Here is a 121,961-nt window from a genome sequence, read left to right on the forward strand (position 1 = left end):
TTGCCCCTTGCAGCAAAATGCTAGGAGATTCTGAGATGAAAAACACTGGGTTAGTTCAAAGTATTTATCATAATCAATAATTGTACAATATGATAAGTTCCTCACTTCAATCAAGTGCACTTTAAAAAAAAAAAAAAAAATGTGCTTTGAAGGTAATTTCCCAAAGACTATCCTTGAAATCAGAGGATTCAGATATGGAGTACTTAACTAGATTGAAGGATTGCATGCCATTTCTAGTCCTGTAATTAGGCAACAGAGCAGATCTAATCACTTCATTACTGCACAGGTACCTCAATATGTTTTTAAGCACGACTGCTTGTGGGGCTGCATACTTTGATATTTTTGTCTGCTGTTTGCCTCTTTTCTTTATTTGCAGCATGAGCTCAACAGCACATCAGGGAGGTGTGGGTGGCGTTGACCAGCTCTGCGCTGCAAGAGAAGCTCGAGGGAAGCAGCCAAAGCAGTGGTGCCGGAGACTTCTCTGTCTCCAGCAGATCAGGAAGTTTTGCCATATTTATAACATAAAGTTCCAGTTAGCTTAATTGTATCAGTTTTTTGTTTCTTTTTTTCCGCAGAACTTGACTCCTCCATAAACACATCATTAAATGCATGCACATTTAATGACCACTGAACACGCCTGCACAGAGCATTGCTTTGGCCTACAGCACTGTCTCTCTGGGGAAGGAGTTCCATGGAATACATGATACCCAAAGCCTTTTAAATTATGGATTAAATTTTGCTTTCAATTATTTCATTTAAGTTTAATGAAAATGTGATTTGTTTGCCTTTTAAAGAATTGCAAAAGATAATGTAAATACCACAGGAACAATGGGATGGGTACCAGGCATCCCATGAGGCACCTGCTGTTTGACATCATAGACATGTTAACAATCTTAGCTTTTAAATAAGCTTACTATTTCTGCTGTATTTCAGCCATACTTCCCAACATGCCCTTGGGCGACTGATAGTTTTATTTTGGTCTATTCTTTTAAAAAATATTAGCCATCAAGATGTTCTTAAAGGACTTCGTTTTAACCTAGTCCTCTTTTGCTTGAGTGTGAATTTCTTGTGTGTAAAGCAAACCTTTACTGGTTGATTATTTACAGTGGTGATTTAAAGAGTTCGTCATTTTACAACTATCCTGAAAAGCTTGTCATATTATTAGATAGAAATTGTCAAAAATAAGAATCCATTCTTTTTTTTTTCCCAGATCATTCATTCCATTATGTTTCATGATCCCATCACTTCTCTAGGACACATTATTGCTGGATTACAATAAGGTCAGTATATACAACCTGGATACTTACAGATTAGCATCTAGTTTCATATCTAATCAGGTAAATGAGCACTTTAATTTCTAGATATTTTCAATTTCCATGGTTTTAAACAGCAGTAAGAGGTGCTCAGCAACTGTGAATGTTTCTCATTAGTTATATGGATTTAGATATATGATATTTGCCACCCAGACTCTTTTTTAACAGAGGAGAATTCAATTACTAGGCTGTGCACTAGCAGACCAGTCCTGAATTAAATAAATTATCTTTAGTATAATTTAATTCACAACAGCTATCAATTATTACATGTTTCTAAATACATCCCATCTTCCATAGCCATGCCTTATTCTGGCACTAGGAGTTGCAAGTTGCGAGGACCATCTCTGGCAACCCAATATAACAGATACTATTGCTCAATACAGTGAGCAAGCCTTTAAAATCACTTTATACAAATGGAATGGCAAAAAGTATCATTTTCTGGGAGAGAGATGATCTCCTCTTTGTATTTTGAAGTGGCAAAGTCTGAATCTTCTCATTTCAGAAGGATCAAAATGTTATGGTCTACTGAGACCATATAAATTGGTCCATGGCACTATAAATTGTCAGTAAGAAGCAACACCTTAAAAGAGATCATACGAAAGAGTATTTTGTTACAAATACTTTGAAAGTGTGATTTAATTAAGCTTTTACTATCACTACAGGCACCTGTCATACTTGTAAATCTCTTTGTCACTATTTCCTTACAAACATATTTCCAACAAAATATTTGTTCTGACCGGAGAAAAAAGTCAGAGCAGATGATAAGAAGGTAAGGAGAAAAAGCACAACTGCCTGGTTTATTGCATGAAGTCCTGAATCTGAAGACGATGAGCAGAGGAGAACTCCTCCTGTTAAACCAGGATTAGTCACGCTAGTTGTAACCGCACTTTGGCCAGGAAACTAACAAATTATACCATCTCACGATCACAGGGTCACAGACACACATGAGAGATTTCTCAGCCCTCAAAAACTGATTGTCTCAACATGCAGAGTTGGAGGAGGCTGAACACATGTTTAAACACAGTTGATGCTATCAGTGTCCACAAAATATGTGACAAGTGCGGGCAGTTCTTTTCAGAGTATCGTGCAAGACCAGTCATGTACACATCGTACATTACACATCATAGTCAATTATGTTTTCCCTTGCTCAGCTTGCTAGGCAAAACATCTGTCTCAGCTAATGCCACAGAATTAATGTCAGGACCCTGCTAGCACCAGCATGCTTATTTTCATCCGATAGCTAATCCTGGGATTGGAGACTAGATAAACATGGACATTTTACTTTATTTCCGAGAAGAAAGTTACACTGGGCAGTTCAATAGTTCGCTGTACCACCCTAGCAGACTTCACCCACCTCAGCAGGCCCCATGGTATGTTTGGTTTTGAACCACCCTCAGCCCAAGGAGGTACCAGCACTTTGCTCCTCCTTGCAGCACAACTGCAACACTTTTTGAGTGCTCGGTCTCTGTAAAGCCTTGGTGGGAAGAGGATTTCACTGTCTAACTGCTTCCTAAAAGAGGACTGGTACTTCCCCCTCCTGTGAGCAGCCCCATAGATTAGACACTGCCTTATCAGACCTAAACTTGTGGGCTCTCAGCAGCAAATGGACGTAAAGTCTTTATTCCAAAAAAAAAAGGCCGAAAAGACTTTTCATTTCAACTAGCGTAAGATGTAGATGTAGCACTGAGGTGCAAAAATAGCCATTGCCTACACCGTGTGCCTCCTCATCACTCTTGACCATTCTCAAAGGCCAGATGTTCAAGGTCACCTTCTGGCAGCAAACAGCTTCCCTGCAAAACACAGGATTTTTCTCCTTCAGCTGGCTTTCTGCTTCTGATCTGTTCTCTTTTATTTGCCTCTCTTTCACACAAGCACTAACACATAAGTTCAAACATGTCAGTGACGGATGTACTAAAATAGAGGTGAAGAGAGTCCTGCAAGCACCTCTGGCTCCTCCTGTCAGGATTGTCACGTCACCTGTGAATTCCCCCACCCCAGGTACAGCCACGTCTGACAAAAGCAACTGCTTTGCCCTGGATTGTAGCCACATATTTGCCCAGGGGTAAAATATGTGAAAAGGTAATTATTCAAATTTAATGACCCTCTGTCATCAGCTTTGTGCCAGGTACAAGAATTGTGCCTGGAATCTCTCGTGGGCTTCAGTGAAATTTGGAAGTGAAAGACAACAATAAAGAAGCCAACCAAGCCCCACTTCCAATAAAATGCACTCCAAATCAAGCAGCATTCTTAAATTGTGCATGCTTGCCAAACGCTCACGTGTGATAACTTGGTAAAACAAAGAAGTACTTGGTGTGTTTTAAATTTACTTGTTTTATATGGCTATGTTTTTTTGTTAGGTACTCGCAATTTCCATTAGGCAGTTTATGTTAGTCAATAAGCATAAATTTTTGAAGGACAGTTCAGAAGGGAATTTTCCAGGCTCTGGAAGAACATTGCACTTTGGAGTGTACTTCTTAAAATGAACATGGCTGTTGATGCATTTTAGGCAGCTGAAATACAATCTAAAAAACATTTGGAAGTTGCAGGCCTGAACAAAAGCAGGATAGGAATGGTGTTATCACAGATGGAGAAAGGCTCAGAGCTATTTCATAGGAAAGAGAAGAGGATCCATTCTGACTAGATAAAAGTGCATTGAAAGGCATCCTAGATGAGAACTGCCAGTTCTAGATGGACAAGAGGAAGAAAAATGGTGGACTTGAAACATAGGAGAAAATTCCTGAATACAGGAATGAAATTATAAGTGAAAAGGACAAAGACCCAGGAGGAGTGAATAAGGTCACTAAGGACTGAACAGCATGAAAACCTCTTGGAAAAAAAATAAGCTTTCAAGAAATCAAAAGCTAGAACTGGAAGATGCTGGTCACAAGCACCAATGTTTCACAGCATATCAAGGCAAACAGAACCAATAGTGCTAAAAAATTAGAAAGATATAGAGAAGAAGAGTAGAGAAATTTGAAATACTAGAAGTACCAAGTAAAATAGTTTTCATTTCTGAGAAGAGATGTCATTTTTGTGAAGCTATGTTAAGATATGCTAAAATGATTTTTTTTTTCCAAATTCTATGAAAAACAATTACCTTGGTTCTAAGAATATGCATGACAAGGTAAGAATCAAATTATCTGTAAGTTAGAAAACAGCTGCCTTTATAGGTATAAAATAATGATGGTAACAGAATGCATCAAATCAATGACCACTCACCCGATATGCAGCCTGATATACGTTTTGTTTTAGAGAAACAAAGTAGAGTTTCTTCCTGTTCCCTAGAACTATACCGACTGACCACATCCACTACACAATACACAGTTTAAAGTAGTAACTAGGGGGCAGGGGATGTTGATTGTCAGTTTAAGATAAATTAGTCTAATTGAGTAAGAGTGAATTGCAAATACTTTCTTGTCTGCTTTTGAGCATGGTGCCTCACACACAGTGCTGGAGAGTCAAGCCTCTGACTTGGAATCCAGCCCCACATCTTTTGTCAATCTGAAATTTCTGTGGGGCTGAGCAGGGTGCTGGTGTGAGCCCCAGGGAGGTTTATTCACATGAGAAAGTGTTGAAACAGCAGCCCTTGGCTAACAACCTCGGGCAGTTAGCTCTTCCCCTGGCTTTGCTCTCATTACTAGGATGATATGGCTCTCGTCCTACCGGGGTGTGATGGGTGTTAATTAAATTACTGTTTGCACAGCGCTTCACATTCAAAGGAATACCCTAGGGAAAAAAAAAAAAAAAAAAGGCAGTACAAGCAGCGAAACAGGAATCCAACTTGAACATGCAAAGATGGCAATTTGGAAACCACATTTCTTCGTGTGTGTCATCTGCCTGTTTGATCTGACATTTAGGAGACCCAAGAGGGGAACTTCCAGAGCAAACACTTCAACAAGGTGCTGGTAGGGCTACCATGAGAGCTTCCGCTCCACAGACAACCAGGCAAACCCCCCCCAAGCCCCACATGCTCCAGCATCCTTTTACTTTTTGCCTTGTGATACCCTGTGCAAATCATGCTTTGTGTGGGTTGAAATCAAGGACTGCAGTCTCAGGTTTGCCAGCTGCAATGCCCTCTTGCTTCGGGTTTGTTCTTAAAAAGTTTTTTTCCAAGCCAAAAACCTCATACAATGCTTTCTATAAATTAGTACGGAAAGAACAAGCTACAGCAAATCGTCCTGTACATCTAATCCCCCTTTATGTCTGAAAAGCGTGTCTTATCCCAGTTAGAAACGCTCTGACCTCTACCACAAATGGCAGCATTTTCAGCCTATACATCTTGCATGACGAAACAGGAAACAGACTAACACGGTGACAGATCTTCCGTGGCCATTTCAGGGAAAATGCCACCAAAATTCCAGCTTCTTTGCCAGGGGATGTTCTCTAGTGGGCAAGCAGTGGTGTAAAAACAGAGAGAAAAATGGTGGTTGTTTTTGTTGTAAAGAGAGTAAACCAATTATGTTTAAAAAACAAAACAGGCCGAACGCACATGGGCCGGGGTGCGGGAGGGGCCGGGGCGCCCCGCGGGTCCCTGCCCGGGCCACATGCGAGTGGGCAGCCCCAGGAGGCGGCGCCGCGGGGGTTCCGCGGGGCTCGGGGGCTCCGTGTCCCGCAGCACCTGGCGGCGCGGTCGCGGTCGTGGTCCCGACCCCGGTGCACCAGGCGCGCTCCCGCATGCCCACCCTCCTCCACATGCACACACCCGCGGCGAGAGGAGGAGCGGCATCTTCCTCGCCGGCTTCGTTTCGCCAGTTTAGTTCCCCCTCTCCCTTTTTCTTATTTTTTTTTTTATTGCATTTTATTGTTAGCACGGTAATTATTTGCCGGGGTGCTCCGGCCGGGTCCAGCCGGAGAGGGTGGATTATAGCTCCGGGATCCTCGTGGCTCCTGGGAAGGTAGGCAGCAGCTGATGCAGTCGAGGGGTACGCGGACGCGGCTCCCCGCGCAGCCTTTGTCTCCGCGCAGCGCGGACCGGAGCCCGCCGTGAGTCGCGCTCTGTTTCCGCCGTGTGCACAGCCCTCCCCTCCCTCCCCGCCGCGAAACGTGCTTCCTCGTCCTGGGCGCGGAGGATTTCAAACGCTAAAAATGCGAGCAGCGGGTCCGAGAGGGGACGGGGGAGCCCAGCGGTATCGCTGCGGCGGGAAGGGACAGGGCGGGGGTCGGAGCCGGCCATGCGGCATCTTCCCGCGGCGGGAGGGCTGCCGCCGGGATGCTGCCGGAGCCAGCCGCTGCGGTGTGCCTTCAAAAGAAATAAAAAGAAAACAAACAAAAACATTAAACTGGCAGTCGGCAGCTACGAGCTTTCGCTGGGACCCGCAAAAATAATAATAAAATTATTTTTAAAAAGGAGTTTAACCCTGACACGCGTGATGGCTGGAGCTGCGCCGCTGCACCGCGTGTGCCGCAGCCCTGCACTATGAGCGGCCGCGGGTTTAGTCCTGCCTCACCGGGAAACGTTCCTGCCTTCCCCTTAGATCCAGCGCTGCCACAGGGTCAGTGGAAGTTTTACGGTATTCAGAAAACGCAGGGTGGGCCCACGGCATGTGTGTGTTTGCCTGTAAATACATGGTAACAGCTAAGCTGCTCGCTTTTAATGAGCCCAAGGTGAAAACAAAAAGGAGCAGGTCTGAAGGCCTGGATATGCATTTGCTCACGTTTATATATGTCCAGCTTGCTCTTATGGCAGAGGGTTTGTTCCATTGTTTTGCAGAGTTTGTAAGGCAACCTGTAGCTAGGATGTGTCTCCTTGTGAAAGACGAGGAGGTGTGTAAACCCAGGCTTTGTTTATGTGACATGAGAAGGACTGATACAAACCCCGTGTTTGGCAGCCGATTTTATGGAAGGCAAAGCCATAGTCTGTTTGTGACACCTGCTGAACCCACTACGTGTCTTCAGGCTATTCAGCGTCCCACGGACCGCTTTGAGGCATTCCTACTGTTCCAAATGGTAGTAACCTTGCTTTGCAGTGCTTCATTCACCTTTTGGTTTGTTTGGGTTTTACTCGTGTTTGAAAAGCAAAATAACATGGCCCAGCCATTGTTCTAAAAGTAAAGTATTAGAAAAACATCCTTCTTAATTGATAAAAATACATTCTGGAAGTAAAAATAAAATAAAATATTTGGAGTCTAACCATCTTAGATCGGAAGTAAAAACAGCTACAGGGGAGAAAGAAGGAGCATCCTTCCATCTAACTTTAACTTAATTTGTTACCAACATTGTTTAAAAAGCCTCTAAAAGGAAATTCCATTTGTTCCTCAAGGATACAGAGTATCAATATCTCCCCTTTAAGAAGCCCAGCTGAAATTGACTGGCAAAACCCCTCGAAATCTAGGAATTGCCTTGTTGCTGGTGAGCAGAGGCCTGCTGCTGCGGCTGTGTGGACATGCACTAAAATGGGATCTGCTTCACTGTCGTACTGGATGACTCCTATTTGACTTTGCCTTTTTGGCGTCTTTCGTTCTTTCTTTCTTTCTCTCTCTCTCTCACTCTCTTTCTCTCTTTTTCTTTCTTTCTAAGAGGCACCAAGAGAGAGAGCACTTCACTGAAGCACACTACAGCATCCTCTGGCTTGTCACTTGAGACTATTCATGCTCTAGTTGGACCAACTGGGCTCCCCAGCCCAGGTGAGGATGGGACACGGAGGCTGTGAGTGCCAGGCTCCACGTACCCCTGTGCAGAGGATTATCCTCCGAGTTTTAAGGCTTTCTGCAGACTGCCATGGATCATGGAGGAGCAATTGTCCTCTATCCAAACCCTGCTTTTTACAAGGGTTTTGAAGGATGGAAGGGGAATCAGGACTCTCACAGCCAGTCTATTTGTGGGCAGCTCATCCTGTGTCTCTGTCTCTGTCTTGTCCGGTTTTTCTGGTTTTGAGATTTGCTCTTGTTCAGTGGTGACTGAGCAGAAATGCAACTGTCCTTCCTCCTGTGGTCTCCCCCATCTTTTTTTCAAATAGCTCATTTCTGTAGAAACGTACTTAGCACATAGTGTGACAATAACCACTGCTTTAAAAATCTGTATTCTGAAGGCGAATGAGATGTTGTGGGAATATTTAAATATTCTAAGCCGAAGGTCAGTTTCTTTTCTGAGAAGTATTTATTGCTGTGACCTTAGTCCAATACAAGAAGCCTGAGAGGCCAATCTTGGGAAAAATGGCAGCTTTTTCATGTTGAAACTGTTCCACAGTCCCCTTCCAGTTAACTTTCATAATATTTGTGCAAGCTTATCAGGTAAATATCACTCTGAGCCTTTTACAGTCAAGAAAACTGAAGCAAATAAATTAATTGTAAACTAGAGCGGGAAGGCAAAGTGAGTTGCATAAGCAAACAGTTCTTATTTCTGTAGTACAATATTTATTTTAAATAAGAATTCAGAGCAGCTATTTAGCCCACATGAATTTGTCTGGATTGTCTGTTTCGTTTCTGTAACCCATAAAGCCCCACTCGTACAGCACTTCCACTTCCTGTGGAAGACAAGAGTTCATTTATTTGTGGTGGTGTGTTCTGGGATCACCTCAGTAAAACCAAGACTGTTGAGTACATTTCACAGAGAAATATAATTAGGAAAAAATGTGACTATATTCCTCTGCCAAATGCCTTCCCTAAATTGACTGGGAAGGACTCAAAACAAAAAAGTACTTAAAACCATTTTCCTTTATGGCTCATCTTGAAGTGTTTTGCCTAAAGTAATGAATCACTGAGTGAATCAGACTGGGATTTTATGATTTCTTATTTGCCTGCCTTTGATCAGCTGAGTAGCCTGTTGAGACTTAATTTGGGACTGTCTTCCCTTTCTTTAAGGCAGCATGGAAGGGCAGTGTGGAGTGTGATGGGGCAGAGCAGGAACATTTTCCTGTTGCAGCACAAGGTCATGCAGTACTGAGGGAAAGGTTGCAAATCCAGATTTGTTCTCATCGCTTCTTTTTTATAGCATCCTTTTCCAAGCTTCCTTCTCAAGCCTTCTGTCATTTGTGGGTTTTATTGTGTGTTGGTTGTTTTTTTTTTTTACACCCAATCTTATCTTTTAACTATTTCCATCCCTTGTGCTGCAGGGGCTGCGTGAGAGAAGGAGCCTGGAAATGACAGATGATTGCTTGCAACCACGCAGCAAACAGCTGCAGCAGCTGGAAGCCTGTCCAGTCCCCACACTGCCTACGGGCTGGTGGTGTTGCTGGTGGGTAGGACAACCATGTGCTGGCACCTCGGTCACTCTTGTGCTGCCCTGGAGCCCACCAGGGTGAACTCGCTTCCTTCCAGCACAGCTGCAGCCTGTTGCAGAGGGGCAGCGCTGAGGAGCTGGAGGCAACAACATTTCGAGCACTGCAGGTGTTTGCTCAGTGGATGTGAGTCAGTCTTTAATTTCCGAGCTCTTTGTTATCTTGGTGACTCTTCTCTAATCTCTCTGTTTTGTCCTTCCGGTAGATGAGCAAATCAGGAGCTTTATGTTCCACATGTCAGGTGTCACTTACGCTGAACAAAAAGGAAGTAGTTGCTTCCTCACTAACTAATTTTGTTTGCTAATGCTGACCAAAAGGAGAAAGTTGCTTCCCCACCTCCCAACGTGGTACTGTTACATATAAAGCCTATTATTGCTTTTTGTCATTTCAGTGAATAGTCAATACACAGAGTCTCAGGCTCAGTGTTTCATTGTTTATATCTATGGAGTCACAGTGGTCATATTTCTCTTCTTTGAAAGAACTTTGAAAAGTATGAGCAAAGAAAGCCACATCACATCTCAGGCTTTGCAGGAATAAAACCAGCTTCTGTGAAACTCAAGCGCTGGATCCTGATGACTTGTAACCAACCAAGAGGAGTTCTTGGCAAAACTCTCTTTGAGAAGAAAGTTGCATCATATTTCAGCTGTTAAGCAAATTATCTTGAATTCCATAGTTAAAATTGCTCAGCATGTCTTGGACATTTGCCATCCCTGTTAGCTTGCGGGTAGAGCTCAGCAAATGAAGTGCCCGGTGAGTGTGCAAGGACATGACAAAAGTAATCTCCAGAGACAGGCGAGATGTTGTCTAACCTGACCGCTTACCCAAACGCTTCTCGCATACTGGGTCAGCTTTTGAGCAGTCATGTGTCTTAAGATGTCACTATTCGAACAATGTCATTTACAGGTTATGAATAAAAAAACCCAAGACCCAAAAAACAATGGCCTGTGAATTAAGCCATCACCATTGCCAACAGGAGTGATGAGGTTACTGTTAAAAACATAACTTCTAGCAAAGTGTTTGCTGAGATTACACCTCTTCCAGGTGCTGCCAGCAGAAATAAAGTTATATTGTCCGTATTACCATATTTTTTCAAATACAAACTTTTTGAGCCTGTTATGGCTGTTGTAGAATTTGAACAGTCCAGCAAACTGGAGTTGCAGGGATTTTTTTTTTTCAATGTTTCAGAAGGCAACAGAGAAGATGACCCCAGTTCTCGGAATCTGTCTTAATGGCTTGTGAAGGTCTTGGTGTCCTTGAGAAAAATAAACTCATTTTATCTTCTTATGTCATCTCACAGTCCTCCTTCTGAAGTCTGTGACCAGTTGTAATCTTTCCCACATTCTGCAAGGAGCACACAATGAATAAATTATATATAAAGGGTTTTACAAGACACGATCTTTGAGGTTTTTTTAGAAGGGTCATTAGCTCTTTCCTGTTTTCCTCTCAGGGTGATTTCTGCTTCAAGAAAAGTTTTAAGTAAGAGAAAAATTCTTATTTCTGCTTGTTGATATACTATGTGTGTGTCTGGAGAGAGAGATTTGATGGCAAGTCTCTGGTAGTTTTCTTTTTGGGAGGTTTAAGGCTGGGCAGAGTAGTAGGCACAGTGACTGGAAGTGATTTGGATTTCTACAGTCACTCTTCAGATGTTTATTTACTGCCTTTCAATAAGAATTAAGAATAAAGTTCAGTCTAGGAACTTTACCAACATAGCATTTTTATTTGCATTTATTTAATGGTGTTTATCAAATGAAAAGGCCTTAAAATTAAAAAAAAAAAAATTACCAGGCTGCTTCCAGTAGCTCAGCATGGTGAATTTTTATTAGTTGAAGCAAATATTCTTTTTCTTCCCGCAACATTAGTGGCACCTACACCTGAGGCGGCGACTTGCTGAGCTTGGCTGTCGCAGTGCCGAAGCTTTGGGACCAAAGCTCCTGTGTTTGCAAAGAGCAGCTCAGCAGGGCTGAAACCCCTGGTGTGGGCCAGGACGGGTTGTCCTCCAGCAGCGCAAGGCTCCGCTCTAAAGGCCAAGTGACGAGCCTGGAGTGGATGCTCGATTTGTAGGGATAAAGTTGGTTGACAGGAACCCTACTCTTTGGGATTGTAGGTCTTATTTAGACTCTGCAATTTGTCACATCCGTGAACTTGAAATTTAAAATGGGTGATTTAGGGGTGAAGTTCATTTAGCCCACTGCCAGTGGAGGGTACCTAGAGTGATTAGTGATGACAAAGAGTTTGCTCTGTATATATCTAAGGTAAAGTTATCTTTGCAAAAAAAAAAATGCAGTTTGCATAGTGTTTTTTTCCAGGTATCACATTTCTATCACTCTTTCGCTCTGAATCTACAAGTACTTGACAAACTGAGTGCTATCACTGATATTATCATCTTAATTTTACAGATGGAGGTGCTAAGAATGAGGTGGTTATCCTTTGCCAAAGATTTGCAATGAGTTCATGCTGTGACAGTGAAAGTTTTTGTCCCTAGCCCTAAAGCTCTGTTTTTACTCTCCTTGTGTTTTGACACTGAGATCAGGTTTTCTCATACTTGGAAGTACAATGCATTATTTCATTCATCAGTGTTTTTGTTTCAGGGGTTTGTTTTGGTGGGTTTTTTTAGTAAATCAATTAACCTAGCAAGCATGCAAGGCAGATTCCAAGATGTGCCTGCTGTCATGCTGCTTCAGAAGCAACTCACCTACCTGGAACCTGCTGAAATCATTGTTGGTGCTTGCGCTAAGGTTTTGCTGCATCTTTGTTCAGTCATTTTACCATAAAATCAGAACTTTGGTTAAAACAATAAAAAGGTTGTTTGCACTGCAAGGACTCCTTGCGAAGAAAGCTGTTTTCCTGCCAGTCCAGCCTTGCTGCATTTCAGCTACAAGGGAGCAGAACAGCGGAGCTGGGGCTGCACGTCAGTGAGCTGTGAAGTCTGCTCTCAGTGTTGGTTACCTCATAGGAGCGCTCGTTTCAGCACCTGCTTCTGAAACACTTAATGGGGAATTTATTAAGCACAGGCAATGTCAAGGCCATTCTGAAAATCCTCCTGGGGGACCAAGATGCAAAACGGTGCCCAAAGGGAAAGCTGCTCTGCTTGAATCTTAGATAAAACTTTATGTGGGTTTTTAAATGCCAGGGGACACAGATCTCAATAGAGAGGTTGTCACATCTATTAAGGAATTGTTTATTTTAGGAACTCATGGTCACAAGAAGCTTCAGGATTCAGCGGGCTCGGTCCTTGCCACCTCAGCAGTCGCCGTCTCCTGTGGCTTTATCCTTTTATAAAAGATCATACTTCTCTTCCAAAATAGGTAGACTATTTTATTCACACAGCCTCTGGGAACACTGTTCCAGAATGTCACTGCTAAAATGACACTCTGCTTGCCAGTCTGCATTTATTTATCAGCAGCCTAAATTCACTTTTTTTTTTTTTAATTGTGCCAACATTTTAATACCTGAATGGTCACTCCCCTGGTATATATCATGAAAATACCCTCTGTAGAGGAGTTGAAAAGGACCCAGCTTACACCCCTCCCCATTCTCACACCATCTGCCACCGTAACTATGTGCTTAGTTGCTCCTTCAATAGAAAAAAGTAGATCCTGCCCTGCTGCAAGCCTTGAGGCTTGCCCTTAAACTTTGCACCTGAAATTTGGACAGTTTAATCTTGTGAAGAAAATGTTAAGAGCACATGCAAACTTCAAGATAAACCTACACTTCTGAGAAATCATTTACAGAGGAAAAAACGCTCATTTGCAAAGCCATTTTCTGCACGGTGGGGATGTGGTATAAACCAGAAGTACTGGGTCTTGTAAACTTAATTTGAAACAGGCAGATGCCATAACTGAGCAAGTTAACTGTGTCCTCCTGCCTTGCCATAGTGCCCTGCAAGAGCTGGGGGTGGTCCTGCTTCTTGGGTTGTATGATGGTTTTGAGGTAGCCCTGAGAATTTTAAAATATCCCCCAAATAATCTGGCACCTAAACATTCAACATGTACCTCAGGGTGAATCGTTGTTTGGCAATACTGTAGAAAATTCATTCACAAAATGGGAAATGAGAGAGTTGTGGTGCAGGAGCTTGTTTGTGCATAACATCCTGTTGCCTCAGCACCACACTGGAGTTGTAGCTCACCTGAGAGTGGCTGGACTCTGGAAAATACTGGTCTTACAGCTGATTTGCATTGCTGATGAGGAAATATGTCACTACCAGACTTCTCTGATCTGCCTTTGGTGTTATTATTGGTGCTTTTAAGCTACACTTCTGTCGGAGGAAAGATCATCTGATATTTAGATAATAACTGCTTGACATAAGATACCTATTACTCTTTCTTCCTATGATACATGAGCTTAGGGATTTGTTTCTGTCTGTTTCTGTCCTAGTTCAGAATAAGTTTGACCATACATAAAGCATCCTCTGCACAACCTCTTTAACCAAAAAACCTTAACAAATTCAAATACTTGGAATACAGGTATCAGCAGAACACAGTATTGGGATAACTTTGTCCCCCTCTTCCATCCACTTAGCAACAGCACAGACACAAGATATTTTCTAATTTTAAGTAAGAGGCAACATGGAGAACATGGAGAGATGAACACCAAACATCGAATGAGACTTCAACAAGCAATAATTTTTATTCCTTAACTTGTAGATCGCTAACTTTTTTTTTTCTTTTTTTTTTTTTTCCCCTGAAACAAATAAGATTGGTTTGCTCACTAGTTTATAAATACAGTTACTATCTTCCCACTCAGTTGTGGGACCGAATAAATTTGTAAGGTATGGAGAAGTTGATCTCATTAAGGTGTATAAGGTTACTACTGTTGTGCAATGCATTTAGGTTATAACCTGAGGTGCTTCTAACAACATAAAACTGGTTGGTAAGGAAGGTCCTTCTTGTCCAGGTTTGGTTGGTTTCATCTGGTGATACTGCCTGCTGTTGGTGGTATACCTCTTGGATTTTTTTTTGTGTTTTATGTAGGTTGCTGACACTGTGGCTGCAGTTTACACACAAGATGCCAACCGAACACTAATATTTGGAGGAGCATTTGGAAACATACAGTTCCTCACCCAGGATGCCTTTCAAAGCTGGCTTAGAACTGACTGAATTACAGAATATGACTGTTCCTGAAGATGATAACACCAGCAATGATTCAAATGATTTCACAGAGGTGGAAAATGGCCAGATGAATAGGTGAGTATTTTTCCACTGACGCTGCCTGTGCTAAGAAACACATTGTTTAAAAACAGCATTCTAATTTTCAGTATATGTCTTGAATTATTCATTACCAAGTCATGCTCCATTTGAAGATGCAATTTGAATTTCATATGTGACATCTGTTGGGCATAGTCTGCAACAGCAGATAAAGCAAACAGTGGCAATTTATTCATCGTTTCGAATCCTTCAAATTAGTCTAATAAAATGCACAAACATATAATGTAGCAAAAAGCCAACATTTTCAAGTGTTTGCTTGCACACAGCAAATAACTAATAATAATTAATACAATTAGACCAATGACAAATCTCTTTGTTGACCTTTGATCTCAGATATAACAATTTTAACCTGCCTGGCCCCCTCCAAACACCCAAGCTCATGGGGATTTATAGCTGATGTTGTTGGCAGCAAAGTAAACTGGGCAATGGCTGTCCTTCCCCAAAGCAGGAATGGCAAGAAGCCAGTAAAACAGAGACATATACCGAAGTCATGTCAAGTTTGAAAAAATGCACCTATTTATCCATATTGGGGAAAATCATTATGTTTGTTCGAATTAGCATGTGGACTTTCCTCCAAGCTGTACAGTCATTTCAAAGAGCAGCCTGTTCCACCTGAAAGTGGTTCTTCAAGCTTCCCTGCCAGCCTCCAACAGGTACTCAGCGTCCTGTTTACAGCAAAGACCTGCTGATGGACCCTGTTTGGGTTTTGTGAGCTGTAAAACAAGATGTTTTTTGATCAAACTTCCTGTTCAAATATTGCAAATTGAGGAGAAGCACACTGGCCAGTTGGTGCCAGCACAGGGAACCAGCCCTGCCTGGCACTGGTGCTGCTGGGAATCCTCTGCCAGCACATTATCCTGCCCAGTTGTAGCTGGATCGCTGTGGCCACCTCTGTATATATGGTCTTTTAAAAACCTCTTCCCTTGCCCTTTCTTCCTTTTGGCAGCAGCTTTTCTGGCTGCCCAGAGAAACCCACTTTCTAGTGTAAAAACAAAATTAAAAGCTGTTTTTTCCCTAGTGAGGGTAGAGACACGTGGTCGTGTTGGTGGACAGGGAGCTTGGTGGTGGGTATGGGAATAAGCACCCAGCATTGGCCATACATACCACGCATGTAGCAAAAACAACCAGATGCACCCCAGGACCAAGCAGGGGGCCCTGGCTGTTGGCACGGGCGAGCTCCCCCCACCGTCAGGAGAGTGCCAGCCTGTGCCCCCCCCACCACACACCTGGGGAAGTCCTGAGGCGGTCACCAGCTGCACCATGTAGCTGTGAGACCACAGCACAGCTGCACTGGTGAAGATTAGAGCTGGTCAGGAATTTTCTGATGCAACTGCTTTGATGGAAAGTGCCAAAATGAAAAGCAAATCACTTGTGTAAAAAAAAAAAAAAAAAATATATATATATATATATATATATGTATATATGTATATATATATAATATAAAATAAAACCCTCCAACTTTGCCAGAACAAAACAGTTCTAGTATGAACCTGCTTCCTTCCTTGCTGGCTCACTTGGTAAGACCAGGAGCCCTGGGGCTGACAGTGGTAAACTGACTCCCTGGAGCCTGCTGAGGATTTATGTCCTTGAGAGGAGAAGGAGTGGCTGTACAATGCTTTGGGTGCTGTCACCAGTAACTGTTACAGGGAAAAAACTTGTTAACGCCTCGTCTTTCAGTGAATGTTTGTGGAGGGTGGTGAAAGAGGGTGCCCTCTGCGCCTGCACCTTGTGCTTTGTGGAGTTACAGGCTAGTAAGCGTGGCAAAGTCTGGGTCACATCCAGACTGCCTGCTAAAGGAAGAAGCAGCATGGGGTGAGGAATGAGTGTCAGAAACTTAGAGGCTGACTTTCTGATCACTGTTCTGGCTCTTAAGGCAGATGAACACATTCCACAATTTCCTTTTCCCTTCTGGATAACTTTTTTCCCCTGCAGAGCACCATTTGCTTGTAGGATGTAACCCATTATGGTTGTCTATTATCCCTCTGCTGGGGTGCTTGCAGCACAGCTACTGACTCATTCATCCCATACATGAGTATTTTCCCTGTATATCGCAGTGTGTTCATGTTTCCCTCCATGTCTAAAACAAGAGTTTCAAGGCAGCTCATGCCAACTGCAGTTTCCAGCGCAGCAGCACGTTGGCACTGGTGCAGCCCCGTCAATGTCCCCTGGGGCTGGGACTGTGGCTGAGCCACCCGTGGCCACCATGGCCACTGCCCTGGGCAAGCACCTCCATGCCAACATGGGTGACAAGCCAGCCAGCAGACCCTGATCTGCACCTCACACCAAACACCTCACGAAAAGATGTGGTTATTCCCTTCCTATGACTATTTTGGCAAATGCCCCATCTCCATGGGACAAGAGATTAATGGGTATATGGAAGAAACAATATTGTGTTGCCTGGCACACGGTGCAAGGCCCTGTGAAACTCCAAAGTCCATCAAAATCAGTGGGACTTTTTCTGTTGGTTTCACGTGAGCTTTAGATTAGATCTGTAATTTTCAACTATTTTTTGTTGTTTTGACCTGGTGGTTTTGCACTTTGTATTTCATTTTAAACCTTTTTTTCTCCCAGTGCATAATTTTTCAAGCCCTCTGTAGGGCAGAGTTTTTAAGGGTCTTGTGGGGGAGGTAGATCAAGTACATCAGGAAGAAGCTCATTCCAGGTCTGGTTTTAAACCCTAAATATTTATTGATCTTGGAAAAGAGTTCTCTAGTTTACTTTGGATTTCCAGCCTTTTCTAGGCCTAAATATGAATTTATATATGCAGTCATATGTAGGGAGGGGATGTTGTTTGGAAAGGGATATACTGGGAGGGAGGTTTTATTTCTACACATATGTTGAATTTCTTCTGGGCATGTCAATAAAGAGGTTTGCATGGCTATAAAACTGTCATCTCTGCACATAACTCTAAACCTGTATTTAAGTGACGTACTCCTTAGCTGTAACGACAATGATGCTCTCAGGAAGCTGGTGGCTGAATGCCTGTCTTGGTTTACAGCTACTAGTAAGTTATCAGCAGCCCTTGGTTGGTTAACAATGCTGTTACTAGCTATACCCAGATCTGGTCCAAGTTTCATAGTGTAAGCCAGACTAAGGTTTCTTCTGTATTTCTAGTTCCTGCCTGCCCTGGAAATTTTTGCTGTTGCTCAAGCTAGAGCTGAGTTTAAGAAGCTGCCTAAGGATAAAGTTCTGCCATCTTGGCAAAACTAGCTTTTCTTAACAAATGTTTAAGTCATTGTCAAATATCACTTTCATTTAATTCATTTTAAACATACCTGAGATGACTAAAATGATTTTGGCTAACTCTGCTAGCCGAAAATGGTTAGCTTGGGGATATCAAGTTAGTCTAACATTTTTCATGTAAGACCTTTAATAAATTAAATTTCGAAGCTGTAGTTAAATATGGTCCCTTTAAAATCACTTTATCAATAAGACTAAGTTTCTACTCTGAACTAAATTAAACCAAGAAAATACTTAGATGAAGAAATCCCTTCCAAGCCAGTGGTGAGGCTTCATGCATCACAAGGATTAGGTAATTATTTTTTTAACAGGTTATTTTATTAATTTATCTGAAAAGCTTTGTATAAGCTGCTCCTACTCAGCTACGAGCTGAGCACAACAGGAAAGCAAAAACATATAAGAGCAGGTTACATCTTTTAATGATGAGTAAAGTATTTGAAATGAAGACAACAAACAGCACAAATGGATTTCATACTTGTCAGGGGGCCACAAGGCTTTGGTGGCACAGACAGTCCTACTGCGCATTTCCCCAGCACCTGTCACAGTGGCCTCCAGTCCTTGGGAGGGCTGGGAAAGGCTGGAGTAAACAGTCACTTCACTTCATTCATGTCATATTTATAAAGGTCAAATATACAACATTCTGTGACAATGAATAGCTCACTTTCTAAGCACATCTATTAAGCAGAGCAGATGCATGTCATGGTTTAACTAGAAATTCCAGTATTCCAACATATGTTCCTTTTCAGATGCTGTAGAATGGGAAAAAATGAAAAAAAAAAAAAAGTTTATAAAAAGCAAAATCTTGGGAAAATTTGTTTCTGTTGAACCCATTGGATTACCTTCCCCCTAGGTCGGCTGGTTAGTTGTTTTTTAATTTAAGTTCAGGAATACATTCCATTCACAGAAAACTTAGGCTGTCATATGCTAAGTCTGTACCACCTACCGAGAGTGGTCCCGAGGCAATCTCCTCCTCTGGACTTGTCGGTTAAGTCGCCTGCAACAGCAAATGCAGCACAGTCTCTGGATCAGGCAGACCCTACAGCCCCAACCTCTGCATCACTGCTGAGATTTCTAGGCAAGTCATCCTGGCGCTGGGAGGTGGGTGCTGGGAAGTTCCCCGTAAAAAAATCTGGCCGCAATGCTCTGCATCTCATAGAAGGTGTGATTCAGGAGCCCCGTGGCCACATTCCCATGTCTGACTTTGCCCTCCTGAACACATCACTTAGCATATAAGGAGAAAAATGTGCAGTGTGATATGGCAAATGTGGGGTAAATGAGGAGTCCAGCTTAATAGATGAGATACTGGACAACAAGCGCATAGGACTAATTCAAAAGTATTTTGGGTCAATTTATCAAATCAGACGTGTTATTTTTAAGTCCCATCCAGAAGGAAATAATGTGTTTAGAGCTCACAGAAGATATCAGTTTCTGCAGAAGCTGTTTACTCTGTCAAAAGTATCCTAATTAGAAGTCCCACAGTCACTTTATATTCAAGCCGTATTATTCAAGTGTTGTTGTCGTTATCATGTGTTAGTTCTTTAACAATGATTTTCAGTAAACTTTAATACCATGTGGTAATAATAATGCTATCTACAAATTTGTTATATTTGTAATTATTAAGGGGAACTGGCTGTAGAAGGATGAGAAGTAGGGGGAGCAGACTAGTTACTTCTATCATAACTCTGACAAAATCTAAAATGACACATGATCTCTATAAATGACAGAAGAAAGCAAAGCCCACAGACATTCCCAGCAGCACTTACAAATCTAAAAGAGACAAAACTCTTCTGTGTACTACTGCCTGTACAAATTCCCTGTGGGGTGTTTCGAGAGAGCTGGAATGTCTTTTTCAAACTGTTCACACTCTGCTGCCTACGTTCAAGAGATGGGCTTTGAACAGACATGGAGAAGAGAAAAAAAAGCACATGCTCTGAATCAGGTTGAGATTTTATTCCACGAGGATGAAATACCTATATGGTGAGCTTTGGAAAGCTAATTTTGGATCAGTCTTAGAAGTGGTTGCTTTGCACTTCTTAAAACAGTGGGGGAGGCTCAGCCATCTATTCCCACTGTGTTAGAGCTGGTAAACCTGGCACAGTGTCTATATTTTGCAGCAAATGCTGAAGTTAGTAGTTAAAAAACAAAAACAAAAACAAAACAAACAAATAATTTAAAAAAAAAAAAAAAAAAAACAAAACACAGGAGAAACCCATAGTTGATTTTTATTTATATAAAGGAAGCCAAAGCACACCAACGGGTAGGAGTCAAAGCTACAACAAAACCAGCAAAAACACTACATACATTTTGCCAGCTATGCCCAGATTTAAGGGATAAACTCAAAATGTAGATGTAATATCCACAGTGTTAAAGACACAGGGCCTAGTGTGTCAGCTGTGGAAGCCAAATCAGCAGCATTACAACTACATGATTTTGGCACAGGCTTAGAGGTTGTACCAGCACGTGTCACCAGTAATCATGCCACAACTGGGGTAGTACGGAATTTTGACAGAGCTTTGCCTTTATGACCTCACAGCTCCGTTAGCAGCCTGGATACCGCTGGATGTACTCAAACAAGCACAGTCAGTCTTGAGCCACAGGCTGAAGGAGAACATCCTCGGACAGCAGAAACTTCCAGCTGTGGTAAAGGACCAGTGGTGCTGCCCTCTGTGTTCAGCCTGTTGTTTCTCTGTTTCAATTTAAGAATTTAATTTAGCCACAGCGAAAAGGGCCTCTGGCACTTGGTGACAGCACCTGGTAAGGTATGTAACACATCTGATGGCTGATGCAATATAAATATTATGATTATTATAGCACAGTATTTATTATTAGAATGGCATAGGATTTCTACAAGCAGAATCAATGTACAATCTACAAGTAGCATAATACAGAATTTATAATACAACTTAATTCATAATTTCTTATCACTTGGACCCTCCACAGATTGGGTCAAATGTTAATATATGATTTGCTGTATAAATATAACAACCATAATCTAGAGTCAAGAATCATATAAAAGAAGACGAGTCTCTCCCTCAGTCCTGGGAGGAAGCAGAAGATGCTGGGGGTGTCCCTGGCCATTTGGGATCCCGGGTCTCACTGTCCAGCAGTAGCTTCGAACCAAGTTCCCCTCTTAGGACTTTGGTGGACTTTATGGACAGTGCTCTGGGTGCTGTTAGGCTTCCCTCTTCTGTAGTGGGGTCATCACCAACACCTGGGGGAACAGGTGCCTGGGACCTTCAGGGCTGGCAAGGAAGGGAGTAATCAGCCTGGCACCCAGGAGCCTTGAGGCTGACAAGGAGAGGAAGAAGAAATCTCTTTGGTTTGTCTACTTGGTTCAGGGGACCTCCAGGGCCTGAAAATGAGGGAAAGGGAATGAATGGTCCATTTAGTCACAGAGAATGGCTGCTTGCCTCATTAAATGGTACTAGCGATGCTAGCCACATTGGCAGGAGTCAGGAGTGGGGGGTACCAGTCACACACAGACCTCTGCAGGTCACCTGGAGAAATATGTCCTCTCAGTGTCTGTGCAGATAAACTACTTGCCTGTATGTAAAACTGGTGCTTCTTCTTGACTTAATCTCCTAAAAGACCATTCAGTATATATACATTTATTCTGCTAGTGTTACCTTTATCAATACACAATATATGTCGGTATCAGCAAAGCAGAATCTGGCTCATTAAGTAGTTATGAGTGTGACCTCTTTTCACATACAGTTTTTATACATTGCGTATTTTGTAATCCCATGCTGCTCGTGGAATTAATGTGTTGGCATTTTCTAAACATTGGAAATAAATCCTCTTTTTTCAGCAAGTTTATTTCAATCAAGAAAGCAGAAGGAGTCTCACAAACAGCAAGCTGGAGAAACAAGAGAGTGATGAATACGTAAGTCTCTCTTGCTGTTCTTTTCCCTGTCAAAACGAACTATACGTTGTGCATACGAAGGGCTTTTACACATGTGTGTGCTGGGCACACACAATTGTAACTGAATTCTGGGTTCCAGTAGAAACTGCCTGTGTTCAGCACTTTAAAAAAGAAAACCTGAGCATTTTGGATGAATTGAGGCAAGGGAATCCCTCTGGCCTGTGTTAGGCAGGAAGTCCTGGTGGTTCCTTATGGCATCATATAACTCATGTGCCTAAGACATTTCACAGGCATAGTGAAAGATTGGCTTTTAAAGTGTAGTGAGTTGTGTATTGCCTATACCATTTATGTCAATTTACAGAATCTGTAGGATCAGAGTGTAGCTGTGACAGGATTTAGTGATGTTTTTCCTCTTTCAACCCAATTTTTATTAAGTCGTTTCCATAGCAGCAGTTACCTGATATACCACAAAATGTGGAATTTGAAACATAGATGCATTTTCCCTGCTCTGTTCCAAGATACTGCTGACACATCTGTCTTTACCTCCCCAGATCCCAGGAACTACTTCCATGGGAATGTCCATTTTCAACCTCAGCAATGCGATCATGGGGAGTGGGATTTTGGGCCTTGCTTTTGCCTTGGCCAACACAGGAATTATCCTTTTCCTGTAAGTATTTGCGTGGTGAGTAGCTGATCCCCATGCAGTTTTACTGCATTTAAAGAATGTGTGTGCTGTCAGCAAACGGAAGGATTTATAGTCCATCTGTAATCAAGTACAGCATTCAAACCTGAAAATGTTAGATACAAGTTTTGGACAATTTTTTTTTTTTGGGGGGGAAAGCCACTACTTGCAATGCCAGAGCAAATTAAGTCCATTTTATTTACTACTAACCTGAACCTAGCCATGTTTTTTCCCATGGTCCACAAGTTACATATACATCAGAAATATTCAGTAGTAATAGTTGCAGTGGGATAGTGCATAGTTTTTACTTGTGTCACAGGATCTAGAGCTTTCATCAAAGCATGGTGCAATAACTACTTTTTTAACCAAGAAATAGAAATTTATATTCCTTTATATGTTACATATAATATTTTCATCTCACTCCTACAGTTTCTTCACTTTCTTATGTGAGAGTCCTTGAGAGCCAACATAAATATAGCCAAGATTTTAGTATAAACAAAAAGAGTCGAGGAAGGTACTTAACTCCAGGAAAAAAAGAGGCATTTTGTAAAGGAGAATTTTATAGTTTAAAAATGAAACTGTGCCAGTGAATGAGTAAGACACAGTGTTATTCTGTGTTATTCTGGATTGCAGTATGAGATGTTTCATTATGAAAAGTGATTGTTAAGAAATCCATTGGGAATTGTGTGCAGATTTCAGATAAATGTTCATTGAGGGAAGAAATACAATAATTTACAATCTTTGAGAACTGTTCAACATGGTTATTGAGTTTACAGACTACTCTAAAGAGGTGCAATTTATTGAATGTCAAATCTAAAAATCTAAAACTTTTGTTATTTCTTAGGTTTTTGGGAAATATATAATATCAGTCCTGTATGTCGCAGTGTGGATGGCCCAAGTGGCACATATAGCCATCTGTACAGTGGATTTGTGCCAGGATAGCTACATCCATGCTGCTAGCTTACAATTTGCCATGGCTGGGTAAAATCTAGGAATAATCCAAGGCTATAAAGTATCTGGACTCTAATTTAGGTCTTTCTTGTAGAGAGAGACCGAGTTTATTTTATTTTTGCTGTTTTATTTTTTTCCCCAGTACCTGTATATGATACCTCTCTTTGACCTCGTTACTTTGCTGGATAATAATGTCTCAGCCAAGGAGCACTCTCAATTTCTCCTTACTGCTTTCATTTTCTATAAGTTCATCCTCTTCCTATTCTTTCAGCAGTTTTTCATCAATTATGTGAAATGTATTTGCTCTAAAGGATGTAAAAAGGCAGTTTCTTTTAAGTGAAATAGACCAGAGCAGTGCTGTGAGCATCAGAGAAACTTCTAACAACATGTGACGGTGACTGGGCTCGTCTTGGCCCGAGTAGTGAATGTGTAGATCTGTACCACCACATTGCATGAAAAACTGCCCAACCTGAATGAAGAGATTTTATACAGTAAATAACAGCATTATTCTCTACAGAATTAACTGTGTGTATTTAAAAGTGGATAATTGTATTTGTTGGCTTTATAATGACTTTAGATCTGTTGGCCTGGAGCTAGACCAGCCAGCTGAGATCAAGGGCAAGGAAGCCAGCAGGACCTCACTGACCAGGCCAGCAGAGCTTTCCCCTTTGAAGCCTGGAGATACAGGATCCTAATGTGGTGTCTGTAATCAGGCTTGAAAGTTGAACTGCTTTAAATGTTCTTTTATCACGCAGTAATCTCAGAGTTAAACCTAGTCCATTGGTGTTAGATTTTTTTTCTCACAATCTCATTCAGTGCATTTTTCCCATAAATGTGTAGTTCTGCTTTCATTATCACAGGTAGATCTTAAAACTGTCTCTGCTTTACAAGTAATTAAAGGTAGAGTTCTAGCAATACTTTCACTGCTTTTTGCACATGAGAAAGCACTTAAATTCGTTGTTCTTGAGTAGCACAGTTCTGGAAAGTTTCTAGGTTGCTTTATCCAGTATTGGCATGCACCAGCCCTGAAAAGTAGAAACCAGAGACAGAAAAATTAAAGGAGCATTTTCAATGCTAACAGAGCAGACTTAGCCTGATTTCCACTCTCACAACTTCTACACAGCTGCAGTGTGAAGTGGACACCACCATACACACCTGGATCCGTTCAGATCCAAATTCTTGGTGTAATACACGCAAAATAAACATGGCAATGAGTATATACTCCTACATCTTACTTGCATAAGTTAGTGCCATGGCAAAGTACCATGCATCCTAGGCAAAATAACAGAGGTAGGCACTCAGAGGAACTTAATCGCAGTATGGTTGATAACTACAGCCCAGACCAAAGAAGAGCGTTCTTTCCTGCATGTAAAAGGAGAGAAAACCTTGTTGCAGAAAGATGACACAAAAGGATTCGGAAGTCAGAGATGGGGCAGGTTACCTCAGAGTAGCAGGAGCACTTTTCGCTGCCTGCAGTTTCATCCTGGAAACCCAGGACCAGAGGGATGGATCACATTGCAGAGACATAGTGGCCAGCCAAGTTCAAGGTGCCAGCCAAGCTCAAGGTGCCTTCAGCCTGCATTTAGCCCATCACTGCACATGGTAAGAAGAACCCTGCTGAGACACAGGGCCTTGTTAGATGAGGTGTAGTACAACTGAAGTATCACACTGCTTGCGTGCAGCTGTTCCTGCTAGGGTTGGCTAGAAGCAAACATGAAGACACAGCTGAACTCCAGAGGTTTAGGGCAGAGTGGCCCTCTGGGAGGACATATGGTGGCAAACCCCACGCTCGGCCACATTTTTCTGCACCCAATACCTGATGAGGGTTCAGAGCTGTTTGTGCAATAAGGCAGGTGACTGCACGAGTCTCACCCAAACCTGGGACTCCACAGAGGGCTGGGGACAGCACATGTTTCAGTTGACCTAGTAATGTGGCAGCTGGGAGCAAACAGTGGCATGGCAGGAACAGTTTGTTCTTCCCAGTGCTGTATCAGTCCCCTGCCTTAAACTGTTTATTCTGAATTGGTTGGGGGCAGGTGCTGCCGTTTGCTCGCATAGCTGCCAGCACTTCTTTAAGAACAGTCAAAATAAAAAGTAGGGGGAGTGCTTTTGGGACTGCAGTGCAAGCTCGCCTGCTTCTGTTTTGAATTTGTGCAGACCGCGTGGCATGGACATTTTCACTCCTGTCCAAGGGGTGGTTCTGGCGTAAATATCCCCATCCATACCACAGTCCTAACACAAATAAGTTTTTCATACAGCGCTAATGAAAATGCCAAGTGTCTCTGTGAGAACTCTATGGGGAGCTAAGGACAACAGATCAGCTAAATACCTGGCTGCTTGGGAGTGTTATTTTTACTGCTGCAAAGACTCCATGAGCTCAGTGCCTGAAAAACGGGAGCTTTTAATATTAAAATAGAATTGATGTTGGCATGGGGAGCCAGAGCCATTTGGGGTGGGGGTGAGTGAGTCCAGCAGCCAAGCACAGGGGGCTTTGAGCACCATGTGTCCCGGCAGGCAGGGGTGTGGGGGCTCTGCAGGGAACACGGGCAGGAACGGGGCTTAGCACATCGGTAAAAAATGGAGCAGAGTGACCTCAGCCTGTATAGTCTCCCTTCCCTTCTCTAACTCCTCGAGGAGAAACACCCTCTGAGCTGTACAAAGAGTGTGTTGTTATTGTCAGACATCATACTTTGTTGGCAAAAAAGCAGTCTCTCCCATCACCTCTTTATGTTTCTCCCTGCTTCTCTGGCCCCGAGAAACTTGTGGGTCATTATTTGGCGCTTAAGTATTTTTAGTCTAAAATAATAAAAAAAGTGGGAGGGGGAGGCTTCTCATCCTTTTCTTTCTATGTATGCCTATGAAAAAGATGTGTTGCTGCCTATCTATGGCAGCAGCTGGTTTTGTGTTAAATTTTAGGCTTGTTTTTCTCAGTGTCCTGAGGGTAGTTGTCATAATAAAGAGAGGAATTGCCAACAGATTGTCTGAATGCTCTTCACACACATCATGAAAACATCATCAGGTCTTTGTCTGTCGGAGTGTTGGAGGGGAAGGCACACATGGTGCTGGGCTTAAAGACATAGAGCAAGGAGCAAATGTGTTTTTATGCACTTAGCCCCCGGCACTGACTAATTATCATTTGTGCCAGCAAGTTCCCTACGCAAACAGTTTGGTCATTACTTCCTGCAATTCTTCTGCATGAAGTCAAATTATGTATGGATCACAGCAGACCAGGAGTGACATCAGTGACACCAATCCCCAACTGGACAAAGCATAAGATTTTTATTTCTGCCTTTATTCCCAAGGGAAGCCAGTTGAGCCTTAATTTCCCTCCTCTTCCCCATCCTGGGGCAGTGGGACACACATAAAAAGCCATTTGGGCACCACTTTGGTAGCATATGAAAGATGTCCAGGGAAAAGATGCTTCCATTTGGTACGGAAGTCTTGAAATAGAGGGATTCCCTTTGAAATTTTTACTCTGCTTGCAGAAAAAAAGCTTTAGAGTAGGTGGTGAGGGATATGCCTTGCTCATCCCTGCTCTGATCAAATCTTAATTCCTACCTGAAAAGACATCTTGATTCTTGCTTCATTTAATTTGAGGGGTTGTCACTCACTAACAGGCTGTGTTCTCCAGCTCTACCAAGTTTGACTTGGCTGAATCTCTGTGCATGCAGGGCTTTCTCTCTCCACCGTGGTTTGGTGGAACTGCAAAAAGCATGTGAATCACATGTGGGTTTAGGGCTTTATGCATTGTCAGAAGAGTACAAATTTATCTCAGAGGCAGTGGGAATATGACCTGATGCGAAATATTTCAACGTCAGAGCTCAGCTCTTACAGTAAACTCTGTTTTCCATTCTTTTGTAGGGTGCTTTTAATTGCAGTGATGGTGCTGTCTATTTATTCAATACATCTCATGTTGGTGTGTTCAAAGGAAACAGGTAATTTAAGATGTTATTGTACCATTTCAATAGAATTGTAAAGAATAAGAGGTGAAAAGTGCTCAAATAAGGCCAACTGCTTTGTGTAAGACTGAGTTTCTATCACTTTGCTGACAAAATAGAAAGGCCTAACACATTTTGGACCAAAAGCCTAGAATTAACAAGAATTTATGTCATAGCAACGGAGAAGAGCATCTAACTATCATTATAAAGAGAAAAACTTAATGACAAAGAGTGAATTCTGCTACTGTGAAATGTTGTCCTCAGTGAGGTAGAAGTAACAGGTCATATAGTTTCTTTGCATTACAAAACCAATTGCAAGTGAAATATAATGAATTTTTACCTATGCTGAAGCCTACCTGGAAATATAGTTTGTCCTTAATGGTTAGTGTGAAATTCCTGATAGCCTTTGTGGTGTAGCAGGAGTTTTCCTAGAAGAAAATAAAACATAACAGTTTCTTGACTGAGGGAAGTGTATCTGTAAGCAAAATATATCACAAAACCAGAAATTGGAAGTTACCTGCAGTGTCAAATGTCCCTGTACTCTGAAGTCCAAGCATCTCTTTCCTTGAGTAGCAGTCTCTGAAGCCAGATTTTAAAATTATTTGTGCACAAGAACACTGTAATATTTTAATATCTAATTTAGACACAGCTGAATTACTGTTTTAGCATGTATAATAGCAGCAACAGCCTATTTAAATTAGGTATGTATGCCTAATTGTGGACACATTTGTGCCCTGTTAGTTCATAAAATTTAAGCCCTGGTTACTGAGCTGCTGGTACTTTTTAAGATCAAACTCATTATTTATAAAAACTTCAAAACAGAGATGTCAGCTATAATAAATTGTAGAGAAAACCAAACAATGGAATACATTTTTTGAAGTCATATGTAGAGTGTAACATCCGCAATATTTCTGTTTTAGTTCTCATGTATCTCACCATCTTCACAATGTCCAGTCTTTTTCTCAGCCTAAATCACAGCCAAGGAAAAAAAAGAAACACATATAATAGAAACACAAACCAATTAATAGAGAAGTTTCTCAAGCTTGACTGATGTTTTAAAAGAAGTTATAATTATAATTTACACCTTTCACTGCTTTTACAAAAAACAAACCACATTGAGAATTCACAAGTTAAGGCTTCTTCCTTAGAAATTGTAAATCATCCTGTAAACCAGTGGCTGCTCTCATTTAGGTCGTTTAGTCAAAGCAGGCGAAACTGCAGAATTGGGGTACTGTGTCGGCTGTGGCCAGGCTGCCAGCACTGATGGGTGTATCCTCCTGTGTTGAGTTTTATCTGGAGAAGAGGCTTCCTATGTCACTCTCATTGTGGGCGCAAACCTAATATGCCAGGATGGGATTACCAGAATTTAATATGACACTAGGCATACAGACAGCCTCATTAAAGGTGTGTAATAGGCTCATTAAGAGCTTCTATTTCAAAAGTGACTGGTAGCCAATGATAACATTTATAGACGTCAAGAAAACATTCCTACACAACTTTCAGCCCTAGCAGTTACAAGAGAGCTCTCTATTTACTTGCAAAAGGCAGATACAGCTGCACAGGTGGGTGTGTAGCTAAAAAGGAATCATAAGTGTTTCAACTCAACAGCTTTCGCTGGTATATTTGTTACATCTCTCTTTTTTATTTTTTTATAGGCACCATGGTGTATGAGAAGATAGGTGAGCAGCTCTTTGGTGCCCCAGGGAGAGCGATTGTCTTTGCATCTTCATCTCTCCTGTACATTGGAGGTAAAAGAGATTAAGGGTACTGAAAAACAAAACCCAGGAACATCTTAATAATGTTACGGCTACCACTCAGTCAGGTTCCTCCTTCAGTGGTGTCTTGGGATCTTCATGCTCCTCAATATAGCTGTGACTAACAGTTTGCTTGTAGCCCTTTAAAAATATTGTATTACTGAATGATCAGTAGTTTACAGTCAATTATAGTTCGAGGTCTTCTATCGTCAGAGGCTGATGTGGGAAAAGGTTCACGATGTTTCTCTGTACTTATTCCACAAAATATCTCACCCATTTTCTAAACTGACTTTCTTCTTCCAGCAATATTGAGCTATCTCTTCATAGTCAAAAATGAACTGCCTTCTGCCTTAAAGTTTCTAATGGGAAAAGAAGAAACTTTTACGTAAGTTGAATTCATTTTGGTGATTAGATTATAGAATTCAATGTTGTGTAGATAAGCTTAAGCATATGTTTATAAAAGGTCTTAAATATTGGACATTCTTTAGGTTTGTCAAAGTAGATTTTCACAGGAATATCTCAGAGGGTTAAAAGACAACTTTGGGATGGAAAAGAGTAAGCATAGGAAATGAAAGGTTAAGTCATCAGTAGTTACTGTCTTTGCACACCAGATTTTCATGCAGAATTGTGATTTATACAAACCTCTTATCATAGGAAGATCCAATCTTTTACAATGTTAGACAACACTTGAAGGTATTTGGAACAATGCAAGTTTAAGATATAACGTTTTTCCCTGCATTCTAAGCATCTTACAGGATTTTGTCCTTGAAGCACTGTCCATAGTATGAAATTCTTCAATAGTAGCATATGACAACAGCAGACTATTATACTTGGATTTCTGCCACTTATCACTACTTTACATTTACCAGCTTCTTGATTAGAGAGGTGGTGTTTCCTTATAGTGGTAAACATCCTTTGCATTGGGTTATATGCTGTGCATGAGAAAAAGCTAGAGATCCCATTCGTCTCAGTTCCACTCACTGATCTCAGTAGTAGGGTGATATTTTACCTATTAACTATGAAAATCTGCCATATCTGAGTCAGAACAGAGCTGTGTTTTAAGGGCTGGATACTTAATGATTCTACAAAGTTCAGATCTGGCCTCCATCTCTCCTTTTGTAGGAGCTTCTAGGGTAAGGAGACCAAAGACCATTCTGCAACTGCAGCAATCAGAGGATGACTGAGTGTGAGGAAAACCAAGGAGGGTTTAATGTGTGCTCATTGTGTTGTTTGTTTTGTTTTAATTTTTTACACAGGGCATGGTACGTGGATGGGCGGTTTCTTGTTGTCATAGTGACGTGTGGTATAATCCTCCCTTTATGTCTCCTTAAGAACTTAGGTAAGATGCAAATGCCGTTGTGGGAATAAAGTAAAGGAGCCCAGACATCACGCCACTGACAGCCACACTGGCAACTCAACCATAATTAAAAAAAAGGTTCTCTTGTTGTAATCCAAGAAGTCTCCCTGGCCTAGGAATAAGCTGTGTTTCAAGCATCTTGGAATAAGTAGGCCTAAACTGTCACAGCTGTTGAACTCAGTGTAAACCAGCTTCATCCATACAATTGTGGAAATTGCTTTAAAAAAATGTAGTTATGAGGGTCTTCATTTCATAAGGCAATTCTATTTTATGTGTAACCTGTAAAAATAAGTTGATAAATTGTGAGATTACAAAAAAATAACTTATTTTTCTATAAGCATCAAAATTTTTAGTGGTGATGTTAACTAGAGTTATTGGACTTTGAAGTAAAATGTTTAGACCACTCTATTTTCAAATGTGTGTGAGTGCACTAAGATGCCAGTAGGTACATAACATATTTTTTTAAAACAATGTAGTAAATTTTGGCACTGAAGTCCTGTTGGGATCTTCCTTTTGAGAAAATAACCCATACTCAGCTGATGTGGCTCATGTCAGGGAATCTGGGTCATGCTCTGATCACAACTGCACTTTTTCAGGTTTGTTTCAATTATCACATCCCCTTACAAAAGCCATAAAGATGAGCCTCAGGAAGTCAAATTAGTCAGAGCAAAGCTCAGATCTGTTTGAAAGCGGGGAGGTTTGTGACATGGGAGACTCTCACACCAACAGAACACACTTTTGTCCTGCCTTGAAAACCATGATACATATTAAAAGCATAATACATTTACACTTTTCATGAAACAACAAAAATAAGTAGAAACCAAAATATAGCTAATAAAATACTTTTAATGAGGTTTCCTTTTAATGTATTTCAGGGTATCTTGGCTATACCAGTGGATTTTCATTGACCTGCATGGTGTTCTTCCTGATAGCAGTAAGTTCAGCTTTCTTTGTTGGATTAGAGTTACTTGGTAGGCAATTCACAGTTTCACTGATGTTTTGATTTTTAATTTGCTTTTTATTATTATTTTTAGTAACTATCTGTCTTTGGCTCTCGTTCTAGGTTATTTACAAGAAGTTTCAAATTCCCTGTGGCGGATTGGAGCTAAATGCAACATCAACTGTCCTATCAAATAGCTCAGCACATGAAGATATGTGTAAGCCGAAGTATATTGTCTTTAATTCCAAGGTATGTTTCTTTTTATAATACTTATTTTTAATTCACATAATATATGCACCTACACCCTGTGTTCTTAATCCGATCAGCACCACGTAGGGGCTGATTCTCCATGCTTCCACTCATGCTCCAGTGATGAAGGCGCAATGGATCTCCTTGCCCAGTCTTACAGAGATGCTGTGTTGAATGCACCTCCTTGCAGTCTTGCTCTGCACTGGTAGCAGATGTCCTGAGGCTGTGAGCCCAAGCTACCACCAGACAACAAACGCTTTCTTTGGAAGAGTTTTCCTTTCCACTGCTCCTTACTATCCGTGCTGCAACTGCACTCTTTAGGCTGTAGTTCAGCAAAGGCTGAGTAAGCTGTTCCTGCATCCAAAGCCCAGAAGTAATCCCTCTGTCCTCCTGCACACAAACCACTTCTTTGTGGCAGGGTACATGTTTTCTGTAGCCATACGGTGAACTGGATTGGGAAAAGGATAGAGCTGAAAGCTAATCCAGCAAAAATTGGATTGCCTTTCAGCTGGATGCTTTCCTTCATCACCACACAGCTGCAGGAAAAGTTGTGCCAAGAGAATGTGAAAGAGCAACTGGTCGTAGCTGTGGGAGCAGGAGGATTCTCCTGTCAGCTGTACTGGTACACAGTGCTGGTTAAACTGCACCTTACCCAGCAGAGCAGGGTCCTCAGGTGTCACATTCATAGGGAATGCACATGTATAGCATATACATGCAAAAGTTATTTTCTTTAAGATTTATCCTACCAGCTTCAGTTGAAGAAGCCAATCCAAGCACTTCTCTTTATTTTGGGGTATCTATCAGGCCAGATCTGGTGTGACAGACCAAGAGTTAGTTAACTTGGTGTGCGATAGCAGCTTAGGCGGAGGTGTATTTTAGATAGTGTTGGAGGGCAGTTGTCCTCTCCTGTAGTAACTGTTAGCATTTGCCTCAGAGTCCATGGAGGTACATCAGAAAAATTATTCCATCTGAACTAGGCATCCTGGAGCTGAACTCTAGAGATTTGCCCTTGGGGGCAACAGTTTGCCAATCAGTTTAGCAACTTTGGTGTGTGAGAGGAGAGGCAGTTTCACAGAATGAGAGGATAGCAGACGCTTGCAGGGAGCTCTGGAGCTCATCTGGTCCAACTCCCTGCAAAACCACGGCTGCCTAGAGCCGGTTGCCCAGCACCACGTACAGGCAACTTTTGAGTATCTCCACGGATGGAGACTCCACAACAGTAGTGTGCTGTGAGTGAGGAAGAGGAGGTGGCACAGGCCTGGGTGAGGAAGGACCGCTGGAGAGCAACCAGTGCGCTTACTGAATCTGTCAGACCTGGGCCATACCCCAGGATGGTTGCTGTGGGAAGGGGACATCCATGGCCAGCGCAAGCAGTTCTCAGAGGGCTGAGGAGAGCCGCATGTAGGGATGGACTCATCTCATCGTTGCAGGAGGACCTGTTTTTTGTGTGATCTCTGCTCCTACGTGTTCCCTGGGGAGAATGGAAGCACTCGGGTGTTGAGATCATCTGTAAAGTTTGGCTGAGGACTGAAGCCTGCTCAGGTTTTGGTGGAGAATGAGGCAATGTCCCCCACAGAGACCTTCTGCTCTTCTTGGTGACATAACAGTCTCTCCCCAAGGAAAAGCATGCCCCATCCACGGCACTCCTAGCCCTTTTGTTGGCCTGGGAAATGAAGGGACTCAGTCTGGTACCTTGAAATATCTATTTATTTATAAGTTCTGCATTCCTCTTCTCTTTTCTTACAGTCTGGATATGGGCTTCCTCTTCACGACTTCAGCCTTAGCACCACAGGTGCACACCTCTCTCCATGCCAAGGCAGGGTAGCATAGCGGTGACCTACCATATGTCCTTTCACACCTGACAATGTGCTAGTGACGGTGGCAGTAGCTGGGCAGGGAAACCCATCCCAGGCAGCAAAGCAGCAGCCGTGTGGTGTCCAGTGCTGCGCTCTGCCAGCAGAGTCAGGACGGTGCTCACATGGCCAATGGGAAAACTTTGTCCTCCCTTAGAAAGAGCGCTGCTCTCCATATTTCATTAAATACGTGCTAACTGACAGGTCGTCTGTCTTCTATGAAGGCTCTCAACATTTGATTGAGAAGCCCAGAGAGTTGGGAGCTGGGGTAGTTGAACACGGATCATTTCTTCACACCACTGGGGGAAATACTTCTTAATTTCTTTTCTGAAATTCTCTCCAAACAGACCGTGTACGCTTTGCCCACCATCGCATTTGCATTTGTGTGCCACCCATCAGTCCTCCCAATTTACAGCGAACTTAAAGAGTAAGTCTCTCTCTATTTTTTTTCCAGTTAATTGTTTTGAACTGCTTTGCATGGAAAATGTTAGCGCAGAGGTGCTATGAGTCACTCGTGCCATTTGGAGGAGATGTACTTTAATAACACCCAACAAGCCAAGGAGCGTGGCTGTTGGCTGGGAAATCTGGCCTCCCAAGCGTGCTGCTGGGGTGGGGGAGGTTGAGCATCATGCAATACTTGGGGAGTTTTCTCTGGAAGTACACGGCAGTCTGGGGAGACCCAACTTGGCGCTGGTCATTATTTGGCACAGGAGAGAGGTGTGTGTTCAGCTAACGCTGTTTGTTCCAGTGCAACTAAACATCTATTGCAGTACCCAGAAAAAAAAAAAAAAGTATTTAGAAGACTTTTGCTGGTCCAGCTGTTTTGCTGCCACCTCTGGCTGGGCAGGACTGTGGGGAGCTGGAGACCAGACTTGCTGCAGCATCGCTGGTGGTCCTGGGGGGCTGCAAGGGGGTCTTGGGCTGTGTGGGGAGCCAGGGGGTCAGTCAAACCCATGGGTGCACTCAGGTCCCAGACATTTACTGGGTGCTTGGAGTTTCAAGGCACTCCAGCAGTTTCCCAGGTGCCTATTTAAGGCATTTTTGAGGGGTTTTAAAAGTCTAACTTTGGGTACCAGAGTGTGAATATTTCAGAAAAAATATCTAAAAATTTAATGTTTACACTTAACCTATTTTATAGGTCCACAGTGGTCTGCATACACTCACTCATACACTAATTATTTTCTACCCATGGGGACACAAATATTTCTTTGCAAACATCCAGAATGTTGTTTTTGTTTCTGTTTTCCAGTGTATAATTTTACTCTTCCTTTATTTTGGCCTTTTAACTTCATTACTGAAGTGTTTAAGGGGCACCTCTCATCACTTGGCTTCACCCTTCACTCTCTTTAGGCAGGTACAGCCAAGGAGCAGAGCCACAGGGCAGATCCAGCATTTCTTGACTTAAGCCCCAAGTAGGGTCTGTTTCTCCAGTCCTTCTCTTCCTTATGCAGCTATAAATGAACTCTTGTTTTAAATGAAAATGCATTCATGAGTCTCCTCAGAATTACAATGCTTATGCAAATGCTTAATACATTTTTAACAGCTATTGAAAAATCCAGCCCAATCATTTTCATGTTCTTTTTTCCTTCTTTCTCCAGCCGTTCAGAGAAAAAAATGAAGTTGGTTGCAAATATCTCATTTTCTTCGATGTTTGTGATGTACCTTTTGACTGCCATATTTGGCTATTTGACTTTCTACGGTAAGTATGCAGTTCTTTACTAATCAAAGTATAAAGGGAATACATGTGAAATCAATAGTGTATCCCAGCTGGAAAGTACCATCCACTTATATTAAAATACTTTTTCAAGTATTTTTTCTTAAAGTTTATGTATAAAGGTAGAAATCCTTTCCTCCTTTTCCCCTCTGGATGAAATGCACAAGTGAAAGTAGTAGTTGCAAAAGGCACATTCAAAATATGAGGGAGAGAATTGTCTAAGAGATTTGGGGATTAGCTGGGCCCCACTAAGATTTTCGTTCCAAGATCCTCACCTGAATGCTGTATACATTGGTAATGACTGAAGCATGCATATCTTCATAAAATGAGACAGATTTGAGAGCAGGTCCTAAGAAATGAGTATCGAATCAGCCATCACAGCTTCTTCATTTTCTTACTGACATAGAAACGAAAGACCAAATGTTCTCCCTGTGTCTCTAGATCTGAGCCTTACTGGTCTTGGTTAAATAAACTGGCAGTGAAGGTGGGGAAGCTTTGGGTGTTGTCCCCGGTCATCTGCTAAAGGATGGTTATTTCAGAGTTTGAGATTTGCCCCGTCTCTTTCCATGCATATCCTTTCCCTTAAAGAAACAAACAGATTATATTGTATCACTAAAGGATAAAACATGCATGCCCTAAAGGCACGATTATTAAGTAGGATAAATATAAATGTTGCCCAGCAAGCTACTCCCATGCTCCAGTATAATGGAAAAGTTGTAAAGTAGTGTCTTTTCCCATGGACCATTAAGGGATTACAAGACAGATGACAAAACTGATGTTTGCCTTTTACCCCAGAGTCACCAAAAGGTCATAACTTTTTTCCACTCTGTTCGAAGTGAACTTTTTATAGAGTCATAGAATCATTTTTGTTACAATCTCCTCATCCATTATACCATTCCCTGTGAGCCATGTATTGCAAGAGAAAGAAAATAAGTAAATATGAAATGCAGAACTTTTTTTTCCAAAGATGTACCTATCTTGTATTTGTTTCCTCAGGCTCTCATTCTGATTATGAGGCATTGAGTCTGCATGCATCGAAGTAACTTGAGGTCATCTGTTCTAATTTTCCCAATAAAACCGCAAATATGCTGCAAGTAACAACAGCAGCAGCCACTCTCATCCAGCTGCTCCCATCTAACACATTTTCATAGAAGTGCATCAAATTAGCAGCCCCAGGGAGCAAGTGGGTGTAAATCAGCACAGACCCCTTTGCTTTGGCAGGGAGGAGATTCTGATGTGATTGCCCCAGGGGTGTGAGGAGGCAGATCCATGGAGCTCCTCTCTGGGAATCTCCCATGCCCCTCAAGGACAAGGGTCTGAGTCCATGGAGGAAGTAGGGGCTGTGTCCTTCTGGCCCTCCTGAGGGGGAACCAGTCCCTGGGGTGTCTCACATGTCTCTCCCTATGTCAGGCGTCCCTGCTCCCAATGGCAAGAGCCTGTGGCTGGAAGGTGTGCGGCTCTGCTGGGGCTTCTGCAAGGATCGGTGTCATGAGAGGCAGCAAAAAAACCACCGAGGGAATATATAATTCCTCCACTTTGACCCTTTTTCCCTTTGAGACTGACAAGACCTTACCTTTCATATGTTCACTTACATTTTTCTAACCCTCTTCTCTACCCTTACCTGGGTAGGAACACCATTTTTATCGTGGCCATTTCTTCTTTACACCAACAGTCCTTGTCTGTTTGCTTTATTCTCAAAAGTATTGCGGTGATGACTATATTTACATTGCAGAGTTACAGAAAAGAGGTGTTTTTCTTCCCCTAAAAGGTCACACTGTGGTTGGGCTCTGTGGTGTATCTAGCTGAAAGCAAAACAGACCTTCAACTGTAAGCCTTGCCCTTCACTTCCTACCTGGCTGCAGCCTGTGAGCGGTTCAGAAGGTGCAGTCTGTGCTTGCAGGAGCAGAGTAAGCTCTGTGTCGCAGAAGCTCTGCATGTGCCCAGCTTGAAAACCCCACTCCTAATCCGCAGGGAGGTGGGAGAGCGTTTTCTTCCTCCTGGTGGGGATTTGAGCACTGCGTAGGTGGTGTCAATTCGTGGTCTCTCCCCAGAAGGGCATCCTGGTGGGGGAGAGTGCAGGCATTTCGTCACAGGACAGAGGCCTCTGCTTCCAGGGATACATGAGGTTTTACCAAGTGCCAAAGATTTTAAATTAAATGTGGCCGCTGAGTTCCCCTTAAGGATTTAAGCTTAAGAGCTGTTATATTTTACCATCAGCATTCTAAGATTAGCAGCAGAAACAAAACATGAGCCTAAAAACAATCTTAGTATGTTTTTGTGGTGTGTTTAACAGCCACCCCCTTAGGTTATTGCTCCTAAATATGTAAAAGTTACAAAGCAAACACACAGGTCTATCAGCAACTTGGTTTTCCTGCTGGTTAGCACACGCAGACCCACTCTGCACTATTTATCACGGCTTTAAGGAGACTTTTTTGCAGGAGGTCATATTAAAATATCTCCGGTGTCTCCCTATCAGGCACCCCCCATGATTTGTGTTGGGGCCAGCAGCCGGCATGGGGCTGAGCTGTGGGCACTGCTGGGGCAGGGGGGTGACAGGCTCCGGGGAAAAAATCAGGGCAGCCCTGGGAGGAGCTACCAGGGGATATGAGTGCAAATGTCAGGGCGTCCTGCTGGGAGCTGACCCAAGATAGGCTTTGTTCTTGGTTGAGAAGAAGGGCATTGCTTTTCCCTGGAAGTTTATTTGCTGTTTAGACTAATTTAGCTCAAAACCTTGTAGTTTATATTAAGTTCAGCCATTACAGTGCATGTGGTTATTTTTATATCATTTGAAACTTCAGGAAAAAATAGTCTATGGAACCAATTAGAAATAGCTTGTTTCACTTATTTTTTTTATATGTATACATATAAGCAAGATTTTGTGTATGTCTCACTGTTGTCTTTCCTACAGTGAAAATTACCTTAGTCATGTGCTGTCTTGAATTAGGATGCATTCCTAAATCAGGCCTCCAAAGGATTAATCTGGAATAAAGTGATCATTAGGATTTGGTTCAAAGTGCTGTTTGAATTCAAGGCTGTTTCATTCCATACTCTTTTGTTTGCAGATAAATCACTTGTTGTTCAAGAAGGCTGTTGTTAAGCAATTATTTTTTGTGAATGAGTTGCCTGTTTGCCAGAACACTTATCTTACTGTCTTTTCCATAGACAAAGTGACGTCAGATCTGCTTTACAAGTACCAGAGCAAAAATGACATCCTCATCCTGATGGTGCGCTTGGCTGTGATCATTGCGGTGGTACTCACGGTGCCGGTGCTGTTCTTCTCAGTAAGTAAAAAGTTCCGCATGGTTTGGAAATTGGTAGCAGCTGTACATGGCGCATTTCTTCAAACCACAGTCCAGCAGTTGCCGAGTCAGTGACGTTGTAGCTACCCAAAAAAGAACTTGAGCTTGGATCGGCCTTTTCCCGCACCGGACTGCCACTAACTTCTGGAGGAGTCCTCCCTGCAGGAAATAAATTAATCACTTTTGTTCTTCAATCTGTTTTAAATTGAATCCACATGGGCCTTCTTTCACTTCACACGACTTCACTGGAGCAGGCTCAGAGGTGAAGATGATTTGTAAGTGCAGAAGGATTCCAAAAGGCACGTTAGAAAGGGAGGAATATCTTACTGCAGATGCACGTATACCTACAGTTTTGAAATATCAAATTAATTTTAAGAATTATTTCAAAGGGTATTACATCAGAGACACAAAAATTTCTGATGGATCTATGTAGCACTTGTTGTTGCATGAAGAACCAGTTAAAATAAATACAAGAAGCTTTGAGTTGGTTTATAGACTGTCCTTGACAGTGAACTCTCTCTCTCCCTCTTTTCCTACAGGTGCGTGCGTCCTTATTTGAGATGGTTAAAAGAACACAATTTGACTTACGCCTTCATATTTTGTTTACTTCCTTTACTCTGTTTTTCCTCAACATCTTAGTCATTTTTATCCCTACGATGAAGGACATTTTTGGAGTTGTAGGTACAGTATCTGATTTTGTACTACTAATAAAAGACTGTTGCTAATCAGCAACACAATAATTGGCTGTTGCTGACAGCTAACAAAACTCATCTATTTGAATTTTGCAGGCGTCACTTTTGCCAACATGCTGATTTTCATTCTTCCTTCGGCATTTTATTTAAAAATGACACACCAGGATAGATCAAAGTTCACTGAGAGGATTTGGGTATGCATTCCTTTCTTGTCAATGCAACACTTTCGTCTTGTCATTCCTTATAATGCAAGCTTTCTCTGTCTCAGCTCATTGATTCAGAAAGCCTGTAAAGCACTCGGTTTGTGGTGTTCCTTGTGGTTTTAATGGACCCAATTCAGACTTAGGGTGCTTCCAGCAGAAGCAGCCAGTTGAACGGTCAGCCCTTTGGCAAGCATGAGCAGATGGGAATGGGCCTCAGAAAGATTTCCTATGAGCCCCAGAAAGAGCTGCAGCTGAAAAGACACAACACTCCTGTGTATTTCCAATCCGAGGAGGCATGCACTGGAAGCATCCCAAAGTCACACCTTCCTGCTCTGAGCAGACAGGCAGGAAACCCGTGTTTCACTTGCACATCCCCCAGACGAAAGGGCTGAGCTTTGACAGGCACGTATCTGATAGGCAGAGTATGCTTATTACTGTGAGGCTCTGAAAAGTGCAGAGCTGATCAGTCCTAAAAACAGACTTACTTAACCCTCTTTAGGGGTGATCAGTGTTTAAGAAGAAAATTGAAAGGAGAAAAAAAAATAGTTTTGGTTCAGGAAGTAATTGTTAATGACGCTAATCTGTTTAATTATCTAGGCGTCTTGTCTTTGCCAGAAATGCCATCCCATTTTAGCTAATTACTTTGATACATCACCATGTAAATCTCCTTAAGAGGAGAAGTTAACATACTTGAATTTATTGTCTTTTTTTATTATTCATTAATTTTCTCTCCTCTCCTCTTTGTTCCAGGCTGGTCTTTTCTTGGCACTGGGGATAATATTTACCCTAGTGAGCGTTCCCTTGGTCATCTATGACTGGGTAAAATCAGCAGGCAGTGAACAAGGCCACTGAAGTTCACCGCGTTCTGAAAAGAAGACACCCCTGTTTGCTACACACCAAAATCACAACCATCTGTTCTGTTATCTACTCCATCTTTTCTGAGTTTACTCAAATCAAATCCAAATAATGACTCCCCAGCAGTGAAAATACCATTGTGTGTGTATTTTCTTGCAGAAAACAGACAGATATTTCCAACAGGCATATCACTGTCCCCAACACTGAGTTATCAGATCAGCCTAAAGTCTGTGTTAATTGTCTGTGAGACATATATAGAGCATTGCTCATAGAAAATCATCACAATTAATTTGTTTCCCCTCTTCCACCCATGAATTGCATTGTTCCGTTATTATCCCTAGCCCTTCAACCATAAGCTCTGCTCCTCTAGGGCAGCAGTGCCTCTTTTTATCAGTCCCAACTGGAGTTATGTCAGTTCACACCCTTCCCCCAGCCTTTTAGCCCCAGCACTGCTCTCCAATTGTATGCACCCTTGTTTGTTTGTTCTGTTGCTGTTTTATGCACCATTTGCCTCACGGGGTTAAGCATAGCATTCCGGTATGGACACAAAAGGCACCATGAGAGCATAAATAAGCATTGTATAAGCACAGGTCCTAAATCTGGTGCTTGTCTCTGCTGTTCTGGCCAGGGAGCCAGCCCCAGGGCTGGGCCATTTTGTGGTTTGGGAGAACAGACCCCTGTGTGCTTGTGTGCCTCTGTGATGAGGTACAGGGAGCAGGAAAAGGACGGCCACCACCACCACCAGCCACCACTCCCCTGGCACACTTGAGTTGGACCATGACCAGAGCTAGACTTGACCTCAAGCTGTGAGTACTTGAGCCTGAAGAGAAGCAGAAGCAGACGCTTGGAGATTTCCATAGGAAGTCTGCGTTTTCTTCAGCATTAAACTGTTTACTAGTGTCCTATTTCTCTCAGAAAAAAAAAAAAAAAACAAAAAACCAAGGCACGATAACATCACAAGCTTCAGTTTTATTGAAGCCTACGCATGTTATCATACCTCATGCCTTTTCCATTCTGGGATTTATTTGTACATACCTGCTAGAGACTGGCTTCTCCCTTGCATCTTATCTTCATCCACTGAAGTCAGCGAGTTTTTTGACAGCAGCGGGAGCAGGATTTGACTCACACTGCCAAACTACTGGATTTCTAATGGAAATTGAAACCTGTAGCATTTCTTTAAACAAACAGAAACACTATTTATATTTAAAATGTTTCTTTCATTTACATTTCTCATCAATTCACCATAACAAAGACATTCAATTACTACTAGCAGAAACACTGTAACTTGCATCTGTTGTCCACAAAATAAGCATTTGCCTAATGCCTTATAGCTGGTATAGAGAACGCTAAGCAGGCGATCATTAACCATCTTACATTAGTGCACTGCCAGCAGCATAAACGTGTTCACTTTGTGTCATTCACCATGCGAGCTGAAAAGTGTCTCAAAACATGAACCCAGCTCCCACCAAAGGAACCAAAGGCAGCCCTGCTTCATGCCCAAGGGCTGAGCAATGCCCTCGGTGTGCTCGAGCCATCCCCGTCAGTATGTGGTGACCCTCTTGTTCCCAGTAGCCAGTTCATTGCCGTCTTCCATTGTAACCGTGGAAGGAACCTGTCATCCAGCCTTGGGGGACCTGTCATTGCAGCTTGCTCTTTTTAAGGTTAGGAATAGATAATTTGGGATCTTGGGATTTCTGTGAGCTATTGAATTGCCTCTGTTGCCATTGCCTTGTCCTGCAGGGCTTGAAATCATTGAGAGCTGAGAGCATGAGAGCACTACTCAAGACCTTGAAAGTTGGTTTCTAAGGGTGATATCCAGAGAGGTCAGTTTGGATCCTTCCTTGGAATTTGGGCATTGAGATGCAGAGCATTCATGCTGCAGAAACTAAGCCTACAAACCCCAGACTTGGATATCTTTACCTCAGCCTAGGAAGTACGGTACCCAGCTCTGCCAATACTCCGCTGTGATCCAGAAATAAGGTAGAGTGGACTCCACAGGCTCCCCAAGTCTTTAGAGTAGCCCACCAGCAAGAACAAAACTGGAAGCCTCCTCCCTCCAAGCAAAGTGACCTGGAGGACTGCAGGGTGGGATTCCCTTACCCTGTCCTCGTCCTGGCCCCTCAGATGTTCACTAGCAGGCTCCCAGCAAGGTCTCCAGTGCAGGATCCTCCCCCTCAAGCACTCCCAGCCCAGCATTTAACACAGAAACTGCTGAGCTACCTGCTACCCTTGAGCTGAGGTCACTCGTGCTTTCCTGCAGCTGGTGTCAAACTCCTGCCTGTGGTGGTGCAAGTCACTGGTTCTCTCTGTCCTGTCTCTTTATGAGACTGATCCCTGCCCTTATTCCAGAGAAGTCCCTAGCTACGAGCCTAGGTGCTAGTTAAGCTCTGAAGAGAAGAACCTATGCTCAGTTCCCATCTTCTCGCAGCTCATTCCCGGCATCTTCCCAGCTCAGGGTGTCAGTTTGTGGCTCCCTTTTCACAGTCACCCAGCTCTCCCTGATCACTGTAGCAGGAGCCCAGCATCTCACTCCATGCTCTGACTCATGCTTGCTGGGGTTGTGCTTCAGGTTTTGAGGTGCCTTATAATCTCTCTGGATCTTACCTAAAAATCCTAACTCAGATCTGAGAATGCTGTACAGTGTTATCCTCTCCTGTTTTCTTCCCCCCTTTATCCTCCTGTTACTACTGATTTATGAGCAGTGCAGCTCTATGCAGTGAAGGGCTGTGAGAGAGGAGATCCTGGCAATGACTTTCAAATACCCAGGTAGGAGCTAGAGGTCTGATCTGCTGCACAGGGTCACAGCAAGGTCACGACTGTGACATCTCCTTCCCACCCATCTCCCAAATAATCTGTAGTCTTGTGTTTAAAATACCAACCATTGCATTTTGGCAACCAGCTTCCTTTGATCTGAAGGACTGTTGGGTGACTGACTGCTCCTTGCGTCTTCCTAAATCTCCTCCATTGTTATCCCTCTCTCTCCTCTTTGCTATTCCATCTTCTTCTTTTTCCCAGTTTATTTGTATACTGTAGTTTTACTGGATAAACAGGGAGAAGAATGAGCTGGGTGTGTGCACAGAGTGAAATTACCCAAGGTACTGGACCATCAAAGCATCTTAGATACGGACAGATACCCAAAATACTGAGTCTTTAAATAGGCTTTGTTCCTCAATCTCTGAAAAAAATATTGCTTAAGTTGATGTACTGGCATCATATTTATAGATATTTGTGGAAAGGAATCATGTTTATTGATGTCTGTGGTAATGAACGTGAAATAATGTGCTTTTTGTTTTCTCATCAGGTTTATACATTCTTAACAGAATGCAATAGACACTACTGTAACTGTCAACATCAGTGATGGATGACAATATTTGCATGAGGTTATCTGTAAAATAACCTCATACTGTTATTCTGTTCATTTTGAATAGTGAACTTGTAGCCAACAATGTAAGAGTCTCACATTTTAGCTAGGATTTTAAGAGCACAGTGAAATGCTGTAGGAGTTTCTCTGTTGTTAAATTAATAGGATCCAGAGTACCGTATCTGCTTAGTAGGTGGTAGCATGCTTTCTTTTCATAGAGAGTTTATCACTATTGTGAGCAATGCAAATGTCATAGACTGGATGCAAAATTGCTCCTAATAACTACAACAAAATACCTTAAAATTCTCATTTCCATTATAGCAACAATTGAGTGGTGAGGGACAAGAAAGGACTAATTAGAACCAGGGGCTCCTAATAAGATTGTAGGAGTTAATGCAACACTTAGAAGACAGCCTTTCTGCCTCTCCTAGTCCACAGCACATTGCAAAGAAAAGAGTAATGAGCTTAAAGCACCTTTATGGTTGCAGAAAACAGCTGCCGTTCTCTGTCCAATGGCAAATGCACCTACTAAGTAAAACACAGTAAATTGTTATTTGCGAACAGCATCACAGGGGCAGCGACCTCTCCGGGTGATGCTCGCTCCTCGTCAGAGGGCCCATGCCAAATCTGTGCATCAGCACAGACCTTTTTGTTGGGCTGGCATGGACCAAGTGGTGCCCAGCTTGTGTGAAAGACCAAGGCAGAACAGATGGTCTCATCCTGCAAGATCAGGGATGGGGATGTCCATCCAGCCCCAAGGCTGCTCTCCTGAGCCACACATTGACCTGCAGCTTGTGCTCCACTTGCAGTAGGACACACATGCAAACGCAGGTTGGATGATATATGGGTTGTGTCTGTACATCTGCCTTATAGTGCACAAGCACCACAGCCCTCTCTGATATTATTAACAGTAACAATTAATGGTATCTCTAGTTAATCTTTAAATGCATACATTACTTTGCTCGAACCTTACATTAAGGCTAAAGAGCATCTTGGTCAAAACAAAACTCTTTCTATGTGGTGGTGTCCCGCCTCCAGTCCTACTGTCCCACCCCAGTGCCTGTAGGAGAAAGGCACAGCAGAATGTATTCAGCTCCATCAGCAGCTCCACGAGATGGCTTTATCGCTTGGTGCCAGGGTGCTTCCTTAAACAATTCTCCAGAACCAGTGGGACCAGGAAAATCCTTACCTCTGATAACTTACACAAAGAATGTTTTATTTGTATCTAATGTAAGGATTTCTGCAACAAACTGTGAAAAAAAAAAAAAAAAAAAAACCATGAATATGGGCTGAAAAGGTCTAGAATTCACAAATTGTACACATGCCTATATTTCTGAAGACAAATCTAAGCAGTTGTGTTGTACTGTAGGAAATTTCATTTTTACGTACATATATATATATATATAGTAAATAAATAGGATGCTGCATATTTTTGCAGTTGTTTACCCTTACGATATAGAAGTGTTGAGATACGCTCCGCCTATTAAGAATTATTTTAATACAAATACAAATACTCTAGTTTCTGACTTAGCTAATGTCTATCCTTTCCTTTCACCCAAGAGTGCACAAGTTTAATCCTAAATTTGAAACTATACTTACATCTTACAAAACAGAGAAATAAAAGGTCTAATTAAATTGCAAGGATTAATTCCAGTACATGGCTCCCTGTTTTCTCAACAGCAAGCCAGACAGTCTTCCTGCTGGGTAAAGTGTATCTCCCTTGTAAAGGGCCCCTTTGGTACTCAGGTACCTCTCATCTCCTCAGCTGAGCTCAGGTGTAGTGATGTGCTGAAAAAGACTTATGCAGAAACCAGAGCAAACTGCAGCCACCAATGTGACCCAGCATTAGTCAATCTTGTATTCAGGCACATGTTCATCCAAGCAGTACAAACAGAAGTCATGCCAGGACTTCTGCATTTCCATTTTCAGCCACCAGGAACACCTCTAGTTGAGAAAAATAAGTCCTTCAAGCCAGGGGTGGGCAGCAACCAGAACAATTTTGGCCATTTTTAGCCCACTCCCCCACTGCAGTCCTGCGGCTGTTCCTCTGCTGCAGACCCAGACACGCTGCTCTCACACAACCAGAACACCAGCACCAGCGGCTGACGAAAGCATCCCCAGCCAGGGACTGCTGTACATCCCACCCCACGGGCTGTATTTTGGCTGTGGGACAGCTGCGTGTCCAGGGGTGAGGGTGATGGGAGGGGAGAGTTGTGTATGTCCTGACAGCACCTCCATCAAGAGCCTTGCCTATATTTTCTCGCTGGTAAAGCATGGAAACATTTTTTTTCAGGATTGCTGAAAAATGCATGTTGAGAAATGCATCTAAAAATAACTGGGTTTTTCTTTTCCATGTTTTCTTTATGGTCTTGGATGAAAGTGAAACTTGAAATGATGTTTGCTTTCAGCATGAGTACAAATTTGGGGAAAAAGCCTATATGCAGTCAATTATACAGAGCTTTTCAAATTAATACAAAAGTACGTTTTCTTTTCAGTGTTATAGCCAACAAAATACAAACTGTAACGGCATTTTTCCACAAGACTTGAACTTTAACTTGTTTACAGAAATCTGATTTTTGTGTCCCAAGGTATGTTAAGGCTTGCCCAGATCCAGAGGGTTTGCAGAGACAGCAACAAACATCTGTTTCTTTCTGCAGTGCAGTCTGACAGCTTCACCTGAAGCTCAACTTACGCCACACAGTCAAAGAAAGAAACATCAGTCTGCTTTCCAGCCACAAATTTCTACCTTTGGTTTGTCTTGGTCTTCATGCAACCCCAAGGTCAACCAGACCCTTGAGTTCACCTGACTAGTCCCTACTTGCTGAATTTAAAAAACAAAAACTACCTAGGGCAAGCTCTGTCTGAGGGACTCCAGTGCAGCTAGACAGAAGTTTTCAGGCAGCCTGACATCTGTATTTTGGAAAAATTAAGTGCCATGTATTTCTCTTTCAACTTATAGTTATCGAAAATGGAGTCTCTTAGAGCTGTTGGTATTATACTGCTAAATGCCATGACACTGGCAAGGGATGGTGCCACTGGCTTAGTGTGCCTCAGCCTTGCCATAGCTCACTGCTTGAAAAACAGGAGCTTATTTGGATTCTCGGAAAAAGATGTAGCTTGGCCAAGGCTTAGACAATAAGGCTAGGAAAGTAAACTGCAGCGGGCTGGGGTGGCACAGGCCAGTCCTGCCTGAGAGCCAACATGCAAAGCAAAGCCACTTTGTGAGGCCAGTGGTGGTGCCTGGCTGATGGCCACCCTCTTAGAGATGCCTGTGCTATAGGCACATGAAGGCTGCTGCCCTGGAAAATGGAGGAAAAAGTATTACCAACAAGAGTCAAGAACCATGTCCCTTCTTTGGAAAATGTCACCTGGATTAAAGCCTCAGGTGCTTTTCCGAGAGGTAACCTGATACCCCTCCTCCTGCTTGCTGCATCCCCTTTGGAGAGTGTTCACTAGTCAGCAAACCTTCATCACTCTCCTGTTGCCAGTTACGAAAAGCTGGTGAAATTCACCTCATTTTTGGTGGTGATCATTACTTCAGACTTTACCCTTTCAATGTACCAGGTGCTGACCATGGCCATGACATGCTCCCATGAGCTCTTCCTTCCTGGACACCTTTGGGGACTTGTGCTTGGAGGGGAGGGGAGGGGAGGGGAGGGGAGGGGAGGGGAGGGGAGGGGAGGGGAGGGGAGAAGACTGTGTTGGCCAGATGTCTCCCCAGCCATGAGGACCAGCCCTCCAGAGCTCCTGGATGTACAGTCTGCAGCAGAGATGCAGCAAGCTCAGGGTTCAGCAGCACCACTGCAGGAGCCGAGCTCATCAAGGATGAAAAAGCAGTTGTTCTACCCCCGATAATTATAAGGGAGCATAGCAGAGTTAGGTGCCGAGGTACTGGAAAGTGTTATGATAACAAAGAAACCCATGAAGAGGGTGGAGAAATTTTTATGACGTGAGATCAGATTAATGACCTGTACAACAGCTGCAGTAAAAACAGCAGCATACAGATGCTACAACATTTGTACAACACATTTCTCCAAACCAAAACCAAAGCCTGTAATTTACTAGAATGTTAAAAAGGAAAAGAAAAAAAAAATAAATAAAAAGAAAATTACACGTTCACTGACAAAGCCAGTTCTTGCAGACGCTGAAGTCTCCTCAGGCTTGGTTCAGGCAATAGTTCCCACTAGTATTTTTTACAGGAAAGACAGATCTCCTAGTAATTTTCAGATACCATTTGTAGATAACCAGAGAAGTACCAGATGCTGGAGAAACAACTTCCCTGACATAACGAGGAATTATATATCTCTTGCAATTAGATCATCATAAAAGGAAAGGAAAACAGGCATCAGTCTGCCATTCTCGCATCCAGTGGCATTTAAACAATGAGCACAGTCTCTGTTACTACTGCTGGCAGGCCTCCAGCAGCACTTTGAAAAGGCAGCGTGGCCTCCCTGTAAATTGATAAACAATCTTGTGGAGCAACAGGCACGGGAAAATTCAAGCCTTTGTTAAATTTTGACTCTAGTGGAGCACTAATTGGCATCTTTCTGGGCAAAACAAACAGGGTCAACTTCTCCAGTTTCCAGAGGCAGATTATTTTAACCAGAATTTGCGGTCCTTGCAGTTAATGGAATAAAACCCAGGAATGCGAGTGGTAAGAGATGGAGAAATTGTTTGCTTTCTTAGGAGTTCTGGCAGTGAAAACAATCAAACTCAGTTGATGAAAAAGCCTGAATAACTGAGTCCTAGCTGTGCTAATGGCTTCAACGCACAGTCAGTACCACTACAATGCAGATGTGCCACCTTCACACAGGATGCTAATTTCCTGGTGTAAGACGTGGTCACTGGCTGCACCATTCAGGACCAATCTCATCCAGACAGGGGATTATATTCTCACCTCTGCTCTGGGCCGAGAAACAGAGAATGGCCTGAAATCTTTCGTAAGGGGGCACCAGTGCCTGTCAAGATGCAGAGCGCTCTCTGGTAAGCGTGCTCAGACACATGCGTTCCAGCTAATTATCTTCCTTCATCCAGTGCTACAGCATGTCCCTGCCTGCTCCAGATTATACTCGAGCAAGTTCAGCTCTAGGTGGGACTCATGCTCTGGTAAACCATGAGGAAGAAGCTTCACAGCAGACCAGAGCCTGAGTCCCACCAAGCACACAATGCACGCAATGCAGTCTGCAAACCCCAGGCAGGCAACTAAAGCCCTGAGCAAGTGGGGTGACACTGCAACATGCCAGGCAAACACATCGCCAACACCTTGACTTCCCTTGGGACAATCTCACTATCCTAGAAGACAGGATTATTATAAATCAGTTCTTTCAAGTACGAATATGTCTATATTTACATTAAAACCGTCTATCAAGTACAAGAGACTACTAGTCCTGTTTACTGCAGAAATAGCCCATCCTTCCTCTGAGGGCACCTGAACACCACTCTGAGGGCTCAGGACACTCGTCCAAAATTGGAAAGCTTTTTTTTTTTTCCTAAATTTTGGTATTTACAAAAAATCCAGATGCCAGTAAACAAATTATGTCAAAACTAATAGCTAGAAAACACCTTTTGCGACACACTCTTTACCTACCCATCTACCTCTAAGAAAACACTGTGGTCAGCACAGCCGAGCACTGAAAATACCACCCACAAAGACCAGGATTCATTGAAGCCAGCTCCAAGAGGTGAAGGGACAGGCATGACGAGGGCGTTTACCCACAAAAAGAACATGCAGTGTTTCCAACCCCACCTGCTTCATAGGTGCTGTCTCCATGGACTTCTATAAGTGCCCCACCAAAAGAAGTATTGTCCCAGCAGACAGCTGGTAACCCCTCCGCTACCTCACTGGGGAAGCACTCATTTTGGGATGTCCTATGGCTCAAAGCAGCAGAAGAGATTTCATGTGTCCTTGCCACCGATCCACTCAGCAAATTATTGGTCCCAGGGACCTTCCAGAAAAATCTGGATGAGCCAAAGGCAGAAAACTCACAGTCTAGTTACAAGAGGCTAGATAGCACCCAGATACAGATGCTGTACATTTTCAAAGAATTTAAAGCTGATTAATTGCTAACAAGGATGCTATTTAGAGTGCTAAGTTTTACAAATAAAGAAATTTAGCCACAAATATCTTGAGTTGCTACAGAGGTTATTTCACAAAGGTCACTAGTAGCCACCACTAACACTGCTGAAAAGAATCAGACTAATTTACTAATTAGATACACAGAGTTACTCCCAGGCATCCCTTCCATAGACTTTTTAGGGTTCAAAGTCTGCTGTGAAATGGCTAAGGTCCACTGTGGACAATGGATTTAGCCTTAGATTTATATAATCTGATAAAATGTCTTAGACTTTCACAATCTGGAGAACTGCCTTAATGGGTCTCTACTAAAATACTAAATTATACATTAATTGCTTTGGGGGGATGAAGGGGACAAGGGAAATGCTAGGTAGGCTTCAAGCCTTTGTATCTTTTATTGTAGATTTGGGATTGATATTTTATTGGTTCCAACTTTGGTAAGAAATGAGAAATTATGTAAACCAGCTCTGTAAAAGATGCGGAGAATCAACAAAACCCCAGGAAAACAAACAGCAAAGGATGCCAGCATTTCACTGCTGAGGAAAACATTTTAAGGAATAAAACCTACTGCAATGGGGAGCTCCCAGCCTTTTAGACCAACATTATTGCAAAGGCAAGTGCAAGTGCAGGTGTAAAGCTCAGTCAAACCCCATCTAACGTGTGAGGCCCAGGTTGTGAGGAGGTAGCCAACATGGCTAACAATGGCTATTGAGAACTGCATGACTGGGCATCGGAGTCTTCTCTGATCTTGTTGCAACATTACTTTGCATATGCCCTCATATTTCTATGTGTGCCTTTAGCGATTGAGCAAAAACATCATTATCTATGTGATTTCTCCTTGTGGGCTACACAGGCACACTAATCTCTGACACAAATTTATTTTCATCCGATTCAAGAGGTAAATCAGCACAGACACCAGCAATTTAGCACTGAACCAGGGTAACCAAACTCCTTTTCACCAGGAGTGGGAGCAGTTACATTTATACAGTACTAAAACTACATTTGGCCCTTGAAGGCAATCGCAAGGCTGATGTGGCCCCTGGTGAAAATGAGTTTGACACCCCTGCACTAAACCAAAAGGCTTTGCAGCAGTACTGCATTCTATAGAAAATACGTCTGATCTCCACTCCAGTGAAACTGAGTCATCAAAAGTATTTCCTTCTGCACTGTTGTTTTATACCTGAACACGCAGAAACTGAGGTGTTACTCCAGCGCACAAGCTCCTGATGACCTGTGGAATAAGCCCACCTCACCCAGCAAGGAAATGAAGGGCAATCAAAAGCCTCACTGGGACCCACAGCATTTTTCACATGGCTAGGTCTAGGATAAGACAGATAGCTCATGTTTTGCTTCAACATCTGAAAAAAAAGTATACCACAACGTTAGTGTGTGCGTGTCACTTAGCAGCCCAGCTCACATCACTTGTGATGGCCTTAACTTAACTGCAAGAAACTGGGTGCCTGCTGCTTTTTCTGTTTCAAGTCAGCAGATGGTGCTTTTAGAAGGTCTGTCTTCCATCTCGGCTGCTTTACAGCCAGAGGAGTTTGGTAGGCCCTGTACAGAGTTGCTTCAGCAAGCTGCATGTCACCTAGGAAGCAAGAGGAAAAGGTTGCACGCATAACCTTAATACGGATTGAAGTAACAAAAGACTGAAAGCTTTGTGTGAAAATATAGGTCCTTTGATAAGCCATGCTTTCATTTTTAGCAATGTGCAACTCCCTCATCTCAGCATTTCATACCACTGCTACTCAGGAGAGAGTTTCATACTGCCCTGAGTGTACAGCCAGTCAAGATGGTGAGATGTCTGTTCAGTGTATTCTGCAGAGGGGCACAAAACAAGCTGCAAAAGAAGAAAGTGCCCACAAGAGACCAAACACTTCCTCAGAGCTAGCCAGGCAAGGAGATGTTGGCCAGAAGGCCCCTTTGCCTGTCATCCTGCACTTGAGGGCCCTGAGGAGGACAGGGGAGGAGAATAAGGCAGCTCAAGTTTGTTTATTACTCATTTTTTAATGCTTCTGTGCTTTTCTGTTTGACTCAGCTGCCGCCCTGTGGTTGGAATTTCAGCATCAAAACCCGAGCAATTTGAATGCATTTAATATTAGTAATAATATTATTCAAAATATTGTTAAATTATTATAAGAACTCAGCAAATCTGCATTGTTTATATTCTTAAAATGTGCAGTCCCTCTGCCTTTTTATTGAAAATTATATTTTTCTTCAGCTTTTATAAAGATCCTGAGCATTTTCACATGCCCCTCCCCCCTGCCCAGGCAGTGTAGCTGCAGCCATATTTTTCATGGGGAAGGCTCAGACCTGATGGTCTCCTTCCCCACAGACCCGACTGACCCAGGGACCCACATTTTCTGCCTGCCTGCATTTACGGATCAGGCAGGAGGGGCAGAGCTGGTTTCCTGGCCCCCAGACAAGTTCCCAAACCATGCAAGAGCAAAAGCAACTCACCCCCTGTGCCAGATAGGCTCACTGAACTTTTCAAACTCATGGGGCCAGTGCTAGGACTGGCCATCCCGCCCGTCATCCACCCCATTCTTTTCTTGCCATAATAAGCCCATAATTTTTCAGTCATTGCCTTTGTGCTTTCGAGGGACCTCCAGCAGCCTGGCTCCTGTGACGCTGGAGGGAGCAAAGCACAGGGACAACGCACTCACACCCATACCCACCTGCACTTCCCTTTTGCTGGGGCTGAACCACCCTCTCCCTGCTGAGCCAGCCACCCATGTAAGAGTTGGTGTGGCTGCGCCATAACCCAAGTGGCATCAGTGATGCTTCCACTTGTCAGCTGTGCTTATGGCATCCTGATATTACAATATTAATAAAAATCAGACCTATGCACCTTTCTCAACTCCTTTTCAATAACTAAGAACTAGCACAAGCATTATTCTAACATCATCCAAGCGAATCCGTGTAAGTTTGTGTCCTGTGTGGAAACTATTTCAATAAATGAGAAGTCCTATGTCAGTTTTCTTGCTGTTTCACAGAATAAGCCTTGTCAGAAGCATTTTAACTTTAGGATGGTTGATCGGTGATAATGTGTTTCACAAACCTAGCAGAACTCAAAGCAACTGAAATCAAATTAAGGGGTACTCACTAGGTAGTCATATGCAGGGAAACCATAGGGAGTTGTTAGTCTCAAGCATGAAGTTAGCCAATATGGATTTCTTGGTGTATTGCTGCAGCAAATGACAGCACCAAACTGCCACTAGACAGAAGACCAGAAGATCTGCAAACACCACATAGGAGTTGTCTTCGTTGTGCCTTCTGTAGTTTGTTATACCACCACTCGCACACAGAAGCAGATGGTATGCTACGTATCAATTTACTATCCCTCTCTGTCACAGATTTTTTTTTCAGCTCCGTCTGTGCATTTTTATTCAAAAGGGGGCCATATGGTCCCTGTGAGGTAGTTTATAAATAATTGTGTATTTACAGTAGCAATCGAAACCAGAGTCACATGCTTACCTTCAGCACGGCAGCTGACAGTAACTGGGTACTATAGGGTCTGGAATTATTTCCTCAGTACAGCATAGAGATATGCAATGAATAATTAAACAGACATTGATTTCATGTGGCCTTCCTGATCACATTTGTTCTGCTACTGCTGCAAAACACAAGGTTCCTAATCAGAGCTGGTCAGAGAGAGATCGGGCCATGTGTGGTCTGATAGCATCGCCTCCACCTGTCATTTGCTCGTTGGAGCAATGACCCTGTGTCCTCGCTCTGCCTGGGGTTAGATTAAGCCCTTGGTGAAGGACAGCCTAGAAAAGATGGTGCTGTCCCACCATGCAACCCTCCTTTGCTTCACCCTTCAAGTCTGCAGGGGTTGGTTTGAACACGTAGCTCAGCGCTTAGCCCAGAAGAGCAGTTTTGCAGGTGCAGATGGTTGGAGGACAGCAGATATCTAGCTAGCACCACTTCCCCAAACGCTTTGAGGCATAAAGGCTCCTGCAAGCCACCACCGCACCAGTGCCTCCATCTGCTCACCCGTCCCCTTCCTCCCCGCACGTCTCTTAACCATGTCTTGTTCCATCTAGCAAAGAGCAAATTCACCTTAAGTAAAAAACAACTGAAGAAACAAGATCAACATTACTCATGTAAAACCCTGGCCTTTTTCAAAGTTGCAGTGACTGAATTAGGGGCCACTGCTGCCCACCCAGAGTATTTTCTGCACGGCCCTCATTTTTGTACACAAAGATTCAAAGGTAAAACTGCACCTCCCTGATACCAAGGGAGAGTGTGCAAGGTCAGATGTCCTAGATGCTCTGTCTCCAGACTGGGGGTAAATTGCCAGCAGACCTCAGCTCCTGCTTACATCAATAAATAAAAGTAGATTTTTAAGAAGTGCCTCACATTGCTATTACTGGCCAGGATATGTCAGTGAGAGTGCCCTTCCAGAGAGTTCAATATCCCTTTGTAAATCCTGAGTACTCATTTGTGGGCTTAACTGGGGATGCTGAAATAAACATGGCTCCTCTCTAATCCCACACCTTTGTCATGAGATCTGGGCTCCTCTGGTCACAGAAAATCCTGTAGTCCAAATCTTACCCCATTGCCCACCCCTCTGGCATGATGGTTTTGTCTAAGAATTAATACTGGATAAAAATGAAGGTGAAACTGATTCAATCTAGATGGCAACAGTGTAATTCTCTTTACTTTCCATTCTCTATTGCTTGCACAGCCAGTGGGAAACAAAATTTGCTTTTCATAACGATTCTTTGGGTTGATGCCTAAGAAGAGGACTGCGGGTTGTGATTTACTGAGCTGGGAGGCAGGATTAGATGGGTTATGTAAGCAGAACAGCAAAATCAATCATGAACAAAATTTAGACTCATTCCAATGTTGTGCTGAACCCTACCCTCTCCCCTTCAGCTTGGAGAGAAAAATGGCAGAGATCTGGAGAATTATTTGAGAAGTATGAAATAAAACTACTATAGCAAATACTTGCAGCCCCAGCTGATTGAGTCTGCTCCTCATTCAGTGATCAGTAAATCTGGATATTGGCAAGGCTGAGCACATGGTGACCATGGGGACAAGCACAGCCAGCCCTAAGCTCTCCAGGGATGACCACAGGGATGGCACGTGGTGGGAAGGCTGGGTTTGCAGCATTGCAGAAACATCGCCTTGAGAGATGTCTGGCCTCCGGGGTGCTCCAGTTGTTTGCCTTAAGAGGGGTAGGAGAGGCATTCCTGCATGGAATTGTCACCAGTTCATGAGGTGGCTATAGCACCGTCCTCTCCCCAGCCGTCTGCCCTTCCCCACACCTCGGGTCGGTCACCCTGTGAAAGCTTCTGCATCAGGGTGAGCTGCCACCTGGAAAGCTGCCAGCAGACACCCAGCCGGTATCCTCCCCACTGTTGGATGTAAGCTTTCTGCCCGCTTTCCTTATGTAAAGAGTGAGAAAGAAGTTTTGCTTTTCACTGTTTTTCTTCCCGAGCTTGACAACCAGGCTGTGCACAGTAACAGAGTCAGGTAGAGATTAATGTGTTTGCATTCTCAGGACTGATGTCTGACTCCGCAGTTATTTAAGCTCCTAATAAGAAACATGGGCACCAGGCTTGCCCTAGATTTCCAAACTGAAATGCCTCTGAAGATCTAAGTGGTCACATTAGTAAAACCCATGATACTAATTGTACACAAGGTGCTATCAAATGCATAGACTAATCAGCTAAAAAAAATAGAGATTGCTTTCTGCTGACTGCTTTCATTAATAATTATTTCGCTGTTACTGGTGATAATAGTTCAAACTCTTTTTGTCCTGATGGGAGAACTTGAATGTTCCAATGCAATACTCGATACAAGTAGAGTGCACCAGTTCTGTGCTTCTGCAAGAGCTCCAGATGGTAAAACAGACATTAAAATGAGAAATATAATTTTTTATCTAAACCATTTTACTGTGATAAAACAAGCAATTAAAATACTTAGAAATAGTGACATTTTAAAAGTGTTATTGCTTCACACAATCTACAATACTATTGGGTTAGCAATCCTACCTTTAAAGGTACAAACCCATTTTTAAATACACGGGAGCAGATAGTACACCAATACAAATAATAATTTCACTGATTTCATCAAAGAGACTCTAATTTTTAAGTGGCAAACAGAGCCAGTGCTATCCATCCTCTATTTTTAGCTTTACTCCAGAACTCCACATTGTCCCTGGCATAGTAAAATGACACCTTCCACAAATACAAGAAATTCATTGACTTCATATTCTAAACAAGCCATTGTTAAAATAAATGGAAGTCTCTTAACTCTTAACAATAGTGAATCAGATGGATCTGACCTCTGCGGGTGGGACTTTAATTATGTTCACTATGTTTAAGAAAGTACAGTATTGTAATAATATTATTCATTGCATACCAAGAGTTCCATCAAAGGCTTGACAATCCCAGGAAACGATGCACATCCTCACTTACAGTACTGCTAAAATGCTAAATATGTCCGGTCATATAAAGCCTGATCCTGTGAAGTTTTGGCATCGCAGCTTAATAGGAACTAACAACATCTCCGGTCATCCCTTTTCCTCAGGGACAGGCATTGTACTCAATCACAGCTTGCTGTCTTTAGCCCTCTCTAAAAAAGGATAACTGGGATAAAACTCCAGCAAAAACAAGTGATATTGCTGCTGTACAATGAAGTGTTTGTAGGAGGGAGGAAGGAAGGGGGAGGAATAAATGGTTATCTGGGGAACACTGGCGACAGGTAATTTACAGCCTCTAGAGGACAGAAGGACTGCTGGAAGGAGGGAGATGCAACGTGACATAAAAGCAGCATCTCTGCAGAGGCTGCAGTCTCTCCTAACCAGCTCAGTTAGGAACTGGAGTTGCCACACACCAAACTATCCTCTCAAAGGGTGACATGATGCCACTGATCACTTTTGGCTCTGGCTAGTAGAAAGGCCCATCAGGAGCGATAAATTCTGGCCTCTCCTTCAAATGATGTGACTAATTGATACTTGCTTGGTAATTAACTTAGAACACATTTCACCACAGCAAGCAGAAAATTTGTCTGAAAGGAGTTACTGTGGCAATCATTTTGGGTGTTTTTGCTGGAAATAGAGGATGTCACTGCTCAGTTATACTACTCTTTTACAGCTAGTAGTGTTCACAGAAGTAAACACAGGCTTATTCTCAGTCAAAGGCTGTGGTTTAGATCCTGCTGAAATACTTTTTTCAGGTGGAAATTATCCACGATGTTCAAACATCTAGAAAATTAACCTTTTCCCCTAATCTTATGTTTCCATTGCATCAGTAGCTGGGGTCCACACCTGCTAGCATTCAATCCCACTATTCAGCTTTGCTGAACAGCTTGCTAAATCTCTTCCTTTTTAAAGAACTGCTTTTCTGTGTTTGCTCTCTATTAAAAGGCTCACTGATTGCTTAAGTTTGGAAGACACCAAGCAGGAAACCTGCCAGCAGTTTGGGAGGCAGCATCTCTTCTCCCAAAAACAGGAGGAGCTTCTCTTGCCATGCTTTGACTTTCTTCTCCTCAAAACGAGCTCCACCATGTGGTTAGTTCACTTACTTGCATCTTCTGCAGTTCCAGTCCTATTAACATAACAGCTGCTTGGTGGTTGCTTTGCAGGAGCTGCCCCAGGAAATTTGTCTGAAGGGGCTTTCCAACCGCTCGTCCTGACTTTCATTTGGAGAAGAGCCCCTATTCAAAGATAATTTTGTCTCTTTCCCTGCAATTATCTAAGTAATTAAAGCTCGGGAAAATACGGGCAATTTTAGCTAGCATATACAGTTTCTGTTTCAACTTAGAGTTTTCAAGAATTACTAGCCTGTCCTGAGTGGATTGCAAATAGCTGCATGGCTTCAAGGAGCAGCATGGGAGGTCTGTCCACCTCTCCCACCACAAAAAAAATGGAGCGCACAGAATCACAGAATGTTAGGGATTGGAAGGGACCTCAAAAGATAATGTAGTCTAATCGCCCTGCTGGAGCAGGAGCACCTAGATGAGGTTACACAGGAATGTGTCCAGGTGGGTTTTGAATGTCTTCAGAGAAGGAGACTCCACAACCCTCCTGGGCAGCCTGTTCCAGTGCTCTGTTACCCTCACTGAGAAGAAGTTTCTTCTCAAATTTAAATGGAACCTCTTGTGTTTCAGTGTGAACCCATTACCCCTTGTCTTACCATTGCTTGTCACTGAGAAGAGCCTGACTCCACTCTCCTGACACTCACCCTTTATATATCTGTAAACATTAATAAGATCACCCCTCAGTCTCCTCTTCTTCAAACTAAAGAGACCCAGCTCCCTCAGCCTTTCCTCATAAGGGAGATGCTCCACTCCCTTAATCATCTTTGTTGCCCTGTGCTGGAAGCCAGCAGCTGCCATCTGATAAATCTATCTCACCCTTAAAATGGTTACCTACCCTGAAGTACTTTTGGAAAGGTGGCCTGCAAACAGAGGAAGCAGCACAATTGCTCTCATGGGCAGCAATGCCCTTCAGGCCATCACACCACCAGCCTCCCATGTGAGCTGCTATGTTGGTCACAGACTCACAGAATCACAGACTGGCTGGGGTTGGAAGGGACCTCTGGAGATCACCTAGTCCAACCCACCTGCTAAAGCAGATTCACCTACAGCAGACTGCACAGGAATGTGTCCAGGCAGGTCTTGAATGTCTCCAGAGAAGGAGACTCCACAGCCTCTCTGGGCAGCCTGTTCCAGTGCTTTGGCACCCTCAAAGTAAAGAAGTTTCTCCTCATATTCAGATGGAACCTCCTGTGCTTCAGTCGGTGCCCATTGCCCCTCATCCTACCGTTGGGCACCACTGAAAGGAGTCTGGTCCCATCCTCCTGACATCCACGCTTGAAATATTTATAAACATTGATGAGATCCCCTCTCAGCCTTCTCTTCTCCAGGCTGAACATACCCAGCTCTCTCAGTCTCTCTTCATAAGAAAGGTGCTTCAGATCCCTAATCATCTTCGTAGCCAAATGCTGGATGCCCTCGATTAATTCCTCATCCTTTTTAAACTGGGGAGCCCAGAACTGGATGCAATACTGCAGATGCGGTCTCACCAGGGGAGAGTAAAGGGGGAGGAGAACCTCCCTTAACCTGATGGTCAAACTCTTCTAAATGCACCCCAGGATACCATTGGCCTTCTTGGACACAAGGGCACATTGTTGACTCGTGGTCAACCTGTTGTTGACCAGAATACCCAAGTCCTTCTCTGCAGTGCTGCTTTCCTGTAGGTCCACCCCTAACCTGTAGTGGTGCCTGGGGTTATTCCTCCCCAGGTGCAGGACCCTACACTTGCCCTTGCTGAACTTCATCAGGTTCTTTCCTGTCCAGTCCTCCAGTCTGTCCAGGTCTTGCTGAATGGTCGCACAGACCTCTGGCGTGTCAGCCCTTCCTCCCAGCTTGATATCATCAGTAAACTTGCTGAGGGTGCACTCATCCAGGTCATTGGATGAACAGATTGAACAGGACTGGACCTAACACTGACCCCTGGGGAACCTCACTAACTACCGGCCTCCAACCAGACTTTGCACGATTGATCACAACCCTCTGAGCTCTGTCATCCAACAAATGATGCTGTGATAGGTAAGATGGCATCAAGGGAACACTACCTTTGCAGGGCTAAAAAATGTTCAACATATTCAACTTATTCTGGAGGCGTTGGCTGAACACAGAGCACCCATCTACTGGAGAACTACGGTCTCAGTGTTGGATTTAGTTTCTGTTAAAAAGGTACAAAATTGTATTTGGAGTCTATTTAGCACTTCCATTATAGACTTTAAAACAGATGAAACAGGTTGGTGGGAAAAAATAAACACCCCTATACTATGTTGTTAAAATGTTCCTTTTGAGCAGTGTACCCCAATACTTGAAACATCAGCTTTGTTACACCTCAGGTACGGCCTCAGCCACACATTTAATGTTGAATTGAGCAGGTCAGTACTGACTCCCCATAACAGTGTAAGATTATTAATAGCTACAAAATATATAATGTGCTCCCTCAGCAGAAATGAGGCTTTCTGTTTTATTAAAACTTTATGACATTTCCTTCTCACTAATCTGGGATGATGGCATTTATATGATCTGCTGAGCTCTCTAGCCTATCAATTCAGAAATTTATAAAACAATTAATCTCATTTGACAGCATTTTCTTTTCTTTTTTTTCCCATACTTGCTCAAAAGCAGTTTGGCAGAAAAGGGACTGGGGTCCCTGGTAGATGCCCAGTTGAACATGAGCCAGCAAAGTGCCCTTGTGGCAAAGAAGGCCAGTGGTATCCTGGGCTGCTTTAGGCCAAGTATTGCCAGCAGGCCTAGGAGGTGATCCTTCACCTCTGCTCAGCACTGTTGAGGCCACACCTGGGATGACGGGTTCAGTTCTGGGTTCCCCAGTGACACAGAGATATAGAGCTACTGAAGAGAGTCCAGTGAAGGGCCACAAGGATGATGAAGGGACTGGAGCACCTCACATATGAGGAAATGCTGAGAGAGCTGGGACTGTTCAGCCTGGAGGAGAAGAGGCTCAGGGAGGATCTCATCAATGTGTACAAATATTTGAAGGGAAGGTGCTAAGAAGACAGAGCCAGGCTCTTTTCAGTGGTTCCCAGAGACAAGAACAGAGGCAATGGGCACAAACTGAAAGACAGGACATTCCCCTGAACATCAGGAAACACTTTTTCACTGTGAGAGGTGACCAAGCACTGGCACAGGTTGCCCAGGGAGGTTGTGGAGTCTCCATCCTTGGAGATATTCAAAAGCCAACTGGATACAGTCCTGGGCAATCATCTTTAAGTGGCCTTGCCTGTGCATATGACCAGATGACCCCCAGAGGTCCCTTCCAAACTCGACTATTCTGTGTTTCTGTGAATTCTGTCTGATAAGCAAGAATATATCCAGTGTGAAAAGCACACACGGACCATGAAGGGCAATGGCTCTCTAAGGAGCTGCTGTGGGTACCTGCCTGCAGGCACTCCACCTAACAGCAAGGTGTTGGGACACAAGATAACTAAGCGAGTGTTGGTTCATTCGATAGCTGGCTGACTGGGTTTGATTGTTCAGATCCCTCTTGATTTTTGGAATCATATGATAGTTGCAACCCAGTCACTCTTTTTGTCTCCTGGGCCCATTGAAGAGACAAAAGCTTTTCCTTCCAGATGCTACTCTGGAATTTGTCTTTCACCTCTGAGTTCCATAAGCCTTGTGCTGGTGACAGGTTCATATGGTGGCAGTCCCACTGTTCCTCCACACAGAGCCAACATCAGCAGGGACAGAGACCCCACAGCACATGGCATGTCCCACGGCTCGGGGACCCTGAGATTGCAGCAGAGGGGGTGTCAGAAAGTGACCAACTCACTCAATTCCTATTGGGAAGGTTACTTCACCATTTGTAGTTATGATTTACAAGTGTGAAGGTGCTTTGGTTAGATTTTCTTTTAGCATTTTAAATTCAAATGTGGAAAAAGGCTCACTAGAAAAAATCCTAGCTTAACTGCTGAAAATCATTTTTGAATGTAACTATAGGAGACCAAAATAAAACAGCCTAGAAAAACCCTGAGGCATGTGATGATTGACCTAGGAAATAATTACATAGCTGCCTAATTTTATATCCTGTGAGTAATCTCAGCAATTCCACAAAACTCTTTACAGTGCCTAAAGCTCAGCACCTCCTCCAGTCCAGCCGGAGCGTCAGCTTGAGCACCATAACATTAACAACTCCTCCACCTAGCTGCCCATCCCCATAATGTCAGCCCCAGCAGCAGCAGACAAGCAGAGGCTCATTGAAGTGTTATTTTGGGGGAAGTGCCAGAAATTATTTATTTGAACAGACATCTGAACATACTGTACTATTATTCTTAGAGTGCATTAAGTGGGGTATACTTTTAGAAGAGTGGATGCTTAATTTTTGTTTTGGGTAAAAACATTTTTTATTGTGGTCTAAAAATACACCAGTGGTATTATTCATGATTAAGGGATGTTCTTTTTAGTGGTGCCCTTATTAGCGAGTCTGCTATGAAAAATGTGTTTATTAGCTATCTAACGGCACTTCCGTTTCTATTGAACTATTAGCTAGCAACCTCGTGGGTAACTCTACTGCTGCTTCTGCATGATCAGCTGGGGATTACTGCCTAGGGACTGTAATAACATAGCACATTATGGGTGCAGTAAATCACTAATGTCCAAATTGTGTTATCAACATGAAGTATTTGATAATAACACAAAGGTAAATGACTAGAAAAGCTGATGATGGTGGTGTTGGCATTGATGTAATTCATGTGAGCTATATAGCAAATAATCTGAAGTCTGGATTTTATTCCTTTTTTTAAGTTATGGCCTAGTTTTGTTCTTATTTTAGTCTCTTGGATTTGCCAGTTGCTGAATGCACTTAAAGAATGCATTTAAAGAAACATATACAACTATAAAACTAGTTAATAGAAGTTAGAAAAAAGTCTGAAAGTTGTCTGAGAGGATGGGATGCCCTGCCCCGAGAGCTGCTGCCTCAGAACAACTCCTCTTTCCACTTGCGCGACACTGAAACACATTCCTGCTTTCTGCCTTCTCTGTGTAAGACCCGTGCAGCCAGCACAGGGGATCAACTCGGCAGACTCAGACTTACCAAAGAGATGAAACGAGCCATCTCGAAAAAAAACACATCCGAGTAGAATCAGGTTTCCTTGTCACCACCTCGCCAACTCTACCAGCACTACCAAAAGTGAACATGGATCATCTCCTGCCGTCTCTGGGCATTTCCAGGCAAGCTTGGTTGACTCCTGTGGAGCAATCAAAGAGGGTATTACCACCTATTGTTATCTGTTTTCTCCTTTTACTGATGGTTACCACCTCATAACAGGCAGCAGAATCAATGTTTTGAACTGCACAGAATATTAACGTAAAGAACCACTAGTCTGGGATTTATTTGTTGATTTGTTGTGTTTGGTGGGGTTTTGTTTTGGTTTTTTGTTGTTGTTGTTTTTGTCTGTTTGTTTCCCTGAGATGGAAACCTTCAGGAGAGGGACCTCTTAGACCAGAGGGGAATGTAATGTCTCTTGGTACAACCAGACATTTTATGGAGACGTTGTTCTGCATCACATTATTTTACTTCTCTTTAATCATATCTAGACAGCACGGCAGGCTGGATTTCTTGCTAATCCTCCAGTTGCTGTCATTGCTATACCACAGAGTTACAGACGCAGAATTCCTCAAGAGGGGAAATGGCAACTGCAGGAAAACTTGAGAAGTTTGGTGTATTCAAAACCTCAAGAAAGGGCAAATGACACTGCAAGACTCAAAATTTTGGACAACTGCGGAGGAAATGGATTTCAAGCTAGATAATTTTTTGTTCTTAGCACCTTTGAACTCTAGTAGCTAATCAATACTTTGAATAAGTCTGTGCTAAAGCTTGAGCATTTAAAATGAAATACATGGGCTCTTCTATAGTAAAACCGACAAAGGCCAGAGCGTTCCTAATATCTCAAGGTTAAATAAGACAGAAGATCACATAAATAAACCCACCATTACTTATAACATAAAAAAATCAAATGACAGGCTTTTTGCATTTGTTTAAAAAGTAACATCTTTTAGATACTCATATGAGTACAAAAACATTGATTCAGGTGAAACAAAGCTACTAAGTTACAGTGTTATAGCATCCTCCAGTACGGTTCAGACTGCATATGCTCTTGGATAAATGAGATGTTTTCATCCTGCAGGGGAAACAAAAAGAAGAAAAGACAGTGAAGAAATGCTGTTTTATATGTTTATGGATGTAAAATAGTGCTGGTATGCAACAGAAGTAGCACCTTCGTGCATGGAGTCCAGCTGTATGGTAACAACTTGGGAGTCAACATGCAAAGGACAAAGTACCACCCAGCACTCCCATCTAACAGGCCTCAAAGGGGTTTAATTTCATCAGGTTTCTCCAGTTCATTAGTAACATCTGGACATGCCTAATTTATTACCTCTTTGTAATAAAGACATCAGATAAAGAACTCAAACTGATGCATTTGCAGTTAACAATTGCTTTAGCTGAAATACTCTAAAATATACCAGAAAGGTGGAGTTTACCCATCCCCTCATCAATCAAGAAATTATGTCAAAATAAAGAAGAGACTTTACATGAAGTACATCAGAATCAGTAATTTAAAAAATCAATCTATAAGTTTAACCAAACACTTTCATAATACTTATCACAACCTGTTACAGCAAGTTTGAGCAAAACCAGTAGCCCATCCAGGGTGACGAAGGGGAGCATTGCATAATGTGACTTAGCTTAAGTCCAATGTGCTAAATTGGTTAGACAGGTCATCATCCCACAAATTAGAAAACATAATGTGGAACAAGAAAAGAATGAGGGATATTTTTGCACAGGATTGCATTGTAGGGTTTTTTGTTAGAATTTGCAAGGTATGCACATACTATATGCTAGCGTTAAAAGTTCCAAGTTGTTTTGTTTTGGGGTTTTTTGTCTTAAGACTGTGAATAAACATGGTTGGTCCCAGCCCACTGTTAGAACATTTGTAAAATGCTCATGGGAACTGTTGCAACAATTAAAGAATGATGTCTCCATGGCAGGATAACACCCTTCCCATTTCTTGCTGAGGAAACAATATGGTTATATATTATAAATTATGGCTAATTATCTCACATCCTGTTTCCTCATAGCCCTAAACACAGGAAGCCTTTTCTTCTTCATGATATTCAATCTTGCTGTTAATAATGTCTTTCATTTCTACAGTGGGACATGTTCCAGAGGATTCTAGTCTATCTCCATGGAGCACAGTCAAAGTGTGACCACAGCCTGGCATGGCAAGAGGAAAATTCCAGCCAAGACCATTACAAAATTCCTCTGATCCTATACAAAAGAGTTGCTGCTACACACAAAGAGCTGGAAGAGTCTGATTTCCTAGGGTTTTGTCCAAAACCTTCAGGTTTAGAGCCAGAATATACTTTAATTGAACATGAAACTCTCAGGAACTGACACGTGGTTCCTGGACATGGCCATAGTGTGAATCTGAAATGTGTGCTGCCAAATTTTAGCTGATCTGATCTCATCTCATCCATCGGATTCTTTTGAAGATGAGTTTTGCCAAAGTTTAAGCCAACGGGTCTTTTATGTATGTAGTTTACTAAATGGTAAACATGGCGGGTTCAAACACCAATAGTAGAACCAATAGTAACTGCTTAATCTTTCGTAATGGATTAGAAGACTAAAAAACCCCAACTAACTAAACAGTCAAACAAAAATCCAAAGCAGAGGTTTGATAATTTGTTTCCAATCTGGTCCTTTGCATTTATCAAAATAAATACAAGAGAAAAACAAACAAACAAAAAACAACCAACCAAACAAAAAAACCCCACCTACCAGTTGTTTATACCCTGACTATACTTTCAAAAAATATTTTTTTGTAGGTGCTAGACCAAACTTTTGCATTCCCTTTGGCTAAAAAGCAGAAGTCTTGAATTAGTGTGTGCTAACTCATCCCACTTACTTTTATTTATAGAGTATCATGCTGTATTTCCAAACAATGGTGCTTGCAAGCAAAGACACATTGCAAAGACACACTACAATAAAAACCATAATATCTCAAACATATTTTTAAAACAAGGACAGAATGAAAAGCTCAAACATTGAAATAATGTTCGTGCAGCCAAGTATCCCACGTACACGGCAGAACTTCAAAATTAAAAATTCTCTAAAAAGTAAAGAGAATGCAGGTACCAAAGACAGAGACTTCAGGATACTAATAACATGTTATTAGAAAAATTAGCCAAGCCACCTAATTTATTTCCAGTTAATTTATTTTTTTTCTGTGCAATATTTAAACACAAGCCAAAGTTGAATTTGAAATGAAAGCAATAATCAACATTCATTGCTGGAAAGAAGGAGAGGGAGAGATTCCTAGAAAATTTCTGGGGAAAATGACCAAGCAACCACTTTTCAAACACTTCAAAGATAAGAAGAAAATAAGTACCAACACAAATTTTTCAAGAACAACTGATGCCAAACGAGTCTCATTGGCTTTTATAGCAACGTAACAGGTCCCTTGGATAGGACAATTATAATTTATTTTATTTTAGTAGGCCTTTCAATTATGTTTAACTTAAGAAGAAGATTGAGAAGGAATTTTAAGAGTTAAAAGCAGATAAAAATCTGTTGCAAAGAGAAACCAGACAATCTGTTCCCAGTGCTCATGATGGACAGGACCAAATGTACGGTCTTCTGATGCAGTGTGAAGGATCCTGGTTACAGATCAGGAACAGGTACCCAAAAGCGTGAATTTATAACTAGAGAAATAGCCTGCTTGAGGAGGCTTTGGAAGAGAGAGTCCACCAGCAGAGATCTTGAAGAACAGACTGAAGGAAGGAACAACATATGTCTGACTGACCCTCTGGGGGGGGCAGGGAGGGTGAATGAGTTCTGAATAAAGTCTAAGAGTCCACTTTGGAATTTTTAATGGCATTCGAATATATCTACATTTTTCAAAAGCTCAGAATCCAAGAGATAAATAGATGACTCGTTCATTGCTCAAATGAGCATCTGAAATCAGACAGCAAAAATACTATATCATCAATGGTTAGTTTGTTCCCTCGGCACAGAATATTTTGGTAGCTTTAATCAGTCACTCCCCAAAATGTCAGAATAAGAAGAACATCCTACTGGGATAAAATTTTTTCACCTTATCCCTTGCAGAGACAGAATGCAGTACTGGCAGCTTCAAGTCTCCGAAAATACCACTTCAGGATCACACAGGTTTATTACACTGAGAAATTAATAATAATAAAGTCACTAGCCTGTGCCTTTGTTGCAATGTTGTGTAGATGGTAAATGGCATAGATAATTTCAACGGTGCAGGATGTTTCCAAATTAAGAATTTAAATTCACAGCACAAGTATGCAACTTTCTCCATCCCTCCCTCTGTGCTCTATGCCAATCCTAATTTCTGTACTCATGGATAACAACCATTTTGTCCTCCAGGAGTTCCACTCTTTATCACGTCCTGACTCATCCCTGCTTTCTTCACCCACCACCTCCCCTTCTACACTCTACCATGTTATGAGTAAAATCTCTCAGTCATTCTGCCGTTATTTTCCTCTCTCCCTCCTCTTAATACCACTCTTATTTCTAGTATCATGCTTCCTGTTGCTCCCCTCTCCAAACAACCACACCGTTATTCACACCGTTCTCCCTGCATGTCTTCCAGCTTTCTTCTGGCATGTCCAGCTTCTACCTGTCCTCACAGCTGTTCCATGAGTACGGTTCTGCTTCTGTGTTCACACAACACTGTCCTCCGAGAGACACACGAGTCGGCAAGAGGCTCAGCTTCAGGGGAGTTTCCAACTCTCACGAACGCAGGGCAACTATGAAAATGCAGACAGAGTTCATCTCCCAAACAAAACACAGGGCACACATAAAAGGACACCAAAGTACTGCTAAAAATCACGTGCTTCCTACTGCTTGGGGTTTACTTATGGTCTTTGAGTAGAACATTCTGGAGCTAGCCAGAAAATGATGAAACAGTCCTGCTTATGCCTAGCCACAAATGACAACAGGCAATAGTAACTGTCTTCACTAATCCTACACTTCCTCTACAAAGGATTGATGGGTTGTGGTGTCTGCCTTGGCTAAGGACACCTCTACCATCAGTCACTTGAAGAAGCTAAAGACTTCAGTACATGTGAAAACAGACTAAACAAATTATGTTTTTACCATCCTAAAACATGGTGGGGAGAAAGTCAAAAGTCACAAGCTTGGCTCCCAAATCATAAGATTTTGAAAGCAAGATTTTCTTTTCAGTGAAACTGGCTGGTGCTTCCAGCTAGTCCACTATTCCAGAAATTGTAACAGATTATGTCTGTGACTATTCCTATCAATTTTGTCACAGTCTCACACCTTTTGATTTTCTTTTCAGTGAAACTGGCTGGTGCTTCCAGCTAGTCCACTATTCCAGAAATTGTAACAGATTATGTCTGTGACTATTCCTATCAATTTTGTCACAGTCTCACACCTTTTTTCCTGCCATCTTCACTGCAATTCCCAATGATATTTCATCTATCCCTTCAGGCCAAACCACATTCCCTTCTTTGTTTTTGAGAAAAACACTAATGGGTATGTGAATGAGTGGAGTCCAATAAATGTATGAATGTGCCTATATCATAGGGTTTGCAGAGGTTAGTTGTAAATGGGAGTTCATGACCCGCTACTTCTATATACCTGTACAAATCCTGAACTCATCACCCCTCCTTTCATCAGGCAGAGAGCGGCCAGCAGGAGCCACATCTCACTCTGCCCTTCTTTGGCAGAACTGACCGATTGCCCATTCTCGACAGGTTGGTTCTGGAAGCAGAAATCCAACCTAGAGCACTGTTCTTCAGCCCTAGTCAGAATGAAAACCTCTGAGGGCTGGAACTTCATGTACACACAGGAAAACTCATGACATATTTGAAAGAGTTGACAGCAGTGAAGCCCCGGATTTTTCTTTCCATCATAAACAGTGCATGGTACATGAGCATCTCAAAAGGCAGATAAGAAAGGGCCAAAGACGTTCTTCTGTTACTACTTATCTTGAGGTTGTGTGAGTAGCTATAAAGGTCAGTGCTGGAATGGATGGACGATGTACAATCAGAGGATCAAATGAAAGTATAGACAGCACCTCAGAAGTGATGAGTGTTTTCTCTTTGCATTCCTCTCAGTCACAGACACCTCTCTTCAGCTGCCCTGGCTCTTCTGTGCAACGTGATCTGTGCAGCAGCAGATGACAGCAATATCCCCATACTTTATGGCAGAAACAGTGAATACAGAGGCTTTCTCTGCACCTGTGAGTCCCAAGTGACTTTGCAGTTGTTTTAATTACAAGACTCAACAGTAATAAATAAAAACATAGAGCAGTTCTGTATATATATGCAACAAAACCTTAATTCTGTGGCTGACTAGTCAAACATACAGCTGGTTTTCTGCTGTCATTCTTCCTTCTTGCTTCGGAGACGTGTTCTAGGATCATTCAAGAATCAGTCTATTCAAAATGCAGCACTGAAAGTCATCTTTCTTACTTTATAACAGGGCTTTCTTTAATCTCAACCTTTAAAACAGCTTATTGCTTTCTTTAGATGATCCCATTGAAGATTTGGGGAGTTCATTAGTCTTAATAACCTTAAAGTCAGTCTTATCTTAAATATTTCATCTCCATTCTTAAGTCTGTGCTTTCCTACCTTTGGCTATAGTCTTGCTTCTTACTATATATATTCCTCTGCAGCCTGCTAATGAATCCAGTATTTTTCTTTCTTCCTGGGACTCTTGTAACACTGTCCCCACAGGCTGCTCTTACTTAATGCAGGTTCTTCCGAGTTAATCCTAAATTAATATTCCATCAGTAATCATAACAACTAATGAAATATCATCATTCCTGACAGACTGACGCTGACACATATTATACTCCACTCAGGCTGCAACAACGCCATTCTGGACAGGAGGAGCCACTCAACCAAGCCTGAGTATTTAGGGCACCAGGTTCCCCTTTCCTGTCGTTTGTTGCTGTGGCCGGTGCGTTGCTGTGGGGGGTTCAGCTGAGGGCTCGACGCTGCACGACCCCATCTCCCCAAGCTCTTCACAGCCCGCACGCGTTTTTATGGAGAATTTTATTACAACAACATTAAAAACCAAAACAAACAAACCACTGGGGGCGCCCAGCGTCGCCGTAAGATTACGTCACGCCCCAGGGTCTCGCAACCACACCCTGCCCCCAGGCCGCCACCAGAGGGCGCCCCCGCCTGCGACGCGCGATCCTCCCATTACCTCCCCCCGCTACCCAACCCAGATCGGTTCCGCGTGCCCGCCCCCGCGCTCCCATTGGCTGCTCGCCGGCCAGTGGCGGCGGCGGGTCACGTGCCCTCCCCTTCCCGCCTCCCTCCGCCACCTCGCCGGTCGCCCCGCCCCGCCCCTCCCCCCTTCAAGGCGGTGCTGGAGGACCTATCCCACAATGCTCCCGCCGGTGGCGCGGGGCGGGTTGGAGGTGTCTTGCTGGTGGGCTGCGCCACCCGCCGCCACGACAGCGCCCGCCCCGCCCCTCCCCGCGGCGGAAGGCGGCAGAGCAGCGCCCCCTCGCGGCCTCCGCCGGCGCTGCGCAGTCCCGGCCGCGCGCTGACATGTGGCTCGGCGGGCGCTGAGCGGGGCCCCGCGGAGCCCAGCCCGGCACAGCCCGCCCTCCCGCCCGGGCGGACGCTCCTCGGCTGCAGCGGGGCGGCGAGCGCCGCTCCCGGAAGTCCCGAGGCGGCAGAGGAGGCGCGGGGAACCGGAGACCCCGCTGCGCGCGGGTGGCGGCGGAGCGGAGCGGTGACCGCGCGGGGGACGCCGCGGCGCCAGGTGAACAGCGGCCGTTGGGGGCGGGCGCGTCCCTCCGGAGTTGCCCTGAGGAAAGTGCTCGGGGCCGTTCCCCGCCGCGGGACGGCGGGCAGGGTGCCGGCGGCAGGGAGGGGAGGCGGGCGGTGCTGCCGTCTCGCTCCGGCCGGGGCCTTCCCCTCTACCCAGGGCCCGCCGGGCCGGAGTGCTCCCGCCGGGCAGAGGGCGGGGTTTGCTGCCGGCTCCGGCCTCCGCTTTCCCCCCCTTTCTCCTCTCGCCGCCCGTGTCGTGGCGCCGGCCGGGAAGCTGCCCCGGCCGCCGTGACAGGCCGCTGCGGGGCGCGGGGGGCGGCTCGGCCGCCCGCCTCGTCTCCTGGGGCGAGAAGGGAAACAAAGGGGGGCGGCCGGGGCCGTCCGTCGCTCCCAGGAGACCGCCGGCCCCTCCGCGCCAAAGGCTTTTGTGCAGGCGGAACGGGAGGAGCGGCAGGGCTGCCCGGTGATCCATGAGGGGGTGGGCGCGGGGGCCTCTCCTCCTGAACAAAGATCCCGGTCCGGGGGGGCAGCGCCGGCCCTCCTCTCCCCCGGAGTTGTAAACACCGGCAGCCGTGCCTGGAAGAGTGTCTGGGAGTAACAGGAGTTGCTGGAAGACTTTGCAGTTGTGGAGGAAGTTGCACGAAGAGGCTCGACTTAAAGCCCGGCTCTGCTTTTGTGCTGTTGTGGAACTGCGACTGACTTAAACATCAGTAAAGTTGCACAGAGTGACGCTGGAGCCTGGAAGTGGTACAGTTACCAAGCCAGTGAGAGACTATCCAACTCTTCTTGTGTTTTAGAGAACATAGTGTCCTAATTATTTTTTCCCTTTGGTGAGTATTAAAGAATATTTTTAGCCTGAGCCCCAAATGCAAAACTCATCTTTGTTTGACAACCTGTCTCCCCATTTGTAACTTCAAAACACTTTTGGTAGGGCTAAAATTGGTCCTCTTCATCTCACAATGATTTATTTTAGACTACAAATTAATTTTTAGTTTTTAGGAAGAATGAGATAACAAAGAAAGGCCAGGTAGTTATTGTTTGTTTAGTATCAGTAACTAGGTGCTCTTGGCAAAGAATCATTTGTTCAAAGTGTCAAGAGATGATTAACACTGTACACATCTAAGTAATAATTACGTAATGGATAGGAATGCCCCTGATTCTTGAACACCTATTTTGAATTTGTAATTTTATAGCTTTTTAGAACTTTGATAACCTTAAAGGAAGATCTAGCTAATTTAGTGTCTGATGATGTGTTTGTATATCACTAATGCATTGGGGGCTTTTAGTTCTCTTTCAGTGGATTGTAGTTTTAAGTGAAGTGTAATCTAAGTTTTATTGTGTGACTATTCAGACCATTCTTACGGGAGAAGTCTTTAGTAATTTTGCTGTGGTTTCTTGTGATCATAGCAGAAATAAATAGTAGGCTTCTTAAATGACAGGGTGACAAAAATTTGCTTTGTTTGGTTGATTATGCATGGTAATCCATGTTTCTTCTTGAACCTGGAAAGCTGTATTTAGAGATCTATGAAGTTACAAGTAATGGATAGCATCCTCTTTAGTGTTATGGAAAATACTTGGAAATTATCCCAGGTATTTTTTGAAATGTTTCCTTTAGAATTTCTAGGAATATTATGTCTGTTCTGTTTTCCTTAGATTAGGAGAAATAGCTGAGGTGGCAGGAGGCTATTTGGACTTTGATTTACAGTGTTACATCTTTTGTAGCTTTCCTTTCAATAGTTTATATTCGCTGATGTGTCAATTTTCACAGTGATAAGTGGCCCAAATAAGAAATACCTGAATTTGCTTTCATGTGCCCCATGCCTTAAACTCTGCTTGTGAATAAGCAGAATGGACAACAGCTCTGTGGCCATGGGGAGTGGGGAGGGAAATATCTTTTCCAAATGATCTTGAAAGAGAATGTTTTTTTCAGACCTTTAAAAACAGTAAAACTGGGTTCACTAGTTTATCTTGTATTCAGATTATCTTTATGATTGGGAACACTTCTCTAGGAATTTGGTGAGTTTTTTGAACATGAATTTATAGTGCTCAAACACAGTATGTGAAGGCTGTTGAATTTGACTCAATTGGGAGATGTAGGTTATCCTCCAGTTATTCAGCTATTGCTTTTGAAGCATCCACATGATAAAGAGTTTCTTTGTGCTCTTGACTGACAGTTTGATACAGTTGATGCATGACTTCTAGTTTCTGGTTTTATAAAACTTGTAGATGGTTCTGCTCTGGTTACAAACATCTGTTTGTTGTTGGTTTGGTTGCTTGGTTTTTTGTTTGGTTTTGGTTTTTTTTTTTTTTCCTGTTACAGGGATTCTTTGCAGAATCTTCTCAGTTTTCCACAGTTCTAAGTACTAAAATAACAGTGCAAAAAATCTGTTGTTTAAAGTTGGCTTTATTTAGTAATTATTTTAATGGTGATTTTATTTCAAATGATGCTATATTTAAACACACATCATATTAATGGGGGGGAAAAACACTGCTGGAGAAAGCTGGGACTCATTTGCCATACTGACACCAGAAGTCTTGAAGCGTGGCCTTCTATCAGTCCACTGTTCAGTGTGGGGATTTTCTTTGCCAGGAATCTAATGTGAGAGAGAAAAAATGTCCTTCCGGTTAACAGTAGCAAAAACGTGCAGTGCAGTTTCTGCTGATAACACTGAATAATCAGTTTAGTTATCAAACATTTTTCTGAATGAATTCTGAAAGAGTTAGAGTTAATCTGCTAAACCATTGAAGGTGAAAGTAGATTTTATAAATCTCAACGTTGCTTGCTTTTTTTGCAAGTTGGAGATACACAGTGTTAAACAGATTTATACCCTAACTCTTCTTCTGTAGGCATAAATACCAGAGGTCTCTAATGTGCATATTCTGTAGAGTACTTCAAAACAAGGGCTGGTTTGTGGCTTTTCAGCAGTGTAGGCATGTTTTGGTTCATCTCTGTGCAGTAGTCTGACTCGGCTTGAAGGGCAGTGACCTTGTTCTGAGAGGATACCAGTCCAGTGATATTTTATCTTCTCTTCCCTACTTATTTGGTCTCTTTACTTGGCAGTTGAGAGTATGGATGCAGTTTGCCAGGCAGAAAGCAGTGAACATCTCTTTTCTGGGTTTGAAAGTTGCTTGGGTTTCATACCCTGAACCACTTAAATAGGATGATTCTCTTGTGTGGGAAGGTAACTGCAGTCTTGAAATAACAAGTGGAGGACTGCAGCTGTGGGAAGATGGAAAGTGAATGCACATCTGCCTTTCTGTTCCTTGAAGCTGCAACTCTGCTGTCCTGAACAGTCGTCCATCACCTCTTTACATTTGGGTCTGGTGGAACACTGAAGGCAGGGTGACTGCGTTGAAAGGGCTCTCAAAGGTTGAATATGCATATTGTGTACTTCAGTGGACCATGACAGATTCAACAAGTTTATCTCTGTCAGCAATTTAAAGAAAAGTGCTAAGGAAGTTGCCTCTTGCTTTTAGAAACATTCAGCTTTCCTACAGCTTTTTATGCCACATCAGGTTGTTTCTCCAAATAAAAGTCTTCACAAAAGCTAATTAAATTTAACCATGTGTGGACATTGTCACTTCTAAGCTGGGGAAATTAACTGACTTGACAAAGGATGATCAAAATACTGCATTTAATTATCGATGAATAGGCAAGATTAAAATAAACTTTGTGTAACATGCATTTACCCAGGTAATAAATATACACACATACACTCCCCTGTAGGCATAAGTGGATCTTTGCCTTACACTTGTGTATGTTGTGCTAAAATGAATATTTTCACCCATCCATTTTTTATCAAATACTGTTGTCTCACAAATTGTCTCAATGAAACTGTAGTATTACTCTTTCTGTTTTTTCTACATGAAAACGTAAAATTTGAATTCTAAATCAAAAATACTTCATCATAGCAAGCATGGAAAAGTAACATTTTTATTTGATGATTCTGTGACCAGTGACGTTTCTTTTTAACTTTGAGATGATTTCAGATTCTTTTGTGTGTTTATGTGTATATAAATATTTAAAACATAATGAATGAATATGTGGAGAGAATTGGGAAGGAGAAGAAATATCTTCCAGAAGCTGTTTTCTAAAGCGGAATACTATGGTAAATTGCAGTATGTGATCACTTTTTCTAATAGACACTAATAATAATGTCTGTTTTAATGTGGATTTCCTTTAAGGATTGGTGACCTTCCAATAAAAATTCAGTCTTTGTTCCTTTCTTATTAGGTCTGTAAGTACTGCTTAACTGTGATCTGCCTTCAGAGGTATGATCTGTGAGTAAACCTGAGTGATGCATTTAATGATGTTTGGAACTTTTCCAAACTAGTGTGAAATTGCTTGGAAACATAAAGTGCATTAACACTTGTTGTCTCTCGACTCACTACCTGGCTTTTGCTAGACTGCCAGGAATAATAAAGACTGTGAAATTCCACGGGATCGGTGTCTGACAGAAGTCTCAATGTATGTCCATACCTTTAGATAGCAACACAGGCCAAAACTGCAGCAGTGAAGACTTGTACCTTTCTTGGCGTGCCACAGGAGAGATGGAGACCCTTAATGAAACTGTACTGATATTCAAAACTTGAGTTTGAAGGTAGATGAACGGTCTTAATTGGACTGTTCACTATCCTGAGCAAATGATTTCGGCAATTCTTGACATAGGAAGATCAATTGAATTCTCTTTTGCTTTCTATACAGCAAGTAAATAAGCACTTCTTATATGTGATTTTGCTTTTTTAAAAAAAGTTCTTAGTTTGTCACTTGTGATGTTAAAGGTAATGACGCCTGTGGATAGATAGGTGTAATAAAAAGTACTTGGAAGTCCTATGAAACAGTTGGAGAAAAGCAGTCTGTTAGGACTACCTTGAGCTCATTGGAGTTTTCATTCAGAGGTGTTACCAAATAAGGATACCTGTAATAATGAAGGTAGAGTGTATTCTTCTCTGTAAACCTACACAATTGTGATTTTTAAGATGTAGTTTCATCAGCCTGAGCAAGAAAGGCACCTTATACAACTCTTGGATAAGTCAGATGGTATCAGGAATTATTTTGTGGTTGTTTTTCTGACAAGAAACTTTTGAGTGAGCACAGGGTTCATCACTGTAAGGAGCTTCCAGTATTGTTCATGTGGGAAGCTCAGGTTCTTTTTGAAACTTTGCAATGAGATAGAATAATCAACTGTAACAAAACCTAAATTTGTTACTTGAGAATTCACAGTAGAGTACTGTTTTGTTACAGGTGATTTCTTGATACCATCTATATAGTGAAAATAACTCAAAATGGTGATGAGTATGCTTTCCTGTGAGTAGACTCTTGACAAGTTTAAAGGAAAGGTGGTGGAGTTCAGGTTGCATTTTCAAGCTCAGATCTGGCTTTTCCCTCCAGCATGGTTAATAGTTTCTGTTACCTTTTGTGTGCTGCTGTTGGTTTTAAGGAAACCTTCTCTCACAACACCTGTCTTCCATCCTTGGCCATGTTTTTCTAGCTTTGTTTTAGCTATCTTGGAAGTTATTGCTGAGTAAGGGCTGTGAAAGCAAGATCAACAGAAATTGAAACTGCTTTCTTCCCATCTATCTGCTACTTCCAAAATGACATCTAATGCATTATCCTTCTATGAATATAGGAAGAGATTTTGTGCAAAATACAATTACCGTTAAAATAATTTCAGTTGTCATAAAATCCTTTTCCCACCATTTTCAGAAAATATATAATTTCCATTTGCATGAGGTTTGTAAGAGGTTAGTGCAGGTGTTTGACCCAAACTTAGAAAATACTGTTACTCAAAGTCAAAAGGAGCTTGAGGATAGTGTTTTTGACACTGTAGATTTCATTTAGTGTTTTTTTTTAAAAAAAAAAAAGTATGCCTCAGGCAAAATGTACTTTTAAGTGGTTGTTGTTTTCTTTCTTTTTTTTGTTTTCGAATAAATGGCTGTATAGTTTATATGAAAGCTGAAATTACTTTTATGGAAACCCTTTTTTTAATATCAAAAGAACATGTCGTATCACTAAAGTATTTAATGCTGAAAATGAAAGAATAGCGTGCAGTATGAAAGAACAGTATTTTTTTATTAAGTGTGTGTACATGGTTCTATGCAATATTCTGTAGTGCATTTTTCCATTTAAGTAAATCCATAAAATTATAGACAACCCTATATGTTATGTGATTTTTGTTAGACATGCCCTTCAGTTTGCAGGGATTCAGTATTCAGAAGCTGAGAAATAAGACTGCCAGGTGAAAGAAAAAGTAAAGGTAGTCTGTAATCGGACAATTGCAGGCTATTTCTTCCTTTGCTGGATTCAGCCTGTTCTTTGGCTCAATATACTTAATACTCTGGTTTTGCTGCCACGTTGAATCTTTGCATCTTAAATGTGCTTCTTGCAGTTGCTACTACCCCTGAGCTTTTCATTTGAGTTCAGTCTTACTCCATCAGTTTTGCCCATCATTTTTTCTGTTTTCTTTCTTTTCCACCTCTGTCAAGGTCTTGTGGTTAAGCTCCTGCATCTCTGGTGTTTAAGTCCAGCTATTTGGGCATGTTTAGGATGGTATTAAGAAAAGTAAAGATGATCTTCCTAGTCTCTTTAGCATCAGAGAAATTATGGCAGGTCCTGCTGTGTTGCCATAGCACTGACTGAAGTATGCTCATTCATCTTGTGGGAATGTTGCATGTGCAGTGTAGCAATGGGATAGGAACTTCAAATTATTAGTGTATGCTGAGCACAGATCTAGTTCATGGGGAAAAAAATAAATAAAATGCAACCATTAGCAAAGATTTATTGAGTAAATGCAAACATTTTTTTCCCCAGATCTGTGACGTGGCTAGATTTGAAAGGATTGCTTGTGTGGAAAGCATGTTCTTGATCTTGCTGACCCACTGTCAAATAACTGCTCTTTGGTGGAAAGCGAAGTGCTTCCAAGTGGCTAGATAAAGAGGGGTGAGTGTTTTTGTTGTGGTGGTGTTGTTTGTTTTTTGGGTTTTTTAAATTATTATTTTTTAACTATTCTTGGAAATGGCTGAGCCTTTTTTGCTGACTTTGGTGTGTAGTGCTATGCCTTCCAGCTGCAGAAGTATGCATGTGATTAAGGATCCTCAGCAGCAGAAGGCAAGGTCATGAGTTTATGCTGATTTGATTTAATTGCCTGAACCATGTGCACCATGACAATAGTACCTAATCCCTAATTAATTCCTGTTATTTGTAAATCTCAATTACACTCAGTTTAGTCACAAACTACTTAGAAGAAACACGTAAGTGCTGAATTGTACATTTTTTGAGAGAATATTGTGTACAGAATTTTTAATATTTCTTTGTATTATGTTAACCACTACAGTATTTCAGTGTTTTATCAGCAGGATATGGAACCACATGCTTTAGCCCCTGGTGTGCATGTGTGTTCTCCCTGTGGGGGTGGTTGTGGTACAGTGCTGCTTCTGTTGGGAGTTTCATCATATACATGCACACATGAAACAGCAGCACAGTGCACATTGCCTTCTATAGAAATACTGTGTTGGAAAGCAAAATAGGGTGGTTTTAATTTCTGTGAATATACATTTCGTCATCTTGTATCAGTATTTAGAAGGTTCTATTCATCCTATCTTTTGTATAAATTAAGCTGTTTTTCCTGGGGGAGTTAACCATGGCTCCAACAAGCATTCCTTCTTATGGCCGTCATGGACCCAGACATGGACTTCTGTAAAGATTAGGTCTGAGATTGTCTTGCATAATTCAGAACATCTTTGGAAAGCAGTTTTATGAGTGGCAGCCTTACTGAGGAGCTGCCCTGCAAATTGCCTTAGTCTAGTGTGTAGGGAAACTACGTGGCTTTGTCCTGACTGCTTTTGCATTTTCAAGAGCTGGCAGAGACGTGAGTAGCCTAGTTTGTCCTCTGGCAAAGCGGAAAGGGCTTTTCTCACAAACTTGAGGAAATGTCACTGAAGAACTGGTAGGGACACAAGCATAGCTTCAAATTACAGGTTAGATTGACCAGCTGTGAAATATATACTTGTGCTTTTTCTGATTTGTTTTTTTTCCTGCCCTTGCTAACTAGCAAGTTGAGCTTCATCTAGTTCTTGGTCTGTGAGCTGAATTTGCCTAAGCACTGGACCATCTTGGTTGTTGGCGATCAGTACTGATAGTATAGAGCTGTCATTTCTCTCTACTTTGGTATGTAATTTTGTGTGGAGTAGGTTAACTTCACAGCTGCTGGCAGTTACTGAAAACGCTTGATTTAAATTGACTTACGGGGGGAGTCTGCTGAGGTAGTTTCTCATTGCTGCTTGCTGGGTTTGAACCCTTAATGTAAGTTCAGGAAACGTCCTAAACTTCTGCCACCTATCTTAGTGGAACAAAGTGTTATATGGTTGACAGTGCAAAAGGATGAGAAATGAAATTTACTTTCTGTAGATAATTACCTATCAGTGCCAGTAATGTAACCGTAGTTCAGTACCAAACTCAAATTTGTCATGTCTAAAAGCTGCTAACTGCTGTGCAAGCTTGTGATTCTGATGAGCAAATCAGCCCTCACATGTGTGATGTATCTGGGAGCAGGAGGGTGTTAGAAGTGTTTCACAAATTTTCATGCCTTGTGTTGTCTAAAGTTACCTACTATTGAAGACTTAAAATAGTCCACTCTTGGTGGTTGTTTTTGGGATGGGCTTTGGAATTTTGCTGAAGACTATGATAGCTTTATTAGTTGAATTAGCACGACATTTTCAAGTTGATTTTTTTTTACTGCTTGTTTTCCAGTGCTAATGGTTCTTCTGTAAGCTACATTATTGTTTGTTACTAGGTAAAAACCAATGAGAACTGATTACTTTAAGAAGGAAAGGAACACAAAGGCTGGTAAATCAGAAGGGCAGCTGCAGGACTGGGATTCTGAGGTGACGGGATGCTTGGCCCATGCACAAGTTTCCCAGTACAGAGATAGAAGGGGATGTTCCTTAATGGATACCTGTTGGTGATACAAACTTTGTTAATGTCTTCAGTTTTTCATATGCATAAATCTGTTGGGGTTTGGGTTTCTTTTGGCTTTGATAACTTACTTAAGAGCACTAAATCAGCATCATGCTGTTGTTAGAAGTATTAACAGCAAGTACAAGTTCAGTGATGTGTGTTGCCCTTCTTTCAAATTGGTAGTGTGTCTGGTTTAGTTCTGTGTTGTACTGAAGCTTTTTGGATAGTGATTTTTCTAAGTAGAGCTAGAATATGGTAATTCACCCTTACACATATGAATAAAATGGTGAATAAAGTATTCTTTAGTTACTGTTAGTAATTGTAGTATACTAAAACTTGTGGATCAGCGTAACTAGTCAATGCATGCATGCATGAAATGGTACTACTGACGTTGTTTCACTATCTTATTACACTGTCCAGTACACTGAAGTGGTTTAAATGCTGGAGTTCAATCTGATTTGTAGGAACATTTCAACATACCATGTTTATAGGAGACATGATGTCCCCTACAGTTTATAGAATATTCTCAAATATGTAAGGTCTTATAAAATTGTTTTCTCTGTGTTTTGCAGGTGGTTTTTTGTTAAACTTCAGTGAGGAATGCTGCTTATTCCCTTGACTTGATTGACTTAACATGAAAAGGTCTGTATGGCAGGTCTTAAGCCAGTTTATGATTATAAGCTTTATACAGGAAGGAGATCACCTTGTGTGTTCTATATCTCCCTTGAAACTCTTGGCTCTTCAAATGGTCAGGCAGGGTGCTAGGTGATAATAGCTGCATCTGAGCCATGGCAGCTGTTCCTCAAGCTGTATTTGCACATTTTCATTGAGTTCTGCATTGCCTTCCTTACTTGGGAGGCGGGTACGGTGTTGTCCTGTATATTTCTGCAAATGCTGACTGGACAAGAATGGTGAGTGTCCACAGCTGCTATTTAGTCTGTTACTGTTGAGGTGGCCACAGAAATGAAAGCACTGAATCTAGCAGGGGAGTAGCTGTAGCCAGAGCATTTGAAACAGAAGTGTGTTTGTCAGTGTCTTGTTGCTGGGCTGTGGAAGAAGAAATCTTGAGGAGGATATCCGCTGCGTTGTTTTGTTTTCTTCATTTATTATGGGAAGAGGAGAGTTGGAGGAAGGCAGTGTACTGTTTAAGATAGTATAATTTTAGCCATTTGCTTTGACAGTTTTCTCCTGTCACTTTACATTGCATTTTTGTGGACTTGGCAAGTAATTTAGGTACTGCTATGTCCTTGAAGGGGGTTAGTTTAACAAGCAAGTCTTAGCTATTCTAGTACCTTGCTAGTGCCAAAAGGGGCAATCCTGTTTTATGTCTTCCCTCCCACATTCTGTCAGTTGCAATTTCTTTGGCACATGTGTGGCTCTCAACTGAGTCTGCTCACTATCACCACTGGTGAGAAACAGAGCTGCTGCTTTTGGTGGCAGCAAACTGCTAGATTAGATTATGACTCTTGGGAAATTGCATCCTTAGAGGGTCTGGGAAGAGTCTTTAAATCAGCGGTGTCTCCTTGCCTGAATAGCACTGATTCTTTCCAGGATCTACACAAATAGGCTTAAACCACCTATAGAAAAAGGATTCTACTGGTTTCTTTCTTTCTCTTCATCTTTGTTGGTTCTATAGCATTCCATTTGGGAATGCACACAAGGTGCAATTTGAGTATACAAAGAGTAAAGATCTTCTTTAAAAGCTCTCTTTTGAGTGTGTCTTTTGGTTCTGCTCTCAGTGATGTTCTGGGCCATGAAATTTTACTAGACAAAGGAGCAAATCCAGGATAAGTGCTTCTAGATCCTCAGTTTAGCTCCCATTTATTGGAGGACAAACAACAGTACTGAATTGTCACTTAAACAAGTCTGCCTTCCAGGCTTTTCAGACAAGTGAAAAGTTTTTCCAAATGAAAAGAACTGTGAAGGTTCTCGATGTACATTTGCAAATACCCAATAGTGTCTTTTTTTTTCTTCTTCCTTTGAAGAATGCATTGTGCTAGACTGCTTAAAAACGTGCTTGCAGAGGGAAGAGTCTTAAAACTTTTTCCAAGGTTTCTTAAAGGCTGTGAAAATGCATAGAGAATAGAGTCCAACTTACTGTTGCCCAAAAATTTGATGAGAGTAAAGGTTGTTTTGGTAGCTTTATTAAGCAAATAATTTCTGTAAACTGAAAGTATGACTTTCTTGTTTCACCTTTGAAACTGATTTTTTCTTGAGTTAGTAAAGAAATCAAAACATAGCTAATAGAATACCACAAATCCCTTTTAAAAGAAAATATTTTAATAGAAACATAGCAAAGTCACTCCTATCAATATTGATATACGGTGTATCTAAGAAGTTGAAAAGTTACTTACAAATGTTTCCTGAGTTAAGCCTGCTAAGGGAACAAGAATAAGCCACTTTTGGACATGGTTTTGCACATGTTTACCGGAGATTTTGTTGCATGTGTTCCTCATTTCCATCCCACTTTTCCAATTGTACAAGTGTACTTCTGTGTTGATACGTCTCTAGACCATTACTGTATTGGAGGAAGAGTGTATTTAGCTATTGCATTTTCTTTACAAGCATTCTTCGTACCCTGTAAATGGTTTGTAGTGTGCCACTTCAAATTACGGATTTTCATCAGATTATTTTTGTGTCTAATTTTAAGGGTTTAATGTAATAGATTTTTGTTCAATAGGTAATTCAGTTACATGATTTTGAACAGTTTTTTCTTTCTGCATGCACAGTGAATTAGTGTTGAAGTGCATCTGTATTTTTAGTTTATGAACTGTATGAAGTAGTTTGTGTTAATAAAAAAGGTAAATAACACTTAAATTGTGATATAGAAGATGGTTTAGTGTGTAAATGGCATTTGTATCAGTCTGTTCTATGGTGTTGAAGTACATCATGAAGCTACATTCCTCAAACAGTAAATGAATCTATTCCCACATTCTACAATTAACTGTGTTAAGCACTTATTTGGTAAATGTCTTTGGCATCTGCCTTCCTTGAAGACAAGAATTGGAATTTCCTTTGATAAATTATCTAGAAACTTAAACATATAACTCCTTTAACTGGAAGGGTGGAGGGGTACTTGTGGTAATGTCCTTGTTCAATCTTTTCACTTTCATATACCAGTGTATTCTTGCTTTTATCTCAAATCTGCAATTAAATAAGGTACTTCTGTTACATAGTGATTCCACTGGAAATTTATACCAGAAAAGTACCATCTTGGCTGTAATTCTATGCTGTCTTCAGGCATTCTTAGAAAGAGTTTTATCTATAGAGTCGGGGGTTGATTTTGTTTTTGTCAGCACTAATGTAATATAATGCTTGTTGCTGTCTTATCAAGTGCCTTGCCTGTGTGGGTCTTGGAGTTTTCTAATATTTCACATGGACAACTGAATGATCACAACTAAAACGTGTTGGTCATGAGTAAGTGGAATCTGGTAGGAGTACTCTTTGGATAAAAACAACATTCTTCAAATACATATTAGCTTGATCAGATGTGATTAGCTATGCATATGATCATAATATGATCTTCATGTGAGCTGATGGAATTTGGTGACTGGGAAAATGACAAAAAAATTATATTGCTTTTTTCACTGTCTCCCTCCTCAGCCAAGACAACAGATTTTTTTTTTAATGGCCTGCAGCTGGAATGATCAAGAAAAACGTCTGAGATATACTTCCAAATTTTATTGACGTTTAGAAGAATCTAAAGGAATACATTGTATTTTGGGACAAATAAGAGTTCTGTTTTCTGTCCTGTCTGTTCCTGCTAAACCACTGTGTTCTCTTTTTTTGGCTTTGTTTTTAATTTTATGAATTTAACAGCAGTCTTCAATGCTATCTCTTGCACTATTCCAGTGCCTGTCATGCCCATTTTGGAGTAGTGGAAAAAATAGTCTTTCCAAAGTTTATTTGTTAAATGGTATATAAATTTTGATGATGCCTTTTATTTATAAATATTTGTCAGTAGTATTAAATTCTTCCATGTTGTGCAAAATGGTGTGCTGTGCGAAGTGAGCTGTGATCACATTAGCACTCGGTATATGTTCAAAAGTAAGTTTGTGAGAAGAGCAATGTAACACCACATCAGTGTTTTCTCTTGCTGCATATCTTGGATTTACTGATATTCTGTCAAAGTTTCTCTTGTTGTAGCTGTGCAAGAATTTCTGGGATGTCTTTGTGCCTAGAAAGAGTACAATGGATAAAAGATTACTTTTTCTGGTGGAAAAAATCTAAAGAGCTTCTCTGGGTTCTATTTTTGCAGTCTGCCTTAGTGAACTCAAGACCTCTGTAACAATAAGCATGAACTCTACAGCTGCTGCTTAAGTTACAATTTGGTATCTAGATGGTGTCCATGTAAAATCTTTTCTATGGATGGGTGCAGAGTGCAGAATTCTTGATCTTGTCTTTAAACTGTCTCAACTGTGATGTGGTCTGGGACTCCTGGGGTTGAGAGAGGTTTGAGCACAGCTTGCGGATCTTTCTGCTGCTGTAAAGCATTGCTGAGGTTTTGTTAAGACGTAGAGCAGAAGGAATGTTTGCATGTTTTATGTATAAATTGTGTATACCTCACATCAGCATGTGATTTAATCTTTTTGTGACCAAAGCCACTTAAGTCCTCTTGCAAATCAGAGTGAAACCAACAGACTTCAATCTGGTATTTTAAGTTCAAGTGTGGTTTTAGTGGTCTTACCTGTCCTAATTTGATGCAGATTTTTCTTGTTTAAGGCGTTAAATTTTAAAGTAGCAATTTGGCTTTTGTTGGGTTTTGTCTTGCATAGCCGGCAAAGGATAATAGGTAGTGGTCTGGTCAGTGGTTTTTCTGCCGGCAGAACTTGCATGCAACTTTGGGCATGTGCTGCAACACAGTCTATTTTAATATTAGTGCTAGTAAATGTTCTACAGTTGATGTCATTTATCCTAGTGACATCTTTTTAAGTCATTTTAAAATAGAATAGGAGCATAGGGGTAAAATTCTCATATAGTTGGGCTTTTGTTTCCTTCTCCCTTTCCTTTCCCCCACCCTTAGGTGATTTGATTCATGCAATAAAGACTTGATCAGAAGAAAAGCTTTGGAAGGCAAAGTCTGTCTCTCCCTCTCTTGGATATCCAGGTGGTGAAGGGTAAATCAACGTAGTTTGTAAGTGAAATAAGAGGAAGTTTAGTTCAGGAGTGTGATTGTGGCACTCTCAGCTTTGTTTTGCTACTGCTTCTAGCAAAGGCATTAAAGAGCAAGGGATTTGAAGCCTCAGTCAGTTCGCTTCAGGCTTGAATGCTTAAGGAAGCAGGTCATCGTAATTTCTGATTTATTCAATCTCTTGTCATGTTTTAATTTATCCATTTAAATAACTAAAATTTTAAAAGCTTTATATAGTTGTGAAGAAAATAGCTGGTCCCTCTAGGGCTGTTGCGTTGGAGCTTTAGGTGCTTCTCTCCTGTGACCACAGGAGTTTGAAATGCAGGAGATTTAGTTCTTGGTGTAGGTACTTTTTATTTCAAGTGTGTGTCGTTCTGTCTGTAGTAGGTAAGCCTCCAAAGAGCATACACTTGTTTCTTATGCGAGATGAAATTCTTTCAACCCGTATGATGTCAGTCACAAGGATTATTCTCTATCCATGTTCTTATTTCATGCTGCTCCTTTGGAGAACAGTTGAAGGTGCATCCTCCCCATTCATGATACTCCAGTGCACCTGTGCTTGTGACCAGTCCCTTGTTTAATGATACAGCTTTCATTTTTGTTGGTTTTTTTCTTCTGATTGTATGACAAAAGCAAGAAGGAAGCAGTTGTAAGCTGCTTTCATTTCTCTCACTTGTCACTACTATGGTCATGCTAGATGTAGAAAGCAGCTAACTCTTCTGGTGCTTGTGTCTTTAGTATCTTTGTTTCAATGACTTGTGAAGGTCAGTTTGCAGCTGTTAGTTACTGCAGTGGTATGTGGCATGGTGGTTTGCATAGAAATTTAGCAGTACATTTAACTTTTAAAAATAAATGAACCACTGGTGGTCTTGAAACACTGCAAAAACTCTGCATTTGGTGAACAAAAAACAATTTTCAAGTTGGAAGTATCAGTTCCTAGACAGCATCAGTGATGCTCATAAATTGCAAGCAGACTGAATGATCTGTATCTAACTGTTAGTGTCATTGGTTTCTACTCTGCAAAGGTATAATGAAATGGACAGCATTGGGAGCGCTGGAGAACACTCATTAGGTCCATACTGGTCATGTTTATTTGCAAATTGCAATCTAAACGAACTATGCAAACTGCTTCTCTGTTTTCCAGACTACATTTTGTAAGAAGATGAAGAACAGAAAACCATGTATTCAAGATGCTGAAGGTCAGAAACATGAAGGTGTGGAAGGTAAAATCTGTGCATGTGAAAATACTCAACTATATTATTCAGGTTCAGGCTGTGAAAGTCAAATTTTACATTTGCTCTCTCAATTAGTATGCTGCTTGTTTTGAAATAAATTGTGTAAATATAACCACTGTCTCAGCATACTGTTTTTCTTTGGCCTGTGGGGTCCTCTTGTATCTTCTGGTTTTCACTTACTGACTTTTAGTAACAGAACAAAAATGGAGAAAGCAATTGTTATTCAGAAAAATAATTTAGAGTAAAATTATTTGAAGAAAAGGTCTTGCATTTTTATATTCTGAAAAAAATATTATAACTTCAATGAAATTGAGAGCATTTTTTATTTAATGTACATGATTAGGTAGATATTTGAGGATGTTCAGATTAAAACAGTTCTAAGAATGGAAAACTCAAATAGAGGTAGATCACGTGTATATGAGATAATACACATAGAATATGCTGGTCTAATTTACTTCATGGGGAGAGAAAGCAAACATTTGAGGAGAAAAAACTTGGGAGAACAATGTCTACATTACTACATTGTCAATAGGAAAAACTGTGTTATTCTTTATTTAAATAGCACTAAAGCTAACTTTCCTTTGTTTTAATGACAAATATTGGTACAGTAGTCGATTAAATATGTTACATTGTGTTTTTCACCTGAAATGCTTTCTTTTAACTACCCTGGCCAGCACCTTGACTGCATTAGACCTGAAAACTTGATTAATTTCCTTTTAACTACAGGAAATTGTATCTTATTGCCTTATTATTCAAATCTAGAAGGACTTTGTCTCAAAAACTGTCAAAAATTTTAAGTGTCAATGTTAATAATACCAGGTGAAGAAAATGAAGAAGGGTGTTCCTGTTCTACTTTATCGTATGACGGTGACACGTGCCCCATCTGTCTGAACTGCCTTCTAGAACAAGAGATCGGTTTTCCTGAGAACTGCAGTCATACCTTCTGCATGACTTGTATTCTTAAGTGGGCTGAGGTAAGACTGAGAACCAAGGTGTGTGTTTATTTTTCAAAAAAAATCTATTACATCTAATAACTACAGATTATTTTTCTTTTTAAGAAAATAAGTTATGCATCTGACTTTGCACAGAGGAGTTTCAATGACCAATTTATAAATACACCATAGGAAACTTTCTCCTTAGTGCATTATTGCTTTGTGTTTTCTTTCACCAGACATCCTGGCTTATTAATGGCTACTAGAGGTTAGAGATCAATAAAAAAATTATTGGCTCTTTGGAAGATCAGACAGTATTGCAGTCTCATTAACTTAATCTTGTTTTCTTATCCCTTGTGTTGTTTGTCATACTGTCAACTCTTAGATCTGGGACCACTAAGTTTTCATGTTAGGCTACAATATGAATCTGATAAAACCTTAGTTTTCTAACTCTAAAGAGGATTCAGCTAAAATGTTTAGTACTATTCTAAAATAAAACTTTTATTTTAGTGATGATTATGGCTGTTATCTGACCTGTCACAATACCTTTCTTGAGAGCTCTGGAACCTTAAAGAAAAATTACTTGTTGAACAAATTCTTGATTATATTGTTCTATTTTGTCTCTTTTTCCTCATGTATGACTTGGAATTATTGCATTAAGTCTTTGGTATCTTTACCTCCCGTCACTTTTTCAATTTTCAGTATAAAACACCAAATTCTAATTGCCTTATACTGTTGGGGGGGTAGGGAGGGTACTCACATTAAATGCTGAGGTTTTTTTGTCCTACTTTGGTGCATATGAATTGATTGCTCATTGTAATAGAGAACACTACTTGGTTTCTTTGTAATAACTTGCTTTTGAAGTAAATAGTGATTTTTTGGTTTCAGTATATCTTTTAGAAGGTTGGTATCACTAATATGTATGTATATTTATATATCATTTCCTTATGTATTATTTTTATTCTTAACCTCTGTGTTATTTTTTACTGAAGGTACACAGTAACATAAATCACTTCTTTCTGAAAATTCTGTATGAACTTCAGAGTATTCAACAAAGGTTATTAATAGATGAAACTTGCATTAGATTCACAAGCCAGATAATAAACCAAGTCTCCTATTGCCAGATTTTCTGTTCTGCAAATGATTAATTGCAGTGCTTTTATTTAGAAGGGAACAGGAAATTCTCATCCACAATTTTATCCTGACTTCCATAGCTGGTTGTTACAATAGCAGATGAATGGCAATAAATAGTGACATGCACAAGCAGCAGTACAGTAGAGGAAGGACTTGCTGCTGGATTTCATTTCAGTTTGCTCACATCGTCTAACACATTTTTAAGTCCAGTAAAGAAAGGGAATTTTTCTTGTTTTAAAGAGACGAATGACATGACATCTTTCTTGTTACGTCAGATTTTTTTTTTTTTTTTTTGGCACGAAGTGCTATCCAAAGAGAATAAAAGCAACTCCTGCTTTTACAAGTTTACAGGTGAGGTAGATATGTTGTCATGAAGATGGTGAGGGCTTGTTTTTACAGCTACATAAGGCTTCTACTTCTTCTTTCCATTAGTGATATCTGATAGGTAAAACCAACCAGCCTTCCTTTTCTGAGGACACTTGACAGTTGGACCTGTGGAGTTAATGAAACCCCATTGCCTAATCTGGTAGTCTTAATTAAAAGTAAAGGAGCTAAAAAAAAAAAAAAAAAACCAACATTGAAAACTGACTGACAGATGTTCAGAGACTTCAACTGTGAGAAGCAGATGAGATTTTATAGTTTGGAATGACAGATATACATTATAAGCATGTGGCCTTCTGAAGCATGCTGATGTCGTGGGTTTTTTTGTGTCCACTATTAATATTTAGTAGGTAAATGTTTTTATTATTTTTGAGAAGTGTTGCATAAGGTTTATCTTTATTTACTGCTTCTTGGTTGATCATAACTAATGAACACTAAGTAATTGACAAGTAGTCATTTCAAGTCACTCCAAGTAATGAAGATGAAAACATGATCTGCCCTTTAAAAAAGGTACTACAAGATTCTGTTTAAAACCAATCTATTTATACCCAATAAAAATTCTTAAAATAGTTTTCTTGTTTAAGTGCCAGAGAATAACAAAATTGAGAATAAGGTGATTGACCAAAACCTTTAAAAAAACCTAATATTCATACTACTTGAAGTATTCTTTTGTGTGTCTGCAGTAATATTTCAAACACCTACAGGCTTTGCCAGCAGTCTGTGTTCAAGTTGGTTATTTCCTCTCTTTCTGCGTTGTATCTAGACTTACAGTGGCAACTGCTTCTTTAAACTGCTGTTTTAAAGTTGTACATAATTGTTCTTCTGAGAGTTTATGGATTTTATATAACTGTGTACATTCTAATGAAAACCAGGGTAGTTCAGGCAGGCAGGAAGAGTTTCTTTACCATTCTGCTCCCTCTTCTGTCTATGGGATATTCTCAACATTGCAACCGAAGTGGAGTGTCCTGTTCCAGCAGGTTTTCTGTCTGCAAGCAGCAGCCATAACACTGAAGATCTTGCTTTTTAAGAAGGAGATACTATAGATAGATAAACGTGCACTTACATGTAATATATGGAAATTGCTTTTAACTGATTATCTTCTGTCTCATTCCATGAAGGGCTAAAAAGGGATAGGAAACTTTTCACAGAACATGTAATATATTGGATCCTGATAGCTAAATCTGTGCATTTAGTTTCAGAATTAAATAGCATTACAGTTGAATCAGTGCTGTATTTTCTTTGTTTGAGGAAAGGTGCCCAGCTCCTAGAAGAAAAATGAGGGGGAGGTTAGAATCCCCACTAAGAAATTAGTCTTCGCATTAACTTTTTTTTTCAGATGTCCCTTAAATTGTTCCACTCTCTTCGGCTATGTTTACCATAGTTAATTGTGGCATCTCAGAGTGTTGCTATGCCCTAAACTCAGTTGCCTACACTTTTAAATTCTCCTGTACTCTTAGACTGTCACCTTGTGTGCCTTTGGCGAGACTAACCGGTGCTCTCCCAAGTATTCCTGGGCAGCACTGGGCAGGCGGACTGTTGGGGACTGTGTCAGTAAGCATTCGAAGTTTAACATTAATATCATTCATCCTGTGCTAGCTGTTAACTGCTTCTGTTAATCCACGTTGTGTAATTTACTAATGGAGACTTGCAGTCTTGAGACTGTATTTCAGTGGGGCTGCATTAGAAGATCATAAAAAGTAAAAGGCACTAAATGTGGAGCTGAGATCATCGGACACACCCTTCAAGGGGAGGTCTGAAGGACAGTGTAAGGGATGAGTTGTTGTCAGTATAACAAATATATGTATGATAACATCCTGCCCACATAATGAAGAGGGAGCTTTGGCTATTGTGTTGTGTGTAGGGGCTAAAAAAAAAAAAAGGGGGGGGGTGGAGAGAGGGAAGGGAATCAACAGCAACAAAACACCACCCTGTAGAGTCTTCAAATACCATCAATACTGTTGTGTTACACCAAGGGATGTAATTGCATTGTGTGTTCTTTCTTGTCTGTAATACCACTACTAGATTAAAAGTGCTTGGGTCAGTAATAAGTTTTTTAACATTGTTTTTCTGGTACACTTGTATTTTGTGTTCCAGCTGCTAAGCACGTGTTCTAGTTTACCATAGTCAGTTCTGAAAACATTTAAGTAAAACCAATTTGAAGGGAGTTTAACTAGGTATCTATGGCAAGCAGATACACCAAGTAGCCAAAACCACCTCAGCTTAGACAACTGCTTTAGCAGCAACAGTGTCTTACCTGCATGCATTGGAGGAAGAAAAGTCTATTTATTTGTATTAGTTTCAAATAAAACAATCTTAAATTACAGGAGATAAATATTTACTCTGTTTTACTGTAGACTTTTTAACTTCCCGTCAGTTCTTCAGAGTGCTAGTAAATATACTGAGATTTCTATCCTTGCTCTTCTGTTAATTCATCTTGTGAACCATCATGAGAGAAGACTGCTAAAGAAAAGATTCACTGTGTTGTCTGTGTTATCACAATGATTGTGTAAGAGACATTGATTTCAGTGACCCACCCCTACTAAGCTTATCTCTGTGTCTCTGCACCTGGTTTCCCTTGTTCATTTTTTTCTCATCTGGAGAATTTGAAAGTGGAGTACATTCAGCTGTACATTTTCCAAAGCATTGGGGCATGTTCAGGTGGGCCCTGTGCAGTATGAGTGCTTGACTTAATGAAACCAAGACACAAAGAGCTGCCTTGCATTATGTTTCTAGCCCGATGTTCTGTTCTTAGAATAGTCATTTGCTTTGTGCTAGTATAGGTATGGATCATTGATTATGTAGAGTATACTGCACATGGATATTATTCTGAGGGTAGAGAGAGTTACTTGTATTTTAACTGGAATTCTTAATGTGTATTCTTTTGGCTTACGTGACAACAAGCTCCACAGTGATCAGTACAGAGCATTGTGGGCAGGATTAGGATTACAGTTGCAAATATTGCAATGTGTTCAAATAAACACTAAACCTAAAAACCAGAACAATAACAGAAACTTGTTCAAGTGTATCCAGTGAAATTCATACGTAGACAATGCATCTGAGAACTGCTTCACAGAAGAACCATATTAATATAATTCTTTCAGAAAATCCTGTCTCTGTTGTATACAGTTGTTCTTGGCGTATTTCCCTGTTAAGCAGGGCCATGTGACAAGATGACCTCCAGAGGTCACTTCCAACCTTAAGCATTTTGTAATCCTATGGTTTATCAAATACATTCGTGTAGCAACTTATGAAAGTTAAAGTGTAGTGCAAAGGTCTTTGTGAGTGTTTTTGAGTTTGACTTCAGTTCTTCCAAGAATATAGTGTCAAAGGAAGTGCAATGACACACAGAATTCAGCTACTTCCAACAAATTAATAATTTCATCCTTTCCTAAAGACAGCCACCATTCCAACAGAAAACAGTGCATTTCCTGATGTCTTCCTCCTTTCATCAAAATGTGGAGAGGTGTTTCTTAATATGTGTGATGTAGCAGTCTCCCTTTTCACTGAAGCTGGAATTGTTGTGGGCTTTTTAGTGTGCTGTTATCACTAAGGGGAGTGAAATTTACAGATGTTACTCTTACAATTTAAACCTCACCTTTAAGCCTGAATTTAGTTGTTAGAATCTGGTATTTTTGTTGCGTGACAGGTTCTCTAGTAAAGAAGCAGTAAAGAGCGCAGGACTGTGTTTCTTTTTGGATCAGCTTTTCAATGCAGTAGTTGAAGAACAGACTGTATTATGGACCACTTGAAGAGAAGAAACAGGGGAAGAGATTCATTGCAGCAATTTTAATTCCATACTCGCATCTTGTTACCACTTGTTATGAAATCTTCTAACATGGAACTTTATCTGCCAGAGATATTTTATCAGCCAAATATGTTTTGGGCCTGAAAATTCCTGGCTGGAATATAGTAACAGCCTCAGCCTTTTGTCTGCTTCACGTTGTTCAAATGCTGTTTGAAGTGATGCAGTTGAAATAAGGGACACTTACTCCTTGAGTTTAGAGATCAGTTTTGTGTTGCTGTTACAGTAACAGGAATATTGAACATTAAGTTATGCCCATGGAGCCAAAGCAAGATTTTCCTAGAGGGTCATCAAAAACCAAAATACTATGGAATGAGGTTTTGGAAAACTTGAGTTCATACACACAACTCACAGCTTTTCAGAGGTTGCAGACTTTGTGAATGCCTATGTATTTTATGAAGAAAATTATCTGAATATTACAAGATGGGTGAAAGAATGAATCACTGCAGAGTGAGCAGTTTTAACATGGAAACTGAGAAGTCTCATGTGGAGAGTAAAACAATCAAACACATTTTGAAGTGTGCTGAGCTACTATTCTGTGTTTTTCCAAGAAGAGCACTGTTGGGAAGAAAAGCAAAGCAGCTCACAAATACCAACTGTGAGGTTCTAGTGATTTTGGTGATTACATTAAATACTACATGTTCTGCTTTTTAAACAGCTATGTTAAAGGAAGATATTATATGAAGCTGTGGTTCTTGTAAAGTTGTGATGCATCCCACACCTCTCTTCCCTTAGGCACAATAAAAGTGACAGCTGCTGCTTGGACTCATTCCATCTCAATGGCTTTTTGCTTGTTTTAAGTATTTTTTTCCCCCAAAAGGACAATGTACATTCACTATTACTTATGATGCTACCTGAACAGAAGACTCAGAAGAGAGGAACTGCTAACTTGCCATGAATGAAAGAAGACTCAGTACCTAAAGGTGTTGAGCCATATTCTCAAAAAAGATGAAACAGATGAGTAAAAGTCTGCCACTCTTCAATTGCGTCTTGTAAGAAATGTAGTCAACATTTTTGCACTTGCTGCTTTCTATAAGCAAACTCAGTCTTGCTGTTGGGAAAAGGGATAGAGGAATTTTTTTGTTCTTGCATTTTCACCTAAAGGGCTTGTTATTTGTTAGAAAGATGAGAGCTGATGCATGTTTAGGCAAAAATGTTTTACAGATGAAGTCACCTCTAGCTTACCTCAGCGCCACCCAGCAGTTGTAACTGTGGGTGCACATGAGACTGTTCTGTCTTTTTCTTTACTAGAATTTCTCCTGAGATTTGTTGCAAACCATCAGATAATGGTAGGGCTATGAAAAGCAGCTTAGTGGGAATGGAACGAGCATCTGCTGTTTCTGAACATACGTGAACCTAACAATAGGTTTTTATTCTTCCAGAATGTTTTCCTCTTTTTCTACTATTTAAAACTTTATGTAATTGTTAAACATTTATCCAGAAGAACTGAACATATAACAGTGAAAATTCTTCTAGTGGAGCAAAACCGCTTGTCATTTGGATTGCTGCTAGTAACACATTCTATGGTATTTCATTACAATGAATAAATGTAATGTACTGTGACAGAAGTTACATTCCCAAGTTTAATATTTGTGTAAAGTTAATGTAGAAACAGAATGTGTTCTTGGACAAACTTATTTTTTCAGCTAAGGTAAATCCTGAAATGAGACTGAAAATAACTAAGAAAATTAACTTCCTCCTACCTATCTTTGACAGTCTGGCATACTTAAGAGTCAAACTATTTGCAATACCTTGAAGTTTACAGCTGATTCAACAGTCATAGAGTGTTGCTATACTATCAAATATCTCAACTGAACAACACAATGCTATGTTACTGTGGGTTAGGTTTATACTGACTGCAGGACAAAAGCTGTCTTCATGATCTGCGTCCTTAGGGAACTGGCTTAATTACCCAAAATGCTTTTCTTAATCAAGGCCATGACACTGCAGGGAACAATGGTGTCCCCCAACAGGGGGAAGTTTTTAGTTAGGATAAAATAACAGAGCATCAAAAGGAGAGGTAATGGCTGTAACTTAGGTTCTTGTTGAACAACTTGTACCCGAAACTACCCCTGGGGTTTTTTGGTTTTGTTTGGTAGGTTTTTTGTGTTGTGTTTTTTTTTTTTTTTTTAATCAGTCTAACTTTGTACTTCAGTTGAAATCAGAAGCTGTCTGGATGTTTGAGGTTTGGGGGCTGTGTAGGTGAAAAAGCAATTGAGCACTCTTTGAAATTGAGAGAAGAACAGAATCAACTGGAAAATGAAAAGCCCCAATGAAAAGATAAGAACAAAGTTCACTGAATTTCACAGCAGAGTTCATATGCAAGTTTCTCACAGCTGCTTATGCTATACTGTCTTGCTTGCATAAATAAAAGTGTGGTACCCCGACAGTTTTCTTAAGGACAGAATCTGTGTGCCTCTTAAGGGCATACTATTCATATACTGGTTCTTGTTTGGTGGATTGGTTGAGGCTGGAGGCTGCGTGTGGGGTTTTTCTTTTTGTTTTAGAAGAGTTCTGAACTCAGCCTGTGAAGGCCAGTGGAATGAAGGGGAGCACAAAAACACAAACAAAAAAACCCCAAACCCACACACAACCAAGCATCCAAACAAAGAAAACCCAGCAAACCTTTCACAAACACATAATATAGAATTAAAATGAATTAAAACAGTTCTCTCGCAGCAAAAACTAGTATCTAATATGCATATCTCTGAAAGTTGATACACTACGTGATCCAGTTGGCTGGAGCTTCAGTTGAAGCTTCTCTGTTCTGTGGTTAATAAAGTTTTCTTGTTCTCTGTGTGTGCATGTTATCTGGTGAAGTGTGGCCTCCGTAAGAGGGCATTTAGGTGACTGAGGAAAAAAAAAAACAGCAAATCTGTATTTCTGTCAAACTGTAGGGTACAATAACCTTCAGTTCCCTTTTCTTGCAAAGTGATTTCTAAAATTTCAGTTGTCTTAAACTTGGGAATCAGTTCTCTCTCATTACTCTGAGAAAAAAAAAAAAAGAGGTGTAATATAGTTTAAAAGATATGCAAGGTGAGGAAAGGTGTGACCCTGTGTACTGTTGGTCTTCTCAGTTTTCTGGTTTGGGTGGGGACGTGACTCAACACACTTGCTTTTGAAAAGAACATTAGGAAATAAAACAGACAAATAAGAAACAAAAAGGGCGTTTGTGTATTGGTATAAAGTCAGAGTTATCTAACAGAGATTAAAAAAAAAAACCTTAAAATATAGCTAACTTGGTGTAAAATGCTTTTCATTTTTTTGAACACAACTTCTGAGTTACATTTTTGTTTCCTTTAGATTTTTCCTCTATGAAGAAATGTACTTACATGAAACAAAAAACTGTGTGTATAGATAATGTGGGCAAATACATTGTTAATGTGAACAAGTTGTACTTTTGTGTATTTCTATAAGCTGCTTCTACTGACACTCCTAACTCAGTACAAATTTTGTAATAAGAATAATAATCTTTCAGACACAGGCTTCATGTCCTGTTGATCGCAGACCATTTCAAGCAGTATGCAGGCTTGATGCATTAGAAGAGAAGATAAAGGTAAGTTCCAGACTTATTTTCGTCAACAGATTCAGTTGTAGGAACACCCAAGTTATGCTGTAGTCTTTTGTTCATACATCTGTGTTAAATAAGCTTTCCTAATGAAATATAATTGTTGCTTTAATGTCTCTATTACATATTTGGAGCTAGGAATTATTTTTATTATTTTTTCAAAGCAAGTGTTTACAGTAATAATAATCACAAAGCTCCTATTGCTACATTATAGTATCTTTGAGTGTTGCTGATATATCCAAGAATAGAAGTATAGTAATTGGTCTCAAAGTGTCTTTTAACCAGGTTTTTAAACAAGTGCTGTATCAATTAGCATACAGTCTTGCCTTTTTATTTGTTTGGTTGGTTTTTTTTGAGCTAAAGTGAATCTTATGTGTTCACAGCCTCTGGTTCACACACAAATAAACATGAAAATAAGAGGAATCAATTACTGCAAAGCCATATTCAACCAAAATTTCTGATTTTTTTTTTTCATCTTTCAGCTCTTCTGAATAATAGCTCTCTGGAAAGTAGTTTATCAAGTAGGAAAATATAACTTGATTCTGATAGGTGATCTTGAAAATCTGTATAGAAAGATGCTGATAATTTTGTGTACTGTTTTGAAATTCTGGGGAGAGATTATAGTTTTAAGTAATTCCTAGGCTGTTTGGGTTGCATTTTCCTACGTTTAGAAAACAGACTTCAACTACCCATTCCGTAGTCACCTGCGAAGGAACCAAAGTGACAGACACAGATACTTGCTTCTCATAGAAAACCATGCTAGCATATTTTATCTTCTTCATTACCAAAGAATTAAGGAAGCAGCTGAAACAAGATAAACTGAAGTTTTCATTTGGAAAAGTGTAAAGACTCTATGAAAATGCAGGTTCTTGTAGAACCGCAGTGTAAGCAGGTGAGCATAGAGTAGAGGTCCTGCTCTGAAAGAGCCCCAGGAACAGTAGGATGGATGGAACATGTACCCATAAACGCTGACACGGTGGTCAGGATTAGCAGGGACACTATCAGGGCACTGGCAGCTTTCCCTTCGTCATGTTCATAATTACAATGTTAACAGCTTAAGGAGTTGCATGTAAAGCAACGATTCTAGAATAAAGAGGTACAAAATATCTAATGCAGACAATTGCAATGTAACAGTTGAAGTAACTCCATAGCGTGTAATAAAAATTGTATTGCTTTCTTAGAATTCTAAAGCGAGGGGGGGGGGAAGTTGTGCGAAATCTGTAAGTTATTTTACTCTAGAGGAAAATCAGGGGTTCTTAAGTATGAGGAAGCATTTGAAATTGAGTGGTAGTTCAGCATTTTCCCAAGCTGAACCTTGTGTATTCAGATCAACCAACTTTACTTTAAAAACTTGGCTTCCAAATTCTCAATGGAAGGCAGAGCATAGCTTTGAGATACTTGCCATGGCATTCTGAATGTTTGGGGGTTTTTGGTCCTGAGGCATCAGTATGCATCGCAGCATAGCCAACATTCATATCAAGGTGGGTTTTTTTCTATTTCATGAAAACTAAATGAAAGAAAAATCAAATATGTAAACTGTGAGATTAAAGAAGTAATGACTTGAAATGGTTTCAATTCCTTCTGTTTAAAGTTATTTTCTCTGTAGATCTGAAGAGTCTTTGGATGTATTTAAAGCCCATGTGTACTAAGATTCTAGATTAGATTGATTTTATTTTTCAATACAGGTTCAGGTTAAAAAACAATTAAAGAGGACAGAAGAAGAGGAAAACTGTGCCTGCAATAAGGGAAAATATAGCCATGTGAAGTTGAGAACTTTTGTGAGGTTGGTCAACCACTTAATTTCAAACACTCTAAGTGGACTATTAAAAAAATAAATTCAACTGTTTTAAAATGTACATCATGGATATTAGGTTTACTTTAAAATAAGCTACAGGGTGTTTCAAAAAGATGGACCCGATTTCAAAGATATAGTGATTTCAAGTTGGGCCCATCTTTTTGAAACACCCTGTGTTTTCCATGAGCGGTAGTTTAGCTGTACATTTATCACTGATGTAATTCTCATTTGAATACTTAAAATAGCAAGCAAAAAGTAAGGAGCAAGCTATTTCTTGTATTGAGCTCTGTGCAAGTCGCATTTTTCAAGCAATTCTGACAACTTTGTTATTAATTCGAATAAAGATTTTTATGGATAGATCACATATTAACAATATAAATCTTTTTCTTTGGTTATGTAAACAGACATCCGCTTTCCTGCATGTTATCATAAACATTGGTGGTGGTCTTCTTTTACTGGAAAAAGGTTGTAGCCAAGAACTAATTCTAGTGAGTTTGAGAGGGAACTGTGGAAATACCATTCCTATTTTGAGAAGTTTATCTTGTCACATTGACTGCATTGTATAAGGGAAAGCTCAGGATTACATAGACAAGTTTCACTAAATAGCGATAATCTAAAGTCTGTTTAATGGAATGTACGATATATACTGACTTCTTGAGATTGAATTTGAACCGCTACAGAAAAGATAACTGGAAGTAAGTTACCTTTTGTGGTTCTTAGAAAAAAAATAAGATTGATTTTTTGCATCTCGCCATTCTGATTCACCTTTGGCTTCTATATTCTTCAGAGTATTTATGAAAGTAGGTTATAAGACCTTTCACATGTGACCATGAAATCAAGCAAAATTATGTATTCAGATTTAATACAGGATATTAACTGTTGTTGTGTAAATTAATATTCTTTTTTCCATCAGGAACCTTTGTGAAGCACTGTGTCTTTTAATATATGGAAGATAATATACATGATCCAAGTTCAGGTTTTAATAGCAATCAGAACTCGCTTTGTGTGCACAACATAAAAAGTCCTTAAAATAAGAGCTGATTTTATTTGGGTGTATGTACAGTTAACTTAAATATGCCCAGAAATAACTTTTGTAATATCTTTTGTTAATCTTGCAGAAGAGTTGTGTGTCCAGGCAGAGGACCATTAACAGCAAAATTAAGCAAAGCTGTGAAGAAAAAATACAGTAAGTTGATATTTCTCGACCATTTGCTAGAATTGCTGCTTTTTATTAAGGAACTCGAGAATTTCTTTTCTTGATGAGCCAATTTAATTTTTTTTTTTTTAATTACTTACATTTGCTCATGAAAACCAAATACGAAGAAATACAAGCATGAAACGTAAGAGACCAGAATGGCAGTATGTGAAACTACTGCTGTTCTTATTTTACTGGACAAACTGCCTCTTCAGTTTCAGTCACAAGCAAAATGGATTTGGTTTCAGCCTCAAGTCATTTTCTGCATCAGACATTGGTGCACAGTTTATGAGTAGCTTTTATTCACATTAAGTTTTTTGGTGAGAGTGCAGATGCAAGAAGCACTTATCTGTATTTTGGAGCTGCCATTCTGAGAGGCTTGTTTAATGGATATTGTTTGGTAAGTGTGTTTGTAACTTACAAAACTAAGCAGATGTCTGAAGAGGTGAAAACTGTTTGATATAAAAAACAATTACAAAGGTGCATGCATTTTAAGTTTATTCAGTTTGAATATAAACAGGTTGTAAACACACTTGAGATGTGTTTTCATTAACCAGTAATTGCATTAATGGTTTTGACAAAAATTTGAAACTAATATGCTGAAGTTAAGATCAAAGTTTTGTTACTTATTCCACACAGGTAATATTTTGTTTGACAAACGAAACAAGAAAGCTTTGTCTGTGAAGATAAACAAGGTTGGTTATGATAATGAAACATTTGTATACATTTTTTTCATGAAAGCATTTTTAGAACAGTCTTTCTGCTTATTTTTGAGGTTAACTTGTATTTGTTAATTTTAGTATGATCCAAACACGGTTATTTTGTCTCTTTTTGTCATGAAGGAAATAATTAGAATATAGTGCTGGGTTATATGAGCCCCTCTCTTGGATTCAACCTAGTTTTGTGTTAGTAAATATTTTCATTTCAGTTGGAATGTTACAAGATACTTTAGCTACCCTGTTTTCATTTTCACCAAAATAAGATGGTATCAGCTGCAAGCTGTTAGTAATGTACAATTATATGAAGGATATGAAGGTTTTCATTATTTTCATGAAAACAGATAGTTGTAATCAACACAGTAATTTGTTACATGAATAAGTGGACATTATAGTTTGCATCAAGCTGGGGTTTTTTTGATGGGAGATTGCTTCCAATGATTGTGTTGCCAGTTTTCTTGCTCCTAAATTGTAACCTATAATGGTAGATCAACCTCTAATTTGACTTGAAGGCAGGTGAATGCTTTCATATCTAGTTGCAGTGACTTACTGTGCACTATTCAATAGCATTAATGCCTCAAATGGTACCTGTTGCAATAAAGGTGCATAAACAAAACTAAAGCAAATAAAAACCTTCAGGAGGAGGTACAGGACTCAACAGTTTAATAAACATTCAAAAATTAAAATAATGTAAAGAAAGCACTGATTTACTAACAACTGCTTCGTAAGGCTATTTGTGGAACATCTGGGTAGCTTTTTTGATGGAGAAATGTTGTTATTCAAAATGATAGTATTTTTAAAATAAAACTTAATAGTCTTTTAAGAGAAACTTAAAATTTGCGCACTGATGAAATAGGGCATGTTCTCATCCAAACCAGCTCTCTGTGCCACTTTGATGAAGCATGTGGATAACGATTGCATACTTGAGACATACATTTATATACATCCCATTACAAATTTTATTTTTTTATCAGAGTAAATGTATTCTGAAAGAAAATGATGGGAAGACCCTGAAAGTTCCCATTCTAAAATACTGGTCATGAGAAATGAACAGGGATGTTTTAGTCAAATTTGATGTGGCATTAATCCTTTAGGTGAAAAGACATAAACAGCAGTAACTGCAAATCTCATCATATATCTGTGGAGCTACTATGGTGCCTGCTTTTTGTGAGCTTAAGTCTTGCTGACGTGATTTAATTTCGGTGCACCTTCATGTGTTAAATGTTAATTATTTTATTTTGGATGTCTTTAAATTTTTTTTTGTATTCGTAGCCCAGAAGACAGACCTGCTGGAATGAGTGCATCAGAACTAATTTCTTCAACATGCTTCCGACCAGTGGTAGCAATGAAGAATCCTTTTTTAGGTGCAGAAATGACTGGTTAGTATATGCTAGTGCTTACTATAAACTGATGGATTACTGTATTGTAGATGCCATAGTTCCTTCTGTTTCTCTCTGTGTATAGTGCTTTGAAATATGTTGAATATTGGCTGGTTTTGTGTTCATTGATGAAGACTAGTTAAAGGATAAACACAAACATTTTAAAACTAGTGTTGCTAAGGGCATACCCCAATTTGTCATGTGTTCAGCCTTAAAATATTTAAATGACTGCTTTTAATCTCATTGATTTAATAGAAGTTAAGAAGTTTTAGCTCATATTTAAACTTCCTCTTGAATTGAAACCTTGGGTAGGAAAGGGTTAGTCCAGTTATTACAGCAGCGGTTAGCAAAACAGTTAACAGTAAATATCCTGGTTTGTGTCAGAAACAATCTTTGTTGTTCTTGTTCCTTGTTTCCAAGAAGAATACTTTAAACATACATGAACCAATTATGCTTAATGAGCCTAATACTTCAGAACAGGTGTAAAAAGTTTTTTTTTGCTTGAGAAGATGGGAGAACAAGAGCAGTCTAGACAAACATTATTTGGATAACATGCCCTCATTAAGAAATTATTGTCTGTATGTGATCAGCAGTCTGTAAATGAAGAAAACTTCTTGCCATCCATGCACACAATACTATTAATTTGTCAAGGATGCAAAGTTTCTTCATCTTTCAGCTCCCCAGGAGACACATCTTGTCTCCTATTCCATTCTGTCTGCCTCATTTATTTACGACTTCCTATACATTTACTTCGACTACTTTTTCCCTCTAAACAATAATCATGCATAGTTTCATCATGACTGTTGAAAGTTCTAATGCAGTTAAATATAAAAAGTCATTGATGGAAGAAATTACTGAAATACAAAATTGCCATAGTACAAAGCTACTTTTTGTTATTTTGAATGAAATTTGTATTTCAGTACAGAATTCACAGAAGTCAATGCAGCAATCAGACAGAAGAGACAAGAACTAGAATTGTCCTGTTCATCTCTCCTTGCTCGAGTTGAAAGGTATGTGTTTTGTATTCATAGTGCAAAGGATCTTAATGTAATACTTCAAGTTTGGAATTTTGTTAATTCATATTGCTCTTTAGAATATAATTTGATTATTAAATAGTGTATGCATGTAACTTGTTAAATTTTTGTATATTTGCTGCTTGCTATTTTGATGTCAATAGAGTCTGTATACCAATGCTTTTTTGATACTCAAGCGTAGTAATTCTACTGACTTATGCATCTTAATGTCATTTTTTCATAGAAATGCAAGTTAAAATATATTTTCAATTTAGAAGCTAGTGTTCAATGTGCTTTTTAAGTTATTTCTGTCATTAGAATTTAGACTATGATTGGTTTAACATCAATCTCACTCTGATTTCCCTCCTTCCCCTGTCATCCCCCATTTTCATGAGTTGGTTCTAATACTTCTTTCTGTAATTGGTTATAAACAAATGTTGAGAGGGGCTCTATCGAATGAAACAAAGAATGTAAAATATTTTTTTTTGTTAGAGAGCAGATGCATGTTAAAATATACTGTAAAGATGTTTTCAAGAATATAAAGCAGAAGCATAAAAATAACTGATTTAAAAATAACACAGTAAAAAGTTGGTTCTGTCAATGATTTTAATTTTACTATGTATAATATCTCTTTACTCTCTTTGGCATGAAACAAAGGCGTTCTCTCCAACTGTGACGAGGTTGGAACTTTCGTGGTTGCCTAATGTTCTAATTTTGTGCAGTTTCCAAAACTTGCTACACATGGCTGAAACAACTAACGTTGTTGCTTTTACTTTTCCAGAATTCCTTTAATGTCTTACGGAGCTGAAGCTGAGACCTTTCTTCTCACTTCTACTGCAGCAGCAGGGACAATTCTTCCATCAAATATCAGGCCTTTGGAAAACTTTGGTAAACTTTTTTTTTGTAAGTTTTATTTATAGCTTATGTGAAGTATTGTTAAAATAGGTTTCTTGAAAATCAAGGCTGAGTATATAGTTACAGGTAACAGAAAAAAAAAAATCTGTTTTCGTGCAGTTTGCTACTATCTCAAAACCAGACGGTTTATTTCTGAAATTGGAATATAGAAGATGAACCAGCCGCCCCAAAACTGGCATAATTGTTCTCCATTTGAAGATTAAAATAATAATTCCATTTCTAAATTCGACAGTTTCTTTCATGTTACAACTTATTTTTGTATTGTTCAAGGGTGAATCTCATTTTGATACATTATGAACAGCTTGACATATTTCACTGATGTGTTGTGCAGTGTGAGGAACGAACTATTTTCTGACAGAGGAGTAGCCAGGAACCAGTGCAATGTATGGATCTCTTTCAGTAACCTACAGGCTCTACAGGGCAAAAGTGTTCAAGCTCCAGGATCTGGCAGGGATTTAGACAAAGACATAGAAGGAATTACCTCCTTCCAGTTGCTTTAGCAGCCTGTCTCTCCATACTCAGCAAGAATGTAGGGTTTTTTTCCAACAGGCTGCACAAGTTCAAAGAAGTGAAAACAAAGGAGTGCTGTTTTTTAAAGCTAGAGATAATACCTTCTTTCAATTGGGAGTTATACTGCGTTCACTTGACTAGTAGGCAAAGAGACAGGAGAGATTTGGGTCTCCTGACTTACAAAAAAAATGTGAGGAAGTGAATTTCTGGAGTTAGAGTGAGGTAGTAGAAAGATCATGAAAAAGGTGCTGTGTTCATTCATATTCTTCGTTCTTGTTCAAGGCAATTATTTCACCTCCACATTACCCAGTGAAAAATTGCTAAGTTGCTTCCTCAGGCCTCTGATGTTTGGCAGCGCATTTTAACTGGTCCGTAATAATTTCTGCTTCTAGTAGTAATGAGTCTACATGCTAGGTCATGTCTCTTGACTTCCCTTCACCTTTCTGCTTGCACAGTCAGGCTTCTATGTTGGTATGCACCAGAAGCAATAAAAAAACCCACAGTTTTTCTCTCATCAGGAATATGATTATTTAAATAAGCTCCAAATTATTTTTCAACAATAGACTATTTAGAACATGTGAGTAATTGCTGTTGATAATATCAGCAACAGATGTACAAATACTGATAATGTTGTAATCTCCTAACACAGAACATGGAACTAAATCCCCTATGGTAGCTTTTGGGGGAGAGGCAGGAGATTTTCAGTTTGAGTCTTGACAGCAAAAGGAAATTATTTTTTGAGATATTTTTGTTTTAAAGTTTATCTTTAGTACAGAATTTTCTTATTTGTTATCTTGATTGAAACTTGGATACTTTTTATATAAGCATTCCACTTCCTCTTAAAGGTGTGATAATGACATGTGAAATTATCCATTTTTGTATGTTTGCGGATGTTCTTGTCACACTTGAACTAAAGCTCAGATTTTTGATGTAATATATTACTTACAGTGTGGACTAAGTGGAAGACAGTCATCAAGATTAAATCATAAAACATTGTAGCTGACACTAAAGTTTTCAGTCATCTTCATGTTAGACTTGAAAACTACCTACTTATAAGAAGCATGCATAAAGTAAGAATTGTATTGAAAGTATTTAATTTCCTGGTGAAACCAGGGGATGTTGGATGTGAAGATGACCCTGGAGGATTTTGATTACGTTCTTTTGAGTTGAGTGTTCCCCATTCAGTTTTCATACAGCAACTGAGAAAAAGACAGACATGCACAAAAAAAGATAAGGACAAAAGCAAGGAGAAACCTCACCTGAATGCTGTTAAAGACACATGGCAAATATGTATAAAGGAGACAGGAGCAAGGTCTTCTCTTACAAGAAGTGTGAGAGAGGAAGGGAAAGGCGGAAGATGGAGGAAACGGGACACTGGGACTTTCTGCAAAGCTGGAGGACGGGAGAAAAAATAAAAATAATGAAAATAGATGCATACCAAAAAAAGACAAACTGGATCTTGTGATTCGAACTGAATTGTGCCTGGAAGATGGTTGCAGAAACTGCTTTTCTTCAGTATTTGCACACGCCCCACCCCATCTCTTGGTCATACCTAAAGTGTACACATTTTCATCAGAGTTGTAGTTAGCAGTTGCTTTGAGAGTTGTGCAAGGAGGCATTTAAATATCAGTGATGATGATGTAACTGCACTGCCTGGATCTTCCCCTAGGCTGCTGCAGTGTTTTTGTAGGTTCTCTTACCTTTCATAGTCTTAGTACTAATTTGACCTGAAAATGCATTAGTGAATCTGCAAGTGCCATTGTGATTTAGACTGGAATTATGCCGTACTTTTGCGTGATGAAAATATTTTTAAATTAAGATTCAGTGAGCTGAAATGCCTTGTATTTGCTCCAAGTCCAAAGCTTGTGAAGCTTGTCTGTTAAAATTTTACAAGTAGTAAGGAATGCTAAAAAGAGGCTTGCATTTCATAAGTAGACTTGGAAAGTGCCACCAAAAAAATCTTGCCTTTTAATTCTGTCAGGATTCCTACATTCCATTTGTATTCTGAATTTTTATTATTGCAGAGTGATTTCCTCCCATTGAAAATCATCCCAGATGTTATATGCCATTACAAAATGTTAATATCGGACTTGTTTTCTGGGCTGTTGTGACAGGTTTGAAGACGTAGTTGGTCTGAGACAGCCCCACGTGCTTGAATCACTGCTGGTTAACCACTGTGAAGTCACTTTCTAAGAAAATTATTGGGGAGACTGTTACAGTAGATACTTCAAATAGTGCCAGTCACCTAATACTCCTTTGGAAGTTCTTCACCACACATGTTGTTTTCTTTTAAATGTGTGGTACCTTCTGTAGAATCAATACTACTGGTTTTCATTATCCTAAGTGATAACTTGATCAGTGGACATCCAAAAACCAAAATTGGATATTTTTTTTTTTTGTTCAGGCAAATGATGATATGTTTATAAGGGAGCTCAGAGGAGGTCATTAATTGTCCTGTGCTCTGCTTTAGCCTTTTAAGGGCTAGTGAGGTGACTGTGGAGTCTAAGGTTATCAGATAAATTTTACGTTTAATAGACAGTGATATGGGTTTGATTCTGCTAACAAAGTAGAAAGTGTTTGAGGATTTTGTGCTGTTATGTACTTGTCCTATTCCTATCTTATTTCTATATAGTTCGTTAGAGAATATATTGAACAAGTGTTTTAGTGCAGTAAAAGCTTGGAGAATAATGTTATACCGAGAGTTAGAATCAAGACTTTGTGTTGTGTGATAAATGCATTGCAAAACCTATAGAAATTAACCTTGCTAAGGGAGTTTCTACTGTCCGTGTATGAAAATGAAGATGTAAAAAGAACTAATTTAAGCACCAAATTCTTTATGCTTTCTGAAATCTACACAAAGTATGAAACAAATTAATGGACATCCCAATAATTGAATTTAGTTTTAAAGTATTACATTCAAGTATATTTGCTTAATTATCATTAGACTTTAATTCCTGAGCTGTTCATAGGTATCAAGAGTACATTCTGTTCCCTTTGCAGTGAATATGACTCTTGGCTTCCCTACAAAGACTTCTGCCAAATTGTGGATTGCATGAAATTAATATAGTATAAAAGCAAGAAGTCTTGTGCTGCTGTGTGTGACTTACGGTCATTCTTCCTGCAGTTTTAGCTGTTTTTTTATGTACCCAAGGCCGACCCAAAACTTGTACTCCTTATGCAGGTGGTGAGGTGCTGCAGGTACCTCAGGGGCCTTGCTGCAGAGTTCGACTCTGCAGAGTGTGCAGGGTCTCTTATAAGTGGTGAATGAGTTTGCACTGCCTGAAATTCAATGTTGTAGAGGTGTGTGCTGTCCTTGCTGCTTCTGATCACCTCTTCCCACGTGGTCATCCACTGACAGCATTTAAAAATGTTATTTTCTGTAGTGTTGAGCTTTATTTCTGTAGTATTGAGGCTTCATTGCCAACAGGCCTGCATTTTAGAATGAAAGGAGTATACTAAGTGTTGTGTGGTTAATTTGTTACTTCTGTAACAGTTGTCGCTAAGTGCTGACTGTCTTTAAACGGCAACATCAATGGTAGTTTCAGTGCGGATACCATTACTGTCCATATAGCTATGCCAACACTGCTTCTAAAATGTGTATTTAGATGTCACTTTAACTTGATTCTGGTTTTTGAAGTCTGCACTGAAAAAAAAAATATCTACTTAAGCTGTGGCACTATTTCTTAGTAAATCTCGCATTGTATTATTTGAGGATATCTGTTAAGCCAGGCAATGCCATTTTATGTTCTTAACTGTGTTTGGATAAATGGTTATTATCAAACTTTAATGGATTCTGCTTTTATTAGAATCTTTAGGCAAAGGATATGCTGTTGCATGTACCCAAGAAGGAGAAGAGAAAAAGCAGGCTTCTGGTTCATCTGGCACTAGAGGAACTAGAAGGAAATCAGTTAATACTACTCCTAGAAGAAGGTCTGCACGAAACAGCAAAAATGAGACTCTGGGTCAATCTCGGCGCTCACCTCGATCAGGCAGTTCTGCGTGCGGTACCCCTGATGGGAATGACCCGTCTCTGAATAAATCTCCTTCAGAATCAGAGAAGGCTCCTCCAAAACGAAAATCTAAAAGAGTAGTAAAACAACAGTCACCTGTGGTTAAAAAGAAACTGAGGAGTTCTGCACGTTCTGAAAAATCACTCAGTGATTCAGTGGAAACTGATGATGTTGAGTCTGAAGCAGTTCTAACAGTAAATAAAGACCAGCAGTCAGATAGTGAAAGTGATAATGCAAGCCTTCTGCAGAAAAATAATGCAGAAACAGAATCTGCTAATGGATTGGAAAACTGTAGTGAACATGCAGAAATTGAGGGAACTACAGGAGAACGTGACAAAGAAGATGATACTTCAGGCAATACGGATCTAAGTTCTTCTGTCCAAGAACCTCCAGTACTAACTTTGGCAGGTGAAAGTCAGGAAATTGAAGTAAAAGATGTTACTGAAAAAAATGAAGATCTTGAGAATCAGGACCTCTGTGAAAATACTCTTGAACAAATGGAAACAGTAGCTGGTCCCAGAGATGAGATATGTGACCATGCAGCTTCTGCAAAAGTAGATCAAACATTGCATAGTCCTCAAAATGAATTAATGGAGAATGTAGAAACTTTGACAGGAATAGATCAACCTGTTGCTAGTCCAGAAAATGAGTTGTTGGAATATCAAGAACCTTTGGGAAAAGATCAGCCATTAGAAAGCCCCAGAAGCAAATTGCCTGAGCATACAGAAGCCATAGAAATAGTTGATTCTGAGGCTGAAGAAAAAACAGCAGTAGACTGTGCAAGTACAAATATTCAAAACTTCAGTGCTGTTCAAGACAAAGAACCAGATACATTGATACACAATATTTCTATGGACAGTACATCAGAACAGTCCTTAAAAGAGAACACCGTGCCAGAAAGTGAAGAGGGTAGAACTTCAGAGTCACCCCAGGTAAATGCTGAACATAAGCATTTTGGTGAAGATAACAATGAAATGATACCAATGGATTGTGACTCATTTTGCAGTGACCAGAATGAAGCACAGATGGAGCAGTTACCACCAGTTGAAAGTACAGAGCAAGGAGAAGCAAACTCTGTACAGTGTGATGCAGGAAATGGGACATCAGTTTCAGGGCTTTCTGATGAAAAAAATGAAACTGTTCCTCAAGAAGCAGAGTGCAAATCAGAACTCAAAGATAAAAAGGCTCGAACTAGAAGGTCTAGATTTCACTCTCCATCAACAACTTGGTCTCCTAGGAGAGAGGGCAGGAAATCTCAGTCACCATCCCCTAAAAGGGACGCAACCAGAGACAGGAGCTCAAGATCACCCAAGAAGGAAACTGTGAGGGAGGGAAGGAGATCTTCATCTCGTTCTCCAAAGAGAGAGACACCCAAAGATGAAAAAAAAGCACCATCTCGATCTCCCAAAAAGGAAACTGCCAGGCAAAGCAGGAGATCGTCTTCTCGGTCCAGAACAAAGGATTCGTCTCCAAGGCATAAATCTAGATCTCGAAGCAGTGATAGAGATAGTCAAAGAAGAGATCGCGACCGAGAAAGAAGAAGTAGGAGGTGGTCTAGGTCACGGTCACGATCTAGGTCAAGATCACGATCTAGAACAAGAAATAGAGGCTCTTCGTTCTCTAGAAATGAGAGGGACAGTCATTCACCTCGATGGAAAGAGAGATGGACAAATGACAGCTGGAGGAGTCCCAGAGGAAATGATCGATACAGAAGAAGTGAGCAAGAGAAACAGAATGAATGTCTTAAAAAAGAGAAGGACAACACAGGAAAAAATGATGATCAGTGTTCTGCAGACAAGCGGAGAAATGACTGTCCAGACTGGGTAATGGAAAGGATCAACTCTGTGCCTGATGCCAGGAACAGAGAGAGGGATAAACCACACTGGGAAGATGGCAGGCATGATAACTCAGGACACTCTTGGAATAAAAACTTCAGTTCAGGTTGGATTCCAAATCGAGGGAGAGGTCAGCGTGGCCGAGGCGGGCGTGGAAGAGGTGGTTTCATGTATGGAGACCAGAGTGAAAATCAGTGGCAAAATAGAAAACCGCTCTCAGGGAACTCAAATGGTTCTGGGAATGAAACTGCAAGGTTCCCAGAACATCAGCCATACAAGCGTAAGAATGAGCAAGATTATTCTTTCGATACACCTGCTGACAGATCTGGGTGGACATCTGCGTCCAGCTGGGCTGTAAGAAAGACTTTACCTGCCGATGTGCAGAATTATTATTCAAGAAGAGGACGCAATTCATCAAGCCCGCAGTCTGGATGGGGAATGAGACAAGAAGAGGAGACACCTGAACAAGGTATTCATAGTTTCAAAACATAAAAGCTTAGTCCCAGCTGCAGTTGCTGAGTAAAATCCCAGTCACACTGACCTATCTCGAGTTGATGGGTTCTTCAGAATAATTCAAGGAGAACCTGCAGTCTTTTTGCAACGTGGAGGTTTGTAGGTGTGGAGTTTGGGGATTTCTTGTGTTTTGATGGCATTCAGATGGCTTTTTGGTTTTGCTTAAAGTTAGATGCAATTTAAGGACTATGCATCTAAAAGTGCTACTTAAGTAAATCGATTTGGTTGAAGATAAAGTCTGTCCTCTTCGTGGTTACTTTTAGCATAGTTTTAAAAGGGTAGTTTGTTTTCAAGGAGATTTGCATTTGCCTGTGCAGACTCACACAATAGACTCTATAGATACAAATCCTTCTGTTGACATTTACCCTGCTTCTGAATAAGCGTTTTCTGCTTTATGTGCTTTAAAAAAATCTAGGGACATTTATAAATGCAAAATTTGTACTTCAGCTATACTTCAGCATTAAAATTCCCCTAAAGCCTCAATAGAAGTCCAATATTTTTGAGTATTTTATATCTAAAAGGTAACTGCCCTGACAGAAATAAAACTTTTGGTAGGAAGTGAGTTAACTGTGGATGAGATTGATTCTGAATAGCTGAAAAGTCACCCACAGATTATTAATGCTCTGAACTAAAGGGTAGATGTGAAGTGTATATAAAAACTGTAAAATCCAGTTCTGAAGGCAGCCACACTTGCCCATTGTCTTCTTGGTTTGTCTTTCATTTTTATCTGTTTTCATCCTTCATGCCAACAGTTTTCTCCCTCTTTTCAAAGCCAACTGCATCAGCGGCTTCTTAGTTCTGAGACAACTTTGTTAACCTTCAGTCTGCTGCAGGCAAAACTTACCAAACCTTTATTAAAAGCATTGTGTTATTTACAGACTTCATTTCACATAGTTCAGAAACAGGCACACTGTTACGTTAATTTTTGGAATGTCAGTTGAGCTGGAATAGTACTGTGATCTGTCAAAGCTGGATAAAACAGCTTCGGTTGGTATCATGACGTGGTCCTGGGCAACCTGGTTTTGCTGACCCTGCTTGAGCAGGGGAGGTTGGACTGGATGTTCTCCATAGGTCCCTTCCAAACTCAGTGATTTCGTGATCCCCTCATCTTTAAAAACAGTGGTTTGGGCTGAAGCATAAGAGTTTAAGGTCCCAGTCTCTGTGGATAGGTGACGGTAGTCAAGGAAGGGATTCTAAGGGAAGAACTTCAGATTATAACCCATCAACTGATTCTCAGAGCTAATTTTTTTATTTTTTTTGAAGGCTTACTGCTTGTATCTAGACTTTATTTTTTTTTTACTTCTGTTGATGATAGAACAAGAGAGTATTTTTTTTAAAATAAGTGCCATCCCATGAGGTTACTTTTACTTCTAGGCTTTACCTCTTGTACTATGACAGGGCTTTTGAACAACTCTTTTGGAATATGAACATCTTAATTGAAATTGTTTGAGGATGATTTATTATTCAACAAGAAAAACGATCAGAGTATTTCTATAGTTACCAGAAGTGGCTGCAGTGAGTGTGTGTGAATCAGGCAGAGGGAAGCAGAACTTCGTGTGTGTTATAACGTATGGGTAAACTTTTGCAATTGCAGAAGCTGGATAAGTTCTGTTGTCTTTTTGCTCTTTGGGGGAGAATTATTTCGTTGTGATGAAAGAACTTCTTAGCTGTGCTATGGGAACAAGAAAAGGAAACAAATTCAGAGTGCAGGCATCCACAGTAACTTGAATGTAAACTCAGAAGTGTTTGTCTCCATGATATGTCTGGTGATGAGTGCTGTGTAATAATGTAATGCACTATCTTTAAAATATTCAGATCATAGAAAACTTTCTGTTACTCCATACTTCATGAAGAGTCTATAAAACAGAAGTGGAGCGAGGTGTCTAAAGTGCAGATTTTCTACTTCATATGGATCTCTTTTTTTTTTTTTTTTTCTTTTGATAGATCCGAACTCCAAAGACCAGGGCAACCAGCAGAGTGATGGCTCCCAGTTACCAGTAAATACGATGCAACAACAAATGAATGTAATGCCACCAGTGAATGTACAGCACCAGCCCATGAGTATCTTCCCGTACCCAGTGGGTGTCCATCCTCCTGTGATGAATATGCAGCGCAGTCCTTTCAGCATCCCCCCTCCCATGCCCATGCATCTCCCTGCTGGAGTGCCTCTCATACAGGTAGCTGCTCCCACCAATTTGTCTCAGGGATTACCTCCACCTCCACCTCCACCCCCACCATCTCAACAAGTCAACTACATTGCTTCACAGCAAGATGGAAAACAATTGCAGGTATGCTTTGTCAGAAGCCGTGGCATGGGCAGGAGTGACGTAACATCAATTAAGGGTTTCTTACATCTAATAGCATAGTCTTGATAAATTTATACTTGCAGTTTCTTTCTCTCTTGCCTGTCGTCTTCCACCCCACACCAAATTTAAAGTGGAAATCTCCACCAGGACATGGGTTGGTTTGGGGCTATAGCTTTTAAGTAATAACATACAACATCATAACTGGATTTTTGTGGTAACGAGATGTTCTGGTGGGTAGTGGAACACTGAACAATTTCATCAGTGTTGTCCATCACATTTTTCTTAGGAGTGCCCCATTTCTAAAACTAAGTTTTCCCCTTCAAAACTTGATTTTTAAGCTTTAGAAAATGCTTGTGTCCCTATCCAGCAGGGTGTAGGAAGGGACCTGAACCTCTTTGTTGCAATTCTCGTCCCATGGGGTGTATCAGCAGAGGAAAATTACCAAGTACTGCATGGCACCCATTTCTTCCACATTTCCATTCTCCAGCTGTCACTATCTCAGTGACATATCTCACACATACACATTTTTTATTCTGTTTAATCTTTTGAGCCTGTTGATAGTTTCCCAGCTTTCTGTAATATGTTTTACTTCCCCCTTCTTGCTTGAATCTCTTGGTTTTGCATGCCCTGTTTGAGACCTGACTCCCACTTAATTCCTCTAGTTTCAAAAAGACTCTAATGTGCTTGCAGCAGGTGAGACCATCTTTTTGTGCCTTTCAAGATACCTTAAAACCACTTTCGTGTACCTGAACTCCTCCTGTTTCTATTAAGAGCTTTTATATCAGGGAAAGGAACATGAACAACTTGTGCATACCTTCCATAAAAATAGTGTGGAAATCAGCTACTGAACCAAAGCACGTACTATTGCTGCTCTTTCCATAGCTGCTGAGGCTTCTAGAAAGGCACATTGTTGTACTGAAGGATAATGTATTGACTACTGGTAATTTTTAAAACAGGGTATCCCAAATGCTGCTCATCTAAGTAATAACATGGGCGCTCCAGCCTTGCCTGCTCCAACGGCAGTCCTGGGAAACGTGGGAACAGTTCAGGGACCAAGCGCGGGTAACGCAACATCCTCAAGTCACATCAAAAGCTCTAACACAGCTGTAAAATTGGGAGAAAACAAAGCAAATGTAACAGTGGAAGCCAGCGCAGATAGCTCCAAGAAGGACCAGGCAAGTTCGAAGTTGAGAGTGTGCATGGTGGGTGTGTGTGTGTGAAAAATATAAATATATATAATATATAAAATAAAAATGTCGAGATAATAGAAAATAGCAAACTCTGACAATACCCTTTCTCTGTAATATACTCAATACCATCACGTACAGGATATTTTCATGGCAGCTGTAGGACATAAACTAGCAAGTCGACTCTCTTTGATGTAATTTGCTTTAAAGCAGCACTGTTACGAATCTTACTGCAATTGTTGTGGAGCAACATTCTGTTCTTAGTAAAGCACAGCTCCTATGAGAGCTGAACTGTGAGGGGAGCACAGTTTTCTAGTCTTCTATAGTAACTTCTGTCTCTGGAGTTTTAATTTGTGATTGATAAAGATACATATGCAGGCACTGAAAAATAATACTTCTCTTTTTTTAATTAGAAATTGTTAATTCAAGAGAAAGCAGCACAAGAGGTCAAACTAGCTATTAAGCCTTTCTACCAAAATAAAGACATCACTAAAGAAGAATATAAAGAAATTGTGCGGAAAGCTGTAGATAAGGTAAGTTGGCCTGTTAATCTGAAACGCATGCGTTTCAGTTGAGGTGGGTTTGGGGTGGATTTCTTGATCTTGTGGGAGCAACCTGGGAGGGGGGGAGCAGGAAAAGCAAAAATACCTTTGGTCTTTCTCCATCCACAAGAGCTTTCTCAGCTCTTCAGAACATAACTCACTTTGTGTTTGAAAGAGCTGAATGAGAATTGGGAAGTATTAGGGAAGCAATTGGGAAAGTACTGGGGGATTTCGAAGTTATTCTGCCTGTGATGGAGAAACTTGGGGTGTCAGGAAGACAAATGATGTGAAATAGGGGTAAATTAATGGGAATCTTTCAAAAGTGTTTTTTTTTTTTTCTTCGAAACTGTTGTAGGTTTGTCATAGCAAGAGCGGAGAAGTTAATTCTGCAAAAGTGGCAAATCTAGTGAAAGCGTATGTAGACAAATATAAACATTCACGGAAGAAAAATCCTGAGGAGGCTGTCTCCTGTGAAAGGAAATAGAACATGGTTTCAGTTTTTAATTTTATTCTATCCGCAAAGTGCAATTTCAACATGAACCGTTAATCGAAAATTGTACATGGCAGTGATTTGAATCTGCTTTTGATAAAATTATTTTTCAATGTAGTATATAATGTTTTTGTTCTGAAGAAATATAGATCTACAGGGCCACTTCTTTATTCCTTTTTAAAAACAGATGTCTAAAAAGAAAAATGAAGGTGTAAAGAAGAATCATTAGGAATGTACGATTGTGTGGATACTTAGATGTACAGCATTTTGACTTGAATAACAGTGTGTTAAATTAGAAACTTCTGTCTGAGAGTACATTGGGTTTGGAACAGGTATGTACAGTACATGTAATCGGTCAGATTAAAGTAATTTGTTTCTTTTGATTTCTCCCTAATTATAGCAAAGATAAAATAATGTATTGCCTTGACAAATATTTCTAGTGTTAACTGGACAGGCTGAATGCAGGGGTCACAATGTGTATATAAAAAAGCACACGGAGTTGTCTGAACAGAAGAACTGTTTAGATTTTAAAAAGAAAAATCATAAACAGTAAAAGGCAGTGCCCAAAGCCATGGCCGCTGCACATCTGTTGTAACACCAAATAAAAATTATGCTGCTTGGTTTCGTTTGTGACGTTTTTCAATTTGTTCCAAGATAGTGGGATGAACTTGAATAATTGTGATGTGCTGAAAGGCCTCAGTGACCACACATGGACAGCCTCCTGCCCCCAGCTTGTAGGGAATTAGTGCTGGACCTGGGTGTTTGGGAACAGAAGCCAGTTTCTTCTTCTAGTAAGAACAAGAAAGCTGGAATTTGTTACTGGGCTCCCAGTTGATCAGAGAGCACCAGTTGTGCCAATCTTAGCTGCATAATTCTTCTCTTTCTTAACTGCTTCTGAAGTCACGTGCAACAGCTTTGCTACTTCCCTGAGCACTTTTATGTAGGGAGGGATAGAGGCATCACAAGCATTTTAAAAGCAGATGTGGGCTCAACAGATGTGCTGGGGAAATGCTTACAGCTGAGGTAAAACTGGTTTTACTGAGGCAGGAGCAGGGAGAGTTGCTGAAACACTTGTTGTAACTACATGCTCCTTATGGGAAGAACGGCTTGGGCTCCTTCTGGGTTTGAGTGGAGAAGGAGCCTTGCTCTGAGGTTACTCCAAGATAGAAATACTTGTTCCCTCACTCACAGCCTTTGCTGTTTGATCTCCTGGCCCAAAAGCACAAACAGACCATTTGGAGAGAAAGTTTCTCAGAAAACTGGATTGATACAATCTCTTCATAGCCAGTAGTTCCCAAAGTAACTTTTAGTGGCAGAAAACAACCTGTGATTAACTTTTGCAGAAGCCCGAGGGTGAAACAAGGGATATACACCCCTACATACATACATGATTACATGAAGAGATATGTATGTGTAAAAAAAAAAAAGGCTTGTTACAACAGTTGATCGCTTGATTTTAATTATAACATTCTACAGACTTAATGAAGCATTTGACTGTCTATATTTATTTTTGTGTGCCTAAATAAAAATACTATGTGCATTAGAAATAGATATATTACATTTTCTACAGTCAAACCAGGTCTTAGATTTTTCAAAATACTCAGTTTTACACTGTGGTAGCAATTTGTATGATCTCTTGAATTTTAAGCTAAAATTGGTTAGCACTTTTTGAAAAAAGTTGTAGCAAATTGCTATGTCTATCCTGGTTTATCACGCCATGCGTACTTATTTTTATTACGTTTTCCTTCTCTGAATTTTTGGATTTCAGTGACTCTTTGTATCTTTTTACTCTATACCGCTGGGCCTTGTTATAAAGCTCCTTTCAGGAGCCAGGTCAATGTTTTGTGGGGTTTTTTCTCTTTTCAGAGAGGCGGAAATGGGTGGGAAGGAGCAGTGGAGGTATTAAACGGGGAGTTGGGGATAGGTCATAACTTCTTGTTTTGCAGCTGGTGGCTGGAAGATGAGCTGCCACTTGCTGGCGGGTTGTTGGGGCAGCGACTAAATAATGCTCCACTGTATTGCAAAACATAATGGAGAATGTCAGAGCAGCATGTGATCAGTAACTTTTTTACAATGAAACACTTCAGAACTTACCATAAAATATGCAGTTTGTTACAATTTCTATGTTGAATTAAAAAGAAGCGTTGCCTTAATACATAGACTCTCCTGTATTTCCTGGGAAGCGGCAAGGTCTCTCTTGGTGCGACTGCCCGAGAAGGCAGGTGCTTTAACCTCGTAGTCATGTTTTTGTTAAAATAGTATGAAAGCTGTATTTCTATTTATTGAAACTCCTCGTACTGAAAATCGCAACATGCACTAGCACTGAAAGCAAAGCAATGGGGACGCTGAGCCCCCTCGATGCCTCAAGGGCATCAGTAATTCATTCCGCCCACCTTGCCTTGAGGAAGACGAGTACGAAACTGTTTGCCTTCTGTGAACTTACTTATGCAAATCCAAAGGGTTCTCCTCGCCCTCGCTCCTGTCTCACTGTGCATGCTGCTTGAATGTCTCAGCATAAAGATGTATCTTAGGAGCACAGTGGCTGTCCAAAGTCCACAATACAGTGTTTGTAGCATAAGGCTGGAGTGCTGTCTGCTGAAAAGATATTCTCAGAACTAGTTTTGTGTAGTGCTAAACAGTTTCTAATAAATTCTTTTCACTAAGCTGGCAGTGGTCTGTGTTTGGTGTTAAATGATTCTGGCTCAAGTGGTTTAATTCAGAAAGCAATGTAATTCCTATTGCTTCTCTACATATGCAAATCTAATCTCATTCTCCCTCTTTCACATCTGCTTTGTTTGCAGTCTGTCTGTCCTCACCCTCCCTTGCCTGTCTGCAGGTACTCCAAGCTGAAAAAAAACGCATGTGGCAAAACATCCCTTGACTGCGAGTGCTGCAGGGGGCTCCCAGTACTAAATGTGGGGCTGGGTGGGTGTTGTCATCTGCTGCATGGACTAAACCAGGGCAGCACTCAAACTGGTTTGGCCCCATCCTACACATGAGAAGTACTGATCAAAACAGTGGCCTTCACTGGAAGAGCCTGTTGGGCATTCAGCATGGGATCGCTGCCCTGGGAGCTGTGCTGCCTGGCTGCTCTCTGCAACTCAGAGCAGATTTGATAGAGCTGGGTTGGTTTGGCTGGATGAGAACATCGAGGGTGGGAAAGAAGGGTCTTGTTCTCACGCTGCTCTGCTGCCATCTTGGTTGTGCGTTTAAGGTGCCTGAACAGACAGGCACGTGGTCTTGGGAAGGAATACGCAAGTTTGGGGAGCAAGGGTGGGAATTAAAGACCAAAGGGCCTTGGCAAGGATGATGTTCAGCGGGGAGAGGGAGGTTCAGAGGTGTCAGTTCCTTGAGGCTAAGTCTTCAGTGCCCTCAGAGGCCTGTCCTGCAGCCGGGATCATCTTGTGAAGTCAGGAAGGGTTGTGTCAGTCACAAGGAGGATGATGTGACCTCAAGGAGATGGATACAGTTCAGATCACTGCATCGGAGGCTGAGGGAAGACATGCTGAAAAAAAACCACATCATTTCCAGTAAAAGATAGTCTTGAAAAGGAAAGGAATTTAATCTGACTACCAGTTTAGTGCCACGTGCCTACCTGGGCACAAGGACCTTTTCAAACATCTCAAGAGCAAAAAATCACCACACGTGTTTTTGCAAAGGGCTTTTCAATACATCAGGGTGACTTAAACTGTGTCTGCCACTCCCTCCTGGGCCTTCCTCCTGTAAAAATCTTGAGCCGTGTCCTGCAAATGCCTGCAGGTGAGGAGCTTCATGCACTGAAAAATCAAAGAACCATCTCCCTGGTCATCTCAAAGGGCGATTACTGCACCAAACAAACTGGTGGGAGGAAGGATCCCTTGTTTGGGAGTCAGTGTTGTCACCACCAGGACAGAAACATTTATGGGCACAAGCAGGCCCAGAACATGCAAAGGGGCTCACTTGTCAGGGTTTGTCATTTTTGCTGAACAAGTGCCAGTGGAGTCTGGTTCATGCAGCTAAAGCCTTTCTGGGTCCCACCTCTGCAAGTAGTGTCTGTAGAGATCCCTGCTGCTGCCAGCAAACGGGTCTGGGTTTTCCTCAGAAGCCACATCTTGGGCATGGTAACACATCAGCGTCTAAAACAAGGATGTTGATGCCAAAGATGAATTTACACCTTTCAAATCACAGCGATGGAACTGCTCTGGATACAGATGAAGTATCACAGTATTCACATAATAGTTTGTGAAGCAAGTACAGACATGAGTAAGGACACTAAAGCAGATTACTGAAACTGGGAATTAAAGATAACTTCTTAGATGCAGCAGCTTTCAAAATAATAAATGCAGCATCTATGAAGACTTTTTTAATCATTAATCACCTGGAGATTAAAAAAAAGGTACAATTAACTACTTACATGAAAGAACGGAGATGAATCTCTGAGATGATAGTCACAGGCTGGGACACTGAACTTGGCTTAAGCTGGACTTACTTTTCCAGTATTACTCACAACTCCCAGGGACTCCTGCACCAACAGAAAGCACTCGACCTCCTTTTTCATAGACTGTTCATGCAATAAGTACAGGGGATTACAGCAATGCAGTAGATGTTCATTACCCACAGTAAACAATCAAACCCAGAATGGAATCCAACACAGAGAAAAATTGCTGCAGGAGCCAAACCCAAGGAATGTTTGGCAGCAGGTTGTCATATAATTAGTCCTAGAGTGTTGCAGAAATTAAACCACTGAATTTTTTGACAGGCATCAATCAAAAAATAGCCAGGGATTCCTAGATGCCTTGGTGCCATAGCAAGTGTGGGATTAAAGCAAATAACAACTCCTGTAAGTCAGAATTTACCTATACATTCCAGACCCTTTTACAGAAATTTATGGTTCTTAGGAACCAGGAAGGCAGGTAGAGCCTTTCTAACAGCAGACAGGACCATTGCTGCCGTTTTTTCCTCTCCACATGTTACAGAGGGACATTCAGTGTGCGGGTATTTGCAGGGAAGATGTTTATCAGGAGCACTAATGGCCGAAGCACGGCCAAGCCAAAGCTCTGCCCCAAACCCGGGGGAGCAGGAGGAGCAGAGACCCCCATGCTCCAGGGCACACACGCACATACACTCAGCTTGCCTCATCATCATTATTTACATGGTACCCAGTAGTTACATGAGAGTATCAGACTGATAAACTCTAAGATATTCTCCCTGAAAATATGATGACGTATCTTGGAAGCACAAGATCAGTCCCTGATCTATCGTTGACTAATACCAACACAGTGCGGAGCTGCTGCTCCCTGTGCAAAGCACGTGGCTTTGCTCTGTCACCTCAGCACGAGGGATTAAATAACTGACTCAACCCCCACCTCTCTCTCACTGACACGGCGCAGCTCTGCAGCCACATCAAGCCAAAGAGGGCACGAGGAGATGTGCTTCATGGCCTCGTGTCCAGCCCCAAGCTCCAGCCTGGTGTCCCAGGGCACTTCCTGGTGGGGAATTCAATGAGTATTTAAATAATTCTAATAAACATGCAGGGGGTATGGGGGGAAATACAAAACACAGATGACCATGCAGCATAGGCACCTTCTGTTACATGGCTTGTGGCAAATGGATTAAAATTTTTGATGCACTGTGGGTTTTACTACAGGGTTAGCCCTAGGTTGGTTGGCCAAGACTTCACTGAGGCTTGTGGCAGAAGAGAGGTTTGAAGCTGGGACTCTTCTAAACCTCACTGACCCCTGGTGACACAGGTAGGACCCTCCAGACACTTCAAAACAGCTGTCCCGGAGCAGTGACAGAGCTCTTGGGTGGTGGAGATCATGTCCCGTCTGAGCAACACATGGAGAGGCAGCCAGAACAGCACCCACCCCGTTTCTTCATTAGCCCGATGACATCTAATGGAATGACATAATCATATTAACTTTTGTAATGGTGCAGACTCCAACCTTCCTGGGCAGCAAGGGGGGGCAGCGAGGTCCACAGCAGAACTGGGATGAGGGTACAGGGTACGTGTTTCATACTTTATGATTCACTGTGTAACTCCAACCACAACTACATAAACACAGAGAGCCCTGCCCAAAGATAAGGAACAAGCAGATATTTGGATATCAGAAAAAATTACTCTTAGCCAGGACAGCATATTACATGTGGCCACACGGATTTAAAACCCCAAACAACAAAACCAGCAAAGCCTCTCAGAACGCAGCTGGCGGCAAATCCCCCTAGGAGGTATAATAGGAGGTATAAAAACCTGCCTTAAAGCAGCTGCCCAAAAGCCACCCAACATAAGAGCAGAAACCTTACTATGATTCCTCCTACTCTAATATTGCATTTATTTTCAAAGGTAAAAAGCAATCAGCATTTTCAAAGGTACTGGCTCAGACTATTCTGTGTTTTCACAGACAGGGAGAAGCCAAGGCACAAATGGCAACGATGATGCGAGAAACAGCAAGTTGTGGTATAACCATGTGAAAATCAGCAGGATATTAAAACCAACCAAAGATGGTTTTGAGGCCAGAGTAATTTAAGAACATATCACCATCTTGCCGGAAACACCACTAACAGGTGATAACACAACTCATAAAAATCAACCTTGATTTCTCCACCACTGGAAAACAATTCAAACTCAAACCGCTCCTTGGGAAACCTCCCTCAACCAACACAAAAAAGCTGCTGCACTTCATCACATCGCGCTCAACTGCTGATTTGTGTCCCCACAGATGAGGGCAGTGCCGGGACCTCTGCGCTGCAGCAGATGGGGCCGTTCCACCTGCAAACCACACACACCTTTGGCGGGGATGTGAACTGAACTCAAACCTCGCTACGCGCTCCCGTGCTTCTCCCTCTGGGCTGCCCCCTGTCGAAGCTGGAGAGTGAAACTAAAAAGCAAGCAAGAAAATTAATTATTTGTAGTAGTAATAAATAAATTTGAATCCGGGATGTGCTTTGCCCCAAACTGTAGGCAGACAGGCAGTAATTAACATTGATGGCTGCGCACCCCAGAGACACCGAGCGCGGTATCATCCAGCAAAGCCTGGGAAAAGAGGCAATTTAAAGGTGAAAAACTGTAATGCCGTTTCTCCTCCCAGGCAAGGCTGTGGCTGTAGTTTTCAGTGGAGGTTACAACACGCACTGAAGTGTCTGTTACTGTGCCGGTAACTTAACAACCTCCAGAGAATGCAGCCTGACGACTGAGGAGTAACATCTGCTTTGGCAAGAGGAGCTCTCAGCATCCTCACCATACTGAGGAACACTTCATGAGAACTTTGTAGATACAGGAGATTTCCGCATTTAAAAAATATACCTAACCTGGGATTAGTATAATATAGTTTTGTTATGGGTTTGGTTTTTGTTTGGTTTGTTGTTTTTTTTCTTTCCCCAGGAAGTTTGTACTTTTCTTTAAGCAGATGCTGTGGAGCCAAAACAGGAATTCTGACTGTGCTTCTGAGCCGATGTTCAGTGGAGACCACAGGGCTTTTTCCATCGGTTGTAAAGAGCAGTGGCATCACTGCAGTAACTTCCAATGAGGAAAATACATACAGTAGAAATTATGCATTATCCTGCTCCCAAAATACATGTAACGGCAGTACGCTGTGTATCCCACGTAACATGAAACACACCTTGCTGGTTGCTCTCCCCCTCAATGAATTTCCAAAAATTGGATTTGTCACAAACAACTTGGATCTGTGAAGAGTCAAGTGACAGCAAGTCTGCATCAAACTCCCACACAGAACTATTACACTAACAAGCAGGAAAACACAGGTGACACAGAGCTGGCAATCACGCCGCACTATGTGTGGTTATGGTGCCAACGTACCTGTGTGAATCTGGCACCTTTTTGGCAACTGTATTCCAAAATGGGATGTTCTCCTGGAGCCATCAGTCAGTATTTCACCGTAAAACAATGAATATGCCCACGAATCAGTAACACACACCATCATTGTACATCACAGCCTGAATTACGTTCTCGATACTTTGCCCTGCACCGGTTAATCAGGAAATGTGTGGCTAAAGGTGACATTTGGCTGCCCTGGGTCTGTTTGGAGCAGCCGGTGGCGGTGCCAGTTGTTCTGAACACCTTGAAAGGCCTGCAAAAGAAATTTTATCAAAGGGAAAGGTCCAGTTGCTGCCCTGCACCTGAAATCCTGGCTGTGTCAGCAGCTCACACAGGTAACTTTGCTTGCAAGAGGGTGATCCCAAGCACTGGGATTTCTACAGCTTCCTTCCAGAGTACTCCGTACCTCATTTCTCCCTTTCCTATTTTAATTCCGTTATTTCATGCTGTATTTCCTAGAACTCGTACAATCAATTCCTTTCTGCACGCATAGATTCACATTTTGCAA

General features: G+C 41.0%; 2 protein-coding genes across 5 annotated transcripts; both read left to right on the top strand.

Moving 5' to 3' along the window:
• Positions 1-5,878: 5,878 nt before the first annotated feature.
• SLC38A1 (solute carrier family 38 member 1) lies at positions 5,879-40,453 on the top strand. Its single transcript, XM_071802814.1, has 19 exons — positions 5,879-6,208; positions 7,830-7,936; positions 9,364-9,654; positions 14,499-14,711; positions 16,410-16,414; positions 21,785-21,855; positions 22,386-22,501; positions 27,329-27,402; positions 29,061-29,153; positions 29,463-29,544; positions 30,416-30,498; positions 31,392-31,450; positions 31,580-31,705; positions 33,906-33,985; positions 35,157-35,257; positions 38,435-38,553; positions 39,111-39,252; positions 39,360-39,457; positions 40,217-40,453. The coding sequence occupies exons 4-19, from the start codon at positions 14,593-14,595 to the stop codon at positions 40,316-40,318; spliced, it is 1,470 nt and encodes a 489-aa protein (XP_071658915.1). The 5' UTR covers positions 5,879-6,208; positions 7,830-7,936; positions 9,364-9,654; positions 14,499-14,592; the 3' UTR covers positions 40,319-40,453.
• Positions 40,454-69,868: 29,415 nt separating this feature from the next.
• SCAF11 (SR-related CTD associated factor 11) lies at positions 69,869-114,262 on the top strand. Of its 4 annotated transcripts, none has more exons than XM_065838417.2 (16): positions 70,003-70,087; positions 79,624-79,693; positions 85,327-85,405; positions 86,237-86,391; positions 95,145-95,222; positions 96,920-97,017; positions 98,148-98,215; positions 98,864-98,919; positions 100,213-100,319; positions 101,240-101,329; positions 102,114-102,220; positions 106,564-109,071; positions 111,060-111,403; positions 112,378-112,596; positions 113,022-113,141; positions 113,506-114,262. In XM_065838417.2, the coding sequence occupies exons 3-16, from the start codon at positions 85,345-85,347 to the stop codon at positions 113,632-113,634; spliced, it is 4,140 nt and encodes a 1,379-aa protein (XP_065694489.2). In that variant the 5' UTR covers positions 70,003-70,087; positions 79,624-79,693; positions 85,327-85,344; the 3' UTR covers positions 113,635-114,262. The 4 variants fall into 4 exon arrangements, with proteins under 4 accessions (XP_065694507.2, XP_065694489.2, XP_071658956.1 ...); XM_071802855.1 differs by lacking the exon at positions 70,003-70,087 and adding an exon at positions 70,380-70,925; XM_065838435.2 differs by lacking the exon at positions 79,624-79,693 and having other exon boundaries at positions 69,869-70,087.
• The last annotated feature ends 7,699 nt before the right edge of the window (positions 114,263-121,961 follow it).

Source organism: Patagioenas fasciata, chromosome 1 (genome assembly GCF_037038585.1).
Source record: "Patagioenas fasciata isolate bPatFas1 chromosome 1, bPatFas1.hap1, whole genome shotgun sequence".
Taxonomy (NCBI): domain Eukaryota; kingdom Metazoa; phylum Chordata; class Aves; order Columbiformes; family Columbidae; genus Patagioenas; species Patagioenas fasciata.

What these genes read in the sequence shown, in the direction of transcription:
- SLC38A1 (XM_071802814.1), top strand. Translation starts at nt 14,593, where the DNA reads ATGCCTTTCAAAGCTGGCTTAGAACTGACTGAATTACAGAATATGACT. An exon ending in TGGTGTTCTTCCTGATAGCA is followed by an intron (nt 31,451 to 31,579) that starts GTAAGTTCAGCT and finishes CTCTCGTTCTAG; the next exon opens with GTTATTTACAAGAAGTTTCA. An exon ending in TGGCTATTTGACTTTCTACG is followed by an intron (nt 35,258 to 38,434) that starts GTAAGTATGCAG and finishes TCTTTTCCATAG; the next exon opens with ACAAAGTGACGTCAGATCTG.
- SCAF11 (XM_065838435.2), top strand. Translation starts at nt 85,345, where the DNA reads ATGAAGAACAGAAAACCATGTATTCAAGATGCTGAAGGTCAGAAACAT. An exon ending in AAGTTGAGAACTTTTGTGAG is followed by an intron (nt 97,018 to 98,147) that starts GTTGGTCAACCA and finishes TTAATCTTGCAG; the next exon opens with AAGAGTTGTGTGTCCAGGCA. An exon ending in CAGGCCTTTGGAAAACTTTG is followed by an intron (nt 102,221 to 106,563) that starts GTAAACTTTTTT and finishes TGCTTTTATTAG; the next exon opens with AATCTTTAGGCAAAGGATAT.